Source organism: Rutidosis leptorrhynchoides, chromosome 1 (genome assembly GCF_046630445.1).
Source record: "Rutidosis leptorrhynchoides isolate AG116_Rl617_1_P2 chromosome 1, CSIRO_AGI_Rlap_v1, whole genome shotgun sequence".
Classification (NCBI taxonomy): domain Eukaryota; kingdom Viridiplantae; phylum Streptophyta; class Magnoliopsida; order Asterales; family Asteraceae; genus Rutidosis; species Rutidosis leptorrhynchoides.
The window spans coordinates 32,724,977-32,869,155 of NC_092333.1; the positions used below are offsets into that span (position 1 = coordinate 32,724,977).

At 33.4% G+C, this 144,179-nt stretch overlaps 5 protein-coding genes across 5 annotated transcripts; all 5 read left to right on the forward strand.

The window, feature by feature from the left end:
* The first annotated feature begins 4,325 nt into the window (after window positions 1–4,325).
* Window positions 4,326–42,279, forward strand: LOC139855321 (uncharacterized). Its single transcript, XM_071844568.1, has 4 exons — window positions 4,326–4,923; window positions 5,069–5,233; window positions 5,345–6,482; window positions 41,430–42,279. Exons 1-4 carry the CDS (start codon window positions 4,326–4,328, stop codon window positions 42,277–42,279), a joined length of 2,751 nt encoding a protein of 916 aa, XP_071700669.1.
* A 4,644-nt stretch (window positions 42,280–46,923) lies between these two features.
* On the forward strand, window positions 46,924–51,267 carry LOC139858603 (mechanosensitive ion channel protein 6-like). The gene is made up of 5 exons (XM_071847439.1): window positions 46,924–48,650; window positions 49,059–49,182; window positions 49,579–49,872; window positions 50,037–50,239; window positions 50,780–51,267. Exons 1-5 carry the CDS (start codon window positions 46,924–46,926, stop codon window positions 51,066–51,068), a joined length of 2,637 nt encoding a protein of 878 aa, XP_071703540.1. The 3' UTR covers window positions 51,069–51,267.
* A 2,758-nt stretch (window positions 51,268–54,025) lies between these two features.
* LOC139858613 (triosephosphate isomerase, cytosolic-like) lies at window positions 54,026–57,504 on the forward strand. Its single transcript, XM_071847446.1, has 9 exons — window positions 54,026–54,145; window positions 54,822–54,897; window positions 55,042–55,165; window positions 55,579–55,663; window positions 55,776–55,908; window positions 56,040–56,134; window positions 56,304–56,382; window positions 56,867–56,949; window positions 57,251–57,504. Exons 1-9 carry the CDS (start codon window positions 54,107–54,109, stop codon window positions 57,293–57,295), a joined length of 759 nt encoding a protein of 252 aa, XP_071703547.1. The 5' UTR covers window positions 54,026–54,106; the 3' UTR covers window positions 57,296–57,504.
* An 11,925-nt stretch (window positions 57,505–69,429) lies between these two features.
* On the forward strand, window positions 69,430–74,294 carry LOC139858622 (enoyl-CoA hydratase 2, peroxisomal). The gene is made up of 11 exons (XM_071847458.1): window positions 69,430–69,486; window positions 70,225–70,247; window positions 70,363–70,468; window positions 71,041–71,111; window positions 71,231–71,303; window positions 71,730–71,769; window positions 71,897–71,969; window positions 72,416–72,563; window positions 73,037–73,107; window positions 73,529–73,702; window positions 73,976–74,294. Exons 1-11 carry the CDS (start codon window positions 69,430–69,432, stop codon window positions 74,061–74,063), a joined length of 924 nt encoding a protein of 307 aa, XP_071703559.1. The 3' UTR covers window positions 74,064–74,294.
* Window positions 74,295–79,128: 4,834 nt separating this feature from the next.
* Window positions 79,129–87,090, forward strand: LOC139858632 (serine/threonine-protein kinase BSK1-like). The gene is made up of 9 exons (XM_071847468.1): window positions 79,129–79,545; window positions 80,052–80,187; window positions 84,708–84,841; window positions 84,930–85,035; window positions 85,155–85,240; window positions 85,521–85,709; window positions 85,842–86,006; window positions 86,096–86,209; window positions 86,659–87,090. Exons 1-9 carry the CDS (start codon window positions 79,243–79,245, stop codon window positions 86,899–86,901), a joined length of 1,476 nt encoding a protein of 491 aa, XP_071703569.1. The 5' UTR covers window positions 79,129–79,242; the 3' UTR covers window positions 86,902–87,090.
* The last annotated feature ends 57,089 nt before the right edge of the window (window positions 87,091–144,179 follow it).

Consider the following 144,179-nt stretch of genomic DNA (forward strand, 5'->3'; position numbering starts at 1 on the left):
TATGACATGATATATATGCTAATTAATAATAAAAAATAGTAGTACTATCTAAATTAGAGGCATTACGTGAAAGCTACGTACGATTTTATTAAATAGAATCATTGATCGATAAAAATAGACCAAATATCATATCTATTCAATTCTCAATGCATTGTAATGTTAGCTTCATATCACTACCAAAATAGTATGGTCATATCCTACAATATTTTAAGGCGTGTTTACCAAACACTTTTTTTTAACATTAAGTCACTTATGGATATTTTTTTAAAGGAAAATATAAATGGTAAAAAAGGATATGGATGGACGTACAATATGTTTAAACATTTTGTAATAATCTGAAATTTGAAATAATATAATATAGGTAGAAAATTTTTAAAGTATTAAATTTGTATATATTTCATAAATATAGGTTTTTCTTTCTATAATAATAATAATAATAATAATAAGGATAATCGGATGATAAGGATGATATATGATGGCTTTTGATCAAGGTTGCAAAAGACGTGAGACGGGGTCGAGAAAGTCGGGTCCTAAAAAGGTCGAGACGTTCAAGACGGGGTCGAGACGGACGTTGACCAAAGTTGACTTTTAAATATATAAGTATAAAAATCCATATATGTACACATATTTTAAAGTTAAAAACTTCAATTGATTAATTTGTAACCATAATTGCTATCATCGTTAATTTAATAAAAAAAATTCAAACTAAAATACGATATATTTCACCAATTTTATCGTTTTATTGCTTTTTTGAATCTTGACCAATTTTTTCAACTTTGACCCGAATTTTGACCGTTGACTGTCATATTAGACGGTTTTTTTCGAGACGGAACGGGCTAGTCACCAAACCGTCGAGACGGGCGTGACAACGGCTCGAGACGGGGTGTTTTGGAACAGAGCTTTTGATATTACAGTATGTTGTTGATATAAAAATAAAAAAAATACAATAATGTAGTCCACAATTATCGCATGTAGAGGAGTTGGAGACGTGCAAATATATTCCACTGTATCACTAACAAACGCGGCCTCCCGACAATATAACGTTACTTGACAACTGTACGCTGATGATCTATGCATCGAGAAAAGCACGTGTGTTTCAAAGCTTTCCATGTCTTCCCCCTAAACTATATCTTATTTTCAAAACAGACCCCAATCTGTCAACTGCCTCTCAATTGATTCTCAAAGGGCTATAATAATATACTCCCTAATTGATAATCAATAAATATATAATTATATAATAATAATAATAATAATAAAGTAGAAAACATAATTATTACATAATCATCAATTTATTACTTTTTGACTAGATATTCAAACAGTGGTTTTTTGATCCACCATGCTTGGTTTATTTATTGATCCACACCCTTTATATTTTAAGACTCGATTGTGAATTGTGATATTCGATGTTGTTCACTAAAAAGTCAAACCATCCTAAAAGGTCAACCTGTTTTTTGATTCAACACTTTTTTCTCACTAGTTTGTTCAACTTCTTTTTGTACATTACACATTTAACTGATAAAAACGTTGAACAATCCTTGACCACATGTCTTGCTTCCTTAGCATTATGCCTCCTTGTATTCAAAATTTATCCGAGATCGGCACAAGTGTATTATACTCCCTTTTTACATTGCCCAAAAAATAATCCTTTGTTAGTGAGTTTCCAACAATTGATTTTTTCGAAATCTCGGTTAAAATACCACTTTCCTAAAAAAATGGGTGAGTGTGTGAGAGAGAGAGAGAGTGAGGAGAGAGAGAGCTAGGTATGCAAGCTTCAAGGTGGGTTTCGATCTCAAGCGTGATAGGTACAACAGAAGATTCAACAACACCGATTTCCCTAGATTAATCAAAAACCAATGGATCTCGTTCATGTTTTTTAACTATCCCGATAGTTGGAATATGGAGGATCTATGGCGGGTTCTCAAACATCATGGCAATTTGAAGGACATCTTCATGGTCAACAAACGACTAAAAAGTGGGCATCGATTCGCTTTTGCTAGATTTGGGGATGTCTTGAATGTTAACAGGTTGCTTTCATCCCTTGAAACCATTCGTTTTGATGGACTGCCAATTAGGGTTTTCCTGGCACATGATAGGAGAAATCCGATGGGTGGTAACAACATGGTTCGTAATCAGGGAGCAGGTATCGATTCTAGAAGACACGATGTCCGTTCCAATGCGTTCACTGACGGTAGAAGATTCAATGAAGTGACTGCTACTCCAGTAAATGATCTGAGATCTAGGATAAATAGCAAAAAAGGCGATTTAAGGAGCAAACTAGATGCCAAAAAACAGGAGGTATCCAAGGAGAAACTCATGGGTGACGAGGAGGATATTAGGGTTGCCAGTATCAGCAACGACAGATGTAATAAAGATTTGGATCACTGTATTGTCGTCCAACTGAAAAACATCGATTTAATTAATCAGTTCGAATCACTTGCTAGGGCAGAAGGGCTGGTTGGTTTCTCAATCAAATATTTAGGAGGTTTGGACTTGTTATTGCAGTGTAAAACAACAGTTATGGTGGAGAATATTTTGAAGAATAAAGTTCATGCTCTTAGAAAATGGTGTCGTAATATTGATAGACTAAAGTTGAACTACTGGACGACGGGGGGGGGGGGGGGGGGGGGGGGGGGGAGATACGTGTGGATTGAAATTAAAGGACTCCCTGTTACGGTTTGGAATGAAGATGTATTCCAGGAAATTGCAGGCAAATGGGGTAGGGTTATACAATTTGAGAACTGCACTATTACTTCACATCATCAAAATCTCACTTCAGGTCGGGTTTTAATTCATTGCAGAGACTTTGGTCATATTTATGGTTTTGCAAAAGTCATTATAGACGATCTTCTGCCAATTCATGTTTCGGTTATTGAAGTACGAGACTCAATGATACAATTGGATGTTGAAAACCAGTATTCTGAATGGGTCGATGAGGAGAATAATCATGATGATGATAAGGGTTATGAGGAGGTGCCTGAAGATGATCCCAATAATTCGGAAGAAGATTTCGTTGAGGACACGTTTGATAGTTCGGATGATGATGAACCCCATGATGACCCTCCTTCTTCTCGTGGTGGCAGTGGTATTAACGGCTATGACAGCAATCTTTCTCCGGTAAAATCTGACCGGAATCCGGCAAGGTCACCCTTAGAAGATGAAGAGTCCGGTTGTAATCATAACGGTTCTAGGTCCCAAGGTGCAATTAATGATGACAGAGAGAAAAAGGTAGAAGTGGAGGGGCCCCAAGAAGATGGTGTTTGTTCCCCAAAAAGTAGTAATGGCAACGGCAGTAATTTCTCCTCTTCCAATACACGTGACTCAGCCGAACATAATGACAGTGAGGATGTAATTGAGGAAACGTGCTTTGTGAGTAAGAAGGGAACGGCCCAAGATGGTGGTAATGTTATGAGTCCAATTAGAGTTGGTGGGCTCAACTTTGAGATCCCATCCACTCCTGTCAGTAGCCCAAGAGGATCCCTTAAGTCTCCTATTGGGTCAGATCACATCTCGCCTGCGAATTGTTATAGCCCAGATTCTAATGGGCCGGTCATTGGGCCCAATGCTAATCCGATAACTAAATCTGTTTGCCCTAAGGCCAATGGGCCTATTCTTCAAGATAATATACTTCATAGTGGGTCTGGTAATAAGGTGGATCACGGCATTCATGGATCTACTGATCGTGGTGGTAATTGTTCAAAGATTCCAAGGGGTCCAATGTCTAAAGGCAAAATTTCCAGCAGGTGTAATATACCTAACGTGAGCAGAGGGGTGGAGGCCTCGTTTAGCACTGGAAAAAACAAAAACAAAAACAATTCCTTCAATCAGAAGCCTGCAAGTAAAAGGGATTGCTGCTTTTCTACACTTCGTAAGTGGAACACCTCTTCCAGATTTCTTAAACTAAAATCCACTACTAGGAAAGATCAACAAGGTGCTGGTCCCATCAAGTCCACGTGCTCTTCATGTGCCAGACAGTCTATTCATTCAAATCCCAGGAAGTCCACTTCGAATACTAGGCAAGTCTCCAACTCTTATGATTCATCTTTCTCTGTCTCTATGAATGGCTTAAGGGAGTTTGGTGATCAACTAGGGCTTAGGTGGGTGGAGAAATCCAACCAATAAGTTTCTAGTTTCTTTCTTGTATCGTGTTAGTTTATGTCTTATGAAGGTTCTGTCGCTTAATATAAGGGGGTTTAGGGTTGGGAAGGAATGTAAACTCGGATGGCTAAAAAACATTTGCCGGACTGAAAAACCTAATTTCGCGACTCTTCAAGAAACAAAACTGCATCGTGTCGATTCACAATGGGTTCGGGGCTTATGGGGTAATGATGGCTGTGATTTTACTCAAAAGGAAATGGTGGGCAAATCCGGGGGGGCAATTAATTATTTGGAACTTAAGCTGTTTCGATGTCACTGACTCTTTTATCTCTGATTTTTTCATCGGTATCCGTGGAGTTTGGAAGGGTTCGGGAAAGATACTTAATGTTATCAACGTCTATGGTCCACATGATGATCATAGAAAGCAAGTATTTTGGGATCAATTACAAAACAAGATTTCTTCTAATTCTAGTGAGCCGTGGTTAATATGTGGTGACTTTAATGAAGTAAGATCCGAGGATGAGCGGCTAAATTGTCAATTCATTGAAAGTAGAGCAAAAAAATTTAATGACTTCATCAACAACTCAAAGCTCATTGATATTCCGTTGGGTGGTAGATTATTCACACGCGTAAGTGATGATGGCATCAAATTTAATAAACTTGATCGTTTCCTTGTTAATGATAGCTTCCATAACCTTTGGAGTGGTCTTTCAGTGGTGGCTCTTGATCGTGGTAAGTCGGATCATTGTCCTATTATCCTCAAAGAGGATAACAAAAACTTCGGACCTAAACCAATTAAAGTTTTTGACGAGTGGTTTGATATTGAGGGTATTGATGAAATCATTAATGAGGTTTGGTCCGAGGAGGGGGGGGGGGGGGGGGGGGGTTCGTAAAGATTGTTGTTTAAGAAACAAGATGAAGAAAACCAAACTCACGTTAAGAGTGAAAAGCCACCAAAAATTCGGCAACTTAGAGGATGAGATTGATGCTCTTAAATCTGTTGCAAATGCGCTTGAACAAAAAGCCGAGAAGGGCCTCATCACCGATGAAGAAAGGAAACAATGGTTAGATACTAGGAAGGAGTGGTTTCAAAAGGAAAAAATCAAGGTTAATATGCTCAAACAAAAAGCGCGAGTCCGTTGAATTCTTGAAGGGGATGAAAATACAAAGTACTTCCATTCGGTGATTAAACGAGGATATAATAAAAATAATATTCGAGGCTTAGTCATTAATGGTCTTTGGTGTGAAGATCCTTGTACAATTAAAGAAGAGGCCTTCCTACACTTTAAAAGTCGATTTGAAGAGCATCCGGGTGATAGACCGAGCCTTAGTGACCTTTCATATCCTTCTTTATCACCGGATGAGGCCAATGATCTAGAAGCTCCTATTAGTGAAGCGGAGGTGTTTGAGGCGATTCAAGATTGTGGTAGTTCGAAAGCCCCGGGACCCGATGGGTTCAATCTTGGTTTTTTCAAGAAATTTTGGGACATTATCAAGGAAGACGTTCTTAATGCCATCACTTGGTTTTGGGAAAAAGGTGAGTTCTTGAAGGGTTGCAATGCTTCTTTTGTAACATTAATCCCGAAAAAAAGAGATCCCATTACAATTAGTGATTATCGGCCCATTAGCCTTATTGGAAGCTTTTATAAGATTGTTGCTAAAATCTTATCCAATAGGCTTAGGCGGGTTATTCCAAAGTTAATTGGTTCAGAGCAAAGCGCCTTTCTAAAAGAACATTTTATCCTTGATGGGGTCTTAATTGCAAATGAATCTATTGAATATTTGAAAAAGCATAAGAAGAGAAGCTTGATTTTCAAGGTCGATTTTGAGAAAGCATTTGATTGTTTGAAATGGGATTTTCTTTTGGAGGTTATGTCTTGCATGGGTTTCGGTAGTAAATGGTGTGAGTGGATTCGTGGTTGTCTTAAATCGGCTAGTATCTCTATTCTTATAAACGGGTCTCCTACCCGGGAGTTTTCTATTGGAAGGGGGGTTAGACAAGGAGACCCGCTATCTCCTTTTCTTTTTATCATCGCCGCGGAAGGTCTTAACATTCTCACTAAAGCCGCGGTTGACCGAGGAATTTTTCAAGGGGTTAAAATTGGAAATGATAAAGTTCTAATCTCGCATCTCCAATATGCGGATGATACGATTTTCTTTGGGGAATGGTCTAATGTTAATGCACGTAACCTCATCAATATCCTAAAGTGTTTTGAACTAGCGTCGGGGCTTAAAGTAAATTTCCATAAAAGTTGCCTTTATGGTGTTGGAGTCGGTTCGGTGGATGTAGAATCATTGGCTAGCCGTATGAAGTGTCAAGCCGGTAAATTCCCATTTATTTACCTTGGCCTTCCAATAGGTGCGAAGATGAATATTGTTGGTGATTGGTCTCCGGTCATAGAAAAATTCAAAAAATGATTATCGGAATGGAAAATGAGGACGCTTTCCTTTGGTGGGAGATTAGTTCTACTTAAATCAGTGCTTAATAGTATTCTGTTGTACTTCTTCTCGCTATTTCGGGCCCCACCTTGTGTGCTTAAATTACTTGAGAGTGTGAGACGCAATTTTTTTGGGGGCGGGGGTTTTTCGGGTTCCAAAATCTCTTGGATTAAATGGGTCAATACTTGTCATTCATATGGGGTGGGGGGCTTTGTAACGACCCTGGAAATTCCAACATTTATTTATTAATAATTATTATTATTAATACGTGTGATTAAACGAATGTATGTTATTACATTTACATGTTGCCATGATTGCCCGTACTTGACTTTTAAGTGCCCGAAACGTCTTTGTGACACTCGAAACTTTCACGAATAATATTTTTAGATATTATTTGCATTCATGATTAAGTTTATTAATCATTTTAATTAACTAGGGCTTTTAGTTAATTACTTGGGCTTTGTTGGACTTAACTTGTTAGTTACTTGAACTTGGGCTTTTATTGGTGTTAATGGACTTAAAGAGCTCACTCTACTTCTTTAATGGATTATTTAGCCCATTTAATATGTAAGTATTACCTTAGAATTAAACTAGACTAATAAACCTTGTATGGAATCTAGTTACATGATACTTCCCATGTAAGCACCCTCATTAACTATAACGACCCTCATTTTTCCATTCTATATTTTTCCAATATTAAATGCCCAAACAATATAATTAAAACTTAATGATTAAACTTTAATCAACAATTGTTAAGTGTTAAGAGTTAAAAAAACATATTAATTAACTTTGTGCAAATATTGACAAGTTAATAAAAGATGAAAATAATAAACTGTTAGTCGACACTCATTGCTAATTAAAATTTATGAATTTATGTAATATTATAACTAATAACCTATAAGTAATAAATAAAAAGTGACATTTATATAAATAATAAAACAATTGGGAACTAAATATATACAAGTCATGAATTAGTAAAAAGAAAATAATACTTATCATGTAGTAAATGTAAAAATAATAATAATAATAATAATAGTAATAATAATGAGACTAAAAAAATCTTACATCCTTATGTTGACTAAAAATAAAGTGTAAACTAGTACATCCTTATGTTGACTAATTATAAACTAGTACCACCTATTGTTGACTAAAAATTATAAAACAAAATAAAATCATTAATTAGAACATCCTTATGTTGACTAACACTCTAATACTTGCACTATATAAACACCTAGTTTCTCATTCACAAATCACACCAAAATCCTCTCTCAAAAACAATCTCTCCCTCTCCCTCTCTTGTGATATTCGGATCTTTAAGCTTGTTCTTCGTGTTCTTCAAGAATCTTCAAGGAGTTCTTCAAGATTTTCAAGGCTTTGATCTTCCATCTTCATAGTGTTCATCTTTTCTTTGTTAATTATCTTGAATCTTCAAAGGTATAACATAAACCCTAAACTATTTACATAAACTTTGATCTTTGTTAATTCATATTCATATTATAAACTTGTTATTCATAAGTATATACATAAACACACCTAGATTTATATATACATATATACATGTAAAAAAAAAATATTTTTATATATACATACATATATATACGAATTATATATATACATATACATATTAAAACCTTAAACCCTAATACTACTTATACTAGTACTTAACATGTATACACTATTACTATTACTAGCACCTATAACCTACTACTTATATTGTAGCACAAAAACATTTTGGGATATGTATTAGAGACGTATAGATCTTCGAACTTTCTTGACGAATGGTTTCTACGAGATTCTAGGCAGAGGGTTTGGATTTCCGATTTAAAGGGTCCTATGGCTCAAGCCCCTAGATCTAAATTAGCTATTCGAAGGGAAAGGGGTGATTGGAAGCTTATCTAATACGGCAAGTATCCTAAAATGGAAACACTCATAAAAGTAGAAACTCTCTAGTCATAGAAACTTAGTAAAATAAGAAACTTTCTAAAAATAGAAACTTTATAAAAATAGTAACTTACTAGGAATAGAAACTTAGTAAAACAAACTATACTTAAACACATACTTAAACTTAAACATGGGCAAAACACTTAACTACTCTTAAATGTCAATAGGTTGACTTTCCTGCTCACTCGTTCAACTCTCTATTCCGAGGAATAACTCTCTCTCTACTTACTAAGGTGAATTCATAGCCCCACTCTTTATTGCTAGCAAACTTATTTAACTTTTTGGGGTGAGACACATGCTGCTTTTACTATTTACAATTTAGACACAAGTACCAACTGCTAAAACTATGCTATACCCGGCTATGTCCGACTAAGTCCCTACAGTGATATTTTTAAGTGCTGCGGCATGCTTATTTATTGGGGGTAGGCCTATCGGGAGTAACGTTCCCGATACATTTGACTAAGTCTTTGTATTACTTGATAATGAAATTAAACCGACAAGGACATACACAACTTGTCATGGGGCAAACTTGAATGTTTAGTCTAAATATCACGCACTGGCATAACTTTTGGATCTGCGAGATCTACTTTTTGATCCTGCGGGAGATCAACTTTACAACTAAATCTTGTGGTCTAAAAACAACGATAACTACTTTTGTTAAACCTATGAACTTCACTCAACCTTTTTGGTTGACACTTTAGCATGTTTTGTCTCAGGTGCTGTTTGATTCAAGCTTTCTTATCTACTACTTATGTGATGCTACTTGGACTTAGGATCAAGAGATATTGCATTTATTACTTCTGCATATGAACAATTACTTTATCGTTATTTCCATTATTGTAACGACATTTCATTTTCCGCTGCGTACTCAATAAAGTTAAATTTTCTCATTTAGTATTGTTCTCGTATTATAATATGTTGGTTTATTTGATATTAGTAACGTTTCTTCCAGACCCTATTGAGAGGACGTTACAGATTGGTATCAGAGCATAACCAGGCTGTTATAGAGAACTAGGATTGCATTTTTATGTGTGCCTTACTTGTTAGCTAGGGTGCCTTAGCAATCTAGGAAACTATAACCTTTCCTGCCTTAGACTTTAAAGCACTTAGGATTGCCTTGTAATCTTAAAACATATGCTTTACAATCTTATATTAAAACTGATCAAAAATCTCCTTCCTAATGTTAGGATGTCTAATTCTTACCAAGCGACCAAAATGAATCTTTTCAAGCCAACCGAAAAAGATACTGAAAGGTCTTCCACTGAAAGACCAGTCCAAAGTCCACCTTATGGCTTTGGTGGTCATCCCTCACCAAACTATAGTTCGGATACTTTACCTAATTCTCCCAGTTACCACCCGACTCCAAGATCGGAAAGTAAAGGGAAACGCCCTGCTAATTTCAAAGAAGATGGCCCGTCAAAGAAAAGATCCAGATCCCCTTCCTACGATGATGTTGATGCCAAGTACGAGCTCATGAATCTGTGAAAAACTACCGATGACCTAATTCGCCATATTGCAAGGATCGATGTTCAAATGAAGGAAAAAACCTAGCGATCAAGAAGCTCTTGGAGGAAAATGCTGAACTAAAGAAAGAGATAAAGTTGGTGAAGTATGAAGGTGATAGAAATACCCGATGGGAGAAGCAATCTCTCTCCTACCTAAGAGAAGATGTTGACCTTAGATTGAAGATGGAGGAAAACCGCGTGAATAATCAACTTTTCATAAGGGACCACAAGTACCATGTAATCAACAATGAAGTTTCTAATCTTTATGATAATCTCGAGTTCCTGCATGAGAAACAAAAGGCGAAGAATGAGAAAGTTGAGAAGTTTATGAAGAAGGTTGAGGACGAGAAGAAGGAATATGAAGACTACTTCAATCTTAATATTTCCTAGTTATCTTTCCAAATTCTTATCCATGTAAAGGCTATGCCTTAACTATTCCTATTTTCAACTCGTGTAATAAAGGCTTATTTAATGCCTCGTTCTTAATAAAATAAAGTGTTTTGTTAATATCATATTCATCTTTATCTCGCTTAAATTTTTTTCAAACTTATGACCTATCAGATTTATCAAACTTCTATACACCCTTATGTAGTGAAGAATCATGGTTCACCCAACTACACCAACTCTTACCACGATGTCTGACTACGTCCATTTCCTAACTTTCACGACTTCCATAACTTTCAAAGATATGAAGGTTGACCAAGTCTATAAAGACTGCAACTTAAAACTAGACAAGTTCGTAACTGTTTTCATGGATGACATTTCGATCTACTCCAAGAGTGAGAAGGAACATGAGCAACATTTGAAAAATTCATTCTTGAACTCTTAAGAAAAAGAACAACTCTACGCAAACTTTTCCAAGTGCAAGTTTTGGCTTAAAACCGACATGTTGTCGATCGAGCTAAGATTACTGCTATCCTTAACACACTATAAATCATCATTGATCACATATCCTGACCTTATGGAGTGATATTGAAATGGAAATATGAATTAGTGAAATATAATGACGGTGGCCAACGTGATTATATTCCAGTAATTCATAGAGATATTTCAATATCATGACATATGGAATAAAAAGTGAATCAAAAAAAAAAAATCTCAAACTATCTGTTCAAAAACCCAAATGCAAGGGCATTAAGGGTGAAAAATGATCATCTCAATATTTGTAGATATACGAAAATCTATCTCATACTCATTTAACGATCTTTCATATACTACAAAGGATGTGAACAATCAAACCTTGAGATTTTACGTTCATTATCCTAAATGAATACCTCCTGATCATTGATACTTAATTATCACTTGTTATATCCAAATCCTCTCTATTAATACACTTTTGGTGTAAATTTATATATGACATTCAAAAACCCATTTGAACCCTCAAACGTCGATATTACAAACAACATGTCCAATATTACATTATCTATGTCGAGATGACGAATATCTCATATGCATAACCTTTTGAAGAAGGGAACCTCCATACGTGTATTGTTTTGACTATTATAGTCAAGAAACTTTTGCACTCGTGCATCTACTTATAATAGACTACTTGGCACCATGCAAGTAATGGTGTCATACTCAAACAATAATCGATCATTGTCAACTCGAAAATCAAAGGTGAAATACACTATCTCAAGTTGTGGCTGGAGCTAACCTCATCACATACTGCTGTAACAACTGAAATGATTCCATCATACTTTAACGTATCCTCCTCTCAAACCAACTAAGGCTAAATTTAGACGATCATTACATAGTTGATAGTCACTGCTATAGCATTTGTTTATACTTGTCTCTGCGACTGCCAGATTATTTATGCCGAGATCTCGAACTCTCACTACCACTCGAACGATTCAAAGTTTGCAAATCTTATTTGATGTTCCTTCATACATAACTCTAAATCCGAGAGATTTACTCAATTGATGATAATCACATTATCATCCTTCTTACTTCAACGCTAACATTCCGAGTCCAAAGACTCACGCCCTAATAAAAGCCAATTCATTAGTTTTCACTACCTCGAAACAATTATTACACAATTATCTCTGGAATTTTAAAAACTTCAGTCAATTTTTCTCAAATAGATAAACTCTTAAATATAAGTACCCTATTTTCCAAAGATTTCTTACACGAGTCTTTATTTTCAAACTATCTTGGAATTTATAAAAAATGATTTTTCACTTATACGATTTATAAAATCTTATACATAAATTTAACTTTACGTACTTTGACTAGTACATATTAAATAAATACTTTCGCTTCTACAAATTTTCACTTTGATTAAATCGAAATTACTTTACAAATTTTACGAAACCCTAGTTTTACTATGGACATCATTTCGTCACCTTCTCTAAAAATTACTTTCACTAATTATAAAAACACTTTCGCATTTTTATCAATTTACCTTTGTTTTATCAAATTAAACATTCTTTTAATCAACTCTTTTTCGTATTGGTCAAATTATTTCACGTAAATAGTACGTGATGTACATAACTCAAGTCTTACTAATAGCTCCGCTTTGTTTATATTGTTATATCGAATGTCACAACTTTTCAAAAATTACTTTGGATCATTATTAAAACTTTCGTATTTCTCTCCAATGCGTTTGGATCACCTTTATTCTCATTCTCCGTGTAAGAACGAGACTTACCTCTTTACGTACGTCATCTCTTCATTTCTATGCTAATCATTAAGAAGATCCTACTTCCGGTATCTCATGGCTAAACCACAACACCCTCGTAAACATCAGTACTACGATCTTTTGAACAAGGAAGCAGAGGTTCCTTCATGATAGAAACAATATCTTATAAACAATGATTCACCTTTATTCGAATCCGCGTTTAAACTCATAAGTAAATAATAGACCGACCCGCCATTGGTGCGAAAACACTTTTCTAACTCTGAAGGAGTTACCTTAAACATTTATGAAGATACTCTACACATTTCTTCCTTCTTGGATTACAACTAGATGTTATTCTAGTCAAGTCTAGATCTATGATTCGACATGAAGCTGAAATCATAAATCTTGATGCTACATTCTGAAACTATTTCTAAAGACAAGTTCTCATGTATACTGAACGATGTCTTTCATTTAATCACTCGTATTATCCTGAGGTCAATGAATCCTCAACTAATGTCTCATTTATCTATTAGACATCTCTTGAAAACTAAAGGTATCATGGTTACTTTTCGCAACTTAAAGCTGGTACTATCCCTAACAAGCACCAACCATACATCAAACTACGTAACTGAAATCTTTACGTACTCTACTCTATTTTATCTGCCCTACTATTGCTGCATAAACACTCAAAATCTTAATGAGCTCAACGATACATTTCATGCTGATATAGCATCATCTTTCCTTTTAAAGGAAAACTAGTCAAATGACACTCTTGTTATTCCTTGGAAAATATCCGCACTTAATGCACTTTGTAAACGACCTAATAAGGTTAAGGATCATGAGATCAAACGTGTAAACAAAATAATATACTTATTGTTAACACTCATTGGAATTCACGAAAGGGCCCCGATTGTACTAGGGAACGTGAAAATCAAACTCTATTAAAATTCGTTGGGATTCGCGTAGCAGCCCCTAACATACATGTGAATGCGAAGACCAAACGATACGGAAATACCTCTATCTCTTCTCAACTGCTGATGCAAACGAGAGCTTTACCTAAAACTTCGGGACGAAGTTTCTAATAACGGGGAGGTACTATAACGACCCTCATTTTTTCATTCTATATTTTTCCAATATTAAATGCCCAAACAATATAATTAAAACTTAATGATTAAACTTTAATCAACAATTGTTAAGTGTTAAGAGTTAAAAAACATATTAATTAACTTTGTGCAAATATTGACAAGTTAATAAAAGATGAAAATAATAAACTGTTAGTCGACACTCATTGCTAATTAAAATTTATGAATTTATGTAATATTATAACTAATAACCTATAAGTAATAAATAAAAAGTGACATTTATATAAATAATAAAACAATTGGGAACTAAATATATACAAGTCATGAATTAGTAAAAAGAAAATAATACTTATCATGTAGTAAATGTAAAAATAATAATAATAATAATAATAATAATAGTAATAATAATGAGACTAAAAAAATCTTACATCCTTATGTTGACTAAAAATAAAGTGTAAACTAGTACATCCTTATGTTGACTAATTATAAACTAGTACCACCTATTGTTGACTAAAAATTATAAAACAAAATAAAATCATTAATTAGAACATCCTTATGTTGACTAACACTCTAATACTTGCACTATATAAACACCTAGTTTCTCATTCACAAATCACACCAAAATCCTCTCTCAAAAACAATCTCTCCCTCTCCCTCTCTTGTGATATTCGGATCTTCAAGCTTGTTCTTCGTGTTCTTCAAGAATCTTCAAGGAGTTCTTCAAGATTTTCAAGGCTTTGATCTTCCATCTTCATAGTGTTCATCTTTTCTTTGTTAATTATCTTGAATCTTCAAAGGTATAACATAAATCCTAAACTATTTACATAAACTTTGATCTTTGTTAATTCATATTCATATTATAAACTTGTTATTCATAAGTATATACATAAACACACCTAGATTTATATATACATATATACATGTAAAAAAAATATATTTATATATATATATATACATATATATACGAATTATATATATACATATACATATTAAAACCTTAAACCCTAATACTACTTATACTAGTACTTAACATGTATACACTATTACTATTACTAGCACCTATAACCTACTACTTATATTGTAGCACAAAAACATTTTGGGATATGTATTAGAGACGTATAGATCTTCGAACTTTCTTGACGAATGGTTTCTACGAGATTCTAGGCAGAGGGTTTGGATTTCCGATTTAAAGGGTCCTATGGCTCAAGCCCCTAGATCTAAATTAGCCATTCGAAGGGAAAGGGGTGATTGGAAGCTTATCTAATACGGCAAGTATCCTAAAATGGAAACACTCATAAAAGTAGAAACTCTCTAGTCATAGAAACTTAGTAAAATAAGAAACTTTCTAAAAATAGAAACTTTCTAAAAATAGAAACTTTATAAAAATAGTAACTTACTAGGAATAGAAACTTAGTAAAACAAACTATACTTAAACACATACTTAAACTTAAACATGGGTAAAACACTTAACTACTCTTAAATGTCAATAGGTTGACTTTCCTGCTCACTCGTTCAACTCTCTATTCCGAGGAATAACTCTCTCTCTACTTACTAAGGTGAATTCATAGCCCCACTCTTTATTGCTAGCAAACTTATTTAACTTTTTGGGGTGAGACACATGCTGCTTTTACTATTTCCAATTTAGACACAAGTACCAACTGCTAAAACTATGCTATACCCGGCTATGTCCGACTAAGTCCCTACAGTGATATTTTTAAGTGCTGCGGCATGTTATTTATTGGGGGTAGGCCTATCGGGAGTAACGTCCCCGATACATTTGACTAAGTCTTTGTATTACTTGATAATGAAATTAAACCGACAAGGACAGACACAACTTGTCATGGGGCAAACTTGAATGTTTAGTCTAAATATTATGCACTGGCATAACTTTTGGATCTGCGAGATCTACTTTTTGATCCTGCGGGAGATCAACTTTACAACTAAATCTTGTGGTCTAAAAACAACGATAACTACTTTTGTTAAACCTATGAACTTCACTCAACCTTTTTGGTTGACACTTTAGCATGTTTTGTCTCAGGTGCTGTTTGATTCAAGCTTTCTTATCTACTACTTATGTGATGCTACTTGGACTTAGGATCAAGAGATATCGCATTTATTACTTCTATATATGAACAATTACTTTATCGTTATTTCCATTATTGTAACTGAAATGTCCCGTTCTTATTGATTAAAAACGTTCCATATTAATTGATTTCGTTGCGAGGTTTTGACCTCTATATGAGACGTTTTTCAAAGATTGCATTCATTTTTAAAACAAACCATAACCTTTATTTCATAGATAAAGGTTTTAAAAAAAACTTTACGCAGATTATCAAATATGATAATCTAAAATATCCTGTTTACACACGACCATTACATAATGGTTTACAATACAAATATGTTACAACAAAATAAGTTTCTTGAATACAGTTTTTACACAATATCATAAAAGCATGGACTCCAAATCTCGTCCTTATTTAAGTATGCGACAGCGGAAGCTCTTAATAATCACCTGAGAATAAACATGCTTAAAACGTCAACAAAAATGTTGGTGAGTTATAGGTTTAACCTATATATATCAAATCATAATAATAGACCACAAGATTTCATATTTCAATACACATCCCATACATAGAGATAAAAATCATTCATATGGTGAACACCTGGTAACCGACATTAACAAGATGCATATATAAGAATATCCCCATCATTCCGGGACACCCTTCGGATATGATATAAATTTCGAAGTACTAAAGCATCCGGTACTTTGGATGGGGTTTGTTAGGCCCAATAGATCTATCTTTAGAATTCGCGTCAATTAGGGTGTCTGTTCCCTAATTCTTAGATTACCAGACTTAATAAAAAGGGCCATATTCGATTTCGATAATTCATCCATAGAATGTAGTTTCACGTACTTGTGTCTATTTTGTAAATCATTTATAAAACCTGCATGTATTCTCATCCCAAAAATATTAGATTTTAAAAGTGGGACTATAACTCACTTTCACAGATTTTTACTTCGTCGGGAAGTAAGACTTGGCCACTGGTTGATTCACGAACCTATAACAATATATACATATATATCAAAGTATGTTCAAAATATATTTACAACACTTTTAATATATTTCGATGTTTTAAGTTTATTAAGTCAGCTGTCCTCGTTAGTAACCTACAACTAGTTGTCCACAGTTAGATGTACAGAAATAAATCGATAAATATTATCTTGAATCAATCCACGACCCAGTGTATACGTATCTCAGTATTGATCACAACTCAAACTATATATATTTTGGAATCAACCTCAACCCTGTATAGCTAACTCCAACATTCACATATAGAGTGTCTATGGTTGTTCCGAAATATATATAGATGTGTCGACATGATAGGTCGAAACATTGTATACGTGTCTATGGTATCTCAAGATTACATAATATACAATACAAGTTGATTAAGTTATGGTTGGAATAGATTTGTTACCAATTTTCACGTAGCTAAAATGAGAAAAAATATCCAATCTTGTTTTACCCATAACTTCTTCATTTTAAATCCGTTTTGAGTGAATCAAATTGCTATGGTTTCATATTGAACTCTATTTTATGAATCTAAACAGAAAAAGTATAGGTTTATAGTCAGAAAATAAGTTACAAGTCTTTTTTGTAAAGGTAGTCATTTCAGTCGAAAGAACGACGTCTAGATGACCATTTTAGAAAACATACTTCCACTTTGAGTTTAACCATAATTTTTGGATATAGTTTCATGTTCATAATAAAAATCATTTTCTCAGAATAACAACTTTTAAATCAAAGTTTATCATAGTTTTTAATTAACTAACCCAAAACAGCCCGCGGTGTTACTACGACGGCGTAAATCCGGTTTTACGGTGTTTTTCGTGTTTCCAGGTTTTAAATCATTAAGTTAGCATATCATATAGATATAGAACATGTGTTTAGTTGATTTTAAAAGTCAAGTTAGAAGGATTAACGTTTGTTTGCGAACAAGTTTAGAATTAACTAAACTATGTTCTAGTGATTACAAGTTTAAACCTTCGAATAAGATAGCTTTATATGTATGAATTGAATGATGTTATGAACATCATTACTACCTTAAGTTCCTTGGATAAACCTACTGGAAAAGTGAAAAATGGATCTAGCTTCAACGGATCCTTGGATGGCTCGAAGTTCTTGAAGCAGAATCATGACACGAAAACAAGTTCAAGTAAGATCATCACTTGAAATAAGTTTGTTATAGTTATAGAAATTGAACCAGAGTTTGAATATGATTATTATCTTGTATTAGAATGATAACCTATTATAAGAAACAAAGATTTCTTGAGGTTGGATGATCACCTTACAAGATTGGAAGTGAGCTAGCAAACTTGAAAGTATTCTTGATTTTATGTAACTAGAACTTGTAGAATATATGAAGAACACTTAGAACTTGAAGATAGAACTTGAGAGAGATCAATTAGATGAATAAAATTGAAGAATGAAAGTGTTTGTAGGTGTTTTTGGTCGTTGGTGTATGGATTAGATATAAAGGATATGTAATTTTGTTTTTATGTAAATAAGTCATGAATGATTACTCATATTTTTGTAATTTTATGAGATATTTCATGCTAGTTGCCAAATGATGGTTCCCACATGTTTTAGGTGACTCACATGGGCTGCTAAGAGCTGATCATTGGAGTGTATATACCAATAGTACATACATCTAAAAGCTGTGTATTGTACGAGTACGAATACGGGTGCATACGAGTAGAATTGTTGATGAAACTGAACGAGGATGTAATTGTAAGCATTTTTGTTAAGTAGAAGTATTTTGATAAGTGTATTGAAGTCTTTCAAAAGTGTATAAATACATATTAAAACACTACATGTATATACATTTTAACTGAGTCGTTAAGTCATCGTTAGTCGTTACATGTAAGTGTTGTTTTGAAACCTTTAGGTTAACGATCTTGTTAAATGTTGTTAACCCAATGTTTATAATATCAAATGAGATTTTAAATTATTATATTATCATGATATTATCATGTATGAATATCTCTTAATATGATATATATACATTAAATGTCTTTACAACGATAATCATTACATATATGTCTCGTTTAAAAATCATTAAGTTAGTAGTCTTGTTTTTACATATGTAGTTCATTGTTAATATACTTAATGATATGTTTACTTATTATAGTATCATGTTAACTATATATATATATATATCCATATATATGTCATCATATAGTTTTTACAAGTTTTAACGTTCGTGAATCACCGGTCAACTTGGGTGGTCAATTGTCTATATGAAACATATTTCAATTAATCAAGTCTTAACAAGTTTGATTGCTTAACATGTTGGAAACATTTAATCATATAAATATAAATCTCAATTAATATATATAAACATGGAAAAGTTCGGGTCACTACAGTACCTACCCGTTAAATAAATTTCGTCCCGAAATTTTAAGCTGTTGAAGGTGTTGACGAATCTTCTGGAAATAGATGCGGGAATTTCTTCTTCATCTGATCTTCACACTCCCAGGTGAACTCGGGTCCTCTACGAGCATTCCATCGAACCTTAACAATTGGTATCTTGTTTTGCTTAAGTCTTTTAACCTCACGATCCATTATTTCGACGGGTTCTTCGATGAATTGGAGTTTTTCGTTGATTTGGATTTCATCTTACGGAATAGTGAGATCTTCTTTAGCAAAACATTTCTTCAAATTCGAGACGTGGAAAGTGTTATGTACAGCCGCGAGTTGTTGAGGTAACTCAAGTCGGTAAGCTACTGGCCCGACACGATCAATAATCTTGAATGGTCCAATATACCTTGGATTTAATTTCCCTCGTTTACCAAATCGAACAACGCCTTTCCAAGGTGCAACTTTAAGCATGACCATCTCTCCAATTTCAAATTCTATATCTTTTCTTTTAATGTCAGCGTAGCTCTTTTGTCGACTTTGGGCGGTTTTCAACCGTTGTTGAATTTGGATGATCTTCTCGGTAGTTTCTTATATAATCTCTGGACTCGTAATCTGTCTATCCCCCACTTTTCTCCAACAAATTGGAGACCTGAACTTTCTACCATAAAGTGCTTCAAACGGCGCCATCTCAATGCTTGAATGGTAGCTGTTGTTGTAGGAAAATTCTGCTAACGGTAGATGTCGATCCCAACTGTTTCCGAAATCAATAACACATGCTCGTAGCATGTCTTCAAGCGTTTGTATCGTCCTTTCGCTCTGCCCATCAGTTTGTGGATGATAGGCAGTACTCATGTCTAGACGAGTTCCTAATGCTTGCTGTAATGTCTGCCAGAATCTTGAAATAAATCTGCCATCCCTATCAGAGATAATAGAGATTGGTATTCCATGTCTGGAGACGACTTCCTTCAAATACAGTCGTGCTAACTTCTCCATCTTGTCATCTTCTCTTATTGGCAGGAAGTGTGCTAATTTGGTGAGACGATCAACTATTACCCAAATAGTATCAAAACCACTTACAGTCCTTGGCAATTTAGTGATGAAATCCATGGTAATGTTTTCCCATTTCCATTCCGGGATTTCGGGTTATTGAAGTAGACCTGATGGTTTCTGATGCTCAGCTTTGACCTTAGAACACGTCAAACATTCTCCTACATATTTAGCAACATCGGCTTTCATACCCGGCCACCAAAAATGTTTCTTGAGATCCTTGTACATCTTCCCCGTTCCAGGATGTATTGAGTATCTGGTTTTATGAGCTTCTCTAAGTACCATTTCTCTCATATCTCCAAATTTTGGTACCCAAATCCTTTCAGCCCTATACCGGGTTCCGTCTTCCTGAATATTAAGATGCTTCTCCGATCCTTTGGGTATTTCATCCTTTAAATTTCCCTTTTTTAAAACTCCTTGTTGCGCCTCCTTTATTTGAGTAGTAAGGTTATTATGAATCATTATATTCATAGATTTTACTCGAATGGGTTCTCTGTCCTTCCTGCTCATGGCATCGGCTACCACATTTGCCTTCCCCGGGTGGTAACGAATCTCAAAGTCGTAATCATTCAATAATTCAATCCACCTACGCTGCCTCATATTCAGTTGTTTCTGATTAAATATGTGTTGAAGACTTTTGTGGTCGGTATATATAATACTTTTGACCCCATATAAGTAGTGCCTTCAAGTCTTTAATGTAAAAACAATCGCGCCTAATTCTAAATCATGCGTCGTATAATTTTGTTCGTGAATCTTCAATTGTCTAGACGCATAAGCAATCACCTTCGTTCGTTGCATTAATACACAACCGAGACCTTGCTTTGATGCGTCACAATAAATCACAAAATCATCATTCCCTTCAGGCAATGACAATATAGGTGCCGTAGTTAGCTTTTTCTTCAATAACTGAAATGCTTTCTCTTGTTCATCATTCCATTCAAATTTCTTCCCTTTATGCGTTAATGCAGTCAAGGGTTTTGCTATTCTGGAAAAGTCTTGGATGAACCTTCTGTAGTAACCAGCTAATCCTAAAAACTGGCGTATGTGTTTCGGAGTTTTCGGGGTTTCCCACTTTTCAACAGTTTCTATCTTTGCCGGATCCACCTTAATACCTTCTTTGTTCACTATGTGACCGAGGAATTGAACTTCTTCCAACCAAAATGCACACTTTGAAAACTTAGCGTACAATTCTTCCTTCCTCAATACTTCTAACACTTTTCTTAAATGTTCACCGTGTTCTTGGTCATTCTTTGAGTAAATAAGTATGTCATCAATGAAAACAATGACAAACTTGTCAAGGTATGGTCCACACACTCGGTTCATAAGGTCCATGAACACAGCTGGTGCATTAGTTAAACCAAACGGCATGACCATAAACTCGTAATGACCGTAACGTGTTCTGAAAGCAGTCTTTGGAATATCATCTTCTTTCACCCGCATTTGATGATACCCGGAACGTAAGTCAATCTTTAAATAAACAGACGAGCCTTGTAGTTGATCAAATAAGTCGTCGATTCTCGGTAGTGGGTAGCGGTTCTTAATGGTAAGTTTGTTCAACTCTCGGTAGTCGATACACAACCTGAATGTACCATCTTTGTTCTTGACAAACAAAATAGGAGCTCCCCACGGTGATGTGCTTGGTCGAATGAAACCACGCTCTAAAAGTTCTTGTAATTGGCTTTGCAGTTCTTTCATCTCGCTGGGTGCGAGTCTGTAAGGAGCACGAGCTATTGGTGCAGCTCCTGGTACAAGATCTATTTGAAATTCAACAGATCGATGTGGGGGTAATCCCGGTAATTCTTTCGGAAATACATCGGGAAATTCTTTTGCAATGGGAACATCATTGATGCTCTTTTCTTCAGTTTGTACTTTCTCGACGTGTGCTAGAACAGCATGCAACCTTTTCTTATTAGTTTTTGTGCCTTCAAATTACTAATAAGATGTAGCTTCGTGTTGCCCTTTTCTCCGTACACCATTAAGGGTTTTCCTTTTTCTCGTATAATGCGAATTGCATTTTTGTAACAAACGATCTCTGCTTTCACTTCTTTCAACCAGTCCATACCGATTATCACATCAAAACTCCCTAACTCTACTGGTATCAAATCAATCTTAAATGTTTCGCTAACCAGTTTAATTTCTCGATTCCGACATATATTATCTGCTGAAATTAATTTACCATTTGCTAATTCGAGTAAAAATTTACTATCCAAAGGCGTCAATGGACAACTTAATTTAGCACAAAAATCTCTACTCATATAGCTTCTATCCGCACCCGAATCAAATAAAACGTAAGCAGATTTATTGTCAATAAGAAACGTACCCGTAACAAGCTCCGGGTCTTCCTGTACCTCTGCCGTATTAATATTGAAAACTCTTCTGCGGCCTTGTCCATTCGTGTTCTCCTGGTTCGGGCAATTTCTAATAATGTGGCCCGGTTTTCCACATTTATAACAAACTACATTGGCATAACTTGCTCCGACACTACTTGCTCCGCCATTACTCGTTCCGACACCATTTGTTCCTTTCGTTCTGTTAACCCCTGGTCCGTAGACCTCACACTTCGCCGCGCTATGACCATTTCTTTTACACTTGTTGCAAAATTTGGTGCAGAACCCCGAGTGATACTTTTCACACCTTTGGCATAGCTGCTTCTGATTGTTGTTGTTGTTGCGGTTATTATTGTTGTTGGGATGATTGTTGTAGTTGCTGTTGTTGTTGTTGTTGTTGTTGTTGTTGTTGTTGTTGTTGTTGTTGTTGTTGTTGTTGTTGTTGTTGTTATTGTTGTTGTTGTTGTTGTTGGGCCATTTGTTGTAGTTGCGATTGATGTTGCGATTGTTGGGATAATTATTGCGATTATTGTTGTAATTGCTGTTGTTATTGTATTGGTGATTCTTATTACCGTTTTCCTCCCACTTTCTTTTGACTTGCTTCACATTGGCCTCTTCAGCAGTCTGTTCTTTAATTATTTCTTCAATCTGGTTCACTAGTTTGTGAGCCATTCTACATGCCTGTTGTATGGAGGCGGGCTCGTGTGAACTTATATCTTCTTGGATTCTTTCCGGTAATCCTTTCACAGACGCGTCGATCTTCTCTTCCTCATCTTCGAATGCTCCCGGACACAATAGGCACAATTCTGTGAATCGTCTTTCGTACGTGGTAATATCAAATCCTTGGGTTCGTAACCCTCTAAGTTCTGTCTTGATCTTATTGACCTCGGTTCTGGGACGGTACTTCTCGTTCATCAAGTGCTTGAATGCTGACCACGGTAGTGCGTACGCATCATCTTGTCCCACTTGCTCTAGATAGGTATTCCACCATGTTAACGCAGAACCTGTGAAGGTATGCGTAGTGTACTTCACTTTGTCCTCTTCAGTACACTTACTTATGGCAAACACCGATTCGACCTTCTCGGTCCACCGTTTCAATCCGATTGGTCCTTCGGTTCCATCAAATTTCAAAGGTTTGCAGGCAGTGAATTCTTTGTAGGTGCATCCTACACGATTTCCTGTACTGCTAGATCCAAGGTTATTGTTGGTATGTAGCGCAGCCTGTACTGCGGCTATGTTTGAAGCTAGAAAAGTACGGAATTCCTCTTCATTCATATTCACGGTGTGTCGAGTAGTCGGTGCCATTTCCTTCAAAATAGTCAAATGGAACAAGTTAATCATACAGAATATTAAGAGTAGTTAATAGTATTTCGTAGCATAATATGAACTCATTTATAAAAGCTTTTTCTTCATATTAGCATTTTATAAGTTTAAATTCGGGTAGTACCTACCCGTTAAGTTCATACTTAGTAGCTAATATACAATTCAACTACTACAATTCTATATGAAAAACTGATTATAATAATATTTCGCGTTCAAACTTTTACACAATATTTTACAAACTTACAATACCGCTTATTTTACATATAGCATGAAATATAGCACACAATAAATTTGATACAAGATGGTTGTGAAGATAATTCTAGCTAGTACACAAGTCGTTCAGCAAAGGCAATAAAGACACGTAATTCATACGTCCAGAAACAAGTCATGCATTCTGGTTTTACTAGGATTACTTCCCATCCTTGGTCTTGTGGAACATAACCGTTATGGCCGTTGATAAGACAGCGTGTTGTAACCTCGTCAAAGGGACGAGGGTTACGTAATGTCCAACAGTCCCGTAACAATCTAAAAACCTCATTTCTTACCCCAATTACCGACTCCGTCACTTGTGGAAACGTTTTGTTTAATAGTTGTAGCCTGATGTTCTTGTTCTCACTTTGGTGAGAAGCGAACATTACTAATCCGTAAGCATAACATGCTTCTTTATGTTGCATGTTAGCCGCTTTTTCTAAATCACGAAGTCCAATATTCGGATATATTGAGTCAAAATAATTTCTTAATCCGTTGCGTAAAATAGCATTTGGGTTCCCCGCAATATATGCGTCAAAGTAAACACATCGTAACTTATGGATTTCCCAATGTGATATCCCCCATCTTTCGAACGAAAGCCTTTTATAAACCAATGTATTCTTGTAACGTTCTTCGAATGTCTTACAAACTGATCTCGCCTTAAATAGTTGTGCCGAAGAATTCTGACCGACTCTAGACAAGATTTCATCAATCATGTCTCCGGCTAGGTCTCTTAAAATATTGGGTTGTCTATCCATTTTGTGTTTTTATACTATAAAATAGACAAGAGTTAGATTCATAAAAAAAAATACTTATTAATACAAGCAATTTTTACATATATCATAAAGCATAAGCACACTATATTACATATATTACACCACACGAATACAACTATCTTATTTCGACTCGCTTGTTTCTTCTTCTTCGGTTTTAGTTCATTTTGCCAAGTTTCTAGGGATATGTGATGTTCCCCTAATACGAGCCGTCGTTTTCCACATTGGTTTAGAAAAACCTGGTGGTTTAGAGGTTCCCAGTTCATTGTTACAACTTAAGGACTTCGGGGGTTGACGATACATATAAAGTTCATCGGGGTTGGAATTAGATTTCTCTATTTTTATGCCCTTTCCCTTATTATTTTCTTTTGCCTTTTTAAATTCAGTTGGGGTAATTTCTATAACATCATCGGAATTCTCGTCGGAATCCGATTCATCGGAGAATTGGTAATCCTCCCAATATTTTGCTTCCTTGGCGGAAACACCATTGACCATAATTAACCTTGGTCGGTTGGTTGAGGATTTTCTTTTACTTAACCGTTATATTATTTCCCCCACCGGTTCTATTTCTTCATCCGGTTCCGATTCTTCTTCCGGTTCCGATTCTTCTTCCGGTTCCTCTTCGGAACTTGTGAATCAGTCCACGAATCATTCCAATTTACATTTGACTCTTCATTATTATTAGGTGAGTCAATGGGACTTGTTCTAGAGGTAGACATCTATCACATAATATCAAACACGTTAAGAGATTAATATATCACATAATATTCACATGTTAAAAATATATAGTTTCCAACAAAATTTGTTAAGCAATCATTTTTCAAGTAAACACGGTCGAAGTCCAGACTCACTAATGCATCCTAACAAACTCGATAAGACACACTAATGCAAAATTCTGGTTCTCTAAGACCAACGCTAGGATACCAACTGAAAACGTTCCATATTAATTGATTTCGTTGCGAGGTTTTGACCTCTATATGAGACGTTTTTTGTAACGACCCGTCCTTATCCACCTGGACGAAGTCATCATCATCTGGTCCCATTACGAGGTACTGACCTAAATATGCCATGAATGACTCCAAATAATATCTTTCAATTGGGCAAATGCACAGCGGAAGACTTAATTTGTACCTGAGAATAAACATGCTTAAAAGTGTCAACCAAAAGGTTGGTGAGTTCATAGGTTTATCGTAACAACAGTTATCAATAGTTTCAATAGACCACAAGATTTTATAATCGTAAACATAATACACTCGCAAGTGTATGTAAAGCATTCTAAGTGGTTGAGCACTTGGTAACCATACTTAACATTTAATCAACGTCGCATATTCCCTTTATTATGAAATCTCACTACACCGTACCAAGTGTAGTCGCCAAAACGAAGTACTATGCAACCGTTGAATACTGGTCGTCCAGTCCGGTTGGGGTTGTCAGGCCCGATAGATCTATCAACAGGATTCGCGTTTACAATACCACATGTAAATAGTAGTTACCAAGCTACAGGGAAGTATGCCAGTGGTACAACTCAACGTAGAATATATTTTCAAGTACTTGTGTCTATTTCGTAAACATTTATAAAAGCAGCGCATGTATTCTCAGCCCAAAAATATATATTGCAAAAGCAATTAAAAAGGGAGCAAATGAAACTCACTTATTGTATTTTGTAGTAAAAATACATATGACGACAATGAACAAGTGTAGGGTTGGCCTCGGATTCACGAACCTATATCAATTCTACATATATTAACACATATAATTGTAATCGAACAAATTAATATAATATTATTAGTAATATATTTATTATACTTAATAATTTATAGGTGTCCTAATTAATTTAATTAAATATATGTATTTTATATACTTAGATAAATAATTAGTAAGAATATTAATATAGTTATGTTACATGTATTAAATGTAGTTATTTATAGATAATAAAAGATTTGCTTGTTATAATAATAATACAATAATGGTAGTAATAATAAATTTAAATTTTTTTTTATTTAATTTATAACTTAGTTGTTTCTATAATATTTGTATCTATACTCATAATAATAATAAGAATGTTACTAATATTAAAAATGAAAATAATGATAATAATAATAATAATAATTGATAATAGTAATGTTAATTATAATTTTGTTTTTTTTTTAATAATTTTAACAATCATGCTAGTATTTATATTCCTAATAATGATAACATTGATAATAATAATAATAATAACAATAATACTAATTATAATAATAACGATAATAACAATAATTAGTAGAAATGAATTGTTACCTTAAAAAGGGTTTTAAAAAAAGCTTTCAAAAAGATATATCACTCCTCAGATTCGAACCCTCAACCTCTTGTTAACCCGACTCACCACCAAACCATCCCTCTATTTCATCATTTGTGTTTTATTTTCCCACTTATGTTTATTTACTCGTACTTGATGTATAACCCGCAAGCCCAACTGAAGAAAAGGAATTCGGCCCATCAGCAGTACACACTTGGCCCAACATTGAAAATAAAAAAAAATAAACAAAGAACACAGTAACCAGGCTCGAACCTCCAACCATTCGATTAACCAATACCCCTCTTAACCATCTACTCTATCTCGTTTTTCTGACAATATAAGAATCCAATATGTATTTATATAGTTTTCTGTTAACCTCTTTCTCCTTCAACACACTAGTCGACCAGTAGACAAACCAAACCACAATAGGTTTCTTAACATATTTTAGGATTTATCACAGATACAAAAACGTTTAAAGATTTGTTAACTTATTTAAAACAGAAAAAGAAAAAAAAATGATTAAAAGAAGCTGAACCTAATCGCTGATGAACACGAATTAACCCAAAACCAATTTTGAATTTTTAGCAGGTTTCAGACTATGATTATAACATGAAATGTGGAGTATATCATTTATTAAAACTGCCTGGATCCTCAATTTAATTTAAAACACGAAACTAAACTCGAATTTCCTCATGCACCAAAACAGTTGACTTTTGAAATAAAACTTTGACTCTTCGAATTCGCATTTGATTCAACGAATTAAAATCTGAAAAATTGAAGAAACATTCAAGGCATGATTTAGAATACTTCTGTATTTTTAGATTTTCCAAATTAATTCGATTTTTACTTGTTGGTTTGACACAGAACGAATAGAGAAGACCGAATGAGGTTCTGGTATTTTTCCAGTGGAGTCCCTCAATTATAGCAGCTATCTGATACGTAATTGATACTGATGGTAGAGATTTGTTAATTGATAACAGAGATAATAGATGACCAATACATAGGCGATGATGGAGTGGTTGTCGACAAGTCCTCACGAGAAGAACAGGAATTTTGGAAAAAGAAGGATAAAAAAAAAAAAAAAAAAAGAAATGACCAGATATCCTTATACACATGATATTCTGTCCTCATATATATTATTATTATTATTAATTTTTTTTTAAATATACTAAATATAATTAATGTTAATAATACTATTATGATTATTAGTACTAATTAGAAATGCTAATTCTAATAATAATAATAATAATAATAATAATAATAATAATAATAATAATAATAATAATAATAATAATAATAATAATAATAATAACAATAATAATAATAATAATTAATAATAATAATAATACTAATAATTATAATAATAATAATAATATTTTTTTTTAAATTATACTAAAAATACTTTAAGAGAAATTATAAAATGATAATAGTAATATTACTAATGATATTGTTAATAATACTAATCACTATAATATTAGTAATAATACAATTTATTTATATCTATATATTTTCATATTAATCTAACTAATATAGATTTTAATATGGAAAGTAATAAATATATTGTTATAACAAATATATTTTATAACTATACTTATTATGTTAAATTTTATTATTACATATTGTTATTTATGTAGTATATATATATATATATATATATATATATATATATATATATATATATATATATATATATATATTCTCATTTTGATAATAACTTAATACTTCTATATATTGTTTCGTACTTTCTAATTTTAATTGATTAAATTGTATTTTATTAATTCAAATTATTATATATATCTTTATATTTATTTATATATATTTATATTTTCAATTATAGGTTCGTGAATCGTCGGGTAATGGTCAAAGGTCAAATGTTTTCCATATCAACAGTTCAAAAATTTTTGAGACTCACATTACAGATTCTGTGTATCGTGTCGAAATCATATAAAGATTAAGTTTAAATTTAGTCAGAAATTTCCGGGTCGTCACAGTACCTACCCGTTAAAGAAATTTCGTCCCGAAATTTGAGTGAGATCGTCATGGCTAACACTCAAAATGTTTTCATGACGAATATGAGTTGTAAAATAGAGTTTTATTATTATTGGATAATATAGATAAAACGATTCGGTTATGTGAAGCGTACGAGTGAAGCTGTCGCAAAAGAGTGAACTGAAGAAATAGAGATTCGTCTTAACTTTTGACTTAGTCACTGTTGAATTTTGGAATTCATGGGATTCAGGGAAATCTTCTAATCAGAAAGAAAATATATTGGCACGAATTATATGCAACTGTTGGAAATACGGAAGAACGGAAATATCAAGAAAATATTTCTATGATATGCTTAGAGATTAAGTAGAATGAAAGAGCCGTGTAACATGGCACATGATGAGGATAAGGTTTGTGAATCATCATCACGTTACATTAGAAATTTAGCATGACTTACTGTAATATAATCACGTTGGCCAAGTGTCATTATATTATACTAACTCATGCTTTAATTCCTTACACTTCTCCAGAATTCATTCATAATTTATACTTAGATTTTACGGAAGTTTCCAATATAATGGAATACAGAAGACACGAAGACGTAGATAATTTCGGACAAGAATATTGATGAAAATATCCTCAGAAATATCGAAGATATTTATGATGATATTTTGGAATTTCTAAGTTCGAAGGTTGATGAAGAAAATTTTTCCGCAAAATTTTTAACATGACTACGGAGCAAGATATTCTCTAAAGATTTCATCGGATCCAGAATTACCTGGATTCTTTAAATATAGGGTTTGGTCCTTGTATTTGTCCTTGGTCTCCTTCATGGTTAGCTCAATCCATTTTTCAGTACCAAATTTTCTATCGAGCTTTCCCAACACTCCATTCTTTATCATCAACTTTTGGCCATTAAGACCATCTACAACATGCTGCTTCATCAGTATTTTCAAAGTTAACAGATCTGGGTCATCGGTTATCAAACGGAGGTGGTTTCAGGAGAATTATGTTTTTGGATGATTAAACGCTGTTGGTAATATGGTGGAATATAAAAGGTTCTCCAGTAACAATAAAGAGTACGCATATATATCAAGGTTATAATAAGGTTGTTTCGGATGAAAAGTCGGAGTTGATTTGTTGGAGCTGTGACAAAATTTGCTACTTTGAAAGGAATTACCAAATTATTTTGGGTAATAATAACACTAAAGGAATTAGCACAGCTACGCGTTAAACCTTTACTCAGTTTCCGAGAGTTTTTCAGATGCATAACTATATGCATCAATCTTTTCTTCCGTAGATGAAGTGCGGCTGGTTCATCCTCTTGATCGAGATGTTTTCAAGAATCGTGAAAGGTTTGAACGCAGATTGTAATCATCAAGATACGAATGTGGTTTAAGATGAAATCAAGTGGCAAACTTGAAGAATTATTTAGTTTCATATGTTATAATCAGTATTTTAATTCATTTTAATTGTCCAATATTATTCGTCCACAGTCGATAGTCTACATTTAACAGTCCAATAGTTCATATATAGTTTAATATATAACATTCGAATTAATTAATACGTATCGTGACCCGTGTACCGATCTCAGTATTGATCACAACTCAAACTATATATATATATTGGAATCAACCTCAACCCTGTATAGCTAACTCCGTTATTTGCATATAGAGTGTCTATGGTTGTTCCAAGATAAATATATAGATGGGTCAATATGATATGTCGAAACCTTGTATACGTGTCCCGTTATTTAAAGTGCGTAAAATAAATACAGAAATTAAATGACGATAAATAAAATTGCGAGAATGTAAATTGCGATAATTAAATTGCGATAAATAAAATATAACCAGTTAGCTAGGAACAGTTAGCGTGGATTCTTAACAATATTTCAATTATTTAGTTCGTTTGTTTCTAACAAATTTTACTTTGTCCGATGTTTTCTTCATTATGCCACTTGTTGGATTTTGATAGGTCAAAATCCAAATATGAAATTGAACGAAAATGGATTCTGTGGTGAACGGATACGTATGTAAGTAGGATAGTAAATGACTGTTGAATCAGATTCGCAGAATGTATCGTGTAACTGATTAATGTGAAATCTAAATATTCCTCGGGTATTACCTACCCGTTAAAATATTTTCACCATTAATAGTTTGTACAAAAGAATTTTTAATTACAATCTTTATGAAAATATACGTACATATATACTTTCTTCAGATGTAATCATGGATTTAATGAGTCAATAAGATATTAAACTCATTTGACTTATCGTTAATACTAGATTACATAATCTCTAGAACTTTAGAAATTACATAATCGCCATGTTGAGGGGAGATAATCGATGTAGAACAATATGTAGAACGAAGATAAAGTAGATAGAACGATACGTAGAATGATGATTATGCTCGAGGTACAGAATGAGATGTTGAGGCGTGTGATGTTGAAACTTAGGTTGTTGGTGGTACTGTTGGTGTCGGTGATGCTGCTGAAGCTGGTAAGTTTCGCACCATATTTTCCAAAGCTACAACTCGAGCGCGAAGTTCGTTGACTTCTTCTATTATTCCGGGATGATTGTCGGTTGGGAACGAGCGGATGAATAAGGTTTAGAATTTTAGATAGAATGTAATTGTGACGAGCTACCCTGGAAATGAGGCTAAAAATGGTGTTTCGGATAGGTTCGCCGGTAAGTGCTTCAGGTTCTTCGCCGAGAGGTGAATTCGGTTGGTGGAAGGGATCACCTTCTTCTTTTCTCCAATGATTGAGTAGACTACGAACCCATCAGATGAATCGGGGATGACTGATTAATTGATTCATTCTGGTGACGCTGCTTTCGGGGCTTAGGTGACCGTCCACGTCGGAATAGCTGTCGGAATAACTATCGAAATAGCTATCGGAATTCGAGGGACTCGAACTGGTTGAGGGATTCATCTCGTACGATCAGGTGAAGGATTTTCGATAAGAAATAGATTATAGGATGTAGATTAGTACCCTGCAATAAATAAATTTACATATGCATATATAATACTAAAATCCCATAAGTTACGGAGGAATCTACGGAAGCTGTCAGGCAAAGTCTACAGTAACAGATATGCTAAGATATGAATTTGGTCTATACATTATCGATGTAATAGTGGTAGTAAGATGTGTCTAAACTTAAGGATGATAAGCAAGTAATTTCCGACAAGAAATGATAAGCAAAACTTATAATATGCGGCTAAGGTCGAAGTCCAGACTCGCTAATGCATCCTAACAACTATCAGCTAGACACACTAATGCAAGACCTAGTTCGCTAAGACCACCGCTCTGATACCACATGTAACGACCCGTCCTTATCCACCTGGACGAAGTCATCATCATCTGGTCCCATTACGAGGTACTGACCTAAATATGCCATGAATGACTCCAAATAATATCTTTCAATTGGGCAAATGCACAGCGGAAGACTTAATTTGTACCTGAGAATAAACATGCTTAAAAGTGTCAACCAAAAGGTTGGTGAGTTCATAGGTTTATCGTAACAACAGTTATCAATAGTTTCAATAGACCACAAGATTTCATAATCGTAAACATAATACACTCGCAAGTGTATGTAAAGCATTCTAAGTGGTTGAGCACTTGGTAACCATACTTAACATTTAATCAACGTCGCATATTCCCTTTATTATGAAATCTCACTACACCATACCAAGTGTAGTAGCCAAAACGAAGTACTGTGCAACCGTTGAATACTGGTCGTCCAGTCCGGTTGGGGTTGTCAGGCCCGATAGATCTATCAACAGGATTCGCGTTTACAATACCACATGTAAATAGTAGTTACCAAGCTACAGGGAAGTATGCCAGTGGTACAACTCAACGTAGAATATATTTTCAAGTACTTGTGTCTATTTCGTAAACATTTATAAAAGCAGCGCATGTATTCTCAGCCCAAAAATATATATTGCAAAAGCAATTAAAAAGGGAGCAAATGAAACTCACTTATTGTATTTTGTAGTAAAAATACATATGACGACAATGAACAAGTGTAGGGTTGGCCTCAGATTCACGAACCTATATCAATTCTACATATATTAACACATATAATTGTAATCGAACAAATTAATATAATATTATTAGTAATATATTTATTATACTTAATAATTTATAGGTGTCCTAATTAATTTAATTAAATATATGTATTTTATATACTTAGATAAATAATTAGTAAGAATATTAATATAGTTATGTTACATGTATTAAATGTAGTTATTTATAGATAATAAAAGATTTGCTTGTTATAATAATAATACAATAATGGTAGTAATAATAAATTTAAATTTTTTTTATTTAATTTATAACTTAGTTGTTTCTATAATATTTGTATCTATACTCATAATAATAATAAGAATGTTACTAATATTAAAAATGAAAATAATGATAATAATAATAATAATAATAATAATATAATAATAATTGATAATAGTAATGTTAATTATAATTTTGTTTTTTTTTAATAATTTTAACAATCATGCTAGTATTTATATTCCTAATAATGATAACATTGATAATAATAATAATAATAACAATAATACTAATTATAATAATAACGATAATAACAATAATTAGTAGAAATGAATTGTTACCTTAACAAGGGTTTTAACAAAAGCTTTCAAAAAGATATATCACTCCTCAGATTCGAACCCTCAACCTCTTGTTAACCCGACTCACCACCAAACCATCCCTCTATTTCGTCATTTGTGTTTTATTTTCCCACTTATGTTTATTTACTCGTACTTGATGTATAACCCGCAAGCCCAACTGAAGAAAAGGAATTCGGCCCATCAGCAGTACACACTTGGCCCAACATTGAAAAAAAAAAAAAAAATAAACAAAGAACACAGTAACCAGGCTCGAACCTCCAACCATTCGATTAACCAATACCCCTCTTAACCATCTACTCTATCTCGTTTTTCTGACAATATAAGAATCCTATATGTATTTATATAGTTTTCTGTTAACCTCTTTCTCCTTCAACACACTAGTCGACCAGTAGACAAACCAAACCACAATAGGTTTCTTAACATATTTTAGGATTTATCACAGATACAAAAACGTTTAAAGATTTGTTAACTTATTTAAAACAGAAAAAGAAAAAAAAATGATTAAAAGAAGCTGAACCTAATCGCTGATGAACACGAATTAACCCAAAACCAATTTCGAATTTTTAGCAGGTTTCAGACTATGATTATAACATGAAATGTGGAGTATATCATTTATTAAAACTGCCTGGATCCTCAATTTAATTTAAAACACGAAACCAAACTCGAATTTCCTCATGCACCAAAACAGTTGACTTTTGAAATAAAACTTTGACTCTTCGAATTCGCATTTGATTCAACGAATTAAAATCTGAAAAATTGAAGAAACATTCAAGGCATGATTTAGAATACTTCTGTATTTTTAGATTTTCCAAATTAATTCGATTTTTACTTGTTGGTTTGACACAGAATGAATAGAGAAGACCGAATGAGGTTCTGGTATTTTTCCAGTGGAGTCCCTCAATTATAGCAGCTATCTGATACGTAATTGATACTGATGGTAGAGATTTGTTAATTGATAACAGAGATAATAGATGACCAATACATAGGCGATGATGGAGTGGTTGTCGACAAGTCCTCACGAGAAAAACAGGAATTTTGGAAAAAGAAGGATAAAAAAAAAAAAAAAAAAGAAATGACCAGATATCCTTATACACATGATATTCTGTCCTCATATATATTATTATTATTATTATTATTATTATTATTATTTTAAATATACTAAATATAATTAATGTTAATAATACTATTATGATTATTAGTACTAATTAGAAATGCTAATTCTAATAATAATAATAATAATAATAATAATAATAATAATAATAATAATAATAATAATAATAATAATAATAATAATTATAATAATAATAATAATAATAATATTTTTTTTTAAATTATACTAAAAATACTTTAAGAGAAATTATAAAATGATAATAGTAATATTACTAATGATATTGTTAATAATACTAATCACTATAATATTAGTAATAATACAATTTATTTATATCTATATATTTTCATATTAATCTAACTAATATAGATTTTAATATGGAAAGTAATAAATATATTGTTATAACAAATATATTTTATAACTATACTTATTATGTTAAATTTTATTATTACATATTGTTATTTATGTAGTGTATATATATATATATATATATATATATATATATATATATATATATATATATATATTCTCATTTTGATAATAACTTAATACTTCTATATATTGTTTCGTACTTTCTAATTTTAATTGATTAAATTGTATTTTATTAATTCAAATTATTATATATATCCTTATATTTATTTATATATATTTATATTTTCAATTATAGGTTCGTGAATCGTCGGGTAATGGTCAAAGGTCAAATGTTTTCCATATCAACAGTTCAAAAATTTTTGAGACTCACATTACAGATTCTGTGTATCGTGTCGAAATCATATAAAGATTAAGTTTAAATTTAGTCAGAAATTTCCGGGTCGTCACATTTTTCAAAGACTGCATTCATTTTTAAAACAAACCATAACCTTTATTTCATAGATAAAGGTTTTAAAAAAAACTTTACGTAGATTATCAAATAATGATAATCTAAAATATCCTGTTTACACACGACCATTACATAATGGTTTACAATACAAATATGTTACAACAAAATAAGTTTCTTGAATGCAGTTTTTACACAATATCATACAAGCATGGACTCCAAATCTCGTCCTTATTTAAGTATGCGACAGCGGAAGCTCTTAATAATCACCTGAGAATAACCATGCTTAAAACGTCAACAAAAATGTTGGTGAGTTATAGGTATAACCTATATATATCAAATCATAATAATAGACCACAAGATTTCATATTTCAATACACATCCCATACATAGAGATAAAAATCATTCATATGGTGAACACCTGGTAACCGACATTAACAAGATGCATATATAAGAATATCCCCATCATTCCGGGACACCCTTCGGATATGATATAAATTTCGAAGTACTAAAGCATCCGGTACTTTGGATGGGGTTTGTTAGGCCCAATAGATCTATCTTTAGGATTCGCGTCAATTAGGGTGTCTGTTCCCTAATTCTTAGATTACCAGACTTAATAAAAAGGGGCATATTCAATTTCGATAATTCATCCATAGAATGTAGTTTCACGTACTTGTGTCTATTTTGTAAATCATTTATAAAACCTGCATGTATTCTCATCCCAAAAATATTAGATTTTAAAAGTGGGACTATAACTCACTTTCACAGATTTTTACTTCGTCGGGAAGTAAGACTTGGCCACTGGTTGATTCACGAACCTATAACAATATATACATATATATCAAAGTATGTTCAAAATATATTTACAACACTTTTAATATATTTTGATGTTTTAAGTTTATTAAGTCAGCTGTCCTCGTTAGTAACCTACAACTAGTTGTCCACAGTTAGATGTACAGAAATAAATCGATAAATATTATCTTGAATCAATCCACGACCCAGTGTATACGTATCTCAGTATTGATCACAACTCAAACTATATATATTTTGGAATCAACCTCAACAGTGTATAGCTAACTCCAACATTCACATATAGAGTGTCTATGGTTGTTCCGAAATATATATAGATGTGTCGACATGATAGGTCGAAACATTGTATACGTGTCTATGGTATCTCAAGATTACATAATATACAACAAGTTGATTAAGTTATGATTGGAATAGATTTGTTACCAATTTTCACGTAGCTAAAATGAGAAAAATTATCCAATCTTGTTTTACCCATAACTTCTTCATTTTAAATCCGTTTTGAGTGAATCAAATTGCTATGGTTTCATATTGAACTCTATTTTATGAATATAAACATAAAAAGTATAGGTTTATAGTCATAAAAATAAGTTACAAGTCTTTTTTGTAAAGGTAGTCATTTCAGTCGAAAGAACGACGTCTAGATGACCATTTTAGAAAACATACTTCCACTTTGAGTTTAACCATAATTTTTGGATATAGTTTCATGTTCATAATAAAAATCATTTTCTCAGAATAACAACTTTTAAATCAAAGTTTATCATAGTTTTTAATTAACTAACCCAAAACAGCCCGCGGTGTTACTACGAAGGCGTAAATCCGATTTTACGGTGTTTTTCGTGTTTCCAGGTTTTAAATCATTAAGTTAGCATATCATATAGATATAGAACATGTGTTTAGTTGATTTTAAAAGTCAAGTTAGAAGGATTAACTTTTGTTTGCGAACAAGTTTAGAATTAACTAAACTATGTTCTAGTGATTACAAGTTTAAACCTTCGAATAAGATAGCTTTATATGTATGAATCGAATGATGTTATGAATATCATTACTACCTTAAGTTCCTTGGATAAACCTACTGGAAAAGATAAAAATGGATCTAGCTTCAACGGATCCTTGGATGGCTCGAAGTTCTTGAAGCAGAATCATGACACGAAAACAAGTTCAAGTAAGATCATCACTTGAAATAAGTTTGTTATAGTTATAGAAATTGAACCAGAGTTTGAATATGATTATTACCTTGTATTAGAATGATAACCTACTGTAAGAAACAAAGATTTCTTGAGGTTGGATGATCACCTTACAAGATTGGAAGTGAGCTAGCAAACTTGAAAGTATTCTTGATTTTATGTAACTAGAACTTGTAGAATATATGAAGAACACTTAGAACTTGAAGATAGAACTTGAGAGAGATCAATTAGATGAATAAAATTGAAGAATAAAAGTGTTTGTAGGTGCTTTTGGTCGTTGGTGTATGGATTAGATATAAAGGATATATAATTTTGTTTTCATGTAAATAAGTCATGAATGATTACTCATATTTTTGTAATTTTATGAGATATTTCATGCTAGTTTCCAAATGATGGTTCCCACATGTGTTAGGTGACTCACATGGGCTGCTAAGAGCTGATCATTGGAGTGTATATACCAATAGTACATACATCTAAAAGCTGTGTATTGTATGAGTACGCATACGGGTGCATACGAGTAGAATGGTTGATGAAACTGAACGAGGATGTAATTGTAAGCATTTTTGTTAAGTAGAAGTATTTTGATAAGTGTATTGAAGTATTTCAAAAGTGTATAAATACATATTAAAACACTACATGTATATACATTTTAACTGAGTCGTTAAGTCATCGTTAGTCGTTACATGTAAGTGTTGTTTTGAAACCTTTAGGTTAACGATCTTGTTAAATGTTGTTAACCCAATGTTTATAATATAAAATGAGATTTTAAATTATTATATTATCATGATATTATCATGTATGAATATCTCTTAATATGATATATATACATTAAATGTCTTTACAACGATAATCGTTACATATATGTCTCGTTTAAAAATCATTAAGTTAGTAGTCTTGTTTTTACATATGTAGCTCATTGTTAATATACTTAATGATATGTTTACTTATCATAGTATCATGTTAACTATATATATATATCCATATATATGTCATCATATAGTTTTTACAAGTTTTAACGTTCGTGAATCACCGGTCAACTTGGGTGGTCAATTGTCTATATGAAACATATTTCAATTAATCAAGTCTTAACAAGTTTGATTGCTTAACATGTTGAAAACATTTAATCATATAAATATCAATATCAATTCATATATATAAACATGAAAAAGTTCGGGTCACTACAGTAACGACATTTCATTTTCCGCTGCGTACTCAATAAAGTTAAATTTTCTCATTTAGTATTGTTCTCGTATTATAATATGTTGGTTTATTTGATATTAGTAACGTTTCTTCCAGACCCTATTGAGAGGACGTTACATTAACCAACTTTTAAAGGCTTTACATGTATGAGACTAGTAGATAATTTCCTACCCCTCTTTTCCTCTTTGGCCGTGACTTTGGGGGTTGTAAAGGGAGGGTTTGGTTTCAAATTTTGTTTACTTCTTACTTCCATTCTTTCATTCCAAAACACACACAAAGTTACTTACATTTTTCTCTCTACTTTTTCTCTCACTTTTCTCTCAAAATAGTGTAAGTAACATGAACATTCTTCCTCATTTCTTGTCTTAAAAACCGAATACTTAGCACCTCTTTATCATCATCATCTTTTGTTACTTGATTATTGTTTACTTACTTGTAATTGTTAGTTGTAGTTGCTTACTTTGTTGTTGTTGTTCTTTACTAGTTACAAGATCAAACTTACTAGTTTAATTCTTCATTCATCTTGTATTTACAAGAACATTTAAGAACATAAACTTACTAGTTTATGTTCTAATTTTAAAGTTTCAAAGACTTAAGTTCATGTGTTGTGAAAACATACTTGTAAGTCATGTTAGTAAACTTTAAAATTTACTTTCTTAAAGATCAAACTTTGGTTTGAATCTTTAAAGCATGAAATCCATGAACTCATTTACTTGTTTATTTAGTGTTACTTGCACTTTAATTTTATGATTTTGGTTGTTGTTGGTCAAGTACTACAAGTTAGTCTTGATCTCATATCTCTTGGAACTAAAAGATAACTTAAAAGTTCAAGAACACATAAATAAGTTTTCTTTAAATATAACTTTGTATACTTATGCTTGATCTAGACTTTTGGGTCTTGAATCTTCAAGATCTAACTAAGAACTATGTTCTACATCTTAAGATCTTGATTAGTTAGTTTACTTTCAAGTTTGTAACTTGTTATTAGCTTTAAAGTTCATGTATGTGTTAGATCTAAGACTTTGATGTAACATTGGTTCATCAAAACACTTACAACTCTTAAGTGAAGTTGTGCTACATGTCTTGGACTGCACAAGGGTTATGATGGTCAAAACTTGGTAAATATGATGTAAACACATCAATGAGTTGTACACTTGAAGCTATAGGCATCAAGGATGAGAACCATGATGAACATCAAACACCAAACCCACCGGAACCCATTATTTTTCTGCTTACTATTCTCTGCCTACTGTTCTGCTATTTCTGTAACAGACCAGTAGACCTGGGCTGTTGTGATTATGATTTTAAAATATATCTTTTCGAGTATATAACTTTTCATATAGGACTCGTCTTAATCCGAGTTACGGTTTAGGATATATGGCCCTCCGATCGTCACTATGTCCTTTTAACGTTGTGCAGAAATTTCTGACCTACTCGCACTTAGACCGTCACCACAGTCAAACAAAGACAAGTTTACTTCTGGAAATTTTACCACACTTAAAGGACTCATATACGGAGCCATAGCCACTGGTCTCACCTTATTTCAGTAAGGGTAGAGGTCGTGGTGACTGACTGAAGTCAGCCTTTGTTTTAAACTACTTTCATAAACGAAACCTACTTTACGCCTTTTGTTTGATGATGAATGATGATGACCCTTAAGACCTTGTTTACATACTTTTAAACTTATTAAGACGATTTAATGACTTAGTACTATTTGACTTAGGTTGAGGACCTTCGGACCGATTACTTGCACACCTTTTCCGAACCGACTTTACGACTACATTATCATTGTGAGTTATAGCATTCCCTTTTTACTTTAACTTAATTTAGGAACTGAGAATACATGCGGATTTTATGTTTTACATACTAGGCACGAGTACTTAAACTTTATATATGTGTGGGTTATATAACGGCAGAAAGATTCCCTTTAGCTCGGTAACGTTTAATCATTGGTTTATGAACCGGTAAACGCGAATCTTAGATATGGATCCATAGGGTTTGACATCCCCACTCGGGCTAGTAGCGCTAGCATTTAACGAGTGTTTAATACTTCGTAAACATACGCACTTGCCAAGTGTACTTTCAGGGGGTATAAACGTTAAGTTAGTTACCAAGTGCCCACGGTTAACATATACTTTATCATACTGTTTTGAAACACTCGTTGTAGCACTGAAATCTCGTGGCCTACTTACATTACTGTTATACTTAAACTATAGCTCACCAACCTTTGTGTTGACATTTTTAAGCATGTATTTCTCAGGTGCTTGAGGTTAGCTTCCGCTGTGTACTTGTTATGCTGTAGACACCCGCTGCTTAGAGTTGTCACCGCATTAACTACTTTATCTTGCATTCAAACTTTAGTACTTTTGAACTATGCTTTGTAACGACCATTTTGGGTCACGTACACTTATTTATTTGCTTCTACTTAGCGAAGCATGCTTTTGGATTGTAAAACATTTGACGTTAGTTATGACGTCACCTTTTATTAATGAATGCAAACTCTTTTTGAAATCGCATATAGTACTTAACCTTGTAATGATCCTGTTGTTGATAGTCCGTACATGATGATTTAGTACGGGGCATCACAGGCTTAATCTCGGGTCCTTAAAAGGCAAAAATCTTGCCCTTTTGGGCAAGTGGTGGTGGAGGTTTAAAACCGAAACCAATTGTCTTTGGACTAAAATTATTAAAAGTATCTATGGAATTGACGGTGGCTTGAGGTCGGGCGATGGGCTTGCTCATCAATCGACCTCGGGTGTTTGGAATAATATTATTCGTGCAGGTAATGTCATTGAAAGCTGTCATGTTAATTTCAAGAATTCTTTCAAAAAGTCGATTGGCGATGGCAAGAGTTCGCTGTTTTGGAAAGATAATTGGTGTGGTTCAATGTGTTTCAAAGAAATGTTCTCAAGGCTTTATCGGCTGGAATCAAAGAAGGAAGCCTTGGTAAGTGATCGACTTGCTAGCTGTAATGATCCTAATCCTTCTGCAGTTCCAAGGGGTGCAAATGCTACTGTTGTTGCCTCACATACTCGGGTCCCAACCATAAACCATAGGGTAACTGTTGCTGTTTCTCCTTCGCTTGACCTCGATGCTGTCAACCAGAACCTTTCTTCTCCATCAGAGGGTGCTACGGTTTTAACTTCTGACCCGTCATCAAGTCAGACCGTGTTTCCAGTCGCTGCAGCAAACTCAGTTCCTAATGGTTCGAATGCTGGTGCTGCAGGTCCTTCTCCTCATACAGGTATCTCGTCTAGACATACACTTACTTGGGAATGGATTCGTATGCCGACAGGGAGGACTTTAACGGAGTTATTAGAGCTTGAAAATCTCCTGAATTCTGTCCACTTGGACCTCAACTCGCAAGAAAATTGGAAGTGGGACCTTGCAAAAAACGGAGTTTTTACGGTTAAGAAACTTACATCCCCTCATCGATAAGCATATACTTGGTAACCCTATTGGTGCGAAAAAAACTATAAGAAATAACCTTGTGCCAAAAAAAATCGAAATCTTCGCTTGGAGAACTTTGAAAAAGAGAATCTCGGTTCGAATTGAGCTTGATAAAAGGGGGATAGATTTGCATAGTGTTCGATGCCCAGTGTGCGACGACGGTCTTGAGTCGGTGGATCATTCAATTATTTCATGTAATTTTGCTTCGGATGTTTGGTCGCGTATTCATAATTGGTGGCAACTTGGTCCTTGTCCTTTTCTAAATGTCGATGCACTAGAAGGTAACCTTGCTTGTTCTTCGTCTTCGCTTGGCCAAAAGATTTGGCAAGCCGTAGTGTGGATAGGCTCGTATTACTTGTGGAAGAATCGCAACTCGATGGTATTTCGTAATGAATCGTGGTGTGCTCCGGTGTTGGTGAATGAAATTCAAGTTAAATCTTTTGAATGGATCTCAAATCGTGTGAAAAATTGTAAAATTGAATGGCCAAATTGGCTAGTTAATCCTCAGACTTTTCTTAATGTATAGTTATGTAGTTAAGTGTGCTATCTTCGCACACTCCTTGTATTCTCGTTTCCTTTGGGCCGATCTTCCATAATGATCGGTGCCTTGTACTGTATTTTTTAGCGGTGCTATTTAATCAATTTGCTTTTAAAAAAAAAAAATACCACTTTCCTCGACGGTCTACGGTTGCTTTTTACACACTACTTTTTTCCCTTTCGCATCGCGTTGTTCGGCTTCGGGTTACGTCTCTTCCACTTTAACGATATTTGATTGTGATGGTGTTTGGAAAGAATGACATTGCGGAGGAGGACGGAAACCACATTGTTGAAGTTGTAAAAACATATTCATATATGTTTGTGTTACTTGTTCATTGAGTGGTAACGGATATGAATTAGCGACGGTGCCATTCGTGAAAAAGCCGCAAAACCCATTGATTGTTGCGGGTTGGAACATAACCCGGTAGAGGATGGATATATATGTGAATCGAGCAGATGTTGAAACATATCATGAGCTTGTGAATTAGATGGTTAAGGTTTGATTTGAGTTGGCATTATGCTGATTTTTTAGACATTTTGAATGTTTGAATGAAGTTGATTTGGAATGTGAAAGAGAGGTTGACTTTGTGTGATAAAAATGATAAGTTAATTTGTGTGTGTATATATACTGAGAAAAAGAGTTATTTTTTAATACGGAGTACAAAATAAAAAGGTAAAAATCTAAAGAGTTAAGAGTTTTTGGTTTATTTATTTATTTTTTAACCGTCTTTTTACCGTTAATTATTTTTATTTTTTTCATTGTTTTACAATGTTTCACTTTGTGCGGCTTTCTTTAAAATAACCACGATTAGAGGATCTACGTGTGAGGGAGAGGCAAGGAAACGAGGATGCTATCGGTGTCCTCGAGGCGAACTTAATGGCATTGGTCTTAGTGTAAAAGAAATTAAAAAGAGATGGAGTACAAAATAAAATTACAACTGGATTATGTCACCACTTGTGAACCTCCATGGCCGCAATAGAGCGATTCAATTTGCGAATAAACTTACACTTCCTCACACTTCGAACCTACTATCTTTTATTTTAAAACGGCGGTACTAAGCTCAACAACAGAGGCATTGCCTACCCTTTCAATCATATCCAATAAGTCACAAAGTCATGCTCACTTCCTACACTCGTTTATTGAGAAAACTTCGAGATATTGCAATAAAAAAAAATCCTTGAGGGAACCTTGCTAGACAGTGTTGTAACTCCCCGAACCTTGCTAGATAGTAGTATTTAGTGAGTATTTAGTTGTTCACTTTGTCATATTTACGGTCGGTAGAAGGGTGAAGATTTTATACGATAAAGTAGGAATCCAAGATAATGTTACTCATCATGAATCTTCAATTCCAATGAAACACAAAAAAAATATAAATAAATAAATAAGAAGGAAAAAAAAAAAAAAAAAAAAAAAAACCTCAATATATGGTCCTTCACAGAATAAGACCCTTTCAGAATCTATAATTGAACGCTCAATAGACAAACTCATCCAACCATAATAATAATTGTATATTAGAACAACCTAAAAAATAACAAACACACAAACTACATATACATGCAAATGATTATAATCACACGTTCTAAGATGCTCCAACTCGTACGTAACCTCGATACATAAAATAGTTTTGTAGTTTGTTATTATATAGTAATATATAATGTATATAGTAAAATAGTAAATGGTAATATGAATATAGTAATATAGTATTTGTAGTATATACTATATATATATACTAAGTTTAATTTTGTGCTGAATGTTCAATATTGGTTTGGAATATGTTTTATTTGAATTTGAATAGCAGGTTAATTATAATTATTAAAATCGTTAAAAATAATATTAAATATGAAAAGGGTTTTCATATAAATCAAAATTAAAATCGATATTGATATTCTTTTTTTTTTTTTTTTTTTTTTTTTAAAGCATGTGGTAGTGGTCTGCCTCTTTTATCGAGAGGTTAAGAGTTCGACTTTCGTGGGGTGCAAAATTGCACACAAGGTTGCACCTTAACCCTTAAATTCCACCCAAGGGTGCATTCCGCACATCGCGTTGCGGGGGCAGTGGGGGAGGAGAGTTTTACCACTCATGCTCTCGGATTGAGCTGGGTTTCCTCTCGAAAGCAGTTGACATTTGAAGACGGGTTATGCAACTGCGGGAGATAAACGCGTGAGTGATTTAGTCTCTTGAGTGATCCCGAACTGTTGTTCGAAAAAAACAATTTGGGTAAAACATGAGGAATTTTGATCCAAGCATGCAATTGTGCCATCCACGAGAACACAACAAATGTACATACATTTAGGTATAGTACATATATTCAAACACGAAAGCGTGAACTCACAATAAATTTGATATTCTCTAAGTTCTTAATTTTTTTTGAATTGGATTGAAGTCATTAAACCAAATTCAATTAAACAAATATATTGTTAGTAGTATCTATATACGTGGTGTTGTTGGTTTTTTTCTTATTTTTTATGAAGAGTTACAAGTTTCAAAGAGTTTTATAAAAATAAAATTCAACCGAATTTAAATGCGATTTTAATTTTAACATACAAATTCGGTTCTTAGTTTGATCTTGCTTTCAAAAGTTTTGAAGTTGAATAACCCAAACAAATTAAACTAAATAAAACTGAACCGATTAACACCCATAATGTGTGCTAATAAGACGCACGTTATGATGTACTTTAATTAAGCACAAAAATTAAATGTTACTTAATGCATCTCAAAATTATTGTTCCACTGACTTTTAAGTGTTTCTCGTACGAAATTGACTTTAAATATTATTTAGTGTATTATAAGTTAAAATGAGCACATAACCAAATCTATTCATATACGGAGTAGTTTTTAATTTAATAAATATTATATAATACAAATATAAAAAAAATTAAAGTTCAAATTTATGCAAATAGATCTCGCAAAGTCAAACGGGGCAGTTATTTTAGAACGGAGGAGTGTAATTTACATGCAGTACTCATTTATACAATCTAATATATACATTTTTTCGAAGTGTAAAAATAAAAAAAAAAATATATTTATCGAATAATTCAATTAAATAAAATGTATTTTAACGTCTATGCTATAGAGTACAAGTTCACGAAACACATTTATTAAACAGCTTTCAACGATCAATGTTCATTGAATTTCCATAAATGAAAAGTTAATAGTTTTTAAAAATAAGAGGTTTTTCAGTTGTACTGAAATAAAATTTGATCCCGGTTCAATTTTGCCATACAAATTCACTTTTCGATTTAATTTTGCTCCCAAAAATTTTAAAACTAAACAAACAAAATCACACCAGTTAAATTGAATGAGTTAAATTTGAGAAATTGAATCGATTAAACCGAATAAATCGAAACTGGACTGATTAACACTTATAATGTGTTCTATTATAACACACAATAAGAGATATTTAATTAAGTGCAAAAAATATACTTATTACGAAGTGTAATTTACATTTAATATTAATACTTATTTAGACGATCTAAAATTTATATTTTTCAGACGTATAGAAATCAAAAAAATTTATAATACAGAAAAGTTCAATCTAATTAAATATATTTTAACGTATGTGCTATAAAGTACAAGTAACAAAACACCTCCATTAAACAACTTTGATCGGTTAATGATCATTGAAGTAAGTATATACTTATAAAAAATTTACTTCTCAAGCAAACTAACGCGTAACATAAAAAGGCACTGTTTTATTATTCAAAAGTAAAAAAGAAAAATATTTTCACTATATGGTAAAAATAAATATATACTTTCACTGCAAATATATTTAAATCCTCCAAAATCCATCCTGAATTCACCAGATTTTTTACTAAGAATAAAAATAAAACTATTACATCTCGTGCTAAAATACAAAAGGCATTGCAACTTTCCATGTAATAAAAGCGTTAACATATCCTCTAGGACCTTAAATGTAAAACGGCGTAAATTTGAAGGGCTACCTCCTTCAACAAAATTACGTTACACTTTTTAAATTGATATCAGCTGCTTTTAACTTTGCTGATTCATCACCTGCTTCTACACATTCCGCCGAATAAAAATTAATAATTTAATTTCACTCTTTCACTTTAAATTCTTCACATCAATTCATTTATATGGACAAGTTACGTAAATCGTTCAATAAATTACCTCAATCTGAAACAAACTCCGAACCAGAAGAAAAACAAATCTTACTTCATCAAAACAATCACACCATTGATATTACTACTACTGCAAGTACAAAAACCATGCGGCCGTCACCGTCTCCGTCGCCGTCGCCGGATTCCGACGATCTACGGAGAGATAACGGAAAACAGACGAACGGTAATGCGGTAAATGTTGCTACTAAAGAAGCTGAGTTAACGGGTTATAAGTTCAACTCTAACCAGTTAAACCCTAACCCTAACCCCAATCCTAACAAGGTTTGGAGAGATGCTAGTTATGATTTTAGTAATGATAATGATAAATTTGATTTCGGTACATCTGATACGCCGTCACCGCAACAGTCGCCGGCGTTATCTAGGATAGCTGAAAGTCCGAATAATTACGGCATACTTACTCCAAAAGAAGTTAGGGTTTCATTTCATGAAGAGGTGATTGAGCCGCAACCGGTTCGGCAGCGGTCTAATGGAAGCGGTCGAACAGCTGCTGGTGGCGGTGGTGATGAGGTTGTGATTTGTTCGGCGAATGCTTCGTTTAAGAGGAAGTCAACTTTGTTGCGGACTAAAACGAAGTCTAGATTAATTGATCCGCCGGAGATAGATCAGAGATCGGACAGGGTATCCAAATCCGGGGTTATAGGAAAGGTCGGTAGCGAAATCGATGAAGAGGATCCGTTTTTGGATGATGATTTACCGGATGAGTATAAGCAGTTGAGGTATAGTAAATGGACTTTACTTCAATTGTTAAGTTTGATCTTAATTCTTGCTGCTTTGATTTGTACACTTACTATTCCATTTCTTGAGCATAAACAATTGTATGATTTATTATTATGGAAATGGGGTGTTATGATATTGGTTGTGATATGTGGAAGATTGGTTTCGGGTTGGGGGATTAGGATTATAGTGATATTGATAGAGCGGAATTTCGTATTGAGGAAAAGGGTTTTGTATTTTGTTTACGGGTTGCGAAAAGCAGTTCAGAATTGCGTTTGGTTGACGTTGATTTTGATTGCTTGGCAATGTATATTTGATCCAAAAGTTGAGAGAATGGCACATGGTAAAGATGTTTTGCCTTATGTGACCAAGATTTGGATTTGTCTTTTGGTGGGTACGATCGTTTGGTTATTGAAAACATTGTTGGTTAAAGTTCTTGCTTCTTCTTTTCACGTGAGCACGTTTTTTGACCGGATTCAAGAATCTTTGTTTAATCAGTATGTAATTGAGACAATTTCTGGTCCACCGTTGATTGAAATTCAACACGAGCGGGAAGAGGAAGATAGGGTGATAGAAGAAGTTCAAAAACTTCAGAGTGCGGGGGCCACGTTGCCAGCTGATCTTAAGGCGAATATATTCAAGAAAAGTGGGAGGTTTATTGGAACACCAAGAATGAATACACCAATGGCTGGTAAAAGTGGTAAATTTTCGGAAGTTAATACTCCGAAGAAAGTTGATGAAGGGATTACAATTGATCACTTGCATAGGTTAAACCAAAAGAATATATCAGCATGGAATATGAAAAGGTTGATGAATATTGTTCGAACTGGGGTATTATCTACATTAGATGAGCAGTTGGAGGGTGCTACAGGGGATGAAGATGAATCTGCAGTTCAGATCACCAATGAAAAGCAAGCTAAGGTTGCAGCAAAGAGAATATTTTTGAATGTTGCTAAACAAGGCTCCAAGTAAGTTTGTGATGCTAATTTGATGCTACTATAATATAATACATGTGTTAAAGCAATTGGTTTGGATTAAAGGTCAAAATAGTATGGGTGAAAGTGGGTACTTTAACGGGGTAGGGTTGGGTTGATCTCACTATACCTTTTTGTTTGTATATATATTTTGAAATCTATCTATTGAATAGTTATTGTGTTGATATGATTGAAAAATAAATCATTGGAACAGTGGTTACTTGTTTTCTAACAAAATGATTTATAACTATAACTTTTTAAACATTAGCGTTTGACCCCGTTTTCTCTATAATTGTTTTTTAGTAAGCTTAATATACTTGAAGGCTAATTTGATGTTCACACACCTTAACTTGTGTCTTTATTAACCTTCTTCTTATCGTATCTTGTATGTAACTTGGACAGACGCATTTATTTAGAGGACTTGATGCGGTTTTTGAGAGAGGATGAAGCTTTGAAGGCAATACGACTCTTTGATGGAGAAACCGAGACCAAAGGAATTAGCAAAGCAGCTCTAAAAAACTGGGTGGTATGAATTTTCACTTAATAGAGGTGTTTAGTTGGGCGACCCGGGAATAGGTCAAATTAGGAAGTTGATTTGGGTTGGGTTGACCTAGAAGTAATCTTCGTCCAAATCTTTTTATAGATAGTGCTCCAAATTTGATTAGAAGAAATGAAGAATTAATATTGTAATATAATTATTTAATTACTTATTAATAAATTGATATAGGAGACAAGTTGATCCTTACATGATTAAGCTACTTCTGTTAAACCATTTGTACGTGTTTGACCCATTTTGTTGATAGAACGTAATCCGAATCTATTAACTCGTTGGCGAATGAGTTGAAGTTGCCACATTTCTATAGTGAAAGGTGGGGTTCTGTATATTCTGAATAAGTAATAAGTAATTTTAATTTCTTTATAGGTTAATGTATTTCGAGAACGAAGAGCTCTTGCATTGTCTCTGAATGATACAAAAACAGCTGTTAACAAACTACATCAAATGTTGAACATAGTTGTTGGGATATTGATTATCGTCATCTGGCTTCTTATTCTCAAAGTTGCAACGACACATTTCTTCATATTCCTAAGTTCGCAACTGCTCTTGGTTGTATTTGTGTTTGGTAACACATGCAAGACCACATTTGAGGCCATTATTTTCTTGTTCGTAATGCATCCTTTTGATGTAGGCGATCGTTGTGAAGTTGATGCTGTTCAGGTAAACATTCAAATATTTATTCTATCTGTAATGGCTTCATTTTGAAAAAAATACACACAAATCAACTTTAAAGGCTGATTTGTTAAATTTCATCATTTGTCCTTGTACGATATTGTTGGTATGTATTATTTCTTGGTTTTATATTACGACCTTACTGATTGCAGATGGTGGTGGAGGAGATGAACATATTAACCACAGTTTTCTTGAGATACGATAACCAGAAAATTACATACCCGAACAGTGTTTTGGCTACGAAACCAATAGCCAACTATTATCGTAGTCCGGATATGGGAGATGCTATCGATTTCTGTATACACGTATCAACTCCTGTAGAAAAGGTTGCCTTGATGAAGGAGAGAATAACAAGGTATGTTTCGATACTCATCTTTTCTGCTTTTGTTCTGTCCATTTGTTTGTTCATAAAATCGTTTTAATGAACCATTAAGCGTCATTTGGTCTGGTCAATTTATGTTTAAAAAGTAATTAACTAAGGTGTTAAATTGGATTACAAACTTATATTATTACAATTCTAGCTTTTAATTTCTTTTAAGTGATAGAGATATACATAAATCAAAATCGACCCGTTCATAAGTAAATCGAAATAAGTCCTATATTTCTAATTTCTAATTTCTAATTTTAATCATTTTAATTTTGACATATAAATTTTGCTCCAACATTAAACTAATGTTGCATTTTAAATTTCAATCCCCATTAATGTGGGGTTCAACATTATGTCTTTATCCTGCTTGACATTGTCAAATAAACATTTTATCATACATACTTGAATTTGAATTATTGGAAGGATACTTATAAAGTTATAATAATGATTATATATTACTTTCATCATCCTCTTTTGATCTTATTATATTACTCTATATAGATCTTCATATTTTTCATGTGAATGCAGCTACATTGAGAACAAGAGTGACCACTGGTACCCTGCACCTTTGATTGTGGTGAGGGACGTTGAGGACTTGAATCGGCTAAAGATATCAATATGGCTTTCGCATCGAATGAATTTCCAAGACATGGGTGAAAGATGGCAAAGAAGAGCTCTTTTAGTTGAAGAGATGATTAAAATATTCAGGGACCTCGATATTGAATACCGAATGCTTCCAGTCGATATTAATGTCCGAAATATGCCTACTTTGGCTTCAAATCGGCTTCCTTCAAATTGGACGGCATGCACAAACTGATCATACCTTCAGCGCTTAACTGTTTAAACTGCTTTCTAGGAAAACCACTACTTGTGATTTATACAGTACTTGTTTACATGCTAGAAGACTTTGCATATGTGAATACCTTTATATTTATTCTTGGAAGACAGAAAGACAGCATCGTTTGTGTTGGGTCCACATCTTTGGTCCATTTGTTCTAAAATTGTCTTGTTTGTTGTTTTGTGGTTCTCGTTTTTTAGATTATTTTCATTTCCATTTCAAATGTTTGTCTAGTTGCGTATAATATTAGTAATGTTATACGATTAATAGATATAGAATTCTAGATATAGATATCTTAATCATAAAATTAGAATATTAGCCATTAGGGAATTAGTTAGATATAGACTTTAAGCTGTTACAAACGCTTAACTGTCTGTATTCTTACATGCGTCTCTATAGTTTGACAATATTCCATCTCTCACATTACATACATCAGGATATCGTAAGTGCTTGGCTCATACTCTTCGTGCGTTCGAATATTGTAGTGTGAGGATTGAGTGGTGAACTGATCCCAATATTGTTGATGCTGTTATTGCATTACATCCCGAAGGTGTTCCCAATGACCTGGATGGAGCCACGGCTCCAACTCGGTCAGTTGGTGGTATCGGCATACAGCTGGTTGCTTCGTTACATTTTAGGACGAGGCATTGAACGCTACTACTGCACTTCACTTGCGGGGGAGACATAAGAGAACATGAAATGTTGTTGACACTTCGTTATGATCTCTTTTAAGACATTGTTGAAAACTACAAGCGTTTAGGTCGAGGACTTACACTTACTCTCCCATTACAGTGTCATTTTAAACATATATATGCTTTCTAGTGTATCTGTTTCTGTACAATTTTAACGATGTCTCTGGTAATAACATGGAACTTGGTTAAGAACGTACAGTTGATTTATGTAGCATTATGTTGGTAAGTTGTTGGGATATACGGAGTAACTTTTAGAATGGAACTTAAGAGTCATGCTTGGGTACGAGTGAATGACGCAAAATGTTGTAGTCAACTTTGATTATTATAGTGTGTATGATATTATTATATAAAAAAAAGTTATTCTTTTTAATGACGTCTTACTTCACGTTTCTTGTTATTATAAAGATTCATCCTTTGTTAAATAAGTGTTATTTTGATCAATGATTATAGTGAAAATGCTCAACTATACGATAAACAGCACACAAAGCCGAAATGAGTTAACTTCATTGTTTCGGTCCTTGGATTTCTCACAATATGAGATTGAATGTCATAACTTGACTCTCATTTGTATTTTACGTTGTTTTTTTAAGGATAATGAAGCAAAAAAGCGGAATAGTTACAATGTTTAAAGTTAAAACGAACAAAAAATTATAACGTTTAACCAACCGGTGTAAAAGAAGAATAAAAAATACAGAGTATCAGATCTTAGCACATATTAGCGTTCAAGATAACACTAATATGTTCAAGATGAACACTAATTCAGATTACCAACATAGAGTGCTTGAACGTTTTCAAAAGTCGAACGCCTACATGTTCCACCTTCACTCTTCGTATTAATATTAATAATAATATATAACAATGCAGGGGTTGAATTGTCGTGTTGTTTTCAAAAATGTTGTGAATGCATGTCGTTTTTGTCGTTAGTGCATAAAGGGTTCCGGTGGCTCAAAATTATTAAGTGATAATAATTGAATTGCATATCTAGATTTTAAATAGATATACATAAATCTTTATTCGGGTTTTTTGTTTCCATTATCTTTGTATACTAATATTACAAAACTACTTTCATAACATAATATTTAGTCTTTTTTTAATCGACATATTTAAATGTTATTCCGTATATAATTAATGGGAAGTGATACTCACACACTACTTTTTGATCCATCTACACCTAATTACTTGTTATACCATTAATTATACTTAGAATAATAATATAAGTTCAACTCGCTAGATTAATTCAAAATATAATTGTAAGTTTATGAAACAAAAATGTAGATCGATAAAAAATGTATGTGAGAAACACCTTCCAAAATTAATTGAAGAGCATAATATATAAGTAAAGTTCAGTTTAGATGGTTAGTCATGTACGAATGTGACTCGCATGTGGTTTAATTCTTGCACCTTCAATATTTTTTTTCTTCTTCGCATTCCACCTTGCTTCTTTTTCCTATTTTTAATTTGTTTTTTCATCATTTTGTTTCGCTTTTTTTTTATTTTTTTCCTTTTCCAATTTTTTTAAATAAAGTAACTTAAAAACAAACTTATTTTTTTTTCCTTTTTAAAATTTTTCCTTTTCTTATTTTAGTTACATAATGTTTTATTAATTCGTATACAAAAACTTAAGAAAATGCAAGTGTTAAGTTTTATACCAATAATAAATGGATATGTTTATTACAATTTTAAATTATTAAAATAATATTTAATACTTTTCTCATTAATTCTTGGATTGAATATATATACAATTAATTTCCCGCCGCAAAGCGAAGACATATAATATACATATACTTATGATATGAACTAAAGCAACGGGTTTAATACTACAGAACGCAAATAATTAAACGCAATCAAAAAACGTCTTATTAAACCAGAATAATACACTGCAATAACGCGCGACTGACACATAGTAACTCGTTTTTTTCTTAACATAGTAATTAACTTTTATTTTTATTTTTATTTATGGTTGAAAACAAAACATTTCGATTAATAAAAAAAATAGGCCCAAATTCACCAAGCCCAATAACATCATCTCCCACCTACCCGGTTAATCGTTGCCTCAAAGAAAACCCATGAGCTCACCACAAACCAATGACACGCTTAATTCACCAAACTACCCCTTGTTGACCTCAAGCATATTCTTTTATTCTTCAATTTTCTATTACGTTCATCAAGGGTAATTTCGTCATTTATGTTTCTGTGATCCACAAACTCTATATAAATGACCGATTCTTACAAAAATCCGTGATCGGCCAATAAACATTACCTAAATTTCTCAATCTCAACTTTTCATCCTTTCTTTTTCTCCAAGCTTTATTTTTCGATCTTAAAATGGGCCGTAAGTTTTTCGTCGGCGGTAACTGGAAATGCGTAAGTCTCCGATCTGATTTATCGTTGTAAATCACGCTTCTTTATGTATGTATCAATTTTTTATTACTGACTCAGTAAATCTATTATTAAATCTGTTATAATAGCTAAGTAATAGTAGTTATCATGAGACTTGAAGCTCGATTGAGTGAATAATTGATGCGTATGTTTCGAATTTTATGCTTAGTCTGTAATGATTTGACGATTTACTGAGATATGTATAGTGTAATTGACGTGTTATACAGTTCTAGTGTTGAAATATCGTAGATCGTTAGCTGCGTGGATGATTTAGATATATGATGTTATCTTGACGAATGTGTTGTTATAGTTAAGCTAGAATAGTAAATTAATGTTTGATTGTTGATGTGCGCATATTGAATTCGGATTTAGGCCGAGAGAATGATTTCTAGAAGGATCAGTTTGAAGAGGTGTACTCGATATACATGATTGTACTGTTTTGATGATCTGATTGTGACATATATTGTTAAATTCACGCCGTGTTCAGTGTTCTCTTGTGACTTGGCAAATTATTAGCCATATCGACAATTTGTGTAATGTTGTTATTGATATATAGTTTATTTGTAGATCTAAATCAAATCTACTTTGATATCAAAGGATCTGCAATGTTTTTCTTTAACATTTTGAAACTGATTTTGTTTTGATGATGACATAATTGTAGAATGGAACTACTGAAGATGTGAAGAAGATTGTGGCAACACTTAATGCTGGTGACTTGCCATCCACCGATGTTGTTGGTAAGTAGTCATACACTTATGCTATTGTGGTCGGATCATAAATCTGGTTTGTTGAGATTGTGTACCTTTGTTTATTGTAAGAATGTATGCACAATATATCTATCTACCTCGAAAAACTCGTTTAATCTTGCTATACTCTTGCAGAGGTGGTGGTGAGCCCTCCATTTGTTTTTCTTACCTCTGTTAAAAGTGAATTGAGGCCTGAAATCCAAGTTGCTGCCCAAAATTGTTGGGTTAAGAAAGGTGGTGCCTTCACTGGTGAAGTTAGGTATGTCTCATCGTATCACCAAGTTTTCAATAGTGGCTTAACGTTGACCATATCTATTTGTGTGTTATTTACTGTTTATCATTTACTGGATGTGCATTGGCTTCCCTTTACGCAAGGTATCGGAACAACTTGATTGTAACTGTATTCAGTTTAAATTGTAATTACAAGTGCTGTTTAGTATTTTGAGAACTTTCAAATGGTTGTTTGTATGTATCTGACTATGGATTGTCAATATGGACTATATGATTGGTTTTTCATCTCATTAAATGTATACTCTTGCATACCTGTACTGGTTTGGTTTCTAATCTGCTTTGCAGATACAATGATCATGTTTATCTTTTAATGCATTTTAATTGTAGATTGTAATTTTCAGTCTTACATGAAATACTGAAATCTGTTATTTATATGTGTAGTGCTGAGATGCTCGTCAATTTGAGCGTCCCATGGGTCATCCTAGGTCATTCTGAAAGAAGAGCACTATTAAATGAAACAAATGAGGTACACCTTTTTCTTGCATGGATGTAATCACTCTATGATCCAATTCGCACTTTGTAAAATTTAATTAGGCTATGCAATTTAACTCATACTTTTCTTGTAACTTCGTATCCAGTTTGTCGGTGACAAGGTGGCTTATGCTCTTTCTCAAGGTTTGAAGGTGATTGCTTGTGTTGGAGAGACACTCGAGCAGCGAGAAGCTGGAACCACCATGGAAGTTGTTGCTGCACAAACCCAGGCTATCGCAGGTACTTATTTCAGAACTACAATTTATATAAATAAATACATTTCCATATGGCTATCTTATGTTTGATGCCGTTTAACTTGAGTGAATGATTGTAATGTTGTTTGTGATAATTATTTATATATAAATTGGCAGATAAAATCTCAAGTTGGGACAATGTTGTTTTGGCTTATGAGCCAGTTTGGGCTATTGGAACCGGAAAGGTTGCATCTCCAGCTCAGGCTCAAGAAGTAAGCGTGTCTTAACTCTTTAGTTAGTTTCTACCGATTGTATTTTTAATATTGTGACTTTAACCAGTGGAATATTAACTGTTTCTTTTTGGCGAATGTGATCTATGAGTTGAAGAAGTGTTTGTGTTTTCATCAGATCAAATTGCATTTCTGACCTTCCAATTAACAGGTACATGCAGGACTAAGGAAATGGTTCCAGGAAAAGATCAGCGCTGATGTCTCTGCTTCAACCAGGATCATCTATGGAGGTATTTTTTTTACTCCATTGCGTTAGTAAACCCCTGTTTTTTTCCCTGTAGTGTTTGTATCAGTTATCTTGTTATTGCTACATAAACAGTTCTTAAGGTCTTCTTAAGGTCTGATTAATCAGATTCTGCTCATACTTCTGATTCTTTTGGGTAATCAACTTCTAATGTTTATATCAAATGATTATTTTTGTATCAATCAGTTTCATACCTGCTGCTAGACTGATCTTCAAGTGAACAGTACTAATAAAATTTCTTCCCTAAAGGGTGAAAAACTATCCTATTTCTTCCTAAACCACCTCTTCCTTTTTCACAATCTTTTTTTTCCGTGTTTCATCTATAGACTCTTTAAACCTCTGTGATTTATTGAACTTTCAAACATCATATTCTATAACTAATCACATCCTTAAACTCTATTTAGTTACCCATAATCCGGTTTTCTCCTTTTATCTGCGAGATCTAAAATGTGTGTGGTGTGACATTGCAGGATCTGTGAGTGGTTCAAATTGCAAGGAATTAGCAGGACAACCAGATGTGGATGGTTTCCTAGTTGGTGGAGCTTCCCTCAAGGTAAATGTGGCTCTCATGCTTCTTACTTCCTTCACCCTATAAGCTTGCAACTATTGATAGTTGCATGCAAGCTAGTAAAATATCTAGATTATTAGGGTATATATGTAAATGTATATAACTTGCGTTATGTTTAATATCACTTTAGTTAATACAATGCCAGGTTGAACCACCAAATTTGCCACCAACAAATGATTAGGATATTTTGGATAATACATATTGGAATCAATAGGACATAAGGAATGTTATATTTTCGTCAAACGTGTATCTTGTTATAACTGTTTTCTCTTTCTTTGCCCTGTAGCCTGAATTTATTGACATCATCAAGGCTGCTGAAGTGAAGAAATGAAGTTTCGTATCTTTGTGAAGAACAATGATATTTTTTTCCCAGCTAGCAATTTCATCGTATAACTTGTTTGAAATAAGCATATGAACAAAACTTGGTGCACTAGGCGACGCTAGTGATTTTGGTCAATAACTCAGCACTGATGTTGCTTGGTTTTGTAGACTAATTTTGAATGCGATTTTCGGGTATAATCTTCCTCTTGCTTTCATTAATAGTAGATATGGATATTTTCAGTTTATGTGGACGATATGAATAGCCAGATGTAGGTAATGATCTGGTTTGATGAAAAAGACCTGCAGGTATGCTGTCTCCATAAATTTTCATGTCACCATGTGTAATGTGACTGGAACATGGAGAGGCTCATGAATGAATATTCAACAACCACATCCACAATTGCGGTTTGTATAGCTTTTGATCATGTTTGGTGAAGCTAGTTCCACGAAAATAGATAAAATGAAATGCAATTTCAAGTACAATGTAATATGAAAATGGATGAAGTCCATTCAGTTACAATGTAAGAGAAAAATATACAACAACAATACACAATCCGCCCAAGCGAGGTATGGAGGAGGTGAGATGTAGACAATCCTTCTTCTATCCTGAAATAGAAGTAAAGTCGTTTCTCTAACCACGAGTAGAGAAATAATTCTCCACCCACAGCACAAGAAAGTCATCCTCCTCTCTACTCCAGGGTAGAGAGATTGCTTCAGTGCGGACCTCTGGCCAAATATATATATATATATATATATATATATATATATATATATATATATATATATATATATATATATAGAGAGAGAGAGAGAGAGAGATATTTAATCAAAAGGAAGCTCTTTTTTGTGGAGAAGTGGGGGGAAGTAATTTTTTTTCGTTTTTTTAAAAAATTTTGTTCACGAACATTATAGATTAGATGAAAATATGAACATTTAAAAAAGACACTTTGTGATGAATATCATTATTTTGGTGTGAAAACGCTCGAAGAAAAAAATAAAAACATTCAATTCATTGAATGTTTTGCTGATAAGTTTTTTTCAAGTGGTTAGAAAGTAGGGTTTAGAAATTAGGGGTTAGAAATTAGGGGTTTAGAAATTAGGGTTTAAAAATTAGAGTTTTGTGTTTAGAAATTAGGGTTTAGATTGAATATTTTAACACGAACGGTTTAGAGTTTAGAGCTTAGGGTTTAGGGTTTTGGGTTTAGGGTTTACGGAGTAAACCCAAAACTCAAAACCCAAAACCCAAAACCCTAAACTCTAAATCGAGCTAAATTCGAAAAAAACACTTCACACAAGATGAAAACAAAATGATGCAAATAAACTCAGCAGCAAAACATTCATTCCATTGAATGTTTTTATTTTTTTCTTCGAGTGTTTTCCCGCCAAAATAATGACATTCATCTCAAAGTGTCTTTTTTAAATGTTCATATTTTCATCTAATCTATAATGTTCGTGAACAAAGTTTTTCAAAAAACGAAAAAGTAAAAAAAAAAAAATAATTTGCTTCCCCCTTACTCAAAAAAAAGTGCTTCCCTCTTGATTATGACTATATATATATATAGTGTTAAGGCTACTCAAGGGTCCCCTTCCTAAAAAAAAAAGTGCTTCCCTCTTGATTATGACTATATATATATATATATATATATATATATATATATATATATATATATATATATATATATATATATATAGAAAGTCCATTCAGTTAGGTATTTCTTCTACTGCTTTTAAGAAGACATTGAAGCCTTAGGCTTTGTTCCAGAGTTCATATATAAAAGAAATGAAATGAAGGGGAATGAAAGGGAGGTGAGTGAGATCCTTTCAATTTGAAAGGAAAGATTGGGAAGGAAATTAGGCAAAATAATCAATCAATTCCCTTCCCTTTCTTTCCAACCAAAACTCAAGAACACCATTTTTTTTTTTTTTTTACTTCTTCCTAGTTCCTTTCTTTTCCTTCCAATACAAATATCTGAAACAGACCCTTAAGGATGAAAGAGAAGAGGAAGTGGTGTTAGTAGTGTTTATTAGTGCATCTTTTAGTGTTCCAAATAAAATAATATTATTTTAAATTATCATTTCAATTTAAATTATATGAATTTGATAAAAAGAATTAAATATATAAAAATAAAAATAGACATTATTTATAAAATAAAACTTTCATTAAATATTAAAACAAACTTCAATTTTTATTTTTATTTTTGTAAGCGAGGAAACCTTCCTATGAACGTGCACATTAGCTTCCCATAGAAGGTAAAACCTCGGTTAATCAAGCCCCCCGAGCGCGAGACCTGGTACTTGGTGAATTGCACATTATGTGCTCCCTCTAGTCACACTCAATTTTTGAAAAATTTGGCATAGCAACATCACTACGGTCGGGCTATCGAACACGGGGTCAGAAGTGAATTACGAGTCGGACCAATCTGCGAATCGAGCGAGCAGGAATTGAACCCGTGTGGTGTGCTTCATTGGGCAACTCGGTAATAAACTTCAATTGTTAGATATAAAAATACAAATACTTGAAGAAAAAAAACTTATTTATTTTCTAAATTTATCGAGAAATCTAAACATGTTCAACAATATCACCAAGAACAATATCACCAAGACCTCTGTACATTTCCTTATCCCATAATGCCAATGATTATTTTCTTATATGTGTCACATCTTTCATCTGAAGTTTGCACATTTTTAATTTTCATAACACTGCATCATAATAATACTAAACATGTTTGTACTCAATAATCATGTTAACTAATATGATGTATGTACAGATTATTCGTTTATAAGTGTTCATGATATATGTCACGATCGTAAGCATGATCAGTTAGAACTTTCTGCTTCTTCTTCAGAAATTATAACGTAATGTCAAAATTGGATTTTTTTTGTTTGAAATACGTGTAGTAATTATACATTTAAATGTTACAAAAAGAGAAATGTTGAAATTTGGTTTACAAAAATAGTAAAGCCGGAGTTTGAAACTCCGGTTTGTCACTTTTTACCCGTAACCGGAGTTTGGAACTCCGGTTTGCGTCCTCTCTCCTCATATTTCTGCAATTATGATCATTGAAAACAAACCATCTGTATGCAAACTGGAGTTTCAAACTCCGGTTTGGGTAAAAAGTGACAAACCGTAGTTCCAAACTCCGGTTTTTACTATTTTTGTAAAACAAATTTCAACATTTCTATTTTTGTAACATTTAATTGTATTATTACTATTCCTAAAAGAAAATCTCAAAATTGTTACTTTTGACGAGTAGTTTCACTAACGTTACATCATCGGATGAACTTCGTTAAAACATTTTATAGAATGTGATTTTATAAAGATATACAATAACAACAACAACAAAACCCCATTTCACAAAAGTGTGGTATGAAAGAGGTAAGATGTAAACAATCCTTCCCCTATCCTAGAATAACGAGAAGTCATTTCTGCACTCAGAGTGAAACACATCCAAAAGTAGAGAAAGTCCTCCCTCACAATGTTCTATGAATAGAGAGATTGATTCCGAATGGATCTCCAACCAATAAGTAGGTTAAGAAAATTGTGTGAGACACCATGAAAAAAGTAGAATCAAATTTCATGATTTTTAAACCTGCCTAAAGTTCAATTTAGACTCTAAGCGGCAGTTAAGACGCCAATAAATCGACGCTTGTTATTGACTCGATAAATAGAGCCATATTTGCGAAAACATGACCTTATATTATATATGTATATGTATAAATAAGGATAAAGAGTTATTATAGAATGAGCAATATCAAACATAATAAAAAGAATATTTATGTTTTTCAATTAATTCTGAATTTTAAAAGTTAAACTAGTTAAAGACCCGCGGTTTTGCGGAATTTTTGAAAGGTCAAATCATTTAAACTATAAAATTAAATATTTAAATTAAAAAATTATTATTATGTCTAGATGAACATTAAACCAAATGTTTTTCAGTGGCTTAAAATTTTTAAAGTTTCAAAATGTACTAACGAACTATTCTTAAGTCTATGATGAACATTAAACCAAATGTTTTATAAGGGATTAAAATTTTTAAAGTTTCAAAATTTACTAAGTAATAAATAAAAAAACAAAATTTTGATACAAATGAAATAAATCATCTCCGATATCGTGATGTAGTTTTAGGGGATTGAATTAAGAATTGTAGATGGTTATCTCAGATCTTCGTTGTATCTTCCCACATATTCGACAATGTAGTTATTCTTGTTAAATGATCATGAATTGTGAATAATGTCATAACTCTTTGTCTTGTTGTTAGTACTTTCTGCATCCCTGAGAAAGTCTAATGTCGTATTCGTCAGCCTATAATGAGTTGAAACATTATATTCGTAATAAAATGCATAATGAAAGGACCCGTTCATATACATTATAAACGATTCACAATAGTTGATTACATCGCGAGTTATTTGACCTCTATATGATACATTTTACAAACATTGCATTCGTTTTTAAAAGACAAACTTTCTTTACAACGAAAGTTGACGGCATGCACACCATTTCATAATACATCCAACTATAATTGACTTAATAATAATCTTGATTAACTCAGTGACTCGAATGCAACGTCTTTCAAAATATGCCATGAATGACTCCAAGTAATATCCTTAAAATGAGCTAATGCACAGCGGAAGATTTCTTTAATACCTGAGAATAAACATGCTTTAAAGTGTCAACCAAAAGGTTGGTGAGTTCATAGGTTTATCATAACAATCATTTCAATATATTAATAGACCACAAGATTTCCGTTTATAAATATATGTACACTCGCAAGTGTATAAAAGTATTCTATAAGTTGTAGGCACCCGGTAACAAGCCTTAACGTTCATGTTTTACCCTCTGAAGTACACCAGATCAGGTGTGTTTAAAATAACCTCGAAGTACTAAAGCATCCCATAGTCAGGATGGGGTTTGTCAGGCCCAATAGATCTATCTTTAGGATTCGCGCCTACCGTACATAGACAAGTAGTTTAATGTTACCAAGCTAAGGGTATATTTCTGGTTTAAACCCACGTAGAATTAGTTTTAGTACTTGTGCCTATTTCGTAAAATATTTATAAAAACAGCGCATGTATTATCAGTCCCAAAAATATATATAAAAGGGAGCAAATGAAACTCACCATACTGTATTTCGTAGTAAAAATACATATAACGTCATTTAACAAGTGCAAGGTTGGCCTCGAATTCACGAACCTATATTAATTATATATATTTATATGTTGGTCAATATTTGTCTAACAATTTTTGGTCAAGTCACAGTGTACCACAATCCTAATGCTCGAGACTAATATGCAAAAGTCAACAAAAGTCAACAAAAGTCAACTTGACTCAAAATGACTTCTAAAATTTATACGTGTTTATTATATAACTTAACTATAGTCGTTTTATATATTTAAATATATTTATTAGATTTTATAATAATAAAAGTCATTTATTAATAAAAAATTTTATTAACGTTTATATATGATAAAATATACTTTTATATATCTTAAGTAGTAAAATTTATAAAGTTCACTTAATATCGTAAAATTATAGTGGTAAGTATTATTAATGTAATTATATTACGCGTGGTGAAAAATATCTTTGTATCCCCTATTTATTTGATAAAATAATATTGATCATAATAATAATAAGTAAAAGTTGTATTATTTTGTAATAATAATAATTATTATTATTCTATAAAAAAAATAACAATATTTATATTTACTAAAAATGTTATTATGATAAAATGATAATACTAACATAATAGTAATAATGATATTTTATAATAACAATGATATTTCTATTAAAATAATAACGACGATAGTAATAATAATCATTTTAACAATAATACTAAAATTCAGTTGACTATAACTTCTAATCCGTTCATCGAAACCATTCGATATCTAAATGAAAAGTTCTTAATTTTTCGCTAGCTTTCCAACGACATGCATATCATATACCCTATCTCAGTAGCATATGTATCTAATTCAGGATTCAACAAACCTATCTAAGGACAATATCGAATGTACAAGCATGCATAATCCTATATACTCGAGCACTAGTCAGGGATACACTATTGATATATAAAAGTTAAGTTATGAGTGCTCACGTATCAATATTGAGATTCAATATTGCAGAAAAGTACGTAGACGCAACGGAGATGATAAATACTAGATTGACCTCACGAGCATACCCATGAACCATACCCATCACCTCCATAGCTATAACCCATAATTTCCTTAGCTTCGACTCATTAAAAAAACTATTCTGAAATCACTCGGACAACACTCCGTCGTAATATTTTATGTATACTAATAATATCTTGAAATAATACAGAGCAAATATATATATATATATATATATATATATATATATATATATATATATATATATATATCGATTGATAGAGTTTAGAGAAATATATTTTCAAGTTTCTATAAAATAATGAAACCTATTGAATTCTATTTATAATATATTTTTGAATTATTAAAGTGAATTATTAAAGTATGACTTATTAAAGTATGAATTATTAAAGTGAATTATTAAAGTATGAATTATTAAAGTGAATTATTAAAGTATGAATTATTAAAGTGAATTATTAAAGTGAATTATTAAATTTAAAGTAAAGTTAAAGTAAAGTAAAGGTAAAGTTAAAGTATAGTAAAAGTATAAAAACTATGTATGTATAATACGCGTATAAATATATATAATATTAATTTAAATCGTTATATATATTTAATGAAATAAAATATAAATATCGTTATATTTATTATACTGGTTAAGTAATGAGTTGTCAAAAGTGATTCTAGATATTTATAAAAGTTATATACGTTTTAATAATAAAGTTCTTTTTAAACTGAAAACGTCTTTGTACGTTTGAAAATAGATTAATAGAATATTATGGAAACCAATTATCCACTAACTTTTGTCTAACTTTCGTAAATGACACTTTTTGTTTTTATTTATAAATAGCTTTACAAATTATTCCGAATATCATTAAGAGGAATAGATTTTCTCAAATCATAGTGGACCTCTCAACAGAGACTTGTAATCATAATTCAATGTTTCTGATAATTCAATCATTTAATATATATATATATTTTTAATTTCTTCAATAATCATATTGAAACAAATACGTTCATATAAAGCATTATACGTTTAAATACTTTGTTGACATTTTCAATTTATAATATATACACATATACATACATATACATACATGTTCATTTATTGGTTCGTGAATCATTGGAATTTGGTCGAGGATTAAATGAATGTATAAACATAGTTTAAAATCTTTGAGATTTAACTTAACAAACATTGCTTATCGTGTCAGAATAATATAAAGATAAAGTTTAAATTTAGTCGGAAATTTCCGGGTCGTCACACATAATATTGTAATATATTTTTTAATTATTCAGAAGATGTATGAAGTTTATGATTTTGTATACCTTATCCATAAAGTTGTATATAATAGTAAGCTTTCCAACAAAAAATGACATAAAATTGTGATAAGTTAACATTGTCGCTTCGTCTCCTTTATTCACAAAATCTTTCTCTGTTAAAGTATTTGATATTGTAGCTTCTAAATTTCTAAATTTTGTAGTAAGTTCAAACTCTTCGTTCGTAATTTCAGATGTTAAAGATTCCATTTTTCTAAGTTTAGGTCCAAAAACTTCAATATGATTGTTGATTAACTGTCACAATCAAGATTAAGTTCATGTATGTTAATCTCGAAATTGAAATATGAAAAAGTAGTTAATATAAAACCAATAATAATAAATAAAGTAAAGAAATAGTTGCGTGTACTTGCCTGTAACATATCAGTTGGACGTAATCCACCAATTCACATTATACACCGTTGAGTAGGAATAGTACATTACTTTAAACACTAAACCCTAAACCAATAATTTTAAAATCTAAACCCTAAACCCTAACCTGTAAACCATAAACCCTAAACACTAAACTCTAAACCCTATATTCAAACCCTAAACCAACCCTAAACCTTAAACCACCAACCTTTTACCCTACACACCAAACCCTAAACTCTAAACCCTAAACCTTAAATTCTAAAATCTAAACCCTAAACCCTAAACTCTAAACCCTTAATCCTATACACTAAACCCTAAACCCTATATCTATACTCTAAACCATAAATTGTAAAAACTAAACCTTAAGCCCTAAACCATAAATTCCAAAATCTAAACCTTAAAGTCTAAACCCTAATCCCTATACACTAAACTCTAAACCCTAAACCCTAAACTCTAAACCACCAACCCTTAACCCTACACAGTAAACCCTAAACCCTAAACCATAAATTCTAAAATCTAAACACTAAACCCTAAACTCTTAAACATAGACCCTATACACTAAACCCTAAACCCTGTATCTAAACACTAAAACCTAAACCATAAAACCCTATACCATAAACTCTATAACATAAATTCTAAAAACCAAACCTAAACTCTAAACCCTTAACCTTAAACCCTAAATGTAATAATCATAAAGGTAAGCATAAATGTATTGAGATGAATAATCATTGGAAAAAAAAAGAGATTAATATGATAGAATATGATGGAGTAGTAAATTCTCAGCAAGATAACGATAAAACTGGAAAAGGGAAAATAGTTACAAATTATACGAGTTGCACTATTCAAAATTTACCCATATCATATTCGAGTGTTAAAAACATTCTAAACTGTCATATAGAACAATACCACTATTTAAGTTATATTAAAGTTTTTTCAGTAATTATTTAAAATCATTTTAATTTTTATCTTACCTTTTCCCAACAGCAAAGGTTACCAATCGCCCGTCTTCAGTTGATTTTTAAGTACCTGAGACGGGACCTTAAAGAAAAATTACCACCCTTCTCTTTTACCGCCTGCCGATATAAAACTATGCATTAAAGGTGGTAAAATGAGCGGGATGGGTGTCACATCACATACAACTTGAGTCAAAATAACTAATTTCTAAAACGGGCCGGATTAGATCGGGAAACTAACATATTTTTTTTCTTTTTTATTTTACAGATAATAAACAATTTAAATTCGGTTATTTAAAATGTTGAAGCATTGCGATGATAATGAAATTTTCAAATTAAAGCAAAAACATTTTGGTTGTGTTAGTGTACTAATTTACCACCAGACCCATTAAAGACAAACTATGACATACACAACTAGTTTATAAGACAAACTATGGCATACACAACCAGTTTAGTAAAATTTCTACAAATAGAAAGAGCTGCATGAGAATCTGATGGCATCCCAATTGTGTACCTGCACTTCTCAATTACTTCTGCAAGAGTTTTCCCTACCAAGGCACCATGCTCTTATAGCTCATCACACTATCGAATAACATTGAAATAATTATGCAACAAAAAAAAAATTCAATCATCAAAAATAGGAATATTGATCTTCGAATAAACCATCACTATGGGTACATATAGAACTATAAAAGTAGAAACTTCAAAACAAATACGTAGTATATGCATTTAATAGTCGGACACGGTCAGGGGATAACCGCGCGCATCTTCCCATAGTAAATAAACACGGAAAACCTTATACGTTTCTCTACCCGTTTAGAGCTAATACATCTAATTCTCTGAATATTTAAATCAATATCTATCGATATTAGAGTTAGAAAAAGAAAATGGTAATACTATCAATCTATATCGAATTCTTAATAACCCCCAAAACAATATAAACTAATACCATACTATCAATCTATCTATATCATCCTTCAAACCAATATAATCAATAACCAAACACCAACACATAGAATATATACATACATATATTTGACTATATAGTATATTATATAATTATTAATAAAAATTATAGAAATATAGTACCTTGAAACCATTTTTTTAAAGCTAAAATCTCAATCTTTTTTATTTTTTCCAACTGGGTATACACTGATCTTTAAAGATCTTTCCTTGATATGCTCAAAGATTTCCCCAATTTCATTTTTTTCTTATTCTCAACCGGAGTATTCTTCTTTGTTTACAATATGCATTCCACACGTCTTTAATAAAGTCAATTGCATGATACTCGTATGATGTTACAACTATGGCACAAAAAGAAAAGTCAAACATAACAAACTTTGTGGTTACTGAATATTTAGTTACCGAAATATTAATATGACACATTCGTAACTGCATTATTTTCCTCTACAAGAATCTATAGATGTTAAAACATAACATGGTAACATCATACATTGGTGAACATATGAATTGTTTATAAATATCAGTAAAACTTACCTATGTGGTTGCTGAAATCAATTTCAGGAGGTAACCACATAATAGTTGTTTGATGAGAAATCAATTGATCATCTGCAAATAATAGTTGTTTGATGAGAAATCAATCAATAAATAATAGGATAACAAAAAATAATCATAAACGATAATAAAAAATTATAGATATTAGTTATAGTCAATGTATAAATTTAAATAAACAATATACAATCAAACAATAATCAATGCACATGGTGCACTTCTATATTAACCAAACATCTACGAAATTATATTCTGCTGAGAGAGTAATATCATGGAGTATTAACAAATTATACCATAACCCTACCAACTATTTTGTACTATACTAATCTAAATTCTCAGCGAATTTGTAGCACATAAAGAGCTGAAATTTACATAAAAATGTGCAAAGATAACAAAAAAGATACCTTGCAGTTGTACGTGTATCCACAACGCTCGATCTCAACCGCTTTAAATCTTCAGCTACCGCCACAGGTGTTAAAGCCTTCGAGTGACCATAACCATTTGCAACTCAATCGACTTATCAATTTTTCGATCACCAATCGAAATCGGATCTAGTGACAAACACTAAGACAACGATAAATTGTATTCCACCATCTCTTTTCTCCCTTCCTAATTTATATTCTGCTTTGATTGACCTGCAAAACCCTAATGTAATCGAGGTTTCATGTCTTTTTTCAACATCTTAGTCGATTGAATTGTTCCGCAGCAACCTAGGTTTTTTTAATGATAAAAGAGTGAATGAAAAGTGTATCGATGAAACCCAGAAAATTGATTTTCTATTCCGTGTTTTTGTTTAAAAGGGTAATTAAGGAAGATTAAAACAAAAAAGTGATTTATTAGTTAACAGTGATAAGAGATGAATATAGGCCCTTAGATTAAAGGTATTAGATTGTCATTTTTTAATCTAATGATTTAAAAGAGGGTTTTAAAATTAATTATTACTTAATAAAAACTCTCTTTTAATGTATAGTATGATGATATGATATGATATGATATGATATGTTATGACTTGATTACGTTTTAACACTCTCAGGGGAAAAAAATATGTATATTTCTTTAACCGGATATAACAACAACAAAATCTAATCCTACAATTCTTTAACAGGATAATTCAGTTATTATTATTATTATTATTTTAATTTCTATTTTGTTGAATTGGCGATTTAATTATATAGTAACACTGATTGATTGGTCTAACAAAATAACGGAAAAATATCATATTCATATCCAGTGTTGTAAAAAACCCGATTACTCGCTGATTAATCTCCGATTAATCATTTTTGGGAGCAATTCGTTCCGATTTCCAAAAATCTGTTTAATTAAACGATCAACGTCAATTGATAGATCAAAATCGAATTTGGTAATCAAAGTCAGTCAAAATCTAAAATGGTGAACATTTTAACATGAATTTAAACTAGAATTTTACAGTTTTGAAGTAAAATGAACAATTTTAGACAATTATATTATAAATTGTATTTGTATTTATGTTTTTTTCTATAGTTACACATATATATTAATTTTTAAGATTTAAAAATTTAATGTATACAGTACAAATCTCCGAATTTCCGATTAATCCTTTCAAAGTGCCGACCAATTAATCCGAAATAGCTAATTTTGCAACCTTGTTCATATCATATTCGTATCCTTTTTCATTTATCTCCCTACCTCGATCTTGGAAATTATCATACTCCTGTATTAAACCCTTTTCCCCACGCAACTACACTCTTCTTCATATTTTTTCATACTACTGTCAACCGGTGGAAACAGGTTAGAATTCTAAATCCGGTAAGCCTTCTAAAGTTTTGTAGTTTTGTTATTTGTTTCATCAATCTAATAATTATTTATCTTATAACCTTATTTATTAATTTAGATATCTGCTGCAAGTACCAACATGAGTGATGATTCCATAATGAATCCAGAGCTTGTAATCAATCACAAATTTCCCGAGGTATTATAAAATATTAACCCTAGTTTATATTTAGATAAATGTTCTTTAATTTTATAATTTTATTATCACTGTGACTATTAGCTACTATGATTATTTTAAGTTGAAGCAGATCACAAATTACTGTCTTAGTTGGTACCATATTAAGGTAATAGCTGTGACTTGATTCTGTAAAATTAAAATGATTAACTCTTTTTTTTCAACTTTAAAATGATTAAGTGATCGTTGCCACAATAGCTTTGAGTTTTTTGGGGTAATTAATTTCTGCTAGTGATTAATTATCTGATTATTTACGGATCAATGAATCAAAAGTGAATTGTACTACTTAAAGTAGCTTAGTTGCAGAAGCACATCAATATGCTACTTACTGCATTACTTCGTCCATACATGCCCTTAATCTTTATACATTAGGTCAATTTTTCGAACAGACTATGGGAAAATTGGTGGGGTAGGTCACTGTGTACTTGTTTCCTGTTGACATACGTAGTTTTCGAGTCTCTAGGGTTAAAGTCAGCACTCAGTCATCTTGTGGACGTGTCATTTTTGGCTGATGCTTCATTTGAGACGATGCTATAAAAAGGGATTATAATAGTATCTTAGTTTGGATAAATCGATTTCTTTTTCAGATCGATCATATATATATATAAATGAATATGATATGCTATATTAATCAATTACTTGTAGGAAAGTATAAATTTTACAGGTATTGGTTTAATTTGATATTTTTCTGTTATGTTGCAGACGACCTACACCTATAGTGAAAGGTATGCTGCTAATTTAGATAACATTTGTATTATTTGTTCTTTCTGACAACATTTTCGTGAAGTCGAATTTTATGGCTCTTTCACAAACCAGTTCTTCTCCTTTAATTTAAAATAGAGATGTTGCATTATACGCCCTTGGAATTGGAGCATGTGCCAAAGATGCGTTAGATGATAAGGAGCTCCAATATTTGTACCATGAAGATGGGCAGCAATCAATTAAGGTGCTACAAATGGATATATTTCTTTCAAATTTTTGCAATGAAATTTACTTTTAGTCAAAAAATTAACATAATTATTCAGTTGCTTCCTCTGGAGAAAAACTTGTTATGAAAATGCATACTAGTGGTGACAATTTCAATTCATTATAAAAAGGGTCGATTTGGGTTAACCATTTCTCAAAATAATTATTAAAGAAAACAGGTTTAAAGTTACCCAATATCCTAATTAAAATTATATATTTTTTTAAAGATACTTGTCATTTAACTTTCTTTGTATTCATATTTGACACAAAACTCAAATGTTTCGACTAACACTGGCAGAGTACTCGTTTTGATTATTTTCCAAATCGTCCATTTTGCTACCTCTATTGTGAAATCCACAACTGTCTAGCAATCTTCTTTGAGGTTCCATTGTGGGTTCTAAAACAGATTGAGCTGCATGTTATTTCTCCCTATTTAAGAGGAGAAATAATGGTTTACGCAAGTAATTGATACTTTTTAAACAATGAATTTTACGCCCAGAATTTATGTCAGTGACATTGTTTGAGTCTTTTGTGGTGCATCATCCTTTGTAGGTATATCCGACATTTGCTGCTTTATTTTCGAATAATCTTACCTTACAACTATCACAGTTGCCAGGATTTGTGTAAGTGTCTGTACTTTATTGCTAGAATATTACCTTTTTTTATCCTTGAATCGGCTGTATAATCTAAAAATTTGGTTTTTTACAAGTAATAGTTATATAAAAACTGTTAAATGCTTCAGGTTTGATCCACGTCTTCTTTTACATGGACAACAATATATTGAGATCTACAAGCCTTTACCTTCTAATTGTTTGGTGAGGATCTGGTCTGCGCTTTCTTCATGCAACTTTTACTGTTTTATGTGTTTTTTTTTTACCTTTTCAGATGTTTAAATGTGACCCTGCATAAGCCTAAAATTTTTTGTAAATAAATTCAAATTAGGAGACAGTTCATAATCACGCAAGTGTAATGAGATAAGTGATTTGATTTCTTTAAATAGTATGATTTAGGAGGCTGTAAACATTTTTGAGTTGCATTCGACAACTTTTAGCTTCTTCGCCTCACTCCCTTTCTTTTTTGTTTTTTGATACTCTTATATTTTTTAACACGCAGTGTCCCATCTTTTACATCAATACCCTTTGGGTGATGGTTAAACTATTTGTGCAGAATGCGTGTGTGTCTGTCTGTTTTTTAAGAATTTATTTTTCCTAATATTTTTATGTTGTTCTATTCCTTTTTAGATGGACAACAAGGCAAGCATTGTTGGATTGCATGATAAAGGTCTGGTCAAATTGAATTCTATCTATCCATATGCGCTATTTACATTTTTATTTTTATTGACGTACATTCACAGTTTAATGGTCAACAGTAACATGACTTAATTCCAATTAAGTGTTTGCTTGAATAGGTAAAGCTGCAATTCTTGAGGTGGAAGTTCTGAGTTACGATAAAGAGACTGGCGAACCACTATGCATGAACAGGTTAATACTTCTTTAATATCTGGCAATTTTGACCCAATTATGGTTTGATAGGTCGGTTTGGGTTGTGTTTTATATTTCACGAATCATATGGCCATATGGGTACCCAAATTTATTTTGGCTAAAGAAAGCATGGGTCAAATGGGGTTTAAAGTCATCCAAATTGGAGTAAACCTCGTAAATTGCTTCGTTAAATACACTATTAATATTATTGCATTGATATAGAATTTGTAATGATAATTTAAAACTTCAATGACAAATCAAATATAAAGACAATATGAAACGTGTTTGTCGGCCAACCAACTTCGTATTTCACTAAAAGCTTAACTGTTTTGACCCATAACCTAAGCCACTTGACCAACCCATTTCACCACCTTAATGTTTGTTGTAGAAATAGAAGTGTTTATTAATGTGATGTCTTTGACCCATCTAGTCTATTTACTTTTCAGAATGACGGTTTATTTGAGGGGTGCTGGTGGCTTTTCAAAATCATCTCAACCATATTCCTTTTCTAAGTATCCAAAAGGTCAGACAGCTTCAAAAACTCCCAGGACCCGACCATTTGCAATACACGAGGAATGTACTCAGCCACCACAGGTATTTAAAACCTGTGCTTTTTTTTCAATTGATCATTGTATTTGTGATTAAAAGAATCAGATTCAGATAATCATTTGGTTACGATTGTGAATAGTCAAGCAGTTCCACATTTATCTAGACAACCAATCATCTTGCTACAAGTCTACCTAATTTTTCATGAATATCTTGACCCATCAGTAACTAAGGCTGCGTTTGGTTTCCGAAATCTCATTTCCATTAAAGTTGACTGAATTGGGCTTCAGTAAACATCTTTACTAAGAGTTGGATTATTTAGGATCAACACAACATAAGAGTTAGAATCAGTTTTTGCCGAACCTTTACAACAATCACTTAGCTGCACAATCATACACCCCTGTATCATTTGCCGGAGTAAAGTGTCCTTTTTTCTGAAATTCGTATTGATGTATGTATATATATATATATATATATATATATATATATATAGGACTAAGCTAATAGTATCGTCTACGCAGGCACTACTTTACAGGCTATCTGGTGATTACAACCCTTTGCATTCCGATCCTAAGATTGCAGCAGTTGCAGGGTATATTCATTGGCTTCTGAGATATTTCATATTTGGTTTTAATGTTTACTTATCCATTTAGTAACCTTCAGTAAGTTAAATCTCAATATATTTGGCATAAAAAATACACCCATACAGACAAAGAGTGTCTTAACATGAATTTTGATTCCACGGAAGGGTAAAAATTCGATAAGAAAATATAGTTGATCAATTAGTTTTGGGTCAAAATATTGACTATGCTCATTTAGTAAAATGGTTCAGAATTGCCTCACCTAATTTTGGATCACAAGATTCTACCTGCCTATTAATGGTTACTTTATATTTACATACTCTACTAGTATGCACATTTTTTTTTTTTTTATTACAAAAATGATTGTAGTAATGGTTGCAATTTTATGTGCTATTTTTTACTCCTTTTAATTACCTGACTACTCGTGTGTAGATTTTCCCGCCCAATACTTCACGGTCTGTGTACGTTAGGCTTCGCTGTCAGGGCCATTGTCAGAACCATCTGCAATGGTGATGCAAACCTCGTCAAAGCCATTTCAGGCCGATTTCTGTTGCATGTTTATCCTGGTGAAACATTACTCACCGAAATGTGGCTTGAAGACTCGAGGTATTATTATTTTCTTTATACATGCACATATAAATGAAATTCAGATTTAGTGGGAAATTATGGAAGAATATAATTTTACAAAAGCTTAGTGTAACCATAACATTTCTAATGGTTGATTTACTAGCAACCCCAACCAGCGCTCACTAGATGCAACCATAAACTTACATTTATTTGGCCATCACATGTTATAGTCTTAACAGTCACTCAAACTCACTCATGGGTTGAAATTGCTCCTTTGGTTGTGCCTTCTAACTTACAAGGAATACTTTGCAGAGTTTTGTATCAGACAAAGGTTAAAGAACGAAACAGAGTGGTTCTTGCTGGATTTGTGGACCTTAATCGTACAAGATCATCTTTATGATTTCTTGCAAGCAAGTGGCATTTCGTGAGTCATACAACTCTAATATATGTTCATCATCCTTGTGTAATGTTGTGCGCGTGTTGTTATCTAGAGCGTTTAACTATATGTCATCTAAGAAGAACTCTACTCGACTTGGATCATCAAGTCACAGTTATCAACTGGTAAATAAACTTTGAGGAATGAATCGGCATTCTAAATTGCATGTTGGTAACATAAAATACTTTTTTTTCTTTGGTTGTGACACTTATATTCTATATGTTAATTTTTAGTCTCTTTCTTTTTTGATTCCCGGTCAACCTTTAGTTTTTTTTTTTAGAACGGCAATTTTGGCATAAAATCCTCTCATTTGTCACTCACACACCCGTTAGGAAGAAACTCCTCGCATCCATCGCGCAAAGCGTACACGAAATGCTTTAGGTTAACTGCTTGGCCCGCATAGAGTGAAGGATACCAGAGGCACAACCTTGGAAAAAATTCTCCTAGAATTTGAACCTACACATATTTTTTTTCCAAGGATGCGGGTTCAAAATCAACTGAAGCTTTTTACCACTCGACCATTATCGGTGGTCTAGTTAACCTTTAGTTCTATTAACCCACAATTATTTTTGAAAACAATTTGATTACAAAAATTTTAGGAAATTTCTTAGCAAATGATGCAACACTTGTAAGGATCTTACAAAAGGAACAAATATATTCAACCAACTTTTCAGTATACAAACATCACCTTCTACACAAATTTTCAAAAGGAGCACAAATTTGTGGACTTGGACATAAATCATAAACAACACACTTAAGAAAATCCAAACAAATTGCTACCTAAGAATATAACCAAACAAATTGCTACCTAAGAATATAAGACAGTAACATAACCAAAATACAAAATTACAAACACAATAAACATATTGCAAATCATAAACGAGCACAATAAACATGTTGCAAATTACAAAACACAATAAACATATTACAAATCACCATTGGCTGCATACCAACCAAACAAACTTGTGTTATTAGTAACACATTCTCCTTTTCTTCGATCTTCTAATGATGATGCCCATGAAGTTTTGATCTCCTTGATCTTTTCAAAAATACCTTTCTTTTCCTTGTGTTAAAATTCATCAGTGGTACATTCGTCATGTGACACAATTGGATGTGGTGGTGGAACAACAAAACACTCATCAATGGATATTTTTTTCTCATGACTTTCAATCTTTCCAACTCTTTCCTTTCTGTCTCCTATCTTTCCTCTTCAATTTATACTTCAAGCTCTTTCTTTTTACACTCCACATTTTCCTTGAGTTCTTCTAAAGAGAATATTACATAAAATTTAGGTGCTTAATGGTTAAAAGAGTATTTTAGTTCTGAATATTTTATCACTAAATTCTGAATCATTCAGGATCATATGTCATTCAGAGGTCGACAACAAACGTATTGAATGTTGAATGATTCATAGTTCAGTGTTGAACCATTCAACTAAGAGTTAATCAAACGCACCCTAAAAAGAACTTTAGCAAATTTAATTGAATAAGCCAAGTCATAAACTACTCCGAAACTAAAGAAATTACTTTAAAATCCCGACTATTCAAACACTAGTCAGCCTGGTGGTGAACTTTACAACCATGGATCAGGGCCAGATATTAGGGCGTGCAAGACGTGCGGCCGCACATGGCCGAATATCTATAAGGGCCAAAAATATATATATTTTAATAATATATACCTAGGCCCATTTTACATACATAATTATATTTACTAATTAATAATTTAATAATTTAATAATTTAATACATAATCAATGTCATGTGCTCGTTATTTTGATTGAACACGGTACTTATGAATTTATTAATATTATTGAACTTACTACTATATATGAAAAAGATTCGTATATAAAGGCCCATTTTTTTTTATTGCACATGGCTTATAAATTTGACAGGATGGCCCGCCATGGATAAATGTTAGGATATAACACATCCTTCTTAGACCACTCGTAAAGTAGAGGTTTTTTATGGACTTTCTATAAGTTTTGTGGGTGATGTGATAATATTTTGAGAAAGTTATGAAGTACGGTTATTATATTAGTCTTTGTACGAGACTTTACAGACAGGGTTGGATGTTTTAAAGAGCATAGATGGGCAACCAACCCCCACTTAATCTAATACAATATAGTTTTATAGCCCTCTGAATTACGAATGTCTGAGTTTTTAAATCAATTAAATCGGAGTCCATATGAGGTAATGACCAAAATGGTGAAGGTTCGTACAATTTGGATTTATAAAAAATTTACTTATTTTTTCCGTATCTAATTTCTTTAACTGATATCAATTTTTAACTAAATAAGTATCGTAAGTTCAAGAAATCAACTTAGATGATTTATAATGAAAACCAATATTTTTCGTTGAAAATATGTATAATATAAAATTTTGCCTCCTCTAATTTAAATTCAAGTTCCGCAATTGTTTACGGGGAATTTTGAGTGATGTGATAAATTATTAGTGGTGGAGTGGAGTCAAATTAGTAAATGAAAATACATCAACACGTATAAGCGGCCTCCACACCAACGAATAACAAATTGCAATTTTTTTTCAACTAAAAAGCTCATCACGAAATGATAAAAATATCCCACAACGAACGTGTTTAGGTGTTTTTCAACCTCAAAGACGCCTCATAACAAATGGTAATTTGTTTTTTGCCGAAAAGAAACGAAGTCATTAAAAAAAAGAAACTTCATCAAAATAATGATTTACAGAAACAAAATTAACTGGAAGCAAGTACATCAAACAAAAAACTAAGCATATAAGCATGAAGCCAAAAAGAATCCATACAAAGCTAATCTAGGCCTTAAAATGATCACCCTTGGATTATTATCCGAAACATTTCTTTGAAGACTTGAACATAACTTGCTAAAGGTAGCCCATTGAAAAATCTCCATCATACTTCGATCAATGCAGAACAAGCAGGAGAATTATTGGTCAAAGATTACCTTACTTTGAGCAATGAGTGACAGATGCAGCTCAACAACATCAATAGCGTCATGTTCAAATTGTGGCGTAGCAAGGAGAAAGATCCCATTTTCACGATTGAGAAGTAAGGGCTTGTAAGTAACAAAACTGATGGACTTTAGCACGTTGGATGAGGCAGTTTTTATGAAGATTAGAATAAAGAACTTATAGATGTGTCAAACATCATTCCAAACTAGCACTCTATCTTACACATTTTCTAATTACTTAATATGCATGAGTTGAATTACCATAAACTTCGTATTGTGAACTTCAACAGTAAAAAAGATTTGACACAAACCACATCATTTACAAAAATAAATAAACACCCAAAAATAAAGCACATATGGCATGACCAGCATGAGTGAAAGAGTGAAAATACCGTACGTAGATTACACTTAAATCATGTCTTACACAATGTTTTTGATAGGATATATTTAAAGGTATTTTTGAAAGATATCATCATAATTTCTATCGAGTCCTTTTTTTTTTTTAAATCTTCTACAGTCCCAGAGAGTTTTGTAACTGGGCTGTATGTACGTGTATCGGACTCGGCTACTGCCTGGCCCATTCGTGATTTTATAATATAATTTGCTTTTCAAAAAAATAGTGGATTTATCAAAAATCAAAAATAAAATTAAAAATATAACCACAAAGATGGGAGATGTGATCCTTACACACACACACACACACACACACTACTTTTTGATTTTTATACATTTTTGTCTCATAAATTCACAATTATACCTTTGAATTAATTTAGAGAGTTGAAATTATATTATTATTGTAAGTACAATCTTCTATCTATATATCTATCTATCTATATCTATATATTTATATAAAAAAGAGATTAACTTAGCCTTGATGTCATTAGAGGAGTATTAATAGGGATTAATGACAAGTGTAATTTACACACGTCAAACTCTCATTGTTTCTGATTACTTTTTTTTATGAAAAAACAAAATTAAAACAAATGAACCGTGCAACGAATTTGAAAGAAATTTAAATACATTAAATAAAAAAAATTGAAAGAGTTCCTATCTACCCATCTCTTTTTCACACTCCTAATCTCTTCCAAACTAACCTCAAACAAACCCTATCCGATTCTTATGATTTTGATATTTTACTAATGAAGTCAAAACTTTCAAATTCTAACGTGTCTATCATTGTTAATCTTGAATTTCCAAAAAAAAAAAAAAAATCTTGAATTTCCAAAACTGAAGAAAATACAAGAAATATTTGTGAATGCTAAGTTTAAATGCTATCAGTCTGTGAAAGTTTATGAGAATATAAGTGTTTGAATTAATTTGTAGTGGGTGAAATTGATTACTTTGACATTTTTGGTTAAAGGTTTTTATGATGTATTTGGAAATTTCTATTGCGAAGTAATAATTTGTGCTATGAAATAAGAAAGACAAATCAAGTTGTGTTGGTGCTATTGGTATTAGTTAAGGTCATGTGTCGGTGTTGCTAGGTATTAGTTACGGTCATGGATATATTATTGCTCTGATTTTTTGTTTAGCAAATGTTGTTTAAAACTTCAAATATTTGATTGTTGACTAATATTAGGAATGGTTATTACATTCATTAGTGGTTATTTGGATACTAAATTTGGGTTGAAGGAAAGTCGACTACATGTATTTGTAATGTTGTTTTAATCTACTATGGAACAAATTTTACTATTTGTGATCACTCTTTTGATCAAAATGTGACCATTTTTGTTTTTGGTAACATGTTGTGCGAAAACGATTTTTGAGCACCGTGCAACGTACGGCTCAAAATCTAGTTAAGTGTATAAAGGTAATTATGTGTACATAAATGAAAAATTAACGTGTCCCTTTGATAAATAAATAGATAGATAGAAGATTTTGGGAACCCATTTGAGATCTCTACTCGACAAACACTTCGTTGAGATTCTTACCGCCTTTCTTTCAGATCTTTCTCTCTATCCACACGAGTGTGTTTACATTCCACATACTTCCAAATTTTTTCACAATATCTCAAATCTTTCGCCTTTTTCTTTATTTTTACTCCATTATTTTAAAAAAAATCAAATCCAAGAAGGAATATTTATATTTTCCCATAAACCCCTTTTAGTCCATTTTTCTTTGTCAGTGTGAATATGGTTCTTGACTGATCATATTTCATCTAAAGATTCAATCTTTCTAATCTTTTTGTTGTTTCTGAGTAATGGGTTGTTGTAATTCTTGTTTATCTAAACAACCCAAATCAGGAAATGATAATCTTAACAATCGTCACTCTCCCGGAAAAACAGCTGCTTTCGCCGGAGATAGCGGCGGCGTGCCGGTGTTTTCCGAGTACTCACTGGCTGACTTGAAAGCTGCAACTAATAACTTCAGCTCAGAATTTATTGTTTCTGAAAGCGGTGAAAAAGCTCCAAATGTTGTTTATAAGGGCAGGCTTCAGAATAGGAGATGGATTGCTGTTAAAAAGTTTTCAAAAATGGCGTGGCCTGATCCGAAACAGTTTGCGGTATATCAATTGGTTTTAGTTATTTGGCTGAGTTGAATGGCATTGATTTGGGTTTTAGGGTTTACTGTTTGTTTATCATTTTTGGGGTTTACTGTTGTCTTTGTTATCACATTATCCTTTATGTGCTAAATAAGGTTTACAATGGTGATTATATGTATTTTGATTGAATATTGATTATGCATTTGGGTGATTGTGGTTATTTTGTTACTTAAACATTTTATAGGTGTTTAGAGGGTGTTTAAGATTTGCTTATTTATAATGTTTATATGCTTTGTATTTCTTGCAAATAAGCAAATTCTGATCAACATTTTTTTTCTTATTTAAAAATATCTAGGTGTTCAAGAGGATGTTTAGGATTGGTCTGATTAAATTTTGTTCATTCTTATTTCTTGCAAAGTTTAGTATATTTGGAATGGTTTGAAACGATATTAACCCTTATGTTGATAGCTTCTAATAGGTATAAAATGCCATATGTTTAATTTATTTTGTTTGTTATTTTATACAAGGATGAAGCATGGGGAGTTGGAAAGTTGAGGCACAAACGAGTGGCGAATTTGATCGGATATTGTTGTGATGGAGACGAAAGGCTACTTGTTGCAGAGTATATGCCTAATGATACTCTTGCCAAACATCTATTTCACTGTATGTCTTCTTCAATCTTATTAACTATACATCTATTTATGTTGCATGTTTCTTGTTTCTGTATTCAACATTATATCGACCTTCACGTTCAAACTTCAGTTCATTTTATTAGAGGTAGCAAACTAGCAAATATTAACATGATTTTTTATGAAAGATTAATTGGATTGTGGTTTATCTCTAGCGGGTCAAACAAGTTGAAAGTTGTATTAGGCCATCAACGAATCTGCTTATTTTACAACCTCTACGCACTGCTAGAGTGCTACAGGCTTTGTGAGCTATTAGGCTATACAGTTCTTGGGGCTATAAGTGATACATATGGTGGCGGCTATAATTTATTGGAAATTTGTGCTTTGAGTTTTGTGAACACTGTATGCGAACAGTAATAATGTATATTCTTATAAAGTTAGAGTACTTTCTAACTTCAGAAAGTAAGGACCATTAGTAAATGATTCAATAATACTTAAGGGGGCTGTTTTGTTCTGTTTAATTTTTAAATGGGTTAAATTAAGTAGTTCTACCTTAAACGAGGCAAATCGGCCAAAGAACAAATATCTTAAAAAAGAAATGGGTCAAATGGTTTGAATGGCTTAAAGGAGTGGAAGCCTGGAAGTCAAACAAAGTCTATTGTTAATGTTATTAACCTCTTAAAATTGTTTAATCCAAAGATTTACTGTAACTGTTAATAGAATACCACCGTTTTCTAAATAAAAAATAACGTATCAGTTATTATTTATAAACTAGCTTAACGCCCGCGATTTCGCGGGCACTTTTGTATGAACGTTATCGAAATGGTGATGGTTCCGGTAAAGTAGCTTTATACATAATATGTTTGTTCGATTACAAAGCAAAAGAAAATATAATAGTAATCTATTAATGTCGTTTAGTTAGTAGTACTAATATATATTAGAAAATCCAACATTTTTTTCTAAATGGAGATTAGAAAATCCGCCTCTAAGGATGCGGGTTGTGAAGTAGCTGCGTTATCTGTTGCAGCTCGTGTTATGCCTTTAAATAACTTAACTTATTGTGATGACCAAATCGGAGAGATAAATGTTGCCCGTGACTTTTAATGCTGTTTGTTTTACTTTCGACGTTGAGAAATGAAGTTGGAACTTTATTTCTTGACTTAAGATGTTTCGTCTGCTATACCCAACCATGTCAGTTTCCTGATTACACAATATTATTCTATATATGTTGCTAAATAAGACATTTCAAACCAGTAAATATAATATTCTGACTTTTGAACACCACCTTAGTTACACCTTGGAAATTGTAATACCAATAGGGTAACGGCCTATTAATACATATGACCCAAAGCGTCTTAAGAGAACTCGAAGTGTTGCATTAAAAGTGCTTTGGGTCAAACAAGATGTGTCCACATATACCAAAATGTTACCCATTCTAACTCATTACTAACCAACTTGAATTGCCAACCCTGATTTCTATTCTAGAGACTTTAACATAAAATGTTACCTCCGTTAACATCAAATGTTAGCTTTGTCACCTCCTTTACTGAAATATATATCCGTCCTTTATATCTTAGTCCTTTATAGAAAAAATGTAACTTAAACTATCCACTATAATAAATGAACCACATTAGCAAGATGTACCATAACATAAATATCATTAATAATCAATACATAGTAGGATTTAGATGACTTTTGAAACAAAATGCAAGTTGCGCCAAATTAAAATGTTAAACAATCATAGTGAAGCTAATACATCTTCAGTAAATGCCACTTTATGTCGTAAGAATCAGATGAATATATATATATATATATATATATATATATATATATATATATATATATATATATATATATATATATGATAGTAATAACGCTTATCGTCTAATCCAATAGCTATGAACAAAAGTGATTCAGAAGAACATTGATCTTGAAAAGCAATGGTACTTCATTAAATACTCTTGAGTCTTGATGTAGCAAATATTAATGATCCACATCTGCCTTAATAATTGAAAGAACAACAAACTTTATATTTGTACTCCTTATCATCTCAAAGAAATTACAACCAGAATTGTCATTAGAAGCACCATTTAAATTGTCATACTTTAAACCTAGTAAGGTATAACAATCGTGCTTTATTAAAAGTGGCTTCCTAATCTGGAATAATGTCTTTGCCCAGCATTGGCCTTATTTTGTTACCCTACATTGAAAACGAAAAGTTCAAAAAGGTGATGCAAATGAAAACTTGTGATTAATGAAGTAACCAAAAAAAAAAGACAAAAAAAATACCAAAACCATCTCAAGGGACGATGGAACAGTTTTTGACTGGATTTGTAGTACTTCTTCCACACGAGGTGTACCTTAACTCTAACACGGTAGTCATCTCTTTTCCTGGTCAGTTCATTAAGTGGTGTTACTCCTTCAACATTAGCCATTGATTAGAGAATGGTGGTTATTGAGGGAGGAATAAAAATTGTGAATGATAAAATAGTGTGTATGGTGAGCCCTTAAGTAAAGAACATCTGACATGGTTTGTTATCTAATTTTGGGATGATTGATAACAATTTATCAATAAGATAATTTGTAGACAAAATCTAAGCAATAACAAATATTGAATACCAAATCAAGAGGTCAAATGTGTTTTGTTTGTTTGAGTTATCAAGTTAACCTCTACATCAGGTGCATCATAAGAATGTTTTGACCCAATACGTTCAATGAATGGTAATTGTATCTGGTTCATCACCATATCTTTGTCCGATTACATTCCCATAAAAAAAATAAGATCATTAGGAGAGTAGTATATTATCCGATCCTAGCAACCACGTTTTTACAGAAAACATACAGGAGTGTTTGCAAGATGATTACACTTGACACACCGAAATATCGATAACATTAGAAAAGGATGAGACGGATAAAAAAATGGATTTGATAAGATGACCATACCAGCAGGTACCACATGGATATCAATATCCTCACCCTGCAAGTATCAAGATTCCATTCAGACCCTGCAAGTATTGGATGAATAAGGATAAGAGCATGATAATAAATGCACCTCAACATAAAACTTCACAAATGGGTTTACAGCTAGGCAGAATATAATTTTCCAGTGTAAAACTTCGCCAAAGTTTGCATTGAACTCATAGTATCATCGTAATAATTGTATTTTTGTAACCATTTTTTATACGATATTTACTTAGCTTTTTGTAAGTTCCGAGCAAAAGCTATTTTGAGTCGGGACAAAACTTTACAAATTTCAAACATTGACGCGCCCAGGTCCACCCATTTTTACATGCTATTGAAACAAACAACCCTTACGAATACCCCCTCAATTACCTTGTTTTTGTTGCATAATTACTTCGAGCAAGCATAGCGAAGGAGTAACCTCTTTGGGCATTACATGTATGTTATGTTTTGCTTGATAACTACTGGCCCCGAGTATCTCTTTTGAGATGTTAACTGCAATTGTAAGCATATAATGGTTCATAATTACGACAAAGAAAAATGATCAAGCAAAGAACAATTAAAAAAAAATCTGAGAATTATCAGCAATATTTGTGAATTCGTACAGTTTGGAATGGGGACCAATTGATCAAAGTCCAGTAATAATTTATTAACAATAACTTCTTTACATCCGCACAAATTTTAGTAGCTTGCACATTCAAATAATAAAAAATAACAAAAGAATTTACCTGTTGGTAAGTCACTGAATCCATGATCCTTGCCATTAGTGATACTTTTACCTGCATATGCGAATAAAAACATTCTCTTGTGAACACATTTGTAAAACCATAAAATCACAATATGAAATCAAAAACTAAAATTAAGATTTAAAATCAATACGTACTATGACAATACAGTTATGTTATTAAAAACTAAAACCTAAAATTACAATTTAAAATCAATAACTAAAGCTACAATATCGATCAAAGGTTGTTACCGATTCAGATGTAAGGGGATAGACAACCATCAATTTGAGCAATAAACACTTGCTCAGGCTCAAAATAAAACGGAAACAGATCAAACCAACGCCGATATCGATAACGAAGACAAATGTTCCGATTACTTGAGAAAACAATTCTGAAATATAAAACAATTTCATTCTAAAATATAAAACAAATTCGATCAATCAGCGTTGATGTTTGTCTATGATGCTTTGATTAACTAATTTATAAGGACCAAATCTAGGGCTTTGATCCAGGAAAACAAACTGCTCGCCGTTTTTTTTGGATCATCCTAATCGTAGCGTAGAACAATTAATTAGGGTTTTTTTAAAGAGAAAATAACGTGAATGTAAAGAACCCTATTTTGTTTGTTTCATCCCGTATTTTTTTCTAATTGAAAGGGTATTTTGGTCTCATTATTTCTAATCTTGAACATTATGAGGTCATAATCTTTTTTAATGGTTTAGATCTAGTGATGGTTTATGAATGAATGGCTAGGATTAATTGTTAGATATTTAGATGATCTATTTTTATGTTTGTTATTATATATAGTATAGAGTATAGATATAGATACATGGTGGACCTCAATTATTATTTGTGATATCTTTCACAGGGGAGAATCAAACAATCGAGTGGGCAATGCGTTTACGTGTTGCTCTATGTATTGCTGAAGCTTTGGATTATTGTAGTAGTGGAGGTCGTCCATTGTATCATGATCTGAATGCATACAGAGTTCTCTTTGATGAGGTGCACTAGTTTCTTATTTTATTTTATATGAAGAATAGTAAATATGTGTATGCAATCAAAGTGATAACCCGACTGGAAATTGTGGCAGAATGGTGATCCAAGGCTGTCGTGTTTCGGCCTGATGAAAAATAGTAGGGATGGAAAAAGTTACAGCACAAATCTTGCATACACTCCTCCCGAATATCTTAGAAATGGTATAAGCCCATGTTAAAGTAAAAATACATTTGAATCTAGTGTTGACTACCAGCATGATTATGCTTTTATATTAATTAATTAAATTTTTTTTTTCCTGATGATTTTGTTTTTGTTATAGGGAGAGTTACTCCTGAAAGTGTTAGTTTTAGCTTTGGGACTGTTCTTTTGGATCTTTTGAGTGGAAAGCATATTCCCCCAAGTCATGTAAGTAGTCCCGAACTTTTTACTTAAAATGATTATACCTATAGAGAATTATGAATAAATTGAACATGCAATTTCAATGCTCCATGACTGATTAACTTCATATTGTGTCACGTGTGCTGTATTAACTCCAATACTTGATAAAAATGGTGGGTTGGGTCACAGGTCAAAATGGGTACCTCTTATATGGGTCAAAACAAGTTGGGGTTGGTTGACCCAAAACACTTGAAATCTTTATCGAGGTAAGAGTTTGATGTTTATAAGTTGGTTTTATATGTTGCAGGCACTTGAAATGATAAGAGGAAAAAACATCCTTCTATTGATGGATTCACATTTGGAGGGTAACTTTTCAACAGACGAAGCAACTGTTGTTTTCGATCTTGCATCACGATGTTTGCAGTACGAACCTAGGGAGCGACCAAATACTAAAGATTTAGTGGCCACACTTTCTCCATTGCAGAATAAACCGGATGTCAGTTTCAAATCCTTTATGTACTCTGAATAAATGTTGTTGGTGCATAATGCATTGCATCGGTCAATTAGGGTTCAGTTGTTTTAAATAATAACAAATAACAATAAACTAAAAAGCAGTACGCGTATGCAGGTTCCTTCATATCAGATGCTCGGAATCCCAAAACACGAAGAAGCACCCGCAACGCCGCCGCACCCGCTTTCTCCGATGGGTGATGCGTGTTCAAGGGTGGACCTGACAGCCATCCACCAGATATTAGTGATGACACATTATAAAGATGATGAAGGCACCAATGAGGTTATTATTATCAAATTAATATATTCTTGACTAAATTTACTTGATTTCATGCTTCTGATGTATGTTTATGGACAATGATCGTTTTTTAGCTTTCTTTTCAAGAGTGGACCCAACAAATGAGGGATATGCTGGAGGCTAGGAAACGTGGGGATCTTGCTTTTCGTGATAAAGATTTTAGAACTGCTATTGATTGTTATTCTCAGGTACACATCTTTATAAACTCCATAAAAATTAGGTTTTTCATTTTTAGTGAAACTTCTAAAAAAATCTGTTTTTCAAGCTTTACATAAAATTATTTCTGGAAAAGACTTCAACTTTTCTGCAACTAATCGCAACCCTTACATTGTAAAATATGAAAACTCCGTAGGTTAGTTATGTTATTACAGATAACTATTTATAGAGTACAGCAGAAACCCTAATCACCTACTTAAACCTTAACGGACCAAACCCATCTATACAATTGGATTGGTTCAGTCCATATTCTATTTTAATACACTAATATACATCTTTATCTTTGACAACAAATTTGTATCGACTTTTATGTGGCTATAAACAGGACGCATGTTAAAATATTGTTGAATGGTTTGAATCTGTATGTTTGTACTTGATACATACATTTATGAACTCATCAGTTATATTGCCTAACATACAGTTTATCGATGTGGGGACTATGATATCACCAACCGTTTACGCAAGGCGCAGTCTTTGCCACCTAATGTGCGATCAACCCGATGCGGCATTGCGAGACGCAATGCAAGCACAATGCGTGTACCCTGAATGGTCAACTGCATTTTACATGCAGGCTGTTGCTCTTGCGAAGCTGGATATGCACAAAGATGCAGTCGATATGTTGAATGAAGCTGCCGCCCTTGAAGACAAAAAACGAGCCAAATGATATCATTTCTCTTCCTGTTGTAAGCGAATGTCGATTGTTGTTGTTGTCGATAAATAGTTGTGCTATAAAGACACCTTGGTTTACGCGGAAAAAACCGTGTTTCGTTTATTTATTTATTTTTTATTTTCTTGACCCAGAATTGTGAGAAACAATCATGTACATTAATTTATTTAAATTTGTGTTGGGGCATGTTTGAATTTGTGTTACAAAAGTAGTCACACAATTCTTAAGTAGTCAATATCAGAAATGAACTGTAGCAGCTTCATTTTTATAAATGAGTTTTATCAGAAAACGACAAAACGAGTTTTCATTTTTTTGCCGAAAAAAAAGAAATGAACTGTAGCAGAGCCGTCTTGGGAGGCATGTGCATAGTCTACAATCGAATGCACCTGCCACAGTGCCACCCGATAAAAGAAAACTTGCACATAGTTTGATACATAACATTCAATATATCGGGAAGGAACATGTTTGAGATGTTCGGATTTGTAATGATAGATTTGGGGAAACAAACTTACATTATTGGTATGAGACTGAAATAATACATCTGGTGGTGCCCTCGTGGGTACGTTCCTCTCTGGGTGAGTCAGTCTGGTCTAATCGAAGTCAACTGACTCACATGAAATACGGGGTGATTTTTCACCCAACTCGTCGCTTGAGTCTGTAAGCTACCTTTTCTGAGTACATTATTAGATTTTGATTAAATAACCGTCACAATTATAGCAATGTACTGTCTAAAGTTTCATTTTCTTGAAACAAAGTTTAAATCATCATAAAGCTTGATTATTACAAAAAAAAATATATACAAACTTTAGCAACGGTGCTTTCAATATTCAAGAACTATACACTATTTCAACTACAGGCACAAAGCATTTTTTTTAACGGCCAAAATTTTAATAACGAACGCTCCCTAGCAAGGCGCTAAGAGAGAATTACAACGGCTTTAGGACCCATGAGTTCCAATTAGAGAGGTGTAGATTATACTGAGTAACAAAGAAACAAACCATACCATTAATTATTAACTTTATTAACTGGAGTATTAATTAACCATTATAAAAACTAGTAAAGAAAGTAAAATTTCAATGAGACCATATAATAATAACAATAACAAAGATAATAACAAGGCTGGACTAATATTCGTTTTTTTATATTTTTTTTAAAGCTGGAAAATATTATTTCAATTTTCACTACAATAGCCAAACTGGTTCAGACATTCACCACAAGAAGTGGGACCGATAGAATTGTTATGTTTTTAGATTAATTGATTAGTTTTAATTTAGATGTTATATAATAGTGATGGATGTTAATTTAAATGTTATGAGGGGAATTTTATAGAAGAAATGGTGAAGACTAGTTTTTAGAAAGAAATTCTTTATTGCTATTGAATTGTGTTTGTGTTTGTGTACAACAACTTTGCAAACATCTTAGCCTATTTATAGGCCTCCTAAGTTGGCTAGAATCATCTAGCAATTGCTAATCTAGATTATTTTAATTAAATATCTACTAGTTAATATCTAATACTACTACATAATTCTAGATTAATCTTTTTATTCCTAAATACATGTAGATGAGTCTAGAAATAAATTACTATATTTCAACACTCCTCCTTAATGTATTTCGATGTTACTCCGAGCATGTTGCGCAGGAACTCGAACTTTGGTCTTGGAAGTGCTTTGGTGAATATGTCTGCAATTTGCTCTTCAGTTTTGCAGTATTTTAATTCAATCTCTTTCTTAGCCGTGACTTCTCGTAAGAAGTGATATTTGATATCAATGTGTTTTGTTCTACCATGAAACACAGGGTTCTTTGCCATTGCAATTGCAGACTTGTTGTCGCAGAATATTTGAGTAGCTTCGTCTTGTTTTTCGCCCATGTCTTCAAGTATTCTTCTTAGCCATTAAGCTTGATTAGCTGAGTTTGCGGCTGCGACGTACTCGGCTTCAGCTGATGATTGTGCCACCGTTTCTTGTTTCTTTGATGCCCATGAGAATACACCATATCCAAGTGTGAATGCGTATCCAGAAGTACTTCTCATGTCATCTACCTATCCGGCCCAATCACTATCTGTGTATCCTTGAAGCTTCGAATCTATAGTGGGCTTGTACCATATACCATAGTCCATGGTACCTTGCAAGTATCGTAGTATTCTTTTAGAAGCTCCGTATTGTATTTGAGTAGGGTTTTGCATGTACCTGGATAGTAGACTCGTTGCGTACATGATGTCTGGTCTTGTTGCTGTTAGATATAGTAGACTTCCGATGAGACTTCTGAATCTTGAAGCGTCTGCTTTCTCCGATCCATCTTCTTGTCTCATCTTCTCATTGGCAACTAGTGGCGTCGCGACGGTTTTACAACCGTATAGCTTAAACTTTTTCAGGAGATTTTATGTGTATTTCTTTTGACAAATGAAGATGCCTTCATTTTCTTGACTGATTTCGATGCCAAGAAAATAGCTCATCAAACCAAGGTCGCTCATCTCGAACGTTTTTATCATGTCTTCTTTTAATTCTTGTATCATTATCTCATTGTTTCCCGTATATATAAGATCATCGACGTACAAGGAAATAACGAGAGTGTTAGAGTTACCTTGGGTTTTGATGTAGAGTGTGGGCTCACTTTGACTCCTCCTGAATCCTAAAGTTGTGAAGTAGCTGTCAATACGACTGTACCATGCATGTGGCGCTTGTTTTAGTCTATATAAGGCTTTCTTTAGCTTTAGGACTTGATCTTCTTTTCCTTTCTGGACGAACCCTTGTGGTTGCTCTACATATATTTCTTCTTCGAGATACCCATTTAGAAAGGCTGATTTCACATCTAGTTGGTGAATCTTCCACCTTCGTTGAGCTGCTAGCGCCACAAGTGTTCTTATAGTATCCAGTCGTGCTACAGGTGCGAAAGTTTCATTGTAGTCGACTCCTGGCTGTTGTGAGTAGCCTTTTGCAACTAGCCTTGCTTTATGTTTTTGTATAGAACCGCCAGGGTTGAGCTTTGTTTTGTAAACCCACTTAACTCCAATGATTTCTTTGTCTTTGGGATGATCAACTAACTCCCACGTATTGTTTTTCTCGATCATTTTGATTTCTTCGTTCATAGCAGCCACCCACTTTTCATCTTTGGATGCAACTTCATAGCTTTCAGGTTCTATAGTTGTGAAGTTGCAAGTCTCGTACACCTCTGCTAACTTTTTAACTCTTCCCGGTGTTGACTCCGGACTTGAATCTTTTTGCGCTGAAGGTAATGTTGCTGAAGGAGAACTTGGCGTAGCAGGGCTCGTTTCTCCTGTGCTTTCGTGACCAGAATGCTCTGTTTGTAGTGGTTGTTGAGCTGGAGTTTCTATAGATATCCGCGGCAGATATGTTTGTTTTTCAACTTTGTCTTTTTCCCAGTTCCAAGAAGCGTCTTCGTCAAACTCCACGTCTCGGCTGATTACTATGTTATTGGTCTTCAAGTTATAGACTCGGTAGCCTTTAGACTGTGTGCTATAGCCCAAGAATATTCCTTTTTCTGATTTTTCTTGGAGCTTGTGACGTTTTTCCTTAGGAACATGGATGTAGCAAATACTCCCAAATAATCGCAGATGTTTTGTCGACGGTTTCCTTCCACTCCATGCCTCAATAGGAGTCTTGTTTTCTACGACTTTCGCTGGACATCGATTTAATATATATACAGCCGTGTATACAGCTTCAGCCCAGAAACTGTTTGGAAGGCCTTTTTCATGTATCATCGTTTTGGCCATTTCCATTACAGTTCTATTCTTACGTTCAGAGATGCCATTTTGTTCAGGAGCGTAACCAACTGTGAGTTGGCGTTTCACTCCTTCATCTTCACAAAATTTATTGAATTGTGTAGAGGTGTATTCTTTTCCTCTATCACTCCTTAGTGTTTTTATATAATGGTCACTACTTTTTTCTACGAAATTCTTGAACTTCTTGAATATCGTAAATACTTCTGATTTTTCACGCATGAAATAAACCCACGTCATTCTAGAAAAATCATTGATGAAGAGGACGAAGTACCTGTTTTGGTTAAGAGACGGGGTCCTCATTGGTCCACAAACGTCGGTGTGCACCAGCTCCAGTATACCTTTCGCTCTCCAAGCTTTGTCACGAGGGAAAGGTTTTCGATGTTGCTTGCTCATCACACAGCTTTCACACGTGTCGGTGATCTCTTCTATGTTAGGCAAGTCTCTCATCATATTCTTCCGTTGGAGGATTTTTAGTGCGTGAAAGTTAAAGTGGCCAAATCTTCGATGCTGATAATGCTAAAAACGAACATATATTTCATAGCATTATCCCTCAAGAAAGACAAGCTTTTAGTTGCAATTGTTCTATTTACAAGTGATATTCGTTTAAATAATAAAAGGTGAAGACAAAAGACAGATTCGACGAATTGAAGACGCAAACGACCAAAAAGCTCAAAAGTACAAAGTACAATCCAAGTGGTTCAAATTATTGATGAGAAACGTCTAGAAATTACAAGAGTACAAGCCGCGAAACGCAAAGTACAAGATATTAAATTGTACGCAAGGACGTTCGAAAATCCGGAACCGGGACCAAAGTCAACTCTCAACGCTCGACGCAACGGACTAAAAATTACAAGTCAACTATGCACATGAATATAATATAATATATAATTAATTCTTAAAATTATATATATATTATATTATTTATTAAAACCGTCGGCAAACTAGCAAACAAAAGCATGTGACCTGATCCAGCTGGCCATGCGATCGCATGGCCTGGAAGAACAAAACTCATGCGATCGCATGGCCTCAAAAGTTGGGTCAGGTCCTATAAATTTCGCATGTTTTGGCCGAATTTCTTACATCTTTTTCTATCCTCTCTATCTCTCTGATATATATATATATATATATATATATATAATATTTTAATTTTAATTTTAATTTAAGATTAATAATAATAAGGGTATGTTAGCGAATGTTGTAAGTGTGTAAGTCGAAATTCTGTTCGTGTAAAGCTACGCTATTATTAATCATTGTAAGTTATGTTCAACCTTTTTAAATTAATGTCTCGTAGCTAAGTTATTATTATGCTTATTTAAATCGAAGTAATCGTGATGTTGGGCTAAAATATTAAAGACGGGGTAATTGGGCTTTGTACCATAACCGGGGTTTGAATAAAAGAACGACACTTGTGGAAATTAGACTATGGGCTATTAATGGGCTTTATATTTGTTTAATTGAATGATAGTTCGTTAATTTAATATAAAGATTTACAATTGGATGTAATTATAAATAACCACATACACTCGATCGGACAAGATGGGCGGGATATTTATAAGTACTAATAATCGTTCATTTGACCGAACACGGGAATGGATTAATAGTTAACGGACTCATTAAAACAGGGGTGGATTACATGCAAGGACACTTGGTGTAATTGATAATAAAGTATTAAAACCTTATTACAGTTTAAGTACCCAATTAGTTAGAATATTTGACTTCGGATATAAGGATAATTTGACGAGGACACTCGCACTTTATATTTATGACTGATGGACTGTTATGGACAAAAACCAGATGGACATATTGAATAATCCAGGACAAAGGACAATTAACCCATGGTAATAAACTAAAATCAACACGTCAAACATCATGATTACGGAAGTTTAAATAAGCATAATTCCTTTATTTCATATTTCATCGCACTTTTATTTACTGTCATTTTATTTAATTGCACTTTTAATTATCGTACTTTTTAATTATCGCAATTTTATTTATTGTCATTTTATTTATCGCACTTTAATTTATCGCACTTTAATTATTGTCATTTACTTTACGCTTTAAATTAAGTTATATTTATTTTTAATATTTTACATTAGGTTTTAACTGCGACTAAAGTTTTAAAATCGACAAACCGGTCATTAAACGGTAAAAACCCCCTTTTATAATAATAATAATACTACTTATATTTATATATATATATTTATACAAATATAGTTTTTAAAAATATAGCGTTAAACTTGGCTAGTTCCCCGTGGACGAACCGGACTTACTAAAAACTACACTACTGTACGATTAGGTACACTGCCTATAAGTGTTGTAGCAAGGTTTAGATATTTCCACTCTATAAATAAATAAATAACTTGTGTAAAATTGTATAGTATTTAATAGTATTTCATAATAAATATATAACTATTTCGTATACACCTCTGCACACATCAAGTATTTTTGGCGCCGCTGCCGGGGACTTGCTTAAACGCCGGAAGCGAAACGCTATATAAAAAAAAATTATCAAGTTTTAATTTTGTTATAAAAAAAATACGTTTTTAATTATTAAAAATACAAAAATTTAAAAAAATATAATATATATATTTTTAAGAGTTTGTTAAATATATATAAAATTATAAAGTTTCTTTATTTTTATTTTAGTTTTTAAAATATAAGTTTTTATTTATTCTATTTAAATATTTTATAAAAACAAAAAATTAAAAAAAATAAATAAAACATTTGAACCTGAAATTTTCGACCTGCATCAGAATCTGAAACTGCATCCATGCGATCGCATGGCTGCAGCGTTTTAAACTCATGCAATCGCATGAGAGGTTCTGACACGCCCAACTGAGCCTGGTACTGCATTAATTACGGAGTATTATTATTAATTATTATTGATTAACCCTAATTAGGGTATAGTTATTTTATTATTTAGTTTTATTTTGTATTTTTAGTTTTAATTAGTTTTATTAATATAAAAATTACTACTTTTATAAAATAAATAATATAAAAATAATATTTTTATATTATTGTATTTTTTTTTACAACTTTAAGTTTTATTTTTATATTTTATATCTTTTTATTCGTAATTTGTATTTTTCGTTCGTAATTAGTTTTAAGATTAGTATTTTGCCGTAGTTATTTCTATTTCTAGATTTTTAGGCTTTGCCGTAAAATCCCTTAAGTGCTTTTTCTTTAGATTAAGACTTAGGCGCTTTAGAATTTTGCGACGCCGCTTTAAGATTTTAGTACATTTTAAGTTATTGCCGTTTTGGATATAGAATTCCTTTTAAGCTTTAATACTTTTAGACGTAAGTTTTAATTTTAGTTTTTAGACTTTTAAGTTTCGACGCTGCATTTTATTATTTTTTGACCTTTTATTTTTCGACATTTTTCGACGCGCTCTTTTTCTTTCTTATTTCTCTACGCTCTAGTTTTTAGGATATAGAATTTTCTATTTCTTCTCTAAAATTTCTTTAAATTTCGACGAAAAATTATTTTAAGTGATTAAATTGATAGACATCCAAAATTTTCTGGTTCGTAGTAATAGTTGGATTTGTTAGTGGCGAGTTGTGGGCTTCCAATTTAAAGGGTCCTGGCTACTTGCTGCATCTATTGTGTAGTGACCCGAACTTTTCCATGTTTATATATATATTAAATGAAATTGTTATTTTACATGATTAAGTGTTTCCAACATGTTAAGCAATCAAACTTGTTAAGACTTGATTAATTGAAATAGGTTTCATATAGACAATTGACCACCCAAGTTGACCGGTGATTCACGAACGTTAAAACTTGTAAAAACTATATGATGACATATATATGGTTATATATATAGGTAACATGATATTATGATAAGTAAACATATCATTAAGTATATTAACAATGAACTACATATGTAAAAACAAGACTACTAACTTAATGATTTTGAAACGAGACATATATGTAACGATTATCGTTGTAACGACATTTAATGTATATATATCATATTAAGAGATATTCATACATCATAATATCATGATAATATAATAATTTAAAATCTCTTTTGATATTATAAACATTGGGTTAACAACAATTAACAAGATCGTTAACCTAAAGGTTTCAAAACAACACTTACATGTAACGACTAACGATGACTTAACGACTCAGTTAAAATGTATATACATGTAGTGTTTTAATATGTATTCATACACTTTTGAAAGACTTCAAGACACTTATCAAAATACTTCTACTTAACAAAAATGCTTACAATTACATCCTCGTTCAGTTTCATCAACAATTCTACTCGTATGCACCCGTATTTGTACTCGTACAATACACAGCTTTTAGATGTATGTACTATTGGTATATACACTCCAATGATCAGCTCTTAGCAGCCCATGTGAGTCACCTAACACATGTGGGAACCATCATTTGGAAACTAGCATGAAATATCTCATAAAATTACAAAAATATGAGTAATCATTCATGACTTATTTACATGAAAATAAAATTACATATCCTTTATATCTAATCCATACAACAACGACCAAAAACACCTACAAACACTTTCATTCTTCAATTTTCTTCATCTAATTGATCTCTCTCAAGTTCTATCTTCAAGTTCTAAGTGTTCTTCATAAATTCCAAAAGTTCTAGTTTCATAAAATCAAGAATACTTCCAAGATTGCAAGTTTACTTCCAAGTTTTCTAAATCCATTCCAAGTAATCATCCAAGATCAAGAAACCTTTGTTACTTACAGTAGGTTATCTTTCTAATACAAGGTAATAATCATATTCAAACTTTAATTCAATTTCTATAACTATAACAATCTTATTTCGAGTGGAAATCTTACTTGAAATTGTTTTCGTGTCATGATTCTGCTTCAAGAACTTTCAAGCCATCCAAGGATCCTTTGAAGCTAGATCCATTTTTCTCATTTTCAGTAGGTTTATCCAAGGAACTTGAGGTAGTAATGATGTTCATAACATCATTCGATTCATACATAAAAAGCTGTCTTATTCAACGTTATAAACTTGTAATCACTAGAACATAGTTTAGTTAATTCTAAACGTGTTCGCAAATAAAGTTAATCCTTCTAACTAGACTTTTAAAATCAACTAAACACATGTTCTATATCTATATGATACGCTAACTTAATGATTTAAAACCCGGAAACACGATAAACACCATAAAACTGGATATACGCCGTCGTAGTAAAACCGGAGGCTGTTTTGGTTGGGATAATTAAAAGCTAAGAAGAACTTTGATTTAAAAGCTATACTTCTGGAAAAAAATGATTTTTCTTATGAACATGAAACTATATCCAAAAATCATGGTTAAACTCAAAGTGAAAGTATGTTTTTCAAAATGGTCATCAAGATGTCGTTCTTTCGACGGAAATGACTACCTGTGATGTCCCGTACAAAACCATCGTGTACGAATCATCAAAAACATGATCATTACAAGGTTAAGTACTATATGCTGTAATTAAAGAAGTTGCATTCACGATAAAAAGGTGATGTCATAACCTACATCAAATGTTTTACATTTCAAAAGCATGCTTCACTAAGTAGAAGCAAATAATAAGTGTATGTGACCACAAAGGTCGTTACAAGTCATAATTCAAAAGTAAATAAGTTTGAATGCAAGATAAGTAGTTATGCGATAACAACTCTAAGCAGCGGGTTCTACAGCACGACTAGTACACAGCGGAAGCAACCTCAAGCACCTGAGAGATACATGCTTAAAAATGTCAACATAAAGGTTGGTGAGCTATAGTTTAAGTATAACAATAATGTAAGTAGGCCACGAGATTTCAGTGCTACAATGAGCGTTTCAAAGTATGTAAAAGTATATGCTAACCGTGGGCACTTGGTAACTAACTTAACGTTTATACCCCCTGAAAGTACACTTGGCAAGTGCGTATGTCTACGAAGTATTAAACACTCGTTAAATGCTAGCGCTACTAGCCCGAGTGGGGATGTCAAACCCTATGGATCCATATCTAAGATTCGCGTTCATGGTTCAAAAACCAATGATTAAACGTTACCGAGCTAAAGGGAATGTTTCTGCCGTTATATAACCCACACATATATAAGTTTAAGTACTCGTTCCTAGTATGTAAAACATAAAATCCGCATGTATTCTCAGTTCCCAAAATAAGTTAAAGTAAAAAGGGAATGCTATAACTCACAATGATATGTAGCGGTAAAGTAGTAGTCGGGAAAGGTGTGCAAGTAAACGGTCTGAAGTCCTCAACCTAAGTCAAATAGTACTAAGTTAGTAAATCGTCTTAATAGGTTTAAAAGTATGTAATTAAGGTCTTAAGGGTCATCATCATTCATCATTAAACAAAAGGCGTAAGGTAGGTTTCGTTTATGAAAGTAGTTTAAAACAAAGTCTGATTCAGTCAGTCACCACGGCCTCTACCCTTACTGAATTAAGGTGATACCAGTGGCCATGGCTCCGTCTATGAGTCCCTTAAGTGTGGTAAAAATTCCAGAAGCAAACTCGTCTTCGTTTGACCGTGGCGACGGTCTAAGTGCGAGTAGGTCAGAAATTTCTGCACAACGTTAAAGGACATAGTGACGATCGGAGGGCCATAAATCCTAAACCGTAACTCGGATTAAGACGAGTCCTATATGAAAAGTTATCTACTCGAAAAGTTATATCTAAAAATCAAGGTTAGAACAGCCCAGGTCTACTGGTATGTTACAGAAACATCAGATCAGTAGCTTTTGGACAGAAACAGTAAGTTTAAAAGGGTTCCGGTGGTCTTGGTGCTTGATGTTCATCATGGTTCTCATCCTTGATGCATATAGCTTCAAGTGTACAACTCATTGATGTATCTAAATCATCTTAACCAAGTCTTGACCATCATAACCCTAGTGCAAGTCTAAGACATGAAGCACAACTCACTTAAGAGTTGCATGTAGTTTGATGAACCAAAGTTACATCAAAGTCTTAGGTTTGACACTTACATGAACTATAAGACTAATAATAAGTTACAAACTTGAAAATGAACTTATGAAATCAAGATCTTAAAATGTAGAACATAGTTCTTAGTTAGATCTTGAAGATCCAAGACTCAAAAGTCTAGATCAATCATAAGTATACAAAGTTATAATTAAAAAGTTTCCTTTATATGTTCTTGAACTTTAAAGTTAACTTTAAGTTCAAGATTAATGAGATCAAAGTTAACTTGTAACATTTGACCAACGAGAACATAAATAATGAAATTAAAGTGCAAGAATGAAGTAGTAAACTAAGTAAACAAGTAAATTATTCATGGTTGTTCATACTTTAAAGATTCAAACCAAAGTTTGATCTTTAGAAAGTAAACTTTAAAGTTTACTTCATGAACTTCAAGTATGAGTTTAATCAACACATGAACTTGCAATCTTTTAAGAAAGTGTATGTAGAACATAACTAGTAAGTTAAGTTCTTATGTGTTCTTGAAAATACAAGATAAAAGAAGAATCAAACTAGAAAGTTTATTCTTGTAACATGTAAGTAAGTAACAACAATTAACAAAGACAAGTAGTTAAACAATAATCAAGAACAAGTAACAAAAGATGATGATGATTCAAGGTTGCTAGGTTTGGTTTTGTAAAGAAAAGAAGAAGAGAAAGAGCTTCAAGTTTACTTACAATTTTAGAGAGAAAAAGAGAAAAAGAAAGCTAGTAAGTTTTGTGTTTTGAAAATGAGAGAAACAAGCAAATGAAGTGATGAGAAAATGAAACAAAAATCCTTCCCCATGCCCTATAGGGTCACGGTTCTGCAGCAACAAAAAAAAGGAAGAGAGTTGTTTAATGGTCCATGCATGGTAAAGCTCATAAAAGGTGGTTATTAGATGGGGTTTCATGGGGATAAGTTGCTAACTAGATTCTAAGTGCAACAACTAACTAGTTTCCATCAAATTTGATACTTACACATGAAAGAGTGGGCTAACTAAGTCCACTTAAAAGGTAGGGTGGGCTTGGAAGTCCAATATCATGAGTCCATTTACTTTAAACAAGCCCAAGTTCCATTAATTAACAATTAAATCCAATTAAAGCCCAAGTAACTAACTAACCACCATAGTTAATTAAAATGATTAATAAAACTAATCATGAATGCAAATAATATCTTAAAATATTATTCGTGAAAGTTCCGGGTGTCACAAAGATGTTTCGGGCAATTAAGGTCAAGTACGTTAAGTCATGGCAACATGTAAATGTAATAACATACATTCGTTTTATCACACGTATTAATAATAATAATTATTAATAAAATAACGTTGGAAATTCCAGGGTCGTTACATTACCCACATGTTAAAGATAATTTCGTCTCGAAATTTAAGCTGAGGTAGATGGAGGAGTCAGGAAAAGGTGAGGATACTTCCGCATCATTTGATCCTCCCGCTCCCAAGTAAACTCAGGTCCTCGTTTGGCATTCCATCGCACTCGGACGATCGGAATCTTGTTGCGTTTCAAAGTTTTGATCTCACGATCCATAATTTCAACAGGTTCTTCCACAAAGTGGAGTTTGTCATCAATAGTAAGTTCCTCCAATGGTATGATCAGTTCAGGTGCAGCAAGACACTTCTTTAAGTTAGACACGTGGAAGGTAGGATGAACTGAGCTCAATTGTGCGGGTAGATCCAAACGGTATGCAACGGGTCCAACACGTTCCAAGATTTCAAAAGGACCAATGTATCGTGGGTTCAACTTTCCACGTTTTCCAAAACGGATCACACCTTTCCAAGGCGCAACCTTTAACATTACACGGTAGCCGACGTTGAATTCAAAGTCTTTACGTTTAAGATCGGCATAATTCTTCTGACGATCGCGGGCAGTCTTAAGTCTCACTTGTATCTGAGCAATCTTCTCCGTTGTTTCGTGGACTACCTCGGGTCCGGTGATTTGCTTTTCGCCTACTTTGGCCCAACAAATAGGAGATATGCACTTACGGCCATACAATGCTTCAAAAGGTGCGGCATTAATGCTAGAGTGATAACTGTTGTTGTACGAGAATTCGGCGAGTGGCAAATGTCTTTCCCAGGCCTTTCCAAAATCAATGACACATGCACGCATCATGTCCTCCAAGGTCTGAATCGTTCGTTCACTTTGCCCGTCAGTCTGAGGATGATAAGCAGTACTCATGTCAAGACGAGTTCCCATGGCTTCTTGCAAAGAACGCCAAAATCTAGAGGCAAAACGGGGATTGCGATCGGAGATGATCGATCAAGGTACACCATGACGAGATACAACCTCCTTGATGTAAAGTTGAGCAAGTCTCTCCATTGTATCAGTTTCCTTCATCGCTAGGAAGTGTGCAGATTTGGTAAGGCGGTCAACAATAACCCAAATAGTATCGTATCCGCCCACCGTCTTTGGTAGCTTGGTGATGAAATCCATCGTTATCCTTTCCCACTTCCATTGTGGGATTTTCGGTTGTTGAAGCAACCCAGAAGGTCTCTGATGCTCGGCTTTAACCTTCGAGCAAGTCAAACACTTACCAACATAAGTCGCAACGTCCTTCTTAAGATTCGGCCACCAATACTGTTCTTTAAGGTCGTGGTACATTTTGCCCGCTTCAGGGTGAATCGAATATCTCGATTTGTGTGCTTCATCAAGTATCAGGTTTCGTAGATCTCCATAATAAGGTACCCAAATTCTTCCGGCATAACATCAGAGTCCAGACTCCCTAACCTCGAATCGAGAGACAAGTATGTTCAAATGTTCGTGAGATATGTTCTCCTCTTTGAGAGCCTCATCTTGGGCTACTCTGATCTGGCTGTTGAGGTTCGAATGGATGGTGATGTTCAGAGCCCTAACACGAAGAGGTTCCGTCCTCTCCTTTCGGCTTAAAGCGTCAGGTACAACATTGGCCTTGCCAGGGTGATAACGGAGTTCACAATCGTAGTCGTTGAGTGTCTCGATCCATCGATCCTGCCTCATATTCAGTTGCTTCTGATCGAAGATGTGCTGGAGACTATTGTGATCGGTGAAGATAGTGCTCTTAGTTCCATACAAATAATGTCTCCACAATTTGAGCGCAAAGACAACGGCTCCAAGTTCAAGATCATGCGTAGTGTAGTTCCGATCGTGAATCTTCAATTGGCGGGAGGCATAGGCAATAACCTTTGATCGTTGCATCAGTACACAACCAAAACCACTCTTCGATGCATCACAATAAACAACGAAATCGTCACTGCCTTCGGGAAGCGATAGAATAGGTGCGGAGGTTAACTTCTTCTTCAAAGTTTAGAATGCTGATTCATGTGCGGGTTCCCAAATGAACTTCTTGCCCTTGTGAGTCTGCGCGGTCAAAGGACGCGCAATCAGATAAAATCCTTCGATAAACCTTCGGTAATAACCGGCGAGACCTAGGAATTGGCAAATATGCGTTGGAGTAGTGGGGGTCTCCCACTTGCTGATGGCTTCAATCTTGGCGGGATCAACTTTGATACCCTGGTCGCTTACAACATGACCCAAAAATTGTACTTCCTTTAACCAAAATTCACACTTGGAGAATTTGGCGTAAAGTTGCTCTTGTCTTAAGAGTTCAAGCACTAATTGGAGGTGTTGCTCATGTTCTTCTTCGCTCTTAGAGTAGATGAGGATATCATCTATGAAGATGATAACAAACTTGTCCAAGTAAGGCTTGCAGACACGATTCATGAGGTCCATGAACACGGCAGGTGCATTTGTTAAACCGAATGGCATCACGAGAAACTCATAATGACCATAACGGGTCCTGAATGCAGTTTTCATCACGTCACTTTCCTTCACCCTCAGCTGGTGATATCCGGATCGCAAATCGATCTTTGAGTAAACGCTCGATCCTTGTAGTTGATCAAAAAGATCATCAATTCGTGGAAGAGGATACCGATTCTTGATTGTATAGTTTGTTGAGTTCACGGTAGTCGATACACATATGGAAGGATCCATCCTTCTTCTTCACAAACAACACAGGTGCGCCCCAAGGTGAGAAGCTTGGTTGAATAAATCCTCGGTCTAACAGCTCTTGTAGTTGACTCTGTAATTCTTGCATCTCGGAAGGTGCGAGTCTATAAGGTGCGTGAGCTACAGGTGCAGCTCCTGGCACTAAGTCAATCTGAAACTCTACTGCTCTCTGCGGCAGTAATCCAGGCAATTTCTCTGGGAAGACATCGGAAAATTCGTTCACAATTCGAATGTCATTCACGCTCTTCACCTCAGTTTCTACCGCTTTCACATGTGCTAGGACAGCAAAACGTCCCTTCTTCATAATCTTTTGCGCTTTCACGCAACTAATGAGGTTCAACTTCGAGGTACATCTTTCTCCATAGATAACCAGTGGTTCTCCATCTCCTTGTGGTATGCGAAGTGCTTTATCTCCGCAGATTATATCGACCTTTATCTTGCCCAACCAATCCATACCGACGATCACGTCAAAACTTCCGAGTTTGATAGGTATCAAATCAATTTCGAAATCTGCACCAGCTATGTTGATAATAGCTCCTCGACTAATATGGTCAACCTTTTCAAGTTTTCCATTGGCGACCTCGACAAGCATACTTTCTTTTAACGGGACTAATGACCAATTAATCTTATCGCAAAAATGTCTACATACATAACTTCTATCCGCACCAGTATCAAACAAGACAGAAGCTAAAAGATTGTTGATTGTGAATATACCTGTCACCAAGTCGGGGTTATCGCGTGCATCCCTTGCATTAACATTAAAAGCTCTACCATGGAGTGGCCCGCCATCTTTTCGCTTGTTGGGGCATGCATTTCTGAAATGGCCCATCTATCTACATTCGTAGCACTTCTTTGGCCCATTGGTGTTCGGCTTTCCATTCAAAGTGGTGACCTTGCAGTCTTTCCCGATATGCCCAGCCCGTTGACACTTCTTACAAACAACATTGCAATATCCAGTATGGTGTTTGTAACACCTCTTGCATTGTGGTAAGGTTCCTTTGTAGTTCGGGTTGGTGTTGGTGTTGTTATTGGGATTAGGGTTTCCACCATTGTTGTGCCTCTTGGCGGGGGTCTGATCGTAGTTTCTCCCCCTGTTATTGTTGTTGTTGTTGTTGTTGTTGTTGTTGTTGTTGTTGTTGTTGTTGTTGTTGTTGTTGTTGTTGTTGTTGTTGTTGTTGTTGTTGTTGTTGTTATTGTTGTTGTTGTTGGGGTTGTTGTGGTTGTTATGGTTGTTGTCCCATTTCCTCTTCTCGCTACTACCAGCTTCAAACTTAGCCTTCTCCGGCTCATCAATAAGAATCTGATTCATGAGAGTATGCGCCATACGCATTGCTTCGGGAACATTCGGTGGTTTGGATGAGGTGACATTTCCTTTGATGGACTTAGGGAGTCCCGAGAAGTATTTCTCCATGCGCTTGAATTCGGGGGTGACCATGGTCGGACACATCAGTGCTAACTCCAAAAACCTACGATTGTAACTGTTAAGGTCGTTCCCTACGGCCTTCAACTGCATGAATTCAATTTCCATCTTCTGAATTTCGGTTCTCGGACAATAGTCATCAATCATAGCCGCCTTGAATTCCTCCCATGGCATAGCATACGCCTCATCGATACCTTTCGCTTGAGCTAACGTGTTCCACCACGTTAGCGCGCCGTCAGATAGCATGCAAGATGCAAACTTGGCCTTATTATCCTCCGAACAGTTGCTAACTCGGAATACCGATTCAAGTTTCTCGAACCATCTGGTGAGACCAACTGGTCACTCGGTGCCGCTGAAGTTATGTGGTTTGCAGCTCTGGAATTCCTTGTATGTACACCCATTTCGAACGGGTGGAATAACCGGTGGTGGTGGCGGTGGAGCTTCGAGATTTCTTTCTGCTAGGGCTGCAGCGACCCGTTCGTTGATCATGTCCTCAATCTGGGCGGCGGTAGGTGTGGATCTTCCGTTAGCCATGGTATTCTAAACAAAATTTTGACTCAAGTCAAAATCCAATATGCAAGTAGTAATAATACAGTATATAGTGACCAACATGGAATCAAAACATCACAAGTTATTAAATAATGCATCTAGGTACAAATACCACAGAATCATCGTACAGCAAAGTAAATAGAACATCGTGCAAGAATTAAATAACGCAAAGTTCCATTCATTAATAATAATAAGTTTCATACATCTGAATAAGTTCGTACAATACATATGAAATACATGAAACTATATCTAGATTACATCATGAAATCTAAATACAAGGTCCTACGGTGAAGGCGGGTGAACTGCTCCTAGAGCCAACTGCTCGTCGAGCTCAGTGACTCGAGCTCGGAGAGTCTCAACCTCCCTCACCAGTTCCTCGTTAGAGGGAGCTGGTGGGGCAGGTGGTGCAGGTGGGGTGGGTGGTGCGGGTGGTGCCGGTGGTGTTGATGTAGATGGTTCGGCTCCGGATGTAGACGGTACGTCCCTAGATGTAAGTGGTCCGTATCTAAATCAAGTTGGTACGGTTCCAGGAATAGTCAATACGTAACGGGGAACCTTACGTATCTGTGGGTCGGCAGGGTATGGCACAACTCGTTTACAAGCAGTAACCCTACGACGATGGCCAAATGCGTCAGTAAAAGCACGACCTCCATTCACCCCTGGAATGACGGTGCCGTCGAAACGGTACCGCTTCTTCGGCGGGGTGGAGGGTGCCTGAATAGGTCTATCAGCAGGATCCTCATCATCGCTGGAGTCGTCTGATGATGAAGAATCGGCAGATGATGAGTCATCCGAATCGTGTGGTGGTGACACTGGTGGCTGAGCTGGTAATCCGAAGCGTCCGAAGGCAGCCAACATCTGTCTGTGTCTGCCTGGCGGAATCATGACTAAACGTTCGTCGAGAGTGCGTCTGCAAGGCGTGCGCATGCGGTTACGAAACGGCCCTTCCCCGAACTCCGCAGGGATCTCAATACCACCAATGCGGGGCTGTGACCTCGAGGGTCCGGGAGCAGACATTGGGGCAGGTGCACTAGTACCAGCTTCGGAAGTGGAAGCGCCGGGATCACTAGTGGGTGTCGGGGCCGGTGTATCGGCAGTAGCAGCAGCAGGTGTAGCAGTAGGTAGGGTGATGGGGTCTGAGTCTGTACTGCCCGAAATGCCAGCAGGTGGAACATCCGACATCTGAACAAGGAAAAATAAATTTTCCATGTCAGTATGTCATAAAGCAAGCAAATAATAGGCCAACAGTTTAAATCATGTATAACGGTAACTAGCATGGCAATAACAGTAATTCGTATGAAGGTAGCATGCAATCGAAAGCAAGTAGCATCATGCAGTAGTGAAATCATGTAGTAGCATACGACATATAGCGAAAAAAGTAAGCAGTAGCATGCAGTAAATTCAGCGGAAACAAGTAAACTAGCAAGTTGTAGATTAGTCCTATTAGTGAATCCAACTCGGGTCGGTCTTAGACTCACTAATGCAACCTAATTTCCTACAACCAATGCTCTGATACCAAATGTGATGCCCCGTACAAAGCCATCGTGTACGAATCATCAACAACAGGATCATTACAAGGTTAAGTACTATATGCTGTAATTAAAGAAGTTGCATTCACGATAAAAAGGTGATGTCATAACTGATGTCAAAGCTAAGGTATACGAAATAGTTTATATTTTACTAGGAAAAACTATTAAATACGATACAATTTTACACAAGATATTTATTTATTTAGAGAATGGATATACTTAAACCTTGCCACAACACTTATAGGCAGTGTACTTAATCGTACAGTAGTGTAGTTTTTAGTAAGTCCGGTTCGTTCTACAGGGAATCTTTTTTAAACAAAGCTCAACGCTATATTAGTTTACTTTTATAAAAATACAAACATATATATAAGTAATATTATTATTATAAAGGGGGTTTTTTACCGTTTAATGACCGGTTTGTCGATTTTAAAACTTTAGTCGCAGTTAAAACCTAATGTAAAATATTAAATAAATAAAAGACTTAAATTAAAACTTAAAGTAAATAACGATAATGAAATTGCTAATAATAACAGTGCGATAAAATAAACTTGCGATAATTAAAAAGTACGATAATTAAAAGTGCGATTAAATAACAATAAATAAAAGTGCGATAATTAGAAGTGCAATTAAATATAAAATAAAGGAAATTAAATATGAAATAAAAGAATTATGCTTATTTAAACTTCCGTAATCATGATGTTTGACGTGTTGATTTTAGTTTTATGCCCATGGGTTAATTGTCCTTTATCCTGGATTATTTAATATGTCCGTCTGGTTTTTGTCCATAACAGTCCATCAGTCATAAATATAAAGTGTGAGTGTCCTCGTCAAATTATTATTATACCCGAAGTTAAATATTCCAACTAATTGGGGATTCAAATTGTAACAAGGTTTTAATACTTTGTTTAATGAATACACCAGGTTATCAACTGCGTGTAAACCAAGGTTTTACTACTTTGTTAACAATTACACCAATTACCCTTGAATGTAATTTCACCCCTGTTTTAATTATTCTAGTGGCTATTAATCCATTCCCGTATCCGGTTAAATGAACGATTATTCGTACATATAAATACCCCGCCCATCGTGTCCGATTGAGTGTATATGGTAATTTATAGGGACGCCCAATTGTAAATCTTTATATTAACATTAACAAACTTTCATCTAGTTAAACAAATATAAAACCCATTAATAGCCCATAGTCTAATTTCCACAAGTGTCGTTCTTTTGTCCAAACCCCAATTATGGTACAAAGCCCAATTACCCAATTTTAGTAATTAGCCCAACATCATGATTACTTCGTTTTAAATAAGCATAATAATAACTTAGCTACGAGACATTAATGTAAAAAGGTTGAACATAACTTACAATGATTAAAAATAGCGTAGCGTTACACGGACAGAATTTCGACTTACACCCTTACAATAATCGCTAACATACCCTTATTATTAGAATTATAATTAAAATTAAAATATAAATTATAAATATAAATATAAATTTTACGTATGAATGAGGAAGAAAAAGATGATGAAAATGCGATCAAAATTCGGTTGGCTTTATAGGCAGAATTTCATTTTGGGGCTCCGCGACTCGCGGTGAAATCCTCTTCAAACTCCGCGAGTCGCGGAGAATGAATTTACAGCTCACACCCTTGGAGTCTTTCTCTGCCGACGGTTTTTATTTATAAATATAATATATATATAATTAATATAATTAATTATATATTATATTATATTTATATACCTAGTTAACTTGTAATTTTTAGTCCGTTGCGTCGAGCGTTGAGAGTTGACTCTGGTCCCGGTTCCAGATTTTTGAACGTCCTTGCGTACAATTTAATATCTTGTACTTTGCGTTTTGAATCTTGTACTCTTGTAATTTCGAGACGTTTCTTATCAATAATTGGAACCTTTTTGATTGTCTTTTGTACTTTTGAGCTTTTTGGTCGTTTGCGTCTTCAATTCGTCGAATCTGTCTTTTGTCTTCACCTTTTATTATTTAAACGAATATCACTTTTAAATAGAACAATTGCAACTAAAAGCTTGTCTTTCTTGAGAAATAATGCTATGAAATATATGTTCGTTTTTAGCATTATCAAATATTCCCACACTTGAGCGTTGCTTGTCCTCAAGCAATATCGTCTTGAAATACTAGAATCACTTCTTTATTCTTCACACTTTGTACATCAGTGATTTCTATACGGCGGTATAAACAATGGTAGTAACGATATGGTTTACAGTCCCACATGACTATAAAAATTTAGATCCATTAAGGAAATTGGATCTTTATGAAAACATTTGATCTTTTGAAATCTAGTTTTTACCCTAGATAAGTTTTCCGGGATAACCCTTTACCGGTGTTTGCAAAATATTTTTGTGGGTTTGGTGGGTTTCAGATTTGAAAATTTTAGCTCAAAACTTGCGGTTTTGTGTCACCCACTTGCTAACCTTGTATTTGGAAAGCAACACGTCCAGTTTACTTGTCCCGTATATTACCTTTCGGTAAACTACCGTCCGGTTGAAAGGAAAGCGTTGAACAAGCAACTGTTAAGGCAATGTCCCCTGACATGCTTTTAATTATGGTCTATAACGTGTCGGACGCAATTACTATCCTTGGTAGGAGCAATAGTAAAGCTCACCCTTATAATTTTTCGGTATGGCACAAGGTCCTGTCTTTGACCACTATGCAACCACCGTTCTTACGGTTGACACCCGATTTGGTTCAGGTGACCTAATGAATTCCAGGTGAATTCCTAGGATTTTACGTTCAATGGGAATGAACGCATTGAAAATGGGTTTTCAGAAAACAAATCGGTTTATAATTTTGATCAAAATATTTTCTCGTTCAAGCTCGAGTTTAGATATCATTGAATTCCATGAGTTTGAATTCTCAATCTTTAAGGTCAATCTCTAGGATTGAGTAATATCAGTCTTAAAAGCTGATTTTTAATCTTTAAGGAGATTATCCTTTCTGGGGATTTGATTCATTAGTCTTATCCAGCTAATTTGCATGGTGCCCCCCATTTTACAAGATAAATCCTTCTCATGGTTAGGATAAATCTGACCACTTGGCGACCCTGTTTTATGCTGAGGTCCGTGGATTTCCAGTCGATTTTAGTGATGACTTTTCTAGATTTTTCGTCAACCTACAGCTGGTCTGGACGACAACTTCTTGACCTAAATCAAGAAGCGCGTGTCTTTTTCGGAAGACTTTACTTCCTTTTAATGATGGAATTGATTCATCGTGTAGATCCATCTCTTCTTTTCTTTCATCGGGTAAAAACAGTTTAGTTTAGTCCAAAGCAAAAGTATTTTCAGTTATTTGTTACAGATATATGTGACATATGTTTAAGATAACTTGGTAAATTTTCCCACACTTGGCTTTTATTTTCCTTTTTATCGTCCTCTATTCCATTTTAAATGAATTTTAACATTTTAGTTTGTTTCTCAATTTATGTCCTTTCCGAGGTAACAATAATTTCGGTGTTAAAACCTAGTTTTATCGTTCATAAATATGTATAAACATGATTTTGAGTTCATTTAATTGAAAATTTTGAAAAATTTTACTAGAATTGGGTAGTTAGTATATAAGACTAGGGCTGTTCTTTTTTATCAGAGAGCACTAGATTCTAATACAACTACTGCTTTACTAGTATTTTTAATGGTAACCAAGTGTTTAAGATAAAAATTTTAAAATCCGAAAGAATTTAACCCCTTCCCACACTTAAGATCTTGCAATGCCCTCATTTGCAAGAAATCAGGAATAATTTAAATTATTGAGGGTGATTTGTGTGAAAATGATTAAATTTTTACCAAAGTTTTCAAATATATTGGCGTTTGTTTGCTGAATGATAAATGGTGCACATCATTTGTTCATTCCGTCTTGTTGTTATTTCACATATATTTTGCATCTTGTCGTCAAAATTAGTTGCTTTTGCTGAACTTAATGCCAGTCTTTGAAAATGCGTTGTTTTACCCTGTTGTGTACATAAGATAAACTGCAAACATATATACATATTTTTGAAGTTTGGTATATTACCCCACATTCAAAAATTATTAAAATCTAAGAATAAAAGTTAGATAATTATAAAAATGATTACAATATTAACAAAAGTATTAAACGTACCAATAATTACAAATTACAAAATAAAAAAAATAATAAGTAAACTAAGGATGATATTGGTACCAATAGGGGTTCCAGGCATAACCATAGGTGCTATAGAATGCTTCGGCAGGGTCATATGTAGGATACGGTGGCTGCATCTCTATAGACCAGAGAGGGAAGATGGGTTTCGGTGTAGGAATATAGTTTCTACCTATATGTTGGCAATGAGCTATGATTTGGTTCTGATGAACTTGCCAATCTTCAAATGCTCTCTGTCTAGCATTTTCGTATTCCTGAGAAGCTATAAACCTTTGCATTTCTTGCATCTCATTCCCCCCTCCTACATTACCTTGCTGTTGGTTTCTCTCCACCTGTGGATGTCTACCATGGTATCGTACTGCGGCGTTATTTCGCCTCTTCAAAACTTTCGCACCATGGTATACATTTAAACCTATAGTATCGCGGGGTTCTGGTTCTTCTACTAATAATCCCCCCCGACTTATATCCACACCGAGATATTCACCAATCAAAGTAATAAAAATACCACCTCCTATTATGCTATGCGGTCGCATCCCCCGAACCATAGCTGATAAATAATAACCCACACAATATGGTATACTTACAGCGCTTTGTGGGTCTCGAATACACATATGGTAAAACAAATCCTGTTCATTTACTTTTTCCTTGTTCTTACCCCTTTGTGTAATCGAATTAGCTAAAAACCTATGTATCACTCTTAATTCGGCTCTATCTATATCCAAATAAGAGTAATTTCCCCCTTTAAAACGGTGATGGCTTGTCATTTGACTCCACACACCGTGTGTATCAAAATTTTCATCTATCTTTCTACCGTTTAGTATCAATCCTCTACAATCGGCAGACGCTAACTCCTCAGGCGTATATATACGTAAAGCCTGAGCCATGTCCAGTAGAGACATGTGGCGCATCGAACCGCCTAACAAAAATCTAATAAAAGAACGATCGGTTAAACTAGCTACCCGATCATTCAAGTCTATACTACATAACAATTCTTCACATCATACTTTATATACAGGTCTACGCATGGTGAATAAATGTACCCAGTCATTAAAAGAAGAATTACCATACCTCTGTACAAGTAATTCCCTAATTGGCACGGCCAATTCTACAGCTTCTAAGGGTCCCCATTCTATGACCCTCGGTACCTCAACAACCTTAGAATGAAGAGTATGCAAACCTCGTTGATATTTTGGATAATCTATCCAAAGTCTGTCAAATCTCAGGTTCGGGTGCAACTCTTCCAAGTGCATATCGGAAAAGGTCATGACTGGATGAGGTATATCCTGCTTGTAGTAGTTATCCACCTCCTGTTGTTTCAAATTCTCAGCAGGAGCATTGCGGGCTTGGGATGAAGATTCACCCCTTTCAGTCTGCAAAACACATCAAACACAAATTTTGTGCATCCAAATATGCATTAGTGTCAGCAAAATCATTAATCAAAATAATTACAATGACATTATCAATTTATATCAAACTTAAGCTCATTTTCATATTTTCATCAAATCTACACTTTTTCAAATAAGCATATACGAAATTGTTCGCCAAGTTCATAAGCATTCAACTCAAATAACATGTCAAAATAATCATTACTAGTAATTAAACAAGTCTCAAATAGCATTATCTTTCAAAAATCAAGTTCATGAATTTTAGACTTGAAAAAGTCCACTTTAATTCTCAAAATCATGTTTAGGCTCAAAGTTTGGATCTTTTAACTACCTAGACATGTTACACTACTTATTTTAGCAACAATTCATGACAAAAATCTGCCATAACCTGTTTATATCAAAAAGCCCCAAATTTGCTCAAGAACACAAACCCTAGATTACTCAAAATTTGAAGTTTAAGGCTTCTAATCATGTTAAACAGCATCAATCTAGGTTATACAAGTATAATACATAAACAATTTAAGCCTAATTACACTAAAAAGCATCAAAATCAAATTGGGGAAAAAATTGCTCAAGAACACTAAATTTCGGATTAAATGGTGTTTAGGTGTAGAAATTTACCGTTTTTCTTGAGTAATTCTTAGATAGCATCCTTCTCAACATGATTTTAGCAAAAGATTTGATGATTAACGGTTAAAAATTGTGATTTTTGGGGTGTTTTTGGGTGGTTTTTCGGAGTATTTCGCAGCTGTTTTTGAGTTTGTGGAGTGTGAAACTGAGCTGTTGCAGCTCTTATTTTTTTTTTTTCTGTAATCCGGTCCTCCCGCGAGTCGCGGAGATTTAAGCTCCAAACTCCGCGAGTCGCGGAGTTTGGTAATTTTTTTTTTTTTTAATCATTAACTTATTAAAACAATTAAGTAATTAATTTTAAAATTTTGTTTCCCTTGTTATTTAGGACGAGGTCGTTTCGGATCGATGTCCTAGTCCGTCCCTCGACAAAATTTTAAAATTTGTCTTTTTGTAGCGATTGTTTTAAAAGCTAAGATTTTTGGGTTTTTTCAATGTTTTTGGCATACTTTAATTCAATAAGATTAAAAATAATGATAATAAAAGTTCTCGTCCCTCCCTCGGGTAAAGCAATTTCGGTTCAAAGACCTAGTCTTCAACTTACGACGAATTTTAAAAATCATATTTTTAACTTAATGAGATAGAGTAAATTTTTGTTTTTAAATTCACACAACTTAAATATAAAATTCAAAATTAATATTAAAATTTCACACCAAACTTAAAATTTGAAATGCATAAAATTAAAAATTTATATTTTAAAAATTAAAAATTCACACCAAACTTAAAATTTAAAATGCATAAAATTAAAAATTTATATTTTAAAAATTAAAAATTCACACCAAACTTAATTTAAAAATTTATAAATTCATACCAAACTTATATTAATTTTTCAAATATTTACAATTTTAAATATATTGTTTTTACAAAGTTTACAATATTAATTTAAGATTTAAATATTAATATTAAAAACATGGTAAGAATAAAATTCTTTTTATCCCACTTTAATCAATCAAATATTATCAAAAATATGCGCCCCTCTTTTCGGTAAAGTAATTTCGGTTCCAAGACCTAATTTAACTCATGATGAATTTTTGAAATATTTTGTGTTGATTGATTAAAGATATTTATACCTTAAGAATAAACGTTAAATTTCGCAGTGATGTAATAAATTTTTGAATGATATCAATAATTTCGGTCGCCAAACCTAATTTTATTTAATACCAATTTAATACTTTTTAGCGAACAAATTAGCGTTTATTATCAAAAGGTTAATAAAAATAAAAATAAAAACTGTACAGACATACCTGTGAAATAGATTTCTTAGTTATATGATCTATCCCATTCATAAGATAGTCGGTTTAATTGATTTTCCATGGCTACATAGGCGTAACCTCGAGCATTCAGTGTCTTTTCTTCTAAACATATGAACGGTCCGTCTCTGCATAAAGTAACAAATTCGGTATTTGAATAGGTTTGATTATTTGAACATTTACCTCCATGTGACCATTTTCCGCATTTGTGACATCGTTCTAGGTGTCGTGCTCTTCTTTTTGCTGCGGATTTTGATTTTCCTTTACCAAATTGTAACTTATTATCTTCGCATCTGGATTCTTTTCTAACTCCGTCCATTCTTTCTCTGATTACTGATACTATTTCACTCGGTAGTATGTCATTATTACGTTTAGTGATCAAAGCGTGTAGCATTAGACCATGGTTTAGCTCACAGGCAGTCTTCATTTTGTAAAAACCTAAAAAAAATAAAAATTCAGAATGGGGGGAGAAGACTAGTTCTTTAGGGTCTGCTAGGGAAAGACCATTCGGGTTCCATTTTCGAGAACTACACGAAAACAGACAATCTAACTCTAACAGAAATACATATTATCCTTTAAAGACTTGATTCTCCCCACACTTAGTTAGCTGTGGTGTCGAAATTGTGATTAACTTCGTTGTCGACTTCCATCGGACCATGTATGTAATGTTTAACTCTGTGACCATTAACTTTAAATTCAATCCCATTTGAATTTATTAATTCTATCGTTCCGTATGGGAAAACTCTTTTGACTATGAATGGTCCAGACCATCTTGATTTCAATTTTCCAGGAAATAGCTTGAATCGTGAATTGAAAAGAAGAACTCTGTCTCCTTCTTTAAATTCTTTTGAATTTCTGATTCTTTTATCATGCCATTTCTTCGTTCTTTCTTTATAGATTAACGAATTTTCGTATGCTTCATGTCTTAATTCTTCTAATTCGTTTATTTGACTTAATCGTAGACGTCCGGCTTCATGTAAATCAAGATTACATGTCTTCAAAGCCAAAAATGCTTTGTGTTCAATTTCTACTGGAAGATGACATGCTTTTCCATAAACAAGTCTAAAAGGTGTGGTTCCAATTGGAGTTTTGTAGGCTGTTCTAAAAGCCCAGAGTGCATCCTCCAATTTAATGGACCATTCCTTCGGATTTGATCCTACGGTTTTCTCTAGAATACGTTTTAAAGCTCGGTTGGTATTTTCAACTTGTCCACTTGTTTGTGGATGATATGCGGTGGAGATTTTATGAGTTACTCCATATCTTTTAAGAACTTTCTCAAGTTGATTATTACAGAAATGAGTACCCCGATCACTTATTAAAGCTTTCGGTGTTCCAAACCTTGCAAAAAGACGTTTTAAAAAGTTGACTACAACTCGTGCATCGTTAGTTGGGAGAGCTTGTGCTTCCGCCCATTTAGATACATAATCAATGGCTACGAGTATATATAGATTATTATGAGATTTTGGAAATGGACCCATAAAGTCAATACCCCAAATGTCAAATACTTCACATACTTGGATGACATTTTGTGGCATTTCATCACGTTGACTTATTTTTCCGGCCCTTTGACATGCATCACAGGATTTGCAAAGAAGGTGTGCGTCTTTGTAAATTGTAGGCCAATAGAATCCAGCTTCATAAACTTTTCTTGCTGTTAGTTGAGGCCCATAATGCCCTCCTGTTGGTCCTGTGTGACAATGGTTTAAAATTTTACTAGCTTCATCTCCAAATACATATCGGCGTATTATTCCATCGGGACAACTTTTAAACAGATGTGGATCTTCCCAGAAATAGTGTTTTATATCACTGAAGAATTTCTTTCGTCTTTGGTACGATAATCCTTTTTCAAGGAATCCACAAACTAAGTAGTTTGCATAGTCTGCAAACCATGGGATTTCTTTATAATCTATCTTCAATAGATATTCATCAGGAAAGTTGTCTTGTATAGCTGATTCATTTAGAACTTCTAACTCAGGATTTTCAAGACGAGAAAGATGATCAGCGGCGAGATTTTCTGCTCCTCTTTTATCTCGGATTTCAATATCAAACTCTTGTAAGAGTAAGATCCAACGGATTAATCTTGGTTTAGCATCTTGTTTTGAAAATAAGTATCTAAGAGCAGAATGGTCGGTATAGACCACCGTTTTTGCTAGAACGAGATATGATCGAAATTTGTCAAAAGCGAAGACGATAGCAAGGAGTTCTTTTTCAGTAGTTGTATAGTTCGTTTGTGCTCCTTGTAATGTCTTACTAGCATAATATATAGGTTGAAATCGTTTTTCAATCCTTTGTCCTAAAACGGCTACCATTGCAAAATCACTTGCATCGCACATTAGTTCAAATGGTAGATTCCAATTTGGTGTTATCATGATCGGTGCATTAGTGAGTTTCTCTTTAAGAATATTAAAAGATTTGATACACTCATCTGAAAAGATGAATGGAGCATCCTTTTCTAGGAGTTTATTCATAGGAGTGGCAATTTTAGAAAAATCTTTTATGAAACGTCGGTAAAAACCGGCATGCCCTAGAAAACTCCTAACTCCTCTAACATTGGTGGGATGTGGAAGTTTAGCAATTACATCTACTTTAGCTCTATCCACTTCAATTCCTTCTTTTGAAATTTTATGTCCAAGAACGATGCCTTCTTTAACCATGAAATGGCATTTCTCCCAATTAAGTACTAGATTTGATTGTTCGCATCTAATTAGCATTCGTTCCAGATTAACTAGACATGATTTAAATGTATCACCGAAGACTGAAAAGTCATCCATGAAAACTTCCATGCATTCTTCTATCATGTCGTGAAAAATCGCCATCATACACCTTTGAAAGGTTGCAGGGGCGTTGCAAAGTCCAAATGGCATGCGTTTGTAAGCAAAAGTACCATAAGGGCACGTGAATGTGGTTTTCTCTTGATCTTCGGGTGCTATTGGAATTTGAAAATATCCGGAAAATCCATCTAGAAAACAATAGTAACTATTTCCGGCTAATCTTTCCAACATTTGATCTATGAAAGGTAAGGGAAAGTGATCTTTTCTGGTGGCGTCATTTAATTTTCTATAATCAATACATACACGCCATCCTGTTACAGTCCTAGTAGGAATAAGCTCATTTTTCTCATTTGTAATGACAGTCATGCCACCCTTCTTAGGTACACATTGAACTGGGCTTACCCATGGACAATCAGAAATTGGATATATCAAACCTGCATCTAGCAGTTTAATAATCTCTTTCTTAACTACATCTTGCATATTAGGATTTAGTCTTCGTTGGCGTTGCACATACGTTTTATGACCTTCTTCCATAAGGATTTTATGTGTGCAATACGAAGGACTTATTCCTTTAATATCATGAATCTTCCATGCAATGGCTGGTTTATGAGCTTTCAACACAGAAATGAGTTTTGATTTCTCATTTTCAGTAAGAGAAGACGATATTATTACAGGTAATTCAGATTCACCATGTAAATAAGCGTATTCCAAATGGTTTGGAAGTGGCTTTAACTCTAATTTCGGAGGTTCTTCTATCGATGATTTATATCGATATCTGTCTTCTTCTTTTAGCATTTGAATTTCTTCTGTTGTTGGTTCATATCCATTAGCTATAAGTGTAGCTAACATTTCAGCTTCATCAATTGGTTCATTACCTTCTCCTAAAGAACATTCTCCTGTTCCTTGTAATTCTGGAAATTCTTCTAATAATTCTGCATGTGCATCTATAGTTTGAATATAATAACATGTATCATCTACAGATTGTGGTTGTTGCATTGCTCTATCAACTAAAAAGGTAACACTCTCATCCTCTATACTTAGGGTCAGTTTCTTACCGAACACGTCTATCATTGCTTTAGCCGTGTTTAAGAATGGTCTTCCTAATATGAGAGGAACTTGAGAATCTTCTTCCATGTCCAGAACAACAAAATCTACTGGAAATACTAAAGTACCAACTTTAACTAGCATGTTCTCCATTATCCCTCTAGGATATTTTATTGATCTATCGGCTAGTTGTATGCTTATTCTGGTTGGTTTCAATTCTCCAAGGTCTAGTTTAGCGTATAGTGAATACGGCATTAGATTTATACTAGCACCTAAGTCTGCCAATGCTTCTATTGAACTAAGACTACCCAGAAAACATGGAATTGTGAAACTTCCTGGATCAGATAGTTTTTCTGGTATCTTATTCAACAGCACTGCTGAACAATTAGCATTCATAGTAACAGCCGAGAGTTCTTCCATTTTCTTTCTATTTGAGATTAGATCTTTCAAGAATTTAGCATATCTTGGCATTCCTGAAATCACATCAATGAAAGGAAGATTTACATTTATCTGTTTAAACATATCCAAGAATTTGGATTGCTCGGCTTCAAGTTTCTCTTTCTTCATTTTGCTCGGGTAAGGAAGTGGTGGTTGGTATGGTTTAACATAAGGTTTATCCTTAACTGTGTTATCTTCATTAACCTTTTCAACTACCGGTTCTTTTTCCTTATCTTGATCAGGTTGTGGTTCTTGTGGAGTAGGAATAGCTTCATCAGAAGTTACAGGTATTTCAGGTGGTTGAAGTGTTGTACCACTTCTTGTGGTAATGGCTTTAGCTGTTTCATTCCGGGGGTTTGCATTTGTATCACTAGGTAGACTTCCCGGTTTTCTTTCACCTATTAACCTTGCTAGGTTACTTACTTCTTGTTCCAGATTTTGAATAGAAGCTTGTTGATTTCTAAATGCTTGAGCATTTTGTTCATTGGTTTGTTTCTGAGAGGTGAAAAACTGCGTTTGAGTTTCAACTAGCTTCGTCATCATATCTTCTAAATTCGGCTTTTTATCATCGGTTTGTTGTGGTGGCTTGTTTTGAAAATTAGGTCTTTGCTGATTGTAATTGTTATTAGATACTTGTTGATTGGTAGGACCTTGTTGGTTGTTGTATGGAATATTTCGGTTATAATTCTGATTTTGATTGTAAATAGGTCTTGGCAGTTGATAATTATTCTGATAATTATTTCCAGGCCTTTGGTTTATGTATGAAATATTCTCTCTTTGTTCCATTGTTAATTCAATACTGAGACAATCTTTTGTCAAATGTGGTCCTCCACACTGCTCACAACTAATTCGTATTGAGTGAATATCCTTAGTCATCTTTTCCATTCGTCTCTCCACAGCATCTATCTTTGCAGAAATGGAATCTAAGTCATGGCTAGAATCGGCTCTAGCTGCTTTAGATGATCTAATGATATCTTTTTCTTGGTGCCACTCATGTGAGTGGGAAGCAGTGTTATCAATAATTTTGTAAGCATCAGTTTCGGTTTTCTTCATAATAGAACCACCAGCTGCTATATCTATGTCTTTCCTTGTAGTGATGTCGCATCCTTGGTAGAATATTTGTACTATTTGACAGGTGTCTAAACCATGTTGCGGACATCCTCTTAATAACTTTCCATATCTTGTCCACGCCTCATATAGAGTTTCATTTGGCTTCTGTGTAAACGTAACAATTTCTGCTTGAAGTCTTACGGCTTTAGATGCAGGAAAGAATTGTTTAAGAAATTTGTCAACTAAAACATCCCATGTATCAATCGCCCCTTCAGGTAACGATTCCAACCAATCTTTGGCTTCTTCCTTTAAAGTCCAGGGAAATAACATGAGATATATCTGTTCATCCTCTACTTCTCGGATTTTAAATAGTGTGCAGATCCTATTAAAGGTACGTAGATGTTCATTTAGATCTTCCTTCGGCGTACCACTAAATTGGCATTGATTAGTCACCATGTGTAGAATTTGTCCTTTGATTTCATAATCTGGCGCATTAATGTCTGGATGAGTAATTGCGTGACCTTGGCCAGTGCGTTTAGCTCTCATTCGGTCTTCCATACTTAAAGGTTCCAGATTCTCCATAATTGAATTTGTTGAATCGGTATCACTAGATGATTCTGATTTAATGGTTCGTTCCTCAACAATCTCTGTTTGAATGATTGGTGGCTCCGGAGGAAAGTTTAATGGTTCAGGATCTATGAACCGTTCCTGAATATTCTCCGGATTCTCAATTGTAAGGTCGGGTTCAAAAAATGGATTATCGGAAATTTGAACTGAAGTACTTGGTCGACTGGATGACGATTCTAAAGAAAAATCAACGGCGGTTATATTTGCTAAATGTCTTGATCTAGTTACAGGTGGTGAACGTACAAAAGGTGGTGAACGTCTTGCTCGGTGCATTCACTGAATATCCTATTAGTTTTAAAAAGGAAAGAAAAATTATAATAAGTTATCCAACCAATAGACTTTTCTGATTTTGCCCACGTTTTGAATAGCCAAAAGATGCAGCAGAGGGGCATGATTCGTTTGGTCTCAATATAATTGAGGACTGTTTGGCTCCAATAACCCGGTCCACGTACAAATCCAACTATTACTACGAACCAGAAAATTTTGATGTCTATTAATTTAACCACTTAAAATAAATTTTCGTAATTTTAAGAAAATTTAGATAAGAAGTAGAAAAAATCTATGTCCTAAAAACTAGAATAGCGAGAAATAAGAAAGAAAAAGAGTTCGTCGCAAAAGGTCGAAAAAGAAAAAAATGGTTGAAAAATAAAAGGTGACGAAAAAATAAAAGAAACTTATAAAAACTTAACAATACTTGACTAACCTAACCTTATTACTACAACTAACTTAAAATTATAATCGCAAATTGAAATTACTAATTGGAATGATAATTGATACATAGTAAAAGTCGTCTAAAAATATTAAAGCTTACAGGAAAAACTAAATCCCAAATGGAAATAACTTAAAAAGAAACTAAAACTTAAAAAGGCGTCGCAAAATTTTAAAGTACCTAAATCTTAGTCTAAAGAAAAAGCACTTAAGGAATTCTACGGCAAAGCCTAAAAATCTAGGAGTAAAAATGACTATGGCAAAAACTAAGTTTAAAACTAAATATGAGCTAAAAATACAAATATTACGCTACAACGATTAAAAAGGGACAAAATATAAAAATATACAAAAAGTTGTAAAAAGTACAATTTTTATAAAAATATTATTTTTATATTATTTATTTAATAAAACTACTAATTTTACAATTTAATTAAACTAATTTAACTAAAATATATAAATTAAATAAAGAGTAAAAGTAATTATAATAATAATAATTAGTTAGGGTTATAATAATAATAATTAATAATTAACCGTAATTAATGCTGAATTAGGGCTTCTGTCGGCGTGTCAGGTTATCTCCGCGACTTGCGGTATTTAATAAAGAAAACCCCGCGAGTCGCGGGGTTCAGAAATTCAGATGACAGCTTATAATTTCAACGCGTTTTTCTTTATTTATTTATTTATTTATTTATTTTTTTTTCTGTTTTTTATATAAATAAAAGATATTTAAATAAAACTTATATTTTTTATAAACTAAAATAAAAATAAAGAAACTTATAAAACTTTTAATATTTAACAAAATCTTAAAAATACTTATATTTTTGTTTTTCTTTTTATATTTTCGAATATTTAAAACGTATTTTTACAAAAGCGACTTTTAATAAAAGTAAAATAAATTTTTTTTTTATATTAGCGTTCCGCTTCCGGCTTTTAAGAGAAATTCCCCGGCAGCGGCGCCAAAAATACTTGATGTCAAAGCTAAGGTATACGAAATAGTTTATATTTTACTAGGAAAAACTATTAAATACGATACAATTTTACACAAGATATTTATTTATTTAGAGAATGGATATACTTAAACCTTGCTACAACACTTATAGGCAGTGTACCTAATCGTACAGTAGTGTAGTTTTTAGTAAGTCCGGTTCGTTCCACAGGGAATCTTTTTTAAACAAAGCTCAACGCTATATTAGTTTACTTTTATAAAAATACAAACATATATATAAGTAATATTATTATTATAAAGGGGGGTTTTTACCGTTTAATGACCGGTTTGTCGATTTTAAAACTTTAGTCGCAGTTAAAACCTAATGTAAAATATTAAATAAATAAAAGACTTAAATTAAAACTTAAAGTAAATAACGATAATGAAATTGCGAATAATAACAGTGCGATAAAATAAACTTGCGATAATTAAAAAGTACGATAATTAAAAGTGCGATTAAATAACAATAAATAAAAGTGCGATAATTAGAAGTGCAATTAAATATAAAATAAAGGAAATTAAATATGAAATAAAAGAATTATGCTTATTTAAACTTCCGTAATCATGATGTTTGACGTGTTGATTTTAGTTTTATGCCCATGGGTTAATTGTCCTTTGTCCTGGATTATTTAATATGTCCGTCTGGTTTTTGTCCATAACAGTCCATCAGTCATAAATATAAAGTGCGAGTGTCCTCGTCAAATTATTATTATACCCGAAGTTAAATATTCCAACTAATTGGGGATTCGAATTGTAACAAGGTTTTAATACTTTGTTTAATGAATACACCAGGTTATCAACTGCGTGTAAACCAAGGTTTTACTACTTTGTTAACAATTACACCAATTACCCTTGAATGTAATTTCACCCCTGTTTTAATTATTCTAGTGGCTATTAATCCATTCCCGTGTCCGGTTAAATGAACGATTATTCGTACATATAAATACCCCGCCCATCGTGTCCGATTGAGTGTATATGGTAATTTATAGGGACGCCCAATTGTAAATCTTTATATTAACATTAACAAACTTTCATCTAGTTAAACAAATATAAAACCCATTAATAGCCCATAGTCTAATTTCCACAAGTGTCGTTCTTTTGTCCAAACCCCAATTATGGTACAAAGCTCAATTACCCAATTTTAGTAATTAGCCCAACATCATGATTACTTCGTTTTAAATAAGCATAATAATAACTTAGCTACGAGACATTAATGTAAAAAGGTTGAACATAACTTACAATGATTAAAAATAGCGTAGCGTTACACGGACAGAATTTCGACTTACACCCTTACAATAATCGCTAACATACCCTTATTATTAGAATTATAATTAAAATTAAAATATAAATTATAAATATAAATATAAATTTTACGTATGAATGAGGAAGAAAAAGATGATGAAAATGCGATCAAAATTCGGTTGGCTTTATAGGCAGAATTTCATTTTGGGGCTCCGCGACTCGCGGTGAAATCCTCTTCAAACTCCGCGAGTCGCGGAGAATGAATTTACAGCTCACACCCTTGGAGTCTTTCTCTGCCGACGGTTTTTATTTATAAATATAATATATATATAATTAATATAATTAATTATATATTATATTATATTTATATACCTAGTTAACTTGTAATTTTTAGTCCGTTGCGTCGAGCGTTGAGAGTTGACTCTGGTCCCGGTTCCAGATTTTCGAACGTCCTTGCGTACAATTTAATATCTTGTACTTTGCGTTTTGAATCTTGTACTCTTGTAATTTCGAGACGTTTCTTATCAATAATTGGAACCTTTTTGATTGTCTTTTGTACTTTTGAGCTTTTTGGTCGTTTGCGTCTTCAATTCGTCGAATCTGTCTTTTGTCTTCACCTTTTATTATTTAAACGAATATCACTTGTAAATAGAACAATTGCAACTAAAAGCTTGTCTTTCTTGAGAAATAATGCTATGAAATATATGTTCGTTTTTAGCATTATCAATAACCGACATCAAATGTTTTACATTTCAAAAGCATGCTTCACTAAGTAGAAGCAAATAATAAGTGTATGTGACCACAAAGGTCGTTACAAGTCATAATTCAAAAGTAAATAAGTTTGAATGCAAGATAAGTAGTCATGCGATAACAACTCTAAGCAGCGGGTTCTACAGCACGACTAGTACACAGCGGAAGCAACCTCAAGCACCTGAGAGATACATGCTTAAAAATGTCAACACAAAGGTTGGTGAGCTATAGTTTAAGTATAACAGTAATGTAAGTAGGCCACGAGATTTCAGTGCTACAACGAGCGTTTCAAAGTATGTAAAAGTATATGCTAACCGTGGGCACTTGGTAACTAACTTAACGTTTATACCCCCTGAAAGTACACTTGGCAAGTGCGTATGTCTACGAAGTATTAAACACTCGTTAAATGCTAGCGCTACTAGCCCGAGTGGGGATGTCAAACCCTATGGATCCATATCTAAGATTCGCGTTCATGGTTCAAAAACCAATGATTAAACGTTACCGAGCTAAAGGGAATGTTTCTGCTGTTATATAACCCACACATATATAAGTTTAAGTACTCGTGCCTAGTATGTAAAACATAAAATCCGCATGTATTCTCAGTTCCCAAAATAAGTTAAAGTAAAAAGGGAATGCTATAACTCACAATGACATGTAGCGGTAAAGTAGTAGTCGGGAAAGGTGTGCAAGTAAACGGTCTGAAGTCCTCAACCTAAGTTAAATAGTACTAAGTCAGTAAATCGTCCTAATAGGTTTAAAATTATGTAATTAAGGTCTTAAGGGTCATCATCATTCATCATTAAACAAAAGGCGTAAGGTAGGTTTCGTTTATAAAAGTAGTTTAAAACAAAGTCTGACTTCAATCAGTCACCACGGCCTCTACCCTTACTGAATTAAGGTGAGACCAGTGGCCATGGCTCCGTCTATGAGTTCCTTAAGTGTGGTAAAAGTTCCAGAAGCAAACTCATCTTCATTTGACCGTGGCGACGGTCTAAGTGCGAGTAGGTCAGAAATTTCTGCACAACGTTAAAGGACATAGTGACGATCGGAGGGCCATAAATCCTAAACCGTAACTCGGATTAAGACGAGTCCTATATGAAAAGTTATATACTCGAAAAGTTCTATCTAAAAATCAAGGTTAGAATAGTCCAGGACTACTGGTCTGTTACAGAAACATCAGATCAGTAGCTTTTGGACAGAAACAGTAAGTTTAAAAGGGTTCCGGTGGTCTTGGTGCTTGATGTTCATCATGGTTCTCATCCTTGATGCATATAGCTTCAAGTGTACAACTCATTGATGTATCTACATCATCTTAACCAAGTCTTGACCATCATAACCCTAGTGCAAGTCTAAGACATGAAGCACAACTCACTTAAGAGTTGCATTTAGTTTGATGAACCAAAGTTACATCAAAGTCTTAGGTTTGACACTTACATGAACTATAAGACTAATAATAAGTTACAAACTTGAAAATGAACTTATGAAATCAAGATCTTAAAATGTAGAACATAGTTCTTAGTTAGATCTTGAAGATTCAAGACTCAAAAGTCTAGATCAAGCATAAGTATACAAAGTTATAATTAAAAAGTTTCCTTTATATGTTCTTGAACTTTAAAGTTAACTTTAAGTTCAAGATTAATGAGATCAAAGTTAACTTGTAACATTTGACCAACGAGAACATAAATAATGAAATTAAAGTGCAAGAATGAAGTAGTAAACTAAGTAAACAAGTAAATTATTCATGGTTGTTCATACTTTAAAGATTCAAACCAAAGTTTGATCTTTAGAAAGTAAACTTTAAAGTTTACTTCATGAACTTCAAGTATGAGTTTAATCAACACATGAACTTGCAATCTTTTAAGAAAGTGTATGTAGAACATAACTAGTAAGTTAAGTTCTTATGTGTTCTTGAAGATACAAGATAAAAGAAGAATCAAACTAGAAAGTTTATTCTTGTAACATGTAAGTAAGTAACAACAATTAACAAAGACAAGTAGTTAAACAATAATCAAGAACAAGTAACAAAAGATGATGATGATTCAAGGTTGCTAGGTTTGGTTTTGTAAAGAAAAGAAGAAGAGAAAGAGCTTCAAGTTTACTTACAATTTTAGAGAGAAAAAGAGAAAAAGAAAGCTAGTAAGTTTTGTGTTTTGAAAATGAGAGAAACAAGCAAATGAAGTGATGAGAAAATGAAACAAAAATCCTTCCCCATGCCCTATAGGGTCACGGTTCTGCAGCAAAAAAAAAAAGGAAGAGAGTTGTTTAATGGTCCATGCATGGTAAAGCTCATAAAAGGTGGTTATTAGATGGGGTTTCATGGGGATAAGTTGCTAACTAGATTCTAAGTGCAACAACTAACTAGTTTCCATCAAATTTGATACTTACACATGAAAAAGTGGGCTAACTAAGTCCACTTAAAAGGTAGGGTGGGCTTGGAAGTCTAATATCATGAGTCCATTTACTTTAAACAAGCCCAAGTTCCATTAATTAACAATTAAATCCAATTAAAGCCCAAGTAACTAACTAAAAACCATAGTTATTTAAAATGATTAATAAAACTAATCATGAATGCAAATAATATCTTAAAATATTATTCGTGAAAGTTCCGGGTGTCACAAAGACGTTTCGGGCAATTAAGGTCAAGTACGTTAAGTCATGGCAACATGTAAATGTAATAACATACATTCGTTTTATCACACGTATTAATAATAATAATTATTAATAAAATAACGTTGGAAATTCCAGGGTCGTTACACTACCTCTTTCAAAAACGACTTGTAACTTGTATTTCCGACTATAAACTTATACTTTTTCTGTTTAGATTCATAAATTTAAGTTCAATACGAAACCGTGGCCACTGGAATCACTCAAAACGGATTAGAAACGAAGAAATGGCGAGTAAAACAAGATTGATAAAAACTACTCATTTTACCTACGTGAAAGTTAGTAATAAATCTATTCCAACCATAACCTAATCAACTTATATTATATATTATGTAATCTTGAGATACCATAGACACGTATACAATGTTTCGACCTATCATGTCAACCCATCTATATATATATTGCGGAACAACCATAGACACTCTATATGTGAATGTTAGAGTTAGCTATACAGGGTTGAGGTTAATTCCAAAATATATATATAGTTTGAGTTGTGATCAATACTGAGATACGTATACACTGGGTCGTGGATTGATTCAAGATAATATTTATCGATTTATTTCTGTACATCTAACTGTGGACAACTAGTTGTAGGTTACTAACGAGGACAGCTGACTTAATAAACTTAAAACATCAAAATGTATTAAAAGTTTTGTAAATATATTTTAAACATACTTTGATATATATGTATATATTGTTATAGGTTTGTGAATCAACCAGTGGCCAAGTCTTACTTTCCGACGAAGTAAAAATCTGTGAAAGTGAGTTGTAGTCCAACTTTTAAAATCTAATATTTTTAGGATGAGAATACATGCAGGTTTTATAAATGATTTACAAAATAGACACAAGTACGTGAAACTACATTCTATGGTTGAATTATCGAAATCGAATATGCCCCTTTTTATTAAGTCTGGTAATCTAAGAATTAGGGAACAGACACCCTAATTGACGCGAATCCTAAAGATAGATCTATTGGGCCTAACAAACCCCATCCAAAGTACCGGATTCTTTAGTACTTCGAAATTTTATATCATATCCGAAGGGTGTCCCGGAATGATGGGGATATTCTTATATATGCATCTCTTTAATGTCGGTTACCAGGTGTTCACCATATGAATGATTTTTATCTCTATGTATGGGATGTGTATTGAAATATGAAATCTTGTGGTCTATTGTTACAATTTGATATATATAGGTTAAACCTATAACTCACCAACATTTTTGTTGACGTTTAAAGCATGTTTATTCTCAGGTGAATACTAAGAGCTTCCGCTGTTGCATACTAAAATAAGGACAAGATTTGGAGTCCATGTTTGTATGATATTGTGTAAAAACTGCATTCAAGAAACTGATTTTGATGTAACATATTTGTATTGTAAACCATTATGTAATGGTCGTGTGTAAACAGGATATTTTAGATTATCATTATTTGATAATCTACGTAAAGCTTTTTAAACCTTTATTTATGAAATAAAGGTTATGGTTTGTTTTAAAAATGAATGCAGTCTTTGAAAAATGTCTCATATAGAGGTCAAAACCTCGCAACGAAATCAATTAATATGGAACGTTTTTAATCAATAAGAACGGGACATTTCAGTTGGCATCAGAGCTGGTATAACGCCGTCCATGTGTGGCGGGTTAGTCGTAAAGGAGGTTCTCACAGTGTTACCTGTGACGAAGCATTGGCTCTTACTCCTTGCGATCCCTTACGAGGGTTGGCAGTAGCCGAGAGGCAGGCCCTAAAATCAGTATCTGAGGTACACTCAGTGGTCACCAGGCGGTTAGCTGGGAAGGTACTGGGTGGGACGGTGGTTGTCCCCAACTGTATTTCAGTTGGTATCCGAGCGTTGGTCTTAGAGAACCAGAATTTTGCATTAGTGTGTCTTATCAAGTTTGTTAGGATGCATTAGTGAGTCTGGACTTCGACCGTGTTTACTTGAAAAATGATTGCTTAACAAATTTTGTTGGAAACTATATATTTTTAACATGTGAATATTATGTGATATATTAATCTCTTAACGCGTTTTATATTATGTGATAGATGTCTACCTCTATAACAAGTACCATTAACTTACCTAATAATAATGAAGAGTCAAATATAAATTGGAATGATTCGTGGACTGATTCACAAGTTCCCGAAGAGGAACCGGAAGAAGAGTCGGAACCGGAAGAAGAATCGGAACCGGAAGAAGAATCGGAACCGGAAGAAGAAATAGAACCAGTGGGGGAAATAATAAAACGGTTAAGTAGAAGAAAATCCTCAACCAACCGACCAAAGTTAATTATGGTCAACGGTGTTTCCGCCAAGGAAGCAAAATATTGGGAGGATTACCAATTCTCCGATGAATCGGATCCCGACGAGGATTCCGATGATGTTATAGAAATTACCTAAACTGAATTTAAAAAGGCAAAAGAGAACAATAAGGGAAAGGGCATAAAAATAGAGAAATCTGATTCCAACCCCGATGAACTTTATATGTATCGTCAACACCCGTATTTCTTAAGTTGTAACAATAACCCGAGAACCTCTAAACCACCAGGTTTTTCTAGACCAATGTGGAAAACGACGGCTCGTATTAGGGGAACATCATATATCCCTAAAAACTTAACAAAAAGAACCAAGTTCAAAAAAGAAGAAACGAGTGAGTCGGAATAAGATAGTTGTATTTGTGCGGTGTAATATATATAATATAGTGTGCTTATGCTTTACGGTATATGTAAAAATTGCTTGTATTAATAAGTATCTTTTATGAATATAACTCTTGTCTATTTTATAGTATAAAAACACAAAATGGATAGACAACCCAATATTTTAGAAGACTTACCCGGAGACATGATTGATGAAATCTTGTCTAGAGTCGGTCAGAATTCCTCGGCACAACTATTTATGGCAAAATCAGTTTGTAAGACATTCGAAGAACGTTCCAAGAATGCCTTGGTTTATAAAAGGCTTTCGTTTGAAAGATGGGGGATATCACATTGGGAAACCCATAAGTTACGATGTGTTTACTTTGACGCATATATTGCGGGGAACCCAAATGCTATTTTACGCAACGGGTTAAGAAATTATTTTGACTCAATGTATCCGAATATAGGACTTCATGATTTAGAAAAAGCGGCTAACATGCAACATAAAGAAGCATGTTATGCTAATGGGTTAGTAATGTTCACTTCTCACCAAAGTGAGAAAAAGAACATCGGGCTACAACTATTAAACAAAACGTTCCCACAAGTGACGGAGTCGGTAATTGGGGTAAGAAATGAGGTTTTTAGGTTATTACGAGACTGTTGGTCATTACGTAACCTTCGCCCTTTTGACGACGTTACAACACGTTGTCATACTATCGGTCACAACGGTTACGTTCCGCAAGACCAAGGATGAGAAGTGGTATTAGTAAAACCAGAATGCATGACTTGTTTCTGGACGTATGAATTACGTGTCTTTATTGCCTTTACTGAACGACTTGTGTACTAGCTAGAATTATCTTCGCAACTATCTTGTATCAAAGTTATTGTGTGCTATATTTCATGCTATATGTAAAATAAGCGGTATTGTAAGTTTGTAAAATATTGTGTAAAAGTTTGAACGCGAAATATTATTATAATCAGTTTTTCATATAGAATTGTAGTAGTTGAATTGTATATTAGCTACTAAGTATGAACTTAACGGGTAGGTACTACCCGAATTTAAACTTATAAAACGCTAATATGAAGAAAAAGATTTTATAAATGAGTTCATATTATGCTACGAGATACTATTGACTACTCTTAATATTCTGTATGATTAACTTGTTTCATTTAACTATTTGAAGGAAATGGCACCGACTACTCGACAAACCATGAATATGAGCGAAGAGGAATTTCGTACCTTTCTTGCTGCAAACATAGCCGCAGTACAGGCTGCGCTACATACCAACAATAACCTTGGATCTAGCAGTACAGGAAATCGTGTAGGATGCACCTACAAAGAATTCACTGCCTGCAAACCTTTGGAATTTGATGGAACCGAAGGACCGATCGGATTGAAACGGTGGACCGAGAAGGTCGAATCGGTGTTTGCCATAAGTAAGTGTACTGAAGAGGACAAAGTGAAGTACGCTATGCATACCTTCACAGGTTCTGCGTTAACATGGTGGAATACCTATCTAGAGCAAGTGGGATAAGATGATGCTTATGCACTACCGTGGTCAGTATTCAAGCACTTGATGAACGAGAAGTATCGTCCCAGAACCAAGGTCAATAAGCTCAAGACAGAACTTAGAGGGTTACGAACCCAAGGATTTGATATTACCACGTACGAAAGACGATTCACAGAATTATGCCTATTGTGTCCGGGAGCGTTCGAAGATGAGGAAGAGAAGATCGACGCGTTTGTGAAAGGATTACCGGAAAGAATCCAAGAAGATATAAGTTCACACGAGCCCGCCTCCATAAAACAGGCATGTAGAATGGATCAAAAACTAGTGAACCATATTGAAAAAAGAATTAAAGAACAGACTGCTGAAGAGGCCAATGTGAAGCAAGTCAAAAGAAAGTGGGAGGAAAACGGTGATAAGAATCACCAATACAACAACAACAGCAATTACAACAATAATCGCAATAACTATCCCAACAATCACAACATCAATCGCAACTACAACAAATGGCCCAGCAACAACAACAACAATAATAACAACAACAACAACAGCAACTACAACAATCATCCCAACAACAATAATAACCGCAACAACAACAACAATCAGAAGCAGCTATGCCAAAGGTGTGAAAAGTATCACTAGGGGTTCTGCACCAAATTTTGCAACAAGTGTAAAAGAAATGGTCATAGCGCGGTGAAGTGTGAGGTCTACGGACCAAGGGTTAACAGAACGAAAGGAACAAATGGTGTCGGAACGAGTAATGGCAGAGCAAGTAGTGTCGGAGCAAGTTATGCCAATGTAGTTTGTTATAAATGTGGAAAACCGGACCACGTTATTAGAAATTGCCCGAACCAGGAGAACATGAATGGACAAGTCCGCGGAAGAGTTTTCAATATTAATGCGGCAGAGGCACAGGAAGACCCGAAGCTTGTTACGGGTACGTTTCTTATTGACAATAAATCTGCTTACGTTTTATTTGATTCGGGTGCGGATAGAAGCTATATGAGTAGAGATTTTTGTGCTAAATTAAGTTGCCCATTGACGCCTTTGGATAGTAAATTTTTACTCGAATTAGCAAATGGTAAATTAATTTTAGCAGATAATATATGTCGGAATCGAGAAATTAAACTGGTTAGCGAAACATTTAAGATTGACTTGATACCAGTAGAGTTAGGGAGTTTTGATGTGATAATCGGTATGGACTGGTTGAAAGAAGTGAAAGCAGAGATCGTTTGTTACAAAAATGCAATTCGCATTATACGAGAAAAAGGAAAACCCTTAATGGTGTACGGAGAAAAGAGCAACGCAAAGTTAAATCTTATTAGTAACCTGAAGGCACAAAAAATAATAAGAAAAGGTTGCTATGCTGTTCTAGCACACGTCGAGAAAGTACAAACAGAAGAAAAGAGCATCAATGATGTTCCCGTCGTAAAAGAATTTCCCGATGTATTTCCGAAAGAATTACCGGGATTACCCCCACATCGATCCGTTGAATTTCAAATAGATCTTGTACCAGGAGCTGCACCAATAGCTCGTGCTCCTTACAGACTCGCACCCAGCGAGATGAAAGAACTGCAAAGTCAATTACAAGAACTTTTAGAACGTGGTTTCATTCGACCAAGCACATCACCGTAGGGAGCTCCTGTTTTGTTTGTCAAGAAGAAAGATGGTACATTCAGGTTGTGTATCGACTACCGAGAGTTGAACAAACTTACCATCAAGAACCGCTACCCACTACCGAGAATCGATGACTTATTTGATCAACTACAAGGCTCGTCTGTTTATTCAAAGATTGACTTATGTTCCGGGTATCATCAAATGCGGGTGAAAGAAGATGATATTCCAAAGACTGCTTTTAGGACGTGTTATGGTCATTACGAGTTTATGGTTATGCCGTTTGGATTGACTAACGCACCAGCTGTGTTCATGGACCTTATGAACCGAGTGTGTGAGCCATATCTTGACAAGTTTGTCATTGTTTTCATTGATGACATACTTATTTACTCAAAGAATGACCAAGAACACGGTGAACATTTGAGAAAGGTGTTAGAAGTATTGAGGAAGGAAGAATTGTACGCTAAGTTTTCAAAGTGTGCATTTTGGTTGGAAGAAGTTCAATTCCTCGGTCACATAGTGAACAAAGAAGGTATTAAGGTGGATCCGGCAAAGATAGAAACTGTTGAAAAGTGGGAAACCCCGAAAACTCCGAAACACATACGCCAGTTTTTAGGACTAGTTTGTTACTACAGAAGGTTCATCCAAGACTTTTCCAGAATAGCAAAACCCTTAACTGCATTAACGCATAAAGGGAAGAAATTTGAATGGAAGGATGAACAAGAGAAAGCGTTTCAGTTATTGAAGAAAAAGCTAACTACGGCACCTATATTGTCATTGCCTGAAGGGAATGATGATTTTGTGATTTATTGTGATGCATCAAAGTAAGGTCTTGGTTGTGTATTAATGCAACGAACGAAGGTGATTGCTTATGCGTCTAGACAATTGAAGATTCACTAACAAAATTATACGACGCATGATTTGGAATTAGGCGCGGTTATTTTTGCATTAAAGACTTGGAGGCACTACTTATATGGGGTCCAAAGTATTATATATACCGACCACAAAAGTCTTCAACACATATTTAATCAGAAACAACTGAATATGAGGCAGCGTAGGTGGATTGAATTGTTGAATGATTATGACTTTGAGATTCGTTACCACCCGGGGAAGGCAAATGTGGTAGCCGACGCCTTGAGCAGGAAGGACAGAGAACCCATTCGAGTAAAATCTATGAATATAATGATTCACAATAACCTTACTACTCAAATAAAGGAGGCGCTACAAGGAGTTTTAAAAGAGGGAAATTTAAAGGATGAAATACCCAAAGGATCGGAGAAGCATCTTAATATTCGGGAAGACGGAACCCGGTATAGGGCTGAAAGGATTTGGGTACCAAAATTTGGAGATACGAGAGAAATGGTACTTAGAGAAGCTCATAAAACCAGATACTCAACACATCCTGTAACGGGGAAGATGTACAAGGATCTCAAGAAACATTTTTGGTGGCCAGGTATGAAAGCCGATGTTGCTAAATACGTAGGAGAATGTTTGACGTGTTCTAAGGTCAAAGCTGAGCATCAGAAACTATCAGGTCTACTTCAACAACCCGAAATCCCGGAATGGAAATGGGAAAACATTACCATGGATTTCATCACTAAATTGCCAAGGACTGCAAGTGGTTTTGATACTATTTGGAATAGTTGATCGTCTCACCAGATCAGCACACTTCATGCCAATAAGAGAAGATGAAAAGATGGAGAAGTTAGCACGACTGTATTTGAAGGAAGTCGTCTCCAGACATGGAATACCAATCTCTATTATCTCTGATAGGGATGGCAGATTTATTTCAAGATTCTGGCAGACATTACAGCAAGCATTAGGAACTCGTCTAGACATGAGTACTGCCTATCATCCACAAACTGATGGGCAGAGCGAAAGGACGATACAAACGCTTGAAGACATGCTACGAGCATGTGTTATTGATTTCAGAAACAGTTGGGATCGACATCTACCGTTAGCAGAATTTTCCAACAACAACAGCTACCATTCAAGCATTGAGATGGCGCCGTTTGAAGCACTTTATGGTAGAAAGTGCAGGTCTCCAATTTGTTGGAGTGAAGTGGGGGATAGACAGATTACGGGTCCGGAGATTATACAAGAAACTACCGAGAAGATCATCCAAATTCAACAACGGTTGAAAACCGCCCAAAGTCGACAAAAGAGCTACGCTGACATTAAAAGAAAAGATATAGAATTTGAAATTGGAGAGATGGTCATGCTTAAAGCTGCACCTTGGAAAGGCGTTGTTCGATTTGGTAAATGAGGGAAATTAAATCCAAGGTATATTGGACCATTCAAGATTATTGATCGTGTCGGACCAGTAGCTTACCGACTTGAGTTACCTCAACAACTCGCGGCTGTACATAACACTTTCCACATCTCGAATTTGAAGAAATGTTTTGCTAAAGAAGATCTCACTATTCCATTAGATGAAATCCAAATCAAGAAAAAACTTCAATTTATCGAAGAACCTGTCGAAATAATGGATCGTGAGGTTAAAAGACTTAAGCAAAACAAGATACCAATTGTTAAGGTTCGATGGAATGCTCGTAGGGGACCCGAGTTCACCTGGGAATGAGAAGATCAGATGAATAAGAAATACCCGCATTTATTTCCAGAAGATACGTCAACACCTCCAACAGCTTAAAATTTCGGGACGAAATTTATTTAATGGGTAGGTACTGCAGTGACCCGAACTTTTCCATGTTTATATATATATTAAATGAAATTGTTATTTTACATGATTAAGTGTTTCCAACATGTTAAGCAATCAAACTTGTTAAGACTTGATTAATTGAAATAGGTTTCATATAGACAATTGACCACCCAAGTTGACCGGTGATTCACGAACGTTAAAACTTGTAAAAACTATATGATGACATATATATGGTTATATATATAGGTAACATGATATTATGATAAGTAAACATATCATTAAGTATATTAACAATGAACTACATATGTAAAAACAAGACTACTAACTTAATGATTTTGAAACGAGACATATATGTAACGATTATCGTTGTAACGACATTTAATGTATATATATCATATTAAGAGATATTCGTACATCATAATATCATGATAATATAATAATTTAAAATCTCTTTTGATATTATAAACATTGGGTTAACAACAATTAACAAGATCGTTAACCTAAAGGTTTCAAAGCAACACTTACATGTAACGACTAACGATGACTTAACGACTCAGTTAAAATGTATATACATGTAGTGTTTTAATATGTATTCATACACTTTTGAAAGACTTCAAGACACTTATCAAAATACTTCTACTTAACAAAAATGCTTACAATTACATCCTCGTTCAGTTTCATCAACAATTCTACTCGTATGCACCCGTATTTGTACTCGTACAATACACAGCTTTTAGATGTATGTACTATTGGTATATACACTCCAATGATCAGCTCTTAGCAGCCCATGTGAGTCACCTAACACATGTGGGAACCATCATTTGGCAACTAGCATGAAATATCTCATAAAATTACAAAAATATGAGTAATCATTCATGACTTATTTACATGAAAATAAAATTACATATCTTTTATATCTAATCCATACACCAACACCAAAAACACCTACAAACACTTTCATTCTTCAATTTTATTCATCTAATTGATCTCTCTCAAGTTCTATCTTCAAGTTCTAAGTGTTCTTCATAAATTCCAAAAGTTCTAGTTTCATAAAATCAAGAATACTTCCAAGATTGCAAGTTTACTTCCAAGTTTTCTAAATCCATTCCAAGTAATCATCCAAGATCAAGAAACCTTTGTTAATTACAGTAGGTTATCTTTCTAATACAAGGTAATAATCATATTCAAACTTTAATTCAATTTCTATAACTATAACAATCTTATTTCGAGTGGAAATCTTACTTAAAATTGTTTTCGTGTCATGATTCTGCTTCAAGAACTTTCAAGCCATCCAAGGATCCTTTGAAGCTAGATCCATTTTTCTCATTTCCAGTAGGTTTATCCAAGGAACTTGAGGTAGTAATGATGTTCATAACGTCATTCGATTCATACATAAAAAGCTGTCTTATTCAACGTTATAAACTTGTAATCACTAGAACATAGTTTAGTTAATTCTAAACTTGTTCGCAAATAAAGTTAATCCTTCTAACTAGACTTTTAAAATCAACTAAACACATGTTCTATATCTATATGATATGTTAATTTAATGATTTAAAACCCGGAAACACGATAAACACCATAAAAAATATACGCCGTCGTAGTAAAACCGGGAGCTGTTTTGGTTGGGATAATTAAAAGCTAAGAAGAACTTTGATTTAAAAGCTATAATTCTAGAAAAAAATGATTTTTCTTATGTACATGAAACTATATCCAAAAATCATGGTTAAACTCAAAGTGAAAGTATGTTTTTCAAAATGGTCATCAAGATGTCGTTCTTTCGACGGAAATGGCTACCTCTTTCAAAAACGACTTGTAACTTGTATTTTCGACTATAAACTTATACTTTTTCTGTTTATATTCATAAATTTAAGTTCAATACGAAACCGTGGCCACTGGAATCACTCAAAACGGATTAGAAACGAAGAAATGGCGAGTAAAACAAGATTGATAAAAACTACTCATTTTACCTACGTGAAAGTTAGTAATAAATCTATTCCAACCATAACCTAATCAACTTATATTGTATATTATGTAATCTTGAGATACCATAGACACGTATACAATGTTTTGACCTATCATGTCGACCCATCTATATATATATTGCGGAACAACCATAGACACTCTATATGTGAATGTTGGAGTTAGCTATACAGGGTTGAGGTTGATTCCAAAATATATATATAGTTTGAGTTGTGATCAATACTGAGATACGTATACATTGGGTCGTAGATTGATTCAAGATAATATTTATCGATTTATTTCTGTGCATCTAACTGTGGACAACTAGTTGTAGGTTACTAACGAGGACAGCTGACTTAATAAACTTAAAACATCAAAATGTATTAAAAGTTTTGTAAATATATTTTGAACATACTTTGATATATATGTATATATTGTTATAGGTTTGTGAATTAACTAGTGGCCAAGTCTTACTTCCCGACGAAGTAAAAATCTGTGAAAGTGAGTTATAGTCCCACTTTTAAAATCTAATATTTTTGGGATGAGAATACATGCAGGTTTTATAAATGATTTACAAAATAGACACAAGTACGTGAAACTACATTCTATGGTTGAATTATCGAAATCGAATATGCCCCTTTTTATTAAGTCTGATAATCTAAGAATTAGGGAGCAGACACCCTAATTGACGCGAATCCTAAAGATAGATCTATTGGGCCTAACAAACCCCATCCAAAGTACCGGATGCTTTAGTACTTAGAAATTTATATCATATTCGAAGGGTGTCCCGGAATGATGGGGATATTCTTATATATGCATCTTGTTAATGTCGGTTACCAGGTGTTCACCATATGAATGATTTTTATCTCTATGTATGGGATGTGTATTGAAATATGAAATCTTGTGGTCTATTGTTACGATTTGATATATATAGGTTAAACCTATAACTCACCAACATTTTTGTTGACGTTTAAAGCATGTTTATTCTCAGGTGAATACTAAGAGCTTCCGCTGTTGCATACTAAAATAAGGACAAGATTTGGAGTCCATGTTTGTATGATATTATGTAAAAACTGCATTCAAGAAACTGATTTCGATGTAACATATTTGTATTGTAAACCATTATGTAATGGTCGTGTGTAAACAGGATATTTTAGAATATCGTTATTTGATAATCTACGTAAAGCTTTTTAAACCTTTATTTATGAAATAAAGGTTATGGTTTGTTTTAAAAATGAATGCAGTCTTTGAAAAACGTCTCATATAGAGGTCAAAACCTCGCAACGAAATCAATTAATATGGAACGTTTTTAATCATTAAGAACGGGACATTTCATATTGGCTATTCGAAACGTGGGCAAAATCAGAAAAGTCTATTAATTTGATAACTTATATAATTTTTTTTATTTTTATAACTAATAGGATATTCAGTGAATGCACCGAGTAAAACGTTCACCACCTTTTATACGTTCACCACCTGTAACTCGATTAAGACATCTAGCCAATATTGTCGCCATTGATTTTTCTTTAGAATCGTCATCTAGTCGACCAAGTACTCCAATTCAAATTTCCGATAATCCATTTTTTGAACCCGACCTCACAATTGAGAATCCGGAGGATATTCAGGGACAATTCAGAGATCCTGAACCACTAATCATTCCTCCTGAACCACAAATCACTCATCCAGAAATTGTCGAGGAAGAAACCATTAATTCAGAATCCTCTAGTGATTCAGATTCAACAAATTCAATCATGGAGAATCTGGAACCTCTAAGTATGAAAGACCGAATGAGAGCTAAACGCACTGGCCAAGGTCATGCAATTACTCAACCAGACATTAATGCACCAGATTATGAAATTAAAGGACAAATCCTACACATGGTAACTAATCAATGCCAATTTAGTGGTGCGCCGAAGGAAGATCCAAATGAACATCTTCGTACTTTTAATAGAATCTGTAGTCTATTTAAAATTCGAGAAGTTGAGGATGAACAGATCTATCTCATGTTATTTCCCTGGACTTTAAAGGGAGAAGTCAAAGATTAGTTAGAATCGTTACCTGAAGGGGCGATTGATACATGGGACGTCTTAGTGGAAAAATTTCTTAAACAATTCTTTCCGGCATCTAAAGCCGTGAGACTTCAAGGAGAAATAGTTACGTTCACACAAAATTCCAAATGAAACTCTATATGAAGCGTGGACAAGATTTGGAAAGTTATTGAGAGGATGTCCGCAACATGGTTTAGACACTTATCAAATAGTACAAATATTCTACCAAGGATGCGACATCACTACAAGAAAAGACATCGACATAGCAGTTGGTGGTTCCATTATGAAGAAAACCGCAACTGAAGCTTACAAAATTATTGATAACACTGCTTCCCACTCACATGAGTGGCACCAAGAAAAAAATATCGTTAGATCATCTAAAGCGGCTAGAGCCGATTCTAGCCATGACTTTGATTCCATTTCCGCAAAGATAGATGCTGTCGAGAGACAAATGGAAAAGATGACTAAGGATATTCACTCAATACGAATTAGTTGTGAGCAGTGTGGAGGACCACATTTGACAAAAGATTGTCTCAGTATTGAACAAACAATGGAACAAAGAGAGAATGTTTCATACATTAACCAAAGGCCTGGAAATAATTATCAGAATAATTATCAACCGCCAAGACCAATTTACAATCAAAACCAGAATTATAACCGAAATGTTTCATACAACAATCAACAAGGTCCTAGCAATCAACAAGTATCTAATAATACTTACAATCAGCAAAGACCTATTTTTCAAAACAAACCACCACAAACTGATGATAAAAAGCCAAATTTAGAAGATATGATGTCAAAGCTAGTTGAATCTCAAACGCAGTTTTTCACATCTCAGAAACAAACCAATGAACAAAATGCTCAAGCATTTAGAAATCAACAAGCTTCAATCCAGAATCTGGAATAAGAAGTAAGCAACCTAGCAAGGTTGATAGGTGAAAGAAAACCGGGAAGTCTACCTAGTGATACAAATGCTAACCCCCAGAATGAAATAGCTAAAGCCATTACCACAAGAAGTGGTATTACACTTAAACCACCTGGAATACCTGTAATTTCTGATGACGCTATTCCTACTCCACAGACACCACAACCTGAACAAGAGAAGGAATCAGAACCGGTAGTTAAAAAGGTTAATGAACATAACACAGTTAAGGCAAAACCTTATGTTAAACCATATCAGCCACCACTTCCTTACCCAAGTAAAATGAGGAAAGAAAATCTTTAAGTCGAGCAATCCAAATTTTTGGATATGTTTAAACAAATAAATGTCAATCTTCCTTTCATTGATGTGATTTCAGGAATGCCTAGATATGCCAAATTCTTGAAAGATCTAATCACAAATAGAAAGAAAATGAAAGAACTCTCGGCTGTTACAATGAATGCTAATTGTTCTGCAGTACTATTGAATAAGATACCAGAAAAATTATCAGATCCAGGAAGTTTCACAATTCCATGTTTTCTGGGTAGTCTTAGTTCAATAGAAGCATTGGCAGATTTAGGTGCTAGTATAAATTTAATGCCGTATTCACTATACACTACACTAGACCTCGGAGAATTGAAACCAACACGAATAAGTATACAACTAGCAGATTGATCAGTAAAATATCCTAGAGGAATAATGGAAAACATGCTAGTTAAAGTTGGTACTTTAGTATTTCCTGTAGATTTTGTTATTCTGTACATGGAAGAAGATTCTCGAGTTCCTCTCATATTAGGAAGACCATTCTTAAATACGACTAAAATAATAATAGACGTGTTCGGTAAGAAACTAACCCTAAGTATAGAGGACGAGAGTGTTACCTTTTCTGTTGATAGAGCCATGCAATAACCGCAATCTGCAGATGATACATGTTATTATATTCAAACTATAGATTCACATGCAGAATTGTTAGAAGAATTTCCAGATGTCACGACCCGGAAAATTCCGACTAATTTTAAACGAAACTCTCGATACGATTTAATATTCTTGACATGATAAGAGAAATCTGTTAGGTTGAGTCTCAAAATTTTTGAACTGTTTCATATACTCATTTGACCTTCGACTATTTCCGACGATTTACGAACAACTATTTGTAAAATGGTTACATATATATATATATATATATATATATATATATATATATATATATATATATATATATATATATATATATATATAAATATGTATATAAATATTTCTTGTAAATATATAAAATTATAATAAATTTAATTGTTTAAAAATATATAATATATTTACTTTAGTAGTTAAACTGCCATTTAAAAACTGTTTATATATAGAACGAGATTATATTAAAAGTAAATGATTTCGAGCTTAAATAGTAAACAATTGGGATACTCGGTTGGCATTTCATTAATATTCATATAGATCTAATACGAGTTTATGAAAGATTAAGATAAAAGTTGAAGAGTAAATCAATTACGAAGATGTTAGATTTGTTAAAAATATTTTTACCTTTTTAAGTCTAAATATTAGTACTCCATACATATAAATCGGAATAGAAAATAAATAATTTTTGAACCTTTTTGATCTGGTTTCAAACAGGTAATGAGTGAAATAATTTAATATGCTTAATCTAAAATTTTGGGATTTTTAGGAACACTTTTATACGCTAACTGTTTAAGCAATGGACACGATATCACAGTCCGTGTTAAACTGTCGGCATATATTAACAATTGAGTTTCTGTTTTATCAAACTAGTAAACACGTTTATTATTTATATTATTATTATAATTAATATTATATTATTAATATTACTACATTCTAAATGGAACACTGTATACTTTGTTTAAATCAGTTCACAAATCCTATATACATAATACATATATGTAATATGTGTTCATAGTATATATAATTGGATAACCCAATCAACCTTGGCTCACTTCACCTTCCATCACTAGTTATCCTTCTTTCCCCTCATCTGCAATTGTCACGGCTGTGTACTGTTTCAGTTCTTCTAATCGTGTACAAAGAAACCACCTCCGGTCATATCCAAAACCGCCAACCCCATCTTCAAGAACACCACTCTAGCTTTCTTTTACCTCATCCTCTCCTACTTTTCTTTCTGAACCCATATCAAACGGATTGCTTTGTATCTTTTGATCACGTCCATCTGTCACCGCTGCTATTTTCTGTTTTGATTACCCAAACCCACGAAGCACCATCTACCACCATCCGTCTCACTCATGAACCACCACCGGTTACATCACCATCATGCAAACCGCCACCCGTAATTAATGTTTCCTGTTTCGAAGTTCATCACCACAACCCAAAACAAACCCACAAAACTGTTTTGTTTCCTGTCTATATCCGATGACCATTAGAACCACCCTAACCACCACTCTCACCAACATCATAGAACGGTATTGCTGCTACTATGAATTCGTTTTGTTTCTATGTGTCGACTCAACCACAACCATCGAAACCCATTTAACCATCATGAACAACCACCATTGAACCATCATTCTCCTCTCTCTCTCTCTCTCTATATCTTTCTCTCTTGACAAAACCTCCATAAACCATTAAACCTTCGAACCATTGAACTACTACTGCTATTCCTTTTTGTTGCAGCTGTTCGACGATGAAACACCATCTAAGAACTCACCTGCAAATCACTATAGCTGCATCTATTTTTTTCTGTTTATAATCAATCCGAGAAACACCCATCATCGTTACTGCTATTTCCTGTTTTTGTTAAATAACATCGCTGATGAAAATATGAAATGAAGATAAATACGGGTATGGTGTTTAGTAAATCGTTGTCTGTTTCCCACTTATAACTTTTGAATTCTTTATGTACACCGACACCCACTTGGTGATAAATAAATAATTGGGACCAAGAAAATGAAGTGTGTTTGGATGGATATGATATTCGGTATTAAACTGACACGATGATGTTGGTACATACCTATTCCCTTTTCCATATCTGTTACCTTTTCTGTTCGCAAAAACCACAATCCAGATTGAATTATTTACAATGTTTCGTGGGCTATCTTGTGACCATGTTATGTTTGATAACTTGGGCCACTAAATTTTCCTATGGATTCGTTACTTGGGCTACTAGAGTGGGCTATTTAAATGAAAATTAATTGGGCCGAGACCCAATTGTAATTAATATGGTGATCGAGTATTATGAAAACACAGAAAAGATAGCTTAACTAAATTAATATACGGATTAAGTAGAAAAGCAAAGATGGATGGATGGATGGTTTAGGGTGCTATGTGTTTAATCAAGAGGTCACGGGTTCGTATCTGGGCAATGACAATTCTTTTTAGGAAGCTTATTTGATCATTTAAAGTTAAAGGTAGTATTACTATAGTTATTATTATCATTGTCATTATTATCATTAAAATTAAAATTATGAATTATCATTTTTTTTTATTAAAAGTAACATTTTTATTAAAAACTATTATTAGTAATAAAATTATCATTAAAATTATCATTTATTATTAAATTTAATACTATTATTAAAACTATTATTTGTATTAAATTTATCATTTTTATTAGAATTACCATTATTTTTATTACAATCATCATTATTTTAGTATTATTATTATTATATTAGCAAACAAATAATGTTTTCATAAAATTATATTTATTATATATATTATATTACATACTAATATTTTTAAAACTAAAATCTTATTATTATTTAAGTTACATATAATATATAAAAACATCTTAATATAATCATATATATAAACTTTAATACATTATATATATATTTTAGTTAAAACACTTTAATATGAATCTAATATACAAATTAAGTATCCATTTAAAATACCTAATTAGATGTAACTAAGTTATTTATTAACAAATATTAATATATGAACTTGTTTAAGTGTTATTATATGAGTTAATAAATATATATATAAATGATATAGGTTCGTGAATCCGAGGCCAACCCTATATTTGTTCAATGTCGTTCTATGTATTTTTACTACAAAATACAGTATGGTGAGTTTCATTTGCTCCCTTTTTAAATGCTTTTGCATTATATATTTTTGGGCTGAGAATACATGCGCTGTTTTATAAATGCTTTACGAAATAGGCACAAGTACTAAAACTAATTCTATGTGGGTTTAAACCAGAAATATACCCTTAGCTTGGTAACATTAAACTACTTGTCTATGTACGGTAGGTGCGAATCCTAAAGATAGATCTATTGGGCCTGACAAACCCCATTCTGACTATGGGATTGATAAGGCTAAAAAGGAACATATATTTCATAGCAATATCCCTCCTAAATAATAGGTTTTCATATGTAATTGTATTATATTTTCATTGTAATTGTTTAAATAAATAAGTGCGAAGACAAAAGGCGAAAACGAAGATTTGAAGACACAAACGTCCAAAAAGCTCAAATGTACAAGATACAATTCAAAAAGTTCAATTTATTAATGAAAAATGTCTAAAAATGACAAGAGTACAAGTTATAAAACGCAAAGTACAAGATATTAAATTGTACGCAAGGACGTTCGAAAATCCGGAACCGGGACATGAGTCAACTATCAACGCCCGACGCAACGGACCAAAAATTACAAGTCAGCTATGCACAAGAATATAATATAATATATAAATAATTATATTAATTATTTATATTTTATATTTATATATTTATTATGTCGACAAGCTAGGAGCCAAAAGTTTGTGAGCTGGATTTTCAAACTCCACGACTCGCGGAGTTTGAAGGCCAAAAACTCTACGACTCGCGGAGCTGCCAAATTCCAAAATGCCTATAAAAGGTCACGAATTCTGCGAGTAAATATATAATAAATAATAATAATACTCTGTAGTATAATATAAATAAATAAATATATATATATATATATAAATAAATAAATAAATAAATATAAATATATATATATATATATATATATATATATATATATATATATATATATATATATATATATATATATATATATATAGTATAGATTAGTGTTATATTAGATTAGTTCGGGTTATGTAAAAGTTATTTTACGGGTTTTGAAGTCGAAATTCTGACCGTGTAACACTACGCGATAAATACTCAATGTAAGTTATGTTCTCCTTTTTACATTAATGTCTCGTAGCTAAGTTATTATTATGCTTATTTAATCCGAAGTAATCATGATGTTGGGCTAAAAATATCTAAAATTGGGTAATTGGGCTTTGTACCATAATTGGGGTTTGGACAAAAGAACGACACTTGTGGAAATTAGACTATGGGCTATTAATGGGCTTTATATTTGTTTAGCTAAATGATAGTTTGTTAATTTTAATATAAAGATTTACAATTGGACGTACCTATAAATAACCATATACACTCGATCGGACACGATGGGCGGGATATTTATATGTACGAATAATCGTTCATTTAACCGGACACGGGAATGGATTAATAGTCTATGGAATTATTAAAACAGTGGTGAAATTATGTACAAGGACACTTGGCGTAATTGTTAACAAAGTATTAAACCTTGGATTACACGCAGTCGATATCCTGGTGTAATTATTAAACAAAATATTAAAACCTTGTTAAAGTTTAAGTCCCCAATTAGTTGGAATATTTGACTTCGGGTATAAGGATAATTTGACGAGGACACTCGCACTTTAAATTTATGACCGATGGACTGTTATGGACAAAAACCAGACAGACATATTAAATAATCCAGGATAAAGGACAATTAACCCATGGGCATAAAACTTAAAATCAACACGTCAAACATCATGGTTACGGAAGCCTAAATAAGCATAATATATTTTATTTCATTTTTTTCCCTCGTACTTTTATTTATTGTCATTTTAATTATTGTTATTTATTTTATATTGTTATTTAAATATCGTCATTTACAATACGCTTCGCTTAAAATATAAATCGACAAACCGGTCATAAAACGGTAAACCCCCTTTTATATATTATTATATATATTTTGTACAAATATAGTTGTTTAAAAATATAGTGTTTAATAAGCCCGCTCCCTGTGGAACGAACCGGACTTACTAAAAACTATACTACTCTACGATTAGGTACACTG

Coding starts and splice junctions, on each gene's coding strand:
- LOC139858613 (XM_071847446.1), top strand. CDS start 54,107: ATGGGCCGTAAGTTTTTCGTCGGCGGTAACTGGAAATGC. Junction 55,664..55,775: donor TATTAAATGAAACAAATGAG/GTACACCTTTTT, acceptor CTTCGTATCCAG/TTTGTCGGTGACAAGGTGGC. Junction 55,909..56,039: donor ACAAACCCAGGCTATCGCAG/GTACTTATTTCA, acceptor ATAAATTGGCAG/ATAAAATCTCAAGTTGGGAC.
- LOC139858622 (XM_071847458.1), top strand. CDS start 69,430: ATGAGTGATGATTCCATAATGAATCCAGAGCTTGTAATCAATCACAAA. Junction 70,248..70,362: donor ACCTACACCTATAGTGAAAG/GTATGCTGCTAA, acceptor AATTTAAAATAG/AGATGTTGCATTATACGCCC. Junction 72,564..73,036: donor AATGTACTCAGCCACCACAG/GTATTTAAAACC, acceptor TCGTCTACGCAG/GCACTACTTTACAGGCTATC.
- LOC139858603 (XM_071847439.1), top strand. CDS start 46,924: ATGGACAAGTTACGTAAATCGTTCAATAAATTACCTCAATCTGAAACA. Junction 49,183..49,578: donor CAGCTCTAAAAAACTGGGTG/GTATGAATTTTC, acceptor ATTTCTTTATAG/GTTAATGTATTTCGAGAACG. Junction 50,240..50,779: donor ATGAAGGAGAGAATAACAAG/GTATGTTTCGAT, acceptor ATGTGAATGCAG/CTACATTGAGAACAAGAGTG.
- LOC139858632 (XM_071847468.1), top strand. CDS start 79,243: ATGGGTTGTTGTAATTCTTGTTTATCTAAACAACCCAAATCAGGAAAT. Junction 80,188..84,707: donor TGCCAAACATCTATTTCACT/GTATGTCTTCTT, acceptor TATCTTTCACAG/GGGAGAATCAAACAATCGAG. Junction 85,241..85,520: donor AGCATATTCCCCCAAGTCAT/GTAAGTAGTCCC, acceptor TATATGTTGCAG/GCACTTGAAATGATAAGAGG.
- LOC139855321 (XM_071844568.1), top strand. CDS start 4,326: ATGGCTGTGATTTTACTCAAAAGGAAATGGTGGGCAAATCCGGGGGGG. Junction 5,234..5,344: donor CAAACAAAAAGCGCGAGTCC/GTTGAATTCTTG, acceptor TTTGGTGTGAAG/ATCCTTGTACAATTAAAGAA. Junction 6,483..41,429: donor ATGAATATTGTTGGTGATTG/GTCTCCGGTCAT, acceptor GGGGCATCACAG/GCTTAATCTCGGGTCCTTAA.